Source organism: Maniola jurtina, chromosome 8 (genome assembly GCF_905333055.1).
Source record: "Maniola jurtina chromosome 8, ilManJurt1.1, whole genome shotgun sequence".
NCBI classification, from domain to species: domain Eukaryota; kingdom Metazoa; phylum Arthropoda; class Insecta; order Lepidoptera; family Nymphalidae; genus Maniola; species Maniola jurtina.
In genome coordinates this window covers 7509675-7653853 of record NC_060036.1, presented here as the reverse complement: position 1 = coordinate 7653853, position 144179 = coordinate 7509675, and the positions used below count along the sequence as shown (strand labels likewise).

At 36.4% G+C, this 144179-nt stretch overlaps 12 protein-coding genes across 17 annotated transcripts in view; 6 read left to right on the top strand and 6 right to left on the bottom strand.

Moving 5' to 3' along the window:
• Positions 1 to 250, bottom strand: part of LOC123867337 (signal recognition particle 19 kDa protein) — a 2639-nt gene extending 2389 nt beyond the window's left edge. The window contains exon 1 of the mRNA XM_045909336.1: positions 1 to 250. This exon is cut by the window's left edge and continues 6 nt beyond it. Within this exon, the coding sequence (XP_045765292.1) occupies positions 1 to 50 (50 nt within the window). The 5' untranslated portion in view covers positions 51 to 250.
• Positions 251 to 1172: 922 nt separating this feature from the next.
• Positions 1173 to 2514, top strand: LOC123867871 (tRNA (guanine-N(7)-)-methyltransferase non-catalytic subunit wuho). The gene has a single exon (XM_045910181.1). It carries the CDS (start codon positions 1359 to 1361, stop codon positions 2472 to 2474), a length of 1116 nt encoding a protein of 371 aa, XP_045766137.1. The 5' UTR covers positions 1173 to 1358; the 3' UTR covers positions 2475 to 2514.
• A 1064-nt stretch (positions 2515 to 3578) lies between these two features.
• On the bottom strand, positions 3579 to 18163 carry LOC123867869. 4 transcript variants are annotated; one of them, XM_045910177.1, is made up of 14 exons: positions 17735 to 18163; positions 17152 to 17356; positions 15737 to 15933; positions 14731 to 14980; positions 14002 to 14176; positions 13030 to 13169; positions 12155 to 12680; positions 11153 to 11346; positions 9834 to 10111; positions 7449 to 9474; positions 7119 to 7366; positions 6171 to 6267; positions 5369 to 5538; positions 3579 to 4772 (listed from the first exon to the last, which is right to left on the bottom strand). In XM_045910177.1, exons 1-14 carry the CDS (start codon positions 17860 to 17862, stop codon positions 4598 to 4600), a joined length of 4809 nt encoding a protein of 1602 aa, XP_045766133.1. In that variant the 5' UTR covers positions 17863 to 18163; the 3' UTR covers positions 3579 to 4597. The 4 variants fall into 4 exon arrangements, with proteins under 4 accessions (XP_045766133.1, XP_045766134.1, XP_045766135.1 ...); XM_045910178.1 differs by having other exon boundaries at positions 12161 to 12680; XM_045910179.1 differs by having other exon boundaries at positions 11153 to 11343; positions 12161 to 12680.
• Positions 18164 to 19254: 1091 nt separating this feature from the next.
• LOC123867874 (26S proteasome non-ATPase regulatory subunit 5-like) lies at positions 19255 to 36455 on the top strand. Its single transcript, XM_045910186.1, is given in 10 exon segments — positions 19255 to 19994; positions 20459 to 20574; positions 25234 to 25403; positions 29821 to 29969; positions 31732 to 31874; positions 32395 to 32616; positions 33119 to 33371; positions 33784 to 33972; positions 34625 to 34948; positions 35711 to 36455. Coding segments are annotated over 10 exon segments (2226 nt in total). The 5' UTR covers positions 19255 to 19528; the 3' UTR covers positions 35905 to 36455.
• LOC123867872 (ATP-dependent (S)-NAD(P)H-hydrate dehydratase) lies at positions 22972 to 25079 on the bottom strand. Its single transcript, XM_045910183.1, has 2 exons — positions 24639 to 25079; positions 22972 to 23945 (listed from the first exon to the last, which is right to left on the bottom strand). Exons 1-2 carry the CDS (start codon positions 24852 to 24854, stop codon positions 23202 to 23204), a joined length of 960 nt encoding a protein of 319 aa, XP_045766139.1. The 5' UTR covers positions 24855 to 25079; the 3' UTR covers positions 22972 to 23201.
• On the bottom strand, positions 36182 to 40256 carry LOC123867873 (dnaJ homolog subfamily C member 9). Of its 2 annotated transcripts, XM_045910185.1 has the most exons (6): positions 40138 to 40250; positions 39930 to 40080; positions 38981 to 39253; positions 38116 to 38243; positions 37313 to 37454; positions 36182 to 36631 (listed from the first exon to the last, which is right to left on the bottom strand). In XM_045910185.1, the coding sequence occupies exons 2-6, from the start codon at positions 40018 to 40020 to the stop codon at positions 36459 to 36461; spliced, it is 807 nt and encodes a 268-aa protein (XP_045766141.1). In that variant the 5' UTR covers positions 40021 to 40080; positions 40138 to 40250; the 3' UTR covers positions 36182 to 36458. The 2 variants fall into 2 exon arrangements, with proteins under 2 accessions (XP_045766141.1, XP_045766140.1); XM_045910184.1 differs by having other exon boundaries at positions 39930 to 40256.
• Positions 40257 to 41961: 1705 nt separating this feature from the next.
• Positions 41962 to 43060, top strand: LOC123867297. The gene has a single exon (XM_045909287.1). It carries the CDS (start codon positions 42183 to 42185, stop codon positions 43005 to 43007), a length of 825 nt encoding a protein of 274 aa, XP_045765243.1. The 5' UTR covers positions 41962 to 42182; the 3' UTR covers positions 43008 to 43060.
• A 7503-nt stretch (positions 43061 to 50563) lies between these two features.
• LOC123867475 (indian hedgehog protein) lies at positions 50564 to 111403 on the top strand. The gene is made up of 4 exons (XM_045909520.1): positions 50564 to 50963; positions 95569 to 95830; positions 109416 to 109558; positions 110082 to 111403. Exons 1-4 carry the CDS (start codon positions 50688 to 50690, stop codon positions 110547 to 110549), a joined length of 1149 nt encoding a protein of 382 aa, XP_045765476.1. The 5' UTR covers positions 50564 to 50687; the 3' UTR covers positions 110550 to 111403.
• Positions 111404 to 122305: 10902 nt separating this feature from the next.
• LOC123867909 lies at positions 122306 to 125081 on the top strand. The gene is made up of 2 exons (XM_045910242.1): positions 122306 to 122796; positions 124262 to 125081. The coding sequence occupies exons 1-2, from the start codon at positions 122610 to 122612 to the stop codon at positions 124873 to 124875; spliced, it is 801 nt and encodes a 266-aa protein (XP_045766198.1). The 5' UTR covers positions 122306 to 122609; the 3' UTR covers positions 124876 to 125081.
• On the bottom strand, positions 123032 to 125374 carry LOC123867908 (protein ALP1-like). The gene is made up of 2 exons (XM_045910241.1): positions 125076 to 125374; positions 123032 to 123941 (listed from the first exon to the last, which is right to left on the bottom strand). Exons 1-2 carry the CDS (start codon positions 125372 to 125374, stop codon positions 123062 to 123064), a joined length of 1179 nt encoding a protein of 392 aa, XP_045766197.1. The 3' UTR covers positions 123032 to 123061.
• A 1830-nt stretch (positions 125375 to 127204) lies between these two features.
• LOC123867910 (max-like protein X) lies at positions 127205 to 130539 on the bottom strand. 2 transcript variants are annotated; one of them, XR_006796535.1, is made up of 6 exons: positions 130363 to 130539; positions 129948 to 130027; positions 129185 to 129295; positions 128631 to 128828; positions 127923 to 128153; positions 127205 to 127892 (listed from the first exon to the last, which is right to left on the bottom strand). XR_006796535.1 is itself a non-coding variant. In XM_045910243.1 (5 exons), the coding sequence occupies exons 1-5, from the start codon at positions 130436 to 130438 to the stop codon at positions 127986 to 127988; spliced, it is 633 nt and encodes a 210-aa protein (XP_045766199.1). In that variant the 5' UTR covers positions 130439 to 130539; the 3' UTR covers positions 127206 to 127985. The 2 variants fall into 2 exon arrangements, 1 of the variants encoding a protein (XP_045766199.1); XM_045910243.1 differs by having other exon boundaries at positions 127206 to 128153.
• Positions 130540 to 131778: 1239 nt separating this feature from the next.
• On the top strand, positions 131779 to 139894 carry LOC123867907 (F-box only protein 28). The gene is made up of 8 exons (XM_045910240.1): positions 131779 to 131922; positions 132249 to 132554; positions 132877 to 133125; positions 134679 to 134874; positions 137218 to 137422; positions 137718 to 137916; positions 138328 to 138441; positions 138692 to 139894. The coding sequence occupies exons 2-8, from the start codon at positions 132279 to 132281 to the stop codon at positions 138908 to 138910; spliced, it is 1458 nt and encodes a 485-aa protein (XP_045766196.1). The 5' UTR covers positions 131779 to 131922; positions 132249 to 132278; the 3' UTR covers positions 138911 to 139894.
• Positions 139895 to 144179: the final 4285 nt, after the last annotated feature.

Genomic DNA, 144179 nt, shown 5'->3' with positions numbered 1-144179 from the left:
ACATCACTATGCTTCTTATCTGGACTCCAAGAAGTAATCATCGTTGCCATTGTGGATTAATTACAAATAATAAATAAAAAAGATAAAGCTGTTATAACTTTTTGTGCATACAAGTAGAATATTAAAAAACTAGTTTGAAGTGTTAAGTAAATACCAGAAATAAGTAGGTCATAACGAATCCTACAAAATGACACTAAATAAACTGAAAAATTAGAATTCTTGGGTAGTAGTAATAAGAATTGATTTCTCTGTAGAAATTAAAACGTAGGTGCATAAAATAAATGGATTATTGACATGACATGACACTTGACGTGTCTACCTTTTTTTTTTTTGTCCACTGTGCAGCGTTTTTTGGCCATTCTTTGCAATTCTTTGTCTGTGACTGGTATCGTATCTATGGTCTGTACTCTGTGGCTACTTCGTCTGTGTTGGTGTTATCTGGCGGGCGTGCTCTGCCTTTTTGGAGTGTTTTTTTTTTTGCTAAAACTGACTGGAAAGCGTTCTAAGGGGGTGCCGTGCGTATGTCGGCGAGCGCCGGCACAGACGAGGTCCATACTTGTATAGTTTAACTAACTTGTTACAAATAACTACAAACTTGACATTGGCTCATCTTTGTAAAGCCAGACGAGAGAGACAAAAAAAAAACTCTGTGGCTGTCTGTGGTGTAAAGTAGGCACAGACCTAATATAATCTATATCTATGATTATGAATGTAGGCACCAAATGCTTGTGACAAAAACAGCAAAATAGCAAGCATGTGGTCGGGTGTTCGCATAAAGTTTACAACGCTTTGGAGCGTTCCGATTGGCAGGCAAGCCATCTGTGATGTTTGCCGATGCTTGCTTTTGTTTGCTACAAGCATCTGGCGGCGGCTTAAATAGTTAAATCGTGGCGCTTAGTGCTTGTGGCAAAAAACAACAATTGTAGATATGGTTTGGCTTGCAGCCAATCTGATCGTACGAAAAGCGTTGGCAAGCATACGCAGACACCCGTCCACACGCTTGCCAGTGCTTGTTTTTTGCTGTTTGTCACAACTAATTATGTGGTCCGCCAATAGGATTCAACCCTCAACCAATTAACACTTCGACTAGGTAATCGAAGATTCAAAGGATTCAACATTGATCTTTGTCACTGTCATAATATGGTCTATGGTCACATGGTCTATGGGTCATTATGTGGATTTTTGACATGACATGTAACATGTATTTTTTTATTTGAATACAGTTTTGAGGTTATATTAAAATGATTAAAATTTAATTTATCGCAAGTTGCTGGAGTTGCTGCTCGGAAAGTGTTCGACGAACACGCATATTTAATTGTTAAGATTGCCTTATTCATATAAAATATGTTAATATAATCATGACGCTTATTGCTGTAAGTAAAAACAACATTGTCGTATCCAAGGGAATCTATGTCGATTGTTACGATTATTCAAAACACCATGTTTTAAAAATCACATCAGGCACACCAGGTGAAGAGGAAAACATCACTGATATCGTTTTATCGTTTGATGGGCAACTTCTAGCAGTGTTATTGCCCAAAATAATAATCATATATGACCTACCACATTTAAAGAATATCAAAAAATTTGTACTGCCTAGAAGTGCTAGTAAAATAAGGTTTGGTGTAAATAACTCAAACATATTTGTAGCAGATAAAACTGGAGATGTGTTGAACTTTGAATTAAATGAAGATAGTGGAACTAAACTTCTTGGCCATTTAAGTCTTTTATTGAATGTCTTGCAAACCAATGATGGTAAATACATTATAACCTCAGACAGAGATGAAAAGATTAAAGTATCATGTTATCCAAATACCTACAATATTCAAACTTATTGTTTGGGCCATAAAGAATTTGTTAATCATATAGAACTTGTCCAAAACACAGATGGTCACTTGACAAGCACTTCTGGTGATGGAACTGTTAAATTCTGGAACTATATCAATGGAACACTTTTATACACTATTGACACATACATGGACATAAAAAATAATGATGAAATAAAAGAAGAGTTCTGTAAGATAATGGACGAAGAAGGGATAGAAATAAATAGTTTGCCGATTGTAGATTACACAATTACTAAGCTGAATGATGTTTCTAGTCTTATAGCAGTTGCTATACATTCTTACATGAAAATATTGGTCTATCAAATTTCCTTTATAAATGAACAGTTTTCACACAGTCTAGTGAAAGATATTACAGTAAACAACTTTCCTACTGCTATCAAATTTCATAACTTGACACTATTTGTGTATGATGGTGTAGATTCTGTAATAAATGAATACAAAGTTGAAATTAATAATGATAATATTTTTTTAAATCTAAATGACACAATAAAAGTTTTTGAAAATATGGAAGTCCAATTAAGTGTACATGATCATAGCTCAATTAAATTATTATTTAAGAGAAAATTTGATAATGTGCAAGAATATCAAGAAAGAAAAAAGCAGAGACTAGAAAAGCCTATTGAGTAGGATAATAATTAGAATTAAAAAAAATTATAAGAAAAATCCACTACTGTCTTTTTATTATCTTTCTTTTCAGGATATAAAAAATCGGTCAAGTGCGAGTTGGACGAAGGGTTCTGTACTATCGTACAATAATTTTTCTTAAATTTCACGATAGCCAATTAAAATTTTGCAATGTAAATGGGTACACATCCTGTAAAAATTTCAACTTTATATTTATTACAGTTCACGAAATACAGCTCACTTAGCCGGACAGCAGAATCTTAGTAGGGTCCCGATGGCACCCTAAAAGCTCACTTGTCAACGGTACAGAACCCTAAAAGCTGACGTGTCATCACAGCTTGTCATATTTAGAGCGGCAATTATAGGTATATGCCAAAAAAATACTGAACCCTGATGTGCATTGTACAAGCTCACAAGTTATTATCTAACAGATAGCATGTTTTTACGCTTCTAACAATAATGCCTAGTTGGTTACACCTATATGTCTTGTAACTGCGATCTCACATGGTGGTAAGTAATGATGCAGTCTAAGATGGAGCCGGCTAAATTGAAAGGGGTATGGTACTTTTATTAAAATCCCTTATCGGTTTCTACACGGCATCGTACCGGAACGCTAAATATCTTGGCGGCACGGCTATGCCAGTAGAATGGCTAGTCTAGAACTAGCCACAGCAGAATGTCCCAACAGGCCAGACCAGAACCAATTTAGAAATTATAAATTGCCCCTGCTGGTGATTCGGACCTGCTAATAAGACCACTGCGCCAGACCTGTGTGCAAATGGAGTGCTTTAGTAGCCCACTTCCAATGTGGGGTGTATTACACCATAGGAAAATCGGTCTAAAGTTAATATCACTCGATATTTATTACCTACTTAGTATGTACACTTCAGATTTGAAAGTTCTTGCTCAGTTGCTCACCCTATTGATTACCCAATATCATGTCACCTGCAGTAAAAATATAGTTTTGGAGTGAATTTTGTTCATAAAATAGGCACCTACCTAATGTAGGGGCCTTCTAATATTAGAATTTATCTTGAGGCGTTTTGTTGATGTTTGGTTAGACATTTAAAAAAAATTAAGGCGTGAGTAATAAATAAAATGCAGTAATAACCAAGTAATTATTATTTATTTTAATTACAGTTTAAACATAAAAATATGAAGTGCAAGTCTTATAAGTTGTACAAAAATAAATGAAACCAAGTGTTGTTTCAACATTAAGCTAACACAGTAGGTATCTAAGCCATGTTTTACTAACAAAAAGCTAAATTACATATCACATTTTTAATTAAACACAACGAGAAATCCTTTAAGTATTGAATCGGATACTCTATAGGTTTTTAAAGCCTGGCCAGACAATGCGCGATAGTGACAGAATGTCACACTGAGGTCTGAATAAATAGACGACTTGTAACACGTGTGGCGAAGTTGCACTGTAGCACAAAGCAATCTCCTCCGCCCTTTATTTATGCAGTACAGCTAACTTACGGCCGAAATTAATAACTTATCTATTTGTAATCTGTCAATAAGTTTCTTAGCAACGTGGTTATTTGTCAAGAATTATATACTTAATCTTTTTTGACAAATAACAAAGTTGCTAAGTTACTTATCGACAGATTAAAGATAGATTGCTTATTATTAATTTCGGCCGTTAACATGCTAACCATTGTTTGTCAAAGGTCACATTTTCATCAAACAAATGTTAAACTTGCTCTTATTTGACGTGACGTTATTGTGTGATATAACAATAAGTAAAAATACAGTTGTAGAGCATTTTTGGATGTAAAGATCACAGATCCGTAACGATTGCGATTTTTCGTCAAACGCCCGCAAGCCATCAAAGTTTGTCAAAAACGCCGTCAATCAGGATTTCATCAAACACGTCATATTGTTAGACAAATGGGTCAAAAAAAAATATTTGACAAGCATTTAAAGACAAACGAAGATGTTAAAAAGACACCTAAGAGCCGCGATGCCTAAACGTTTCCGTCGCAAGTCTGTCCAAGCCTTCAGAGCTGTTTAGACTTGTTAAATGACTACTGAAATTCATAAAACTTAAGTATTATTATACAAACGATTTTTTACAGTTACAATACATCTAAATGCAATAAATACAGCTGGGCTTTGATTTACCTAGATTTAAGCACATTCGCAAAGTTACGGAGCTGTGAACTGAGACTGTCTATTTCATTCAAGACACTGTCAACTTCAGATTTAAGTTCCAAGAGGTCAGGTAAGTTGTTACAATCAGGCACGTTTAGAAGAGTGGTAAATATTTTGTCCCACAAGACATTTTTCATGTACCTGTAAAAATAGATTAGTATTGAACTGCAGTCATGCGAATTTTGAATTAAAGTGCCTTTTATTTTGTTGATGGGGGGGAAATCTTAAGATAATGTCACTTCCTAGGGAAAAAATCAGCCGCCCGAATGTGTAAGAATAAATAAAAACCGGACAAGTGCCATCGTACGAGATAATATACTAACACCTTTATCTAGAACTCTGCAAGTTAATAACGGTCTGCGCCATCTATATATGATTTACTGAATTAAATTTTTCGTTTTTTTTTTCGTATGATGTGACGGATTCGGATTTATTCCTTTACTTGTGCTATAAGACCTACCTACCTGTCAAATTTCATGATTCTAGGTCAACGAGAAGTACCCTATAGGTTTTCTTGACAGACACGACAGACGGACGGAAACCGCCGCCGACCTTTCGGAATTCCGAAAGGTCGGCGTTCAAACCCCACCCGTTGCCCTATTGTCGTACCCACTCATGGCACAAGCTTTACGCTTAATTGGAGGGGAAAGGGGAGTATTAGTCCTGATTAGCGTGGCTAATATTCTTTATTAAAAAAAAATCGCATTTTTAGTTTAATTCATGAAATAAAAACTCACCTTGGTAATTTTTTATCTATGTTCCACTGTCCTAGACGGTAAGCTACCTTCATGTAGTTGCCCATCAAGATAACATAAATTGTACCAGCAAGACAGTACAGATCGGTTTGGTATGTCCAAGGCTTGTTTTCTCTCATTTCTGTACAAGTGAATCCTTCTGTAGCAATTAACTACAACAGAACAGTTATAATAATTAGGTATGATTAAAAAGTGTAAAATAACTTCTTTCCTTATATAATTTTTGTGAAGCTAAACTCAAGTAATGTTAAATTATAAAGGTCTTTTCGAGTTAAGTATAGGAAGTTTTACGTTACAGAAAATTTTGTTATAATGTATTCACTGTATTTGCAAATATAACAACTAGATGATACCCGCGACTATGTCCGCGTGGATGTAGGTTTTGGAAACTTTTTGATTTTCCGAGAGAGAAGAAGTCTATATTCGTATAGGGGATGCAAGCTTCACGTGAATTTAGGTTTTTATTTCTTTTCCCATCAAAATCGGTTAAACAGATGGGCCATGAAAAGGTAGTACACAGATACACTTGCATTTATAATATTAATCTAAGTGAAAAAGTTAGTTGTCTCGTCTTTGCGTAGGTGGTAATTATTCGTGATCTACAATTTATCATATAAATAGGATCCTTTTTCGGTAAATTGAGATTATTTTTTGGTGTGAACCAAAAGAGTTTACCAATTAGGTACCAAACTCAATTAATTTCATTGGAGCGAATGAAATTAGTATATGGTAGGTACTAATAACGTGTTGTAATAAAAATTAAAATGCAATACTGAATACATACTTCTCTAAACGTAGTTTCTTGAGGAAACAATGACATATCTATTGCACATCCTAAATCTATCAATTGTAAGGATGGCGTTCTCCATTCCTGAGTCGGGCTGTAATAAATTGAGAAAATAATATTTAGCGGACAAAAGTATAAGTGCACTGGCAAGTTTTCTTGCAGAAGCGATGACATTGCCTTGTCAATTAGTAGATATAGAAAATTTGCAGTAGTTAACTTGCTGAGAGTATATACACAATGCAAGCGGACTTCTGAATGAAATAGTGAAAATTACTCGCCAGTAAACACTGGGTAATAATATAAATGTATTAAATCTATGTCATAGGATAGTCGGAAACATCGAATCAGATAATTTGGATCTGAGATAAATTTTCGCAATCAGACAAGCAATTTAGGATTATGCCAAATTAACCTATCACATAGATATGATAAGAATAGTTTTTTTCAGATATGATCAATTGACGAAGATGTTAAAACGGCAAGTCAAGATCATTTCACTAAACGAATCTAGTAATTTAATCATTTGATCAAATGTGTAGAGATTGTTTTCTACATGGGCTAATGGACTCGCTCGTTGCTCTTTCATTAGCTTCGCCTATTTGACCTTCGTGTTACTAGAGAGGTCGCCGGCTCGCTTTGCCTGCTATCTCTCCCCTTCGCCCCATTCAGCCTCGTAGGCTCGCTTCATTAGGACCGAAATCGCGAGCGTCTGACTTCGCACTTTACATGTACATTCTAGGGATAGAACAATATAAAACTGCTTGGGTTCAGGGTCTAATTTTACCGTGGGCTACTTAGTTAATGAGGTACACCAGCTTTTTACATCATGTCCCTGCGACATTTATCTACTTTCTTTCAAATTATCTGTTACTTTTGCGAAAATCCTAAAAACTTTCCGATTGTCCTGCGACATAATTACTTATTTTTAATGAAAATCATACATACATCTTCATTAATAGGAAGTTGTCCGGCTTAATATCAGCGTGAATGATCTGCGCTTTATGCAAGTAGTGAACTATTGAGAGCATTTCTGAAGTCAATAAAATGACAATAAACTCGTTTATACATTTTGAAGTGGCAACTTTAACTTTGTTCGCGACATCCAATAAAGAACCATATTTAGAATATTCTGATACAAATAAACTCGCATTTTCTCCCAGAAAGGCTGTTGTTATATCCATGTAACCTGGAAGCTGAAAACCATACTTTGTTAATGTACACTATCAACTTTTACAAAATTCTAAAGCAATAAATAATAAATCTAATAATATTCACCATGAACGGGTCCTTAATTCTAGCTTTTATTTCTTGACAAATATAGAACTCCCACGGTCGGCTCGGTTTTTGATATTTTACAGCAACCGACTTATTGCTTTGTAGGTCCAAAGATAAAAATACTGCTCCGTAATTTCCTTTGCCGAGTTGCTTCTCTATAGAAAATTTGTTATGCCCTACGTTCATTACGGTACCAGTCTGTATTTTTGGAATAGATCTTACTTCTACATAGCCATCTGCATGGGTTTTATTAGGAAACTTAACATATTCTAATAATGACGCTAATATCTTCTTATTAAACGGATCAATCAATTTTGGGAATTCAATATCGGCTGGCCTAGGTATGTCACTAGTTTCTACCAGAGAAATTGAGTGAGTGCATTTAAAAGCAGCACACTCCATTGAGTTTTCACTATCGACATCCATCCCGTAGCCGTCGGATTGGAAGTCCGACTGGCGCGAGTAGATCGATGAGATTCTACTGTCCTTGCCGACAGAATCCCGACTGTCTTCGGATTGGATCTCAGCCCTATGTTCAAAGTCCAAATGTCTTTTAGAAATGTCTTTATTTTTGTCGATAGAATGACATATTTTGGCAGACTGAATCGGTGTAGCGGTCTGCGCCGTCATACCGTCTTTACTATCGGTATCAGACAGACCTGATGATGGCGGGACTTGAGCCTGTTCAGGACTTGATACATACAAATTTTTATGCATTTTCTGCGATATGTTTGGACTGTTAGTAAATTTAGGTGTATTCGCGTTGTCTTTGGGTTCGTTTCTGTTGGATATGAAGTTCAAAAATTGATTCGAAAATCCAATGTCTGGCGACTTCTGACTGAGCTTTACATTTGGCTGGTCGTGCCTCACGTTTCTTAATACTGAACTATTAGGACTTTTTTCTAATGCTTGATTCTTGGACTGAACATTAGAACTGTTGTTAACATATTTGTCTTCTTCACTCCTCTCTTGACTTTTCATAGAAGAATCGGAAGTTTCTTGTTTAATTTGAGATTCGGAATACGTATTTTGTACCATATTAGCGTCTTGTACTACAGTATTACGGTAGTTATTTTGAGGAGGTTGAGGACTTTGGTAAATTTGGAACGGTGGATTACTAGGCATTCCATATGGCGACTGACTGTTTTCCACAGGTTTAGCGGGCTGTCGATAAGGACTTTGGACAACGTTATAATTTGCACTGCCAGAGTGCTGGTTTGTATTTGGATACATATTTGGGCTATTGTATTGACTTTGAGTATTATAATTCGGTTGTCCGTATGCTTGATTAGGAGCAGCTACTTGGTTGGACCTCTGCTGATAGTACAATGAGTTGGAGTACTGAGGTTGATGGGGAGGGCTCTGGTAAACTGCAGCCGGTTGATGTTGTTGCTGGCTAGCGTAAGCGTGCCGTTCGGGCGCGCTGGGGTAGTGGAACTCCTGTCGATTGCCGTAGCTCGGCTGAGGACTCATCATTGCGTGCGCGGGACTGGACACTGGGGAATGCTGGTATACCATTTGGTTCGGGTAGGTGGGGCTTTGAAACCCCACCGGGACCGATGGATTCATATCGTGGGTGTTTTGTACACCAGGGTGTTGGGGACTGTGATAGGCGTTCGGGTTTGGGCTCCCGAAACCTTGAGCTTGTGGTTGATTCATTAAATGGCTGTTATGATAAGGTTGTTGGTAATTGTAACCCTGTTGGTAATGAGGGTGGATAGATCTTTGTGGTGAATATCCGCTGTAGTTCTGCGGAAGAGGTTTCTGATACTGATGATCGTGAGAATGGTAAGGCGCCGAGGAAGGCGGGAGCGCCCCTTTATTTTCTACTTGATCTCGTTTCGGCTGATAATTTCTAGCGAATTGTCCATTGGGAAGTCTCGATTGAGTTGAAATTGAATTTCTTTTAGGGGCAGTGTTTTGCAGGTTTGGATCGTTTTGATTATTATACATAGAGTCGTAATTGGTAGTGTATCCTGTGAAATTTGTTCTCGTTGATTGTCCCGATGAGCTAGAGCCTGATTTACTGAAAATAAGAAAATATTAACTATTTATAAGCTTCAGTTCAAGACATTGTGTTGGCAAATTGTAGCGGCCACATGTCGTCGCCACCAGTAGCTCAGTGTGCGGAAGCACTAAACCATTGATATAGAATTAGTACGTAGAAGACAAATCACGAGCAAAAAGTCATCCCTCAAGTGGCCAGGTTTGCAAATATAGAAAAAAGTTTTACACTTGAACGTAAAGTTTAATAATGATTGTGAATACTAATTTGAAATAAGTTGAGATTATTATTTTGCTTTTATTTTTCGGGCCGTTTTTGAAGCACTTATTATAAATCCTGTAGACACTCACATCAGTGACTTAAACATTGAGTTAGCATACCTATTGTACTCGCGCGTGGCTTCCATTATAACGGACAGCCCCGCGCCCTGCGCGTCGGCGGCAAGCGGCTCGAGCGGACGCGCGTCGCGACCGCCGAGCTCAGCCGCGTCCGCCACACTCTCGTCCAACACAAACTTCGGCACAGATGCATATTTACTGGACTGATCGATGCTCGTGGGTTTTTTGAACTGTGACATATTTGGGGTGCTAGCGTCTTTGATGTTGAAATTAAACACTTGTGTGCAGGAAGGTTCATCGTAATAAGCAGTCTTGTTCACCTGAAACACAGTACTGTAATTAGGAACAGGAATCACTTAAGGATTGGCTTCTGAAACAAAGCTGCTCGAATAATGAAAGACTTTTGGATATTCTAGTGTAACCCCATGTTTACTCAAACTTTTACACACTGATACACACATTCACTTACATACACACACTGACACATCACATAAACTTACACGCACAATGCACATATTTACTTCGTTTTGTTTTCTCCTAGTTGGAAGCCCTGTTTTCTGAGACACAGTTTTTACTAGTTCGGGAAACAGGTGCACAGTAAAGTTTGTTATTATAACTAATTAATTAAGTTATTATAACTAAGTAAATATGTTTTACTACACTCGATGTTACATTTGTTGCTGAGCCAAATAAATTTATCTTTTATCTTATCTTTAACTTTAACTAAACATTTACTGTTGAGACTGTGACACATCAATGTATAGCTGGATACTGGTACTGATTCTGAGCACAACAAAAAATTTTCGAGTATTCGCATCCTCTTCTTACTAATATAATAAGAAAAGGACAGACACAGTTTATCAGTTTTAAATTTAATTTAGGGCTGTCAAACCTCTTGACTTTAGCTGCTTGTGGGGAGCCTATTGTTTAAATTTGTACTGAGCACTAAAATTTAGTCTTTAAATGTTAAATTCATGTTCGGTCCTTTTTAGTAATATTAAAAATAAAAAGATGCAGATACTCAAAGTTTAGTTTAGAGAAAGACAACAGAATCGGCACCGTTGTATTATTTTTTATTTATAGACTTGAAAACACAGGCGTGAGAATTAAAGATATAATTATAATCCCACCTCCTTAAAAGTAGGTTTTCGAAAAATTCTTTCTAAACAGATATCTATAAATTCTACAAACCGTATAATAGCGAACTTATAACGCGTCCAAATTAAGAAAGGGAAATTGTGTCGCCACGTTATGGCTTTTTAATTTGATCGCGCTATACATGTTATTTATGTTTTGTTGGTTCTCAGGTTTGTAAATAATTATAACCTAATTAATAAACTTTCAACTATTTTTTTAATTACCTGTTGCGTGGCTACGACGGGAGGAGCATTAAATTTATTTGCATTTTCTTTGTCCTCAGGGAAATTTCTGGCATCCACTTCATAACTTTTCTTGACGTTGATGGCCATTGTCATGGAACGATCTTCGTGTATGTCGAATTTAGGCACCTCGAATTGTTGAACTGCTACTGGCTGTACCATAGACGGCTCTGCTGCTACAATAGTATTACAATACAAGTTTAAATTAAAAATTTATAACACCCCCGACAAGTGAAGGTTACAGTAACTAAAAAAGAACTGATAACTTTCAAACGGCTGAACCTATTTTCTTGGATTATAGCTAAGAACACTCTCAATCAAGCCACCTTTAACTCTACCACTAAATTAAAATCGGTTCATTAGTTTAGGAGCTACGGACAGATACACAGATACACGCGTCAAACTTATAACACCCTTCTTTTTGGGTTGGGGGTTAAAAACAAAAGCTTACAATATTCTATCCATGGAAGAAAGTTGATATAGAGATCTCGGGTAATAGAGTAGTACGGAAAACAGGTTTGTCTGGTTTTTAAAAAAAAAAAAGAATATTAGCCACTTTAATTATGACTAACATTCCCCTTTCCCCTCCAACTAAGCGTTAAGCTTGTTTTAGGAGTGGGTATGACAATAGTGCAATGGCTGGGGTTTGAACCGCTGACCTTTCAGAATTCAGTCCACTCCTATAACCATTGAGCTATTGAGGCTTAATTCAAGGTCGGTAACTCAAAATGTTAACATCCACTGACTTTTTGTCTTTGTTGTTTGTGTGGGATTACGGTGAACAGTGAGAGCCCTATATTAACCTTTCTCCGTAGATAGAGTAGAAGTATTTACATTCTTGTTTATTCTATCACACGAAGACGTGGTGTCAGCCTTTGCTGCACATGCCCACAAAACTTTGTGTGCTACTACTATCAGCTAATCAGTTTTGCAGCTAAAATATAATTATATGAAAATAAAAAACTGAAAAATTTTAAAATTTACCATTACCGTCACCGTTAAATATATTTCTCAGCTCCCATCGAGCTTCCTTAGTATTCACAGTAACGGAATCCCCGAGAAGGTTACTCATTAAGCTTCTATTGAACTCTTCCATCAGATTGTTTTTCCCATAACCGTTATCAGCATACATATTGGCTTGCGGTGCCATTTGATTTTCTTTGTCAACGATAACGCTCCTTTCATTTTCGTCATTTTTCTTAATGCTAACTTCTTTCGAGTCTAGATTAACTAATAATTTAGGTTCGCCCGGAGAGTGCATGTTCGTAACTTTAGTTACGTTCTGTAGAGTGGGCATCGTCATAGGCATTAGTTGTGCCATATGGTCGTGTTCTGCGTCCAGAGCGCAGTTAGCGAGTGTTTCTAAAGCACTGCATTGTGCAAAGTTCTCATTAATACTCTTATACCCTTCCTTTATTTCAACCTCTTCTGTTTTGACCTCCTTTTTCATTACATTGTATTTTCTAGCTCTGATCTCTTCTAAACTGTACTCTTTGTCATTAACATATACCTACAATTTTACATAATTTTTATTAATTATGACAAGAAAAATTTCCTTTTTAAATACTAGCTATCAAAATTATTATACAATGCACTCAGCACATTGAGTTTTTAAGTGGCGTCAAGTGAACATTTAAAAAAACTTAAATAGCGTTTATTTAAATATACATAAGATGAAGGACTTAACAGTCAAGTTGTGTATTTATATCGGATAGGAGGCCTAGAAGCTGCTACTATTCCTGGCGGCAATTAGACGAGTACTGGGGGCGATCACAATAGATCTACAACGGTCAACGTGATACAGGGTCTGGAAGAACTCTGCACAGACGCCATTAAACAAGGGTTACATATTTACTGACCTGTATTTTATTATAACAGGGTATTTTCGTTGGGTCTGCTGGGTCAGGTACAGAGAGCGGCACATTAAACGTCAGATCGTCGAGACAATAAGGCAAATGGTTCCCAGAAAGTTTTAATTCTTCGTTATCATCCTCATATGCTAAAAAACAATATTTAATTTATAATAATCTGTGCTTAGTTATTATTTGATCACAGTGTCAAATCAACGCGAAAACAGCTCGTACCTGAATGAAAATAAAAAACCGGCCAAGTGCGAGTCAGACTCGCGCACTGAGGGTTCCGTACTCGGATACCCTACCCTACCCCATACCCTATAGGTTTCTTGACACGACAGACGGACGGACAGACAGACCGACAGACAGACAACAAATTGATCCTATGAGGGTTCCGTTTTTCCTTTTGAGGTACAGAACCCTAAAAAATTAAAAATCTTAGAAATAAGGACCACCCTACTCTACACGCTCTCGGAGACACAGGAATATCGTTAACTTCTCTACTCTGGGCCACTACCAAGTATTTCTTAGTAGGAAAACCCCATAACTTTTTGACCAATGTGGGGCTTTATGGTCTGCAGCTGAAAAAACTAGCCATCAGCCCAAGTAGGCAGAGATTTGATTTAAAACTGTTAAATTCAAAAAATAACGTCTCTATCTACAGTTGAAATAATTTATACAGCTATTTCAATAAGTAGATGTGCAAAGTATACAATAATTTCTTACCCAGTTTTGCTCCGAATGACTCCACCTTCTTCTGTGTAATTAGTAACTACTAAGGTTGAGATCTATAGAGCGCACTTTGACTTTGCTCTGACTTAAGACACTGTTAAAACGAGACAGCGTCATACCGCCAGCATAAATCTGTCTCATTTTAACTGAAACTTAAGTCTAAGCAAAGTCAAAGTGTGCTCTATAAATTTCAACCGTAATAACTAGTAATGTAAATAGTAAGAACTTAAATCTAATACAACTCACGCGTAAAAGGTAACGGCTGATGCGGCACAATATTAGAATGAATCATCTTGGTCTTTGGATTAGTCCATATACCAACTTCTTTCTGATTCTCAACATTACTGCAGGCTTGCACGAGTGATGCTGGCCCCGGATCTTCTGCAACGTGAATCATTCCTCTTGAAGTTGAAGGGGCATCCTATGGACAAAAAAACAACAAATGATTACTTGGCCAAGTGAATTACTTGAACAAGTGATTAACATTTTTAGCCAACTTCAAAAAAGGAGGAGGTTCTCAATTCGTCAGAATCTTTTTTTTTTTTAATGTATGTTCCCCGATTACTCAAAGACACCTGGACCCATTTGGAATTTTTTTTTTTTTTGTTTGAAAGGGTATACTTTACAGGTGATCCCATATAAATTTCATGAAGATCTGATCAATATCTTTGGAGATGGAGACTACAACTCCTCAATGGATCAGAGTAAATTGCTCACTGAATTCAGTCCACTCCTCAACCGCTGAGCTATCAAAACTCTAAAGTCTAATCTTGAAATCTATAGACTTTTTGACTTTGCTTAGACTTAAGTTTCAGTTAAAACAAGACAGATTTATGCCAGTGGTATATAATGCTGTCTCATTTAACAGTGTCATAAGTCTGAGCAAAGTCAAAGTGCAGACTATAGATGTCAGCCTAAGTTAGCTTAAAAGCATTTCCCAGCGATAAAAAAAAAAAAAAAAAAAGCTGTACTCACCTCATAAATGTTGACCATGATATTAGAATTAGGTACTCTATTTTCAACAGCTTGTTGTCTTACAACACCTGGCACAACATTTTTTATACTTTCTCCAACTCTTTGTACTGGTACATTGGCTATATTCCGTCTTTTAAAAGATTTTAAGGATGTCAAAGCCGATCTGGTCTCAGCCAAAGCTGAGGCTGCCTTCCTTTTAGTAGGTGAATCATCATGTAACATTCTTTGAGCAAAAAACAGTTGGAAGTTCCTGAAAAGTCATTTATATCAACAATTTGTCTATGCTGAAAAATTAATCCTACTTAATATTATGAATGTGAAAGTGTGAATGTTTGGATGTTTGTTACTCAATCACGCAAAAACTACTGGACTGATTTGGCTGAAACTTGGAATGGAGATAGAGTATACCTTGGATTAACACATAGGCTACTTTTTATCCCGGAAAATCAAAGAATTCCCGCGGGATTTTGAAAAACGTAAATCCACGCGGACGAAGTCGCGGGCATCAGCTAGTTTTATAATAAAAGCACTTAATTTTAAATAAAAAAATATTGCTTATTATTTGCATTCAGTTTAATTATATGGCATTGGTTGCTAAGTATATGTACTCATCATCAACTTCAAATTACGCCGACTCAGTACTGAGCACCGGTCTCTTATCAGTATGAGAAGGATTTGGCCATAGTCTAATATGCTGGCCAAGTGCAGGTTGGCACACTTCACACTGCTCTGAGAACATTAAGGAGAACTCTCAGACAAGCAGGTTTCCTCACAATATTTTCCTGTACTGTTTAATCAAGTGATATTTAATTGTTTACAATGCACATAACTCTGAAATGTTAGAGGTGGGTACCTGAGATTGAAGCCTGATTAAGGGGCCAGCATCTGAATGTCACCTTGGTTTTAAAGACAGCAACCACCATTTCTATTAGCTTAATTAAAATTCTGTGCTGCAACTTTATGATAGCTAAAGTTGTGATTATTGAGAGTTTACAAGATCACTTACATATGGGCTTGTTCAAGCTCATCTAATGGTTGTGCCTTTGCCTGAAGTCCCATCATATACACTTGGTTTGCTTTCTTATAGTCTCCAGACTCCTCACAGTAGCAGGCCCAAGCTCGGTAAAACTCTGAGCATTCTACACCAACCCCAGTATTGTATAACCGTTGATATATTTCAAGTGGATTTGAGAGACAGTCAACCTAAAATGTTTAAAAAGTATAATAGCAAACTATCTTCTTTGCCAAGCCAAACAAGTATATGACAATAAATTGTTATCTTAGCTTTTCTACTCAATTGTGATATAGTAACCACCACAATTAATTACATCAATCTATCTATAATCTGTTGATTAACAGTTGAAGAAGGCTATTCAATTTTTGATTAATAATAATATTGCTAAGTAACTAATTGATTGATTATTAATTATTATTAATTTTGGCTGTTCGACTAGCTGATATTTTATAGTAAAATCTAATTTAGATTTCATCTACAATAATACAAACAATTTTATGTAAAACCATACACATATTCCAAGTATTTTGTAAAAAGCAACACCTGCATAAGGCTGTATAACAACTAATCATTCTTAAAATTAATATTATAATTTACAATATTATCAATCATCTCTGTGAAAGCATTCAGTGATAATTAATCTCTAAACTAAAATGACAGGTCCAAATGTATTACAATCTCTTTCATAATATTTTCTGTGGTAAGGATATACATTGTGGCTAATCCAATTTCTATACAATCTCTAAACTATAACTGCAGGTCTAAATGTATTGCTATCCCTTACATTGCTTCTTGTTTCAATCAAAAGAATAAAGTAGCTAGCTAGGGTACCACTTAGGTAGATTGTAAACTAAGTACATTGTACCAGAATTTCTTATTTAATGAACACCATTAAATACTTTTCCTTTATAAAGGTAGAAAACATGATTTTTACAATACTGATACTGATTCTTTATGAATCTATATTAAAAACTAGGGATAGAACAGCTAACTACAAATATAATGGCACTTATGTGTGTCTTATGTATGTCTAATGTACTTTATTTGTATTTATTAGTGTATAGCTATTCGTATTTTGATTTATTGTATACACCACCTCCCACTGTCCATTTGTTCGTTTTCTCCCTAGGGTTAAAGGTGTCTGGAAGAGATTGCTATTTAGCGATAACACCGCCTTTGTATATCTACATTTTAAGTTTTCTTTTTTCTAACCTTTCATTTGTGTTTTGTAGTGCAATAAAGCATATACAAACATACATACCTAATATGAACAAGAAAATAAGCATTTTTCTTCATATTTTTTAAGATAATATTTTACCTTAAGAAATAATTAACCCAGAATACCCAGAATACCAGTCTAAAGAGCTGTAATTGAAAAATCTAAACAAGAGATCTTCATCACTTACATATTTAATCCACAATTTAACAAATCTCCGGTCTTGAAAATATCTTTCATCTTTTTCAAATAACTGCAAACAGTCCCTTATTAATTTATCAATGTTGCCTTCATGACCATGTTTGGGAAAAGACTGCTCCACCCATTGGATGTAATTAAACCAAGGATCTAAGGGATCAGGGCCTTGATATTGTCTAATAGCTGTTTCATGTTCCCTGCAATGATATCATCAGTGTAAATTTCTGTCTTTATGAATCCTTTTGGAATAATTTGTTCTATTTAACACTTTGTTCTATTTATTTATTGAAAGTATTGGCTGTTACAACATCTTTAAAAGGATAAATAAATATTATGTAAGGGCTGGATCAGCTTTTGAACAGAGAATAATAAACAACCAAGCGAACTAATAGTCATTTTAACCCATTATAAAGTGAGGCAGACTGTTTAATTCATCATGTCAATCATCCTCTCCCCTCACATTCAAAATAATGAGCCTATTCTCAAAATCAGAAGGGATTAGACCATAGTCCACCACACGGGCCAAATGCGGATTGGGCGTAGGGGCTTACTTGTTGAAATCAAAATATACTAACTCTTTTTGCAATTGAAGCTGCCTCTGGGCATCAACATCTGATTGAGCTTGCAGTGCAGTTCCCAGCTGCACGAGATTTCTACCGCCTCTAAGAGGCTGAATATTCTCCTTACTGACATCAATATCCATCTTTTCACTTGATCACAAGCAATATATCAGAGCATTACAATTAAAAACACAATATATGATCACAAATATGTGATTCTAAAACCTCAAATAGACACGATGGATTTTACCCTTACACATTGATCAGACACACAAATAAAGAGTACTCTAACTATAAAATAATGTAACATTAATATTGTTCTTTAGAGAATCATCAACTTTAGGGATTCGCCGGTAATATTCTTAAAAAAATCATATCTGATAAAACTGAAGCACAAATCCAAGATTCACTAGTGTCCATCAAAGTGACAAAAATACTTAGAAGAACGATGTCTCTATGGTACAAATTCAAATTTTTGGAAACATGGCCGTTACAATGCTTCGCTTCCACAATCGTTATTCGTCAAGGTTGCAACCTCTAGAAAATGCTAGGTACAGTCGTGACGGGTAACATTGTAAACATAGGAACTTTTGATTTCCTAGGAAAAAAGCCTATCTATCTGTAATAACCCGTCCTCGAGGTGCAACTTGTTTCTGTACCACATAAAAACATTTATACGGGCGATCCTTTGAAAATCCTGTGGGATCACCTGAATTTAGGAATGCAATTCCTTACAGCATCAGGGTTGAGGAATAGGGTCCTTGAGGTCAACAACAAAGTTTTTTTGGTATAGATACTTTCAATATCAATTTATAACCGACAGTTTCTAAATCCCATCATCTTTGGTAGTCAGGTCCCCTGCAGCATCAGTATTGAGGAGTTACAACACAATTTTTTTATGGAACAATGTCGCAAAGTTCCTCTAGTTAATGATTAAAAAAAACGCAAATCGGTTAGGAAATCTCGGAGTAAACGGTGTACTTATGTAGAAAAACACAAATCCTCTATTTTTGAAAATCGGTTAAAAAGTAGCTGTTACTCCTTGCTAATCCTCTACTTGTTAGTGAAAGTCCCATCAAAATAAGCCCAGCCATTCCGAAGATTAGCCCGTTCAAACAGACAGACAGTCAAAAATTTTAAAAACGAGTGATTCAGTTATGGTATTGTTCAAATATTTAAAATATTATGGGGGTAGTTATTTCGAAATTACAGACAGACGCTCCAATTTTATTTACTAGTAACTAACTAGTATAAATTGATGCCCACCACTTCGTCCGCGTCTTTCTAAAGAAACATGAATCCACGCGATGATTAATCCCATGGGAACTTTTTGACTATCCGGGATAAAAAGTAGCTGTCCTTCCCTAGATGTAGTTATCATTATGTCTGCACCCCAAAGACCTTACAAGTAGAATAAGTGTAAGGTCTTTGCTGCACCCATATAAAATCTGTTCAACAGTTGGCCCGTGAAAACGTAACAGACAGAAGTACTCTGTGTCATTCATATATTATCTTATTTCATTTATCTGTGATCTTATTAAGTTTTTTTCTGTAATCGCTATTCGCAACGCAAGGTCTGACTCTGGGTTCAAAATATGTACAAAAATACCTAGTAATTTTAGTATGTATTTTTATTTTTGTGTTAAATTGGTATGATGATAATAAAAATTAAATTATTGTTATTCCTGGTCAGACAACGTTTAATATTAGCGTATTGAAATACATGTTAAATACCTATACATAACGTCAGCTCAGAAAAATCGAATAGTTGAAGTCTGAAGAACACGAAGAACACGAGGAAATATTATTATGACGCTACGTATGCAAGTTGAAAAGAAAAAGGCTCAGGAGGAAATGCGACGCTTGATGTTGGAGCGAAAAAATAAAGACAAAAAACCCAAACAAACTATTAACAACCCATTAGCAAAATATAACAATATTGGTCAACTTATGTGCGTTCTCTGTTCGTCGATAGTACGCTCTGAAAGTGTTTGGCAAGTGCACATAAACAGCAAACAGCACAGAAATAATGTCGAGCAAGCGAAGCAATTGAAAGAATTAACAAAAAATTTCACAGATGATAAAGTAAAGAAAAGATTAGCTACTACAGCATTAGATACTCAACAAGTAAAGAGACCTAAAGGAATATTGAAAAATTCAACTGATAAATCACCTACAGTTACACAGAAACCTAATAATAATAATGTACCGATCATTTTTTCACATCATGACGAAGAAGTCATTAGGAAAAATATTAGTCCTGCAGCTCTAGAAGGTATTTTTTTCTCAAAATAATCTTTTTAGACAAATTTAATGCTATGTGCCACCCCACGTTAGGTATAAGCAGGGTTAAAATACAGTGAAATATAAAATACTTCATACTCAAGTATGGCTAGCGACAAATCTGGCAGAATTCCACTATTGTGCTATTTCAATAATTGTGCCATACTGAAATATTAAGGGAGCAGAATATTATATCTAGCCATAATTTACTAATGAGTACATTTACAAAAGAAGTTTATCAACAATATTATGGGTGTACAGCTCTAACGTCTGGGTCTAAAAACTTGAGAATTTGCATGTAGGTTGTCTCCACAAATAACAGAGTTCCGTTATCAGTGGTTGTCTTTATCATAACCCCTACCATGAAATTATTTTTAGAAATTCAACCTAAGTTAGGGAGATCAGCTAATTTCTCTAAGAGATAGTTGTAGTAGTAACACATGTTTTTAAAATTAGGTGGAATATTAGAAGATAAAGCTGTTGATAGCAAATTACTGGATGCAAAAGAAGATCCATCACTTACTCAACCAATTCCAGAAGGATTCTTTGATGATCCCATCTTGGATGCTAAGGTAAACAATTTTTGCTTAAATAATTTTTTCATCTACTTGCCCCTAATACATTATAAACCTATAAACAATGAACATAAAATATTAAAAAAGATTTTTCTGAATCATTCAATCTCATTGCCTCACATCTGCCTATCTACATAACCCCTACTTTTGGATTTCCTTCTGGCATGTGTTATAATATTGTGTTTGCCACTTTCAACTTAGTCTAATCATCACACTAATATCTTAATATACAACCAGATCAAATCAAAAGTTAACTAACTTGTCATGGAATAAAAAAATGAATAACTAGATCCTGAACTATCTACCTTCTCATGGCTTAAATACTGAAAATATCTTGAGGTAATTTAAAACTAAGGCTATTTTTATCCTGGAAAATATCTTAGCAGGAAATTAGAAAAATGTATAAGTTCCATACAAATGAAATTGCAGGACAACTGCAGTCTATATCCCTATTTTTGTGAAATTTATTAGCAACTAGCTGTGCCCGCGACTTCGTTCGCGTGGAATAGTGACTTTTCGCGCTTTATATAGCCACGGACGCTCAGGCGCGAGGCGCCGTGATTCTTTAAATTGACATAACTTTTTTATTTATGAACCGATTGACATGAAATAAACACTAAATCCTAAGTGAAGCTTACTACAATATATAAGTGAAAACCGTATCTAAATCGAATAGGCCGTTTCTGAGATTAGCGTGCACAAACACACAGACAAACAGACAAACAGACAAAAAAAAAATTTATTACAATTTTGGGTTCAGCATCGATATAATAACAACCCCTGCTACTTTTTTTTATATATTTCCATTGTACAGACACCACTTTTCTACAATTTTATTATATGTATAGACTAGCAGATGTCCACAACTTCGTTCGCGTGGATTGAGGTTTTTAAAAATCCTGTAGCAACTCTTTGATTTTCGTGGATAAAAATTAGCCTATCACTTTCCAGGTTTTTAACTATACCTATGCAAAAATCGCGTCGATCCATTGCTCCGTCACAACATGATTGAAGGGCAAACCATCATAACTAACAGATGCACTCACACTCAACGGCGGATCCAGGGGGGCGGTCATGGGGGTCATGACCCCCCCCTGAGCTGGTTCCAGGACTTAGGTGGACCACTAATTGAACATAATGATTTTATTTATATATTTTGTCACCATACAGATTTTATGTAACTACATACCTTCAATATTTAATTAATTTTTATATAATATAATAACTTTGTATGATGGCAAACGTTTGGGAACGAACGCATCGAAAATTTGAATTTTACCGCGCCACACTTGCGCGCGCTTGTCGACTACTTAGTACGTAACGTCTAGCTAGACCTAACCTCAATCGGAACGACTAAACTTCAACATAATATCATAACATAGTTAGTTCTAAGTTAGAAAACTAAAACTTTCTACCTATACCTAATGTGTTTATGAGTGTACCATGTAACTATACCGTAATAAATAAAATAAGTATTCTTAAAAATTGTTGCTTCAAATTCATTAATTACAAGAAATGGTAAGTAATCAGATTATCATTATTCCAGTGCGTGTGTTTTAACTTAAATGTTATTATTGTTAACATGGCCGTAGCCAAAAGAAATTATTTTTCAAAATGCATAATATACTAGTTAATTCTCGAATTTACAAGTTTTTTGTAAATCTATCAATAAATTCGCGCTCGCTTCGCTCGCGCTTTTATATTATGTTAGTTGATTACCGGAACTTCGTTCAAACCCCGTGGAAACTCAGTTTTTTTGGGCTAAAATACCTAGGTATACAATGCAAGGTATCACTGAATAGTACCAAATTTTACCTAAAAAGATAAGCCCTGAAAAGTACTTTCGCTAATATTATTTCGTAAATACAATTAATAAAAATTTCGCGCTCGCTTCGCTCGCGCTTCTATTAGTTGTTTTTGTAGTAGTTACCCGGAACTTCGTGCGTATGAGATTACATTTTTGAATATCCCTAGAGAATCTTTATTTTTCATGAGAAAAGTAGAGTGAGGTGCTTTAAAACATAACATATTTTATGGCTGAGCTCGTTTATCTCTCGCTTTTTTATCTGTAACAGAAAAATTACGCTCGCTCATGTTTCTTGTTGCATTCTATCTTGTTCAAATCTTCAATCAATCTTGGTCAAATTGAAAGGTAAAAAGGTAAAAGATTTTTTCTCCGGATTAACCCCCCCTAGGTAGGTACCTACTCACTGAAAGAGTGCTGCGTGACTTATGTACCTACTTTTTACTTGTATCTATTGTTATCAAAATTAAATTATAAGTTCTTGACTTGACCACGACTATGTGACCCCCTCCTGGCGCCAAAGCTGGATCCGCCCTTGCTCACACTTATAATATGGGTAGTGATAATAATTTTAAGTGAAAACGAAACTAAAGTTAATGTTGTAACATTTTATTGAGTTCACCAGATATTATTCTTAAATCTTATTGTTTTTAAAAGATGCAATTTTATGGGCATACCCTTATAAATAATAAATAGATTAAAGATAGAAACAAAGCCACCTGAACTATTCAATTTGCCACAGCTATAATACACCTTGTATAGTTAATAAAATATTTAACACATTTGATTTCTTAGATTAAAAAAAAAAGGATGCTCTATCTTATTCTCCATACAAATCCTTAAATGCTCCATGAATGTGTTCTATCATGTCTGTGGCTAACATACTTCTACCTTTTTCCTGAAAAGCTTTTGAATTGCATGATCTTATTAGTGTAGAGGCTGCAAAACATGACAGAGATGATGCTAATAAACTTTTATCAGTATGTATTCCAATGTCAAGCTTATCTGAGTTTGCTTGATTCCAATGTAAGAATGTTGCAATTGATCCAGATAGCAGGTCACCTTGACCACCACACCTCCTTCCAGATCCTCCAGTACAATTTTTCCATTTTAATTCCGAACAGTAACTGAACAATTCATCAGTTGCTCCTTTTCGTAAAATTGTTATATTTTTACCCAGTGCAGAAAACCCAGATTCTCCATTTAGTTTATTACTAAGCCTCTCAAATTCTATTTTGTTTGGTGTCAATATGACTGGTGATGAAAATTTTTTTAAAAGTTCAGGGTTCTCTGTTATTAAATATAACCCATCAGCATCAATAATTAGTGGTATTTTTTTAGTTTCAATTATTTTGATAAGTTCTGAAGCAACATTTAATATCTTAGCATCTCTTCCTAAGCCTGGCCCTATAACTATAACATGGAGTCTTTCAAGCCAAGGTGATATTTCATTTATAGAGTTTTTTGTGTCAAGTAAAGGATGGACAATCAATTCTGGACTATATGATTTAATCACGTTGGCTGCTGGTGTTGAGCAGAATATGTGTACTAAATCGGCTCCAACCTACAGAAAAAATGAGGTTATCTTATAAATCTATACATATAATAAAATTGTAGAAAAGTGGTGTCTGTACAATGGAAATATATAAAAAAAAATAGCAGGGGTTGTTATTATATCGATGCTGAACCCGAAATTGTAATTAATTTTTTTTGGTCTGTTTGTCTGTGTGTTTGTGCACGCTAATATCAGAAACGGTTTATTCGATTTAGATACGGTTTTCACTAATATATTGTAGTAAGCATCACTTAACATTTAGTGTTTATTTCATGTCAATCGGTTCATAAATAAAAAAGTTATGTCAATTTAAAGAATCACGGCGAACATTTTTAACGTACAGAGACGTACTACACGCCTCGCCCGAAAAGTCACTATTCCACGCGAACGAAGTCGCGGGCAAAGCTAGTTATGTATAAAAATTAATGTTTGTGTGCATGTCAGTCTGATGGACACATTGTTCATTTGATTGAGTTGATACTTTATACAATTGTTGACATTCTGTGGAAATGTTTTAGACATAGTACCTACCATCTATACAATAGGTAGCACGCGAGCAACATGCGCAACATGCCCAACATGCCGGGCATTAGCTAGTCGTAAATTAATAAAACATGGATACAACAATTATTCATAATATCAATTTTTGGGACATAAAAAGAATTAAACCTCATTTATGAAAAACCTCATTTATGAACTAACTTTTAAAGCACTTATGCCTGCAAAGTAAGGCGCTCCCGTGTATTCAAGTGAGCCTCCTACAACTCCTATTCTTCCTGCTTGGCCTTTATGGTGTGATCCATCTAAAGGTGGTATGCAGGTTTTTATCAATTTTATCATGTTTGCTGCGTCCATTTCTGGCCGTAACGAAGAGAAACTTCTTATAATTTGTGCTGTAGCAAAATACTTTAATAACATAGCAATCTTAATGTAAAAACTCAAAAACACATTATGTATTTGCAAGTCATGGATCTCAAATTAACTATGCATAAAATAAAGCAGAAAGTGCTGAACATTAGTTCAATACATGTATTAAGTTAATTAAGAGCAAGTGTAGGATATTTTCACTGTTTAGTGTTTTCATTTAATTTTAATAGATTTAAAAGAAAGTTCCCAATCTAATGCTAATCAATGACCCAAACCGTCTATCTATTCCATGACAGGTTGTGTCACTTGTCAATGTCAAAACAAAGACAAACCAACCATTGTCCTTCTTTTAGTCAGACATCTCGTCTAGTCTGACTCTAATCAGACAGTCGGACACTTTTGCATTTAAATATATGGATTGTTGTTTCAGGCGCGTAATATTGAATATAAAGATCCAGTTGAAGAGGAATGGGAAAAATTTCAAAAAGAAATAAAAGAAGAAACAACCACTTCTGCAGAAATTATTGCTGGTGAACAAGAAGAAGCTACCGCAGAAAGACAGATTGATGAAATAGATGAACAGATACGAAACTGGTCAAGGTATTTTCCTGCTAAATTTTTTTAGGGTTCTGTACTCAATACTCATAGTGAAAAAGGAGCTTCACTTTGTTGACGGTTCACCCGTGTGTGAAGGTGATTTGCTTGAGGCATCAAATTGATACTGAATAAGTAGGTCATTGGTAAAATAGGTAAATAAGACTGTTTGATTACTGGACTTTCCAAATAGTTTAAATTCAAATTCAAATTCAAAATGTTTTTATTCAATTAGACTTTTACAAGTTCTTTCGAATCGTCAAAAGCATCTACCACTGGTTCGGAATGCCTTTCCTACCGAGAAGAACCAGCAAGAAACTCGGCGGTTGCTCTTTTCAAAGATTTGATATACAATATTATGCCATGTATAAAAGCAATTGAAGTCCTGCGCATTGCTGGAGCGAATCGAAGTTCAAATCCACGCTTTTTTATCATTTACATAATCTTCGATAGTATAATATGCTTTTCTCAAGAGCATATTTTTAATAGATTTTTTGAACCTGTGTAAAGGCAAGTCCAAAATTGACTGAGGAATTTTGTTATAGAAGATTATACCCATTCCCACAAATGACTTTTGGACCTTCCTGAGACGGAGTGTAGGAGTCGCAAGCCTGTTACGGTGTCTGGTCAGCCTGTTGTGTAGATCGCCAACCTTCTTGTAACTAAGAATATTTTGTCTTACAAAAATTATGTTGTTGTAAATATATTGAGAGGCTACGGTAAGGATACCTATTTCCTTAAATTTTTCTCGAAGTGAATCGCGTGGTTTTAAGTTATAAATTGCGCGTATTGCCCTTTTTTGTAATACAAAAATTCTCCCAATATCTGCCGCTCTACCCCATATTAAGATTCCATAAGACATAATACTATGAAAATAAGCAAAATATACTATCTTTGCGGTCTCCACGTCAGTTAATTGTCGAATCTTTCTAACCGCGTAAGCAGCAGAGCTTAGTTTGCCAGCAAGAGTTGATATATGGGTGCCCCATTGCAGCTTCGCATCTAAGGTTATCCCCAAAAATGTAGTAGTCTCTTCTATTTTCAAAATATCATTATTTATCATTAAATTAATGTTACTTGTGTTCTTGGTATTGGGCAGTGCGAATTCAATACACTTAGTTTTTTTTGCATTTAAAAGTAGATTATTTACAGTAAACCAGTGAGTTACCTGAGATATGGCACCATTTATATCGTCAAAATTGTCCTTATTTCTATCGACTTTAAAAATCAAAGACGTATCGTCAGCAAATAGTACGATATCGCAAATATTTTGGACTACATATGGTAAATCGTTTATGTATACTAAGAACATGAAAGGACCTAGAATAGAGCCTTGAGGAACACCCATTAGTGAGGCTGATCCGGATGACTTCACATCATTCACACATACTGTTTGAATACGATCACTAAGATAGGACGCAATGAGACCAAGCGCAGTGTCTTTGATTCCATAGTGGCTCAATTTAACTAAAAGAGTCTCGTGCTCAACGCAATCAAATGCCTTGGATAAATCACAGAAAATACCAATGGCATTCTGTGACCCCTCCCACGCATTGAATATATGCTTTAACAGCATTGCGGCCGCGTCGGTTGTTGATCGACCTTTAGTGAAGCCATACTGTTCAGAATGGAGTAGCTTATTTAAATTGAAATGCTGAAGCAGTTGGTTGAGCATGATTTTCTCAAATATCTTGCTCAGTGTTGGCAAAATTGAAATTGGCCTGTAATTGTTTGGGTCACTTTTGCTACCCGATTTAAAAAGAGGTATCAATTTACTACATTTCATGAGATCTGGAAAAGCGCCTGTATCCACAGACTCATTAAAAATTAAGGCTAGATATGGCGCAATAATATCAATAATATTGTTAATTATTTTTACTGATATTCCCCACAGATCTCCGGTTTTTTTGCTTTGTAAAGATTTGAACACTTTAACAATGTCATATGGAGTAACGTATTCAAACCTAAACAACACACCGCATTCAGTGACATTGGCCCTGAGAAGATCATAGGCTTCTGTTGGTGAAGAGCTAAGGGAACTAGTAGTGATGACTGGAATGTTCTGGAAAAAATTCTCAAATGTATTTGCAATTTCAATATTGGAGTCAATAATACGGTTATTAATTTTTAGCTCCAATTTATTGTTATGCACTTTTTGTTTCCCAGTTTCATCCGTGATGATATCCCAAGCTGCTTTAATTTTATTATCAGAATTAATAATTTTTTGCTTTATGCAGAGTGACTTTGCTTGTATGCAAACCTTTTTGAATAATTTTGAATAATTTTTTACATATTCAACAAATGTGGGAGTGTAGTTATATTGTTTTTCTGCATACAAGTCGAACAACTTATTTCTACTTTTATAGATGCCAACAGTAGCCCAGTCACTAAATTTAAGATTTTTAAACAGTTTTTTTTCTACAATTTTAAAGGTAGAATTAAATTGAGAGTTTATGAGATCAAAAAAAGCATTATAGTGTTCATCCGGACCACCCTGAGTAAAGTCAAGTTTAGGTAAAGCAGTTAAAACCTTTAGTTTGAACTGCTTTACCTTTTTAGTGGTTACTGGCCTATACTTTATTAACTTTGTTATGTCTTGATTATCACTGGGAACAGATATCATTTGTCCACAGTGATCGGATCTTAGATTCGTCATGATCGATTTTGCGACAATCTTACAGTCACAGAAAATGTTATCTATACAAGTGGCTGAATTTGCAGTTATCCGTGTTGGTTCATTGAAAATTTTCTGTAAATTAAAGCTTTTAAATAAATTGAGTAATCTGTCAGTAAAAGAAGTGTGAAGCAAAATATCAATATTGAAGTCTCCACAAACTAATATCTTTTTTGATGACCTACATATCCGCCGCAAGGCCTCTTCCATAACGTCCTCAAACAGAACAAAGTCACCTGAGGGGGGTCGGTACACGCAGACGACAATATAGCGCTCCAGCTCAACACAGGACAGCTCAATAGTGCGTTCCAATGAAAGATTAACAATGTCTTTCCGTTCTTTATAATTGATATTGTTGCGGGTTAATATTAAAGACCCTCCGCGTATAGCTTTCTTTCTAGAGAACGCACTTGACAATTGATAATGTTTTAAATTTACTATTAATTGATAACTATTGAGCCAATGCTCAGTGAGGCATAAGATGTCAATATCAAATTTTTTAATAAATAGTTCTATCTCATGTTCCTTGCCAGATAAGCCCTGAATATTTTGGTGTACAAGATTGATTTTACATAGCTTATCTGTTGTCGCACTACTTAGTTTAAAATCTTATTACTGTTTACAGTAGTGTCCATGCAACTATTTGTATCCAAACTATTATAATAGTTTGTATCCAACGTAAAAAAACTGGAATTAGTAGTATTACTAATTAGGTCTATATTATTAGTACAACATGTACCGTTTTCAAAAGAACTCAAGCTAAAAATAGCTGTGTCTTGTATATTACAAGCTACCAAGGTAGCTATTTGTTTCTTATAACTAAGGGGCAAGTACATTGTATCCTTTGTCAGTGAAAATTTTTTTATAAAATTATTCGTGTCTATTATGTGAATATAATCCCTATGGCCAAAACTTAAATTATTAATAAGCATGTTGAGTTTATAGACATACCTATTTTGTGCTGGGGTTAAAGTGCAAGAGTAAGGAAAAGTGCACAATATGAATTTACAACCCGTATTTTCTTGTAGGTCCAATAGGTATGCAAAACTTCTTAAAATTTGTTTTTTTGTTATTTGCATGCTGTCACTCATGTGTGACATGTCACTCATGTCATATTTAATTCAATAAGTATAAAGTTAAGCACTTTCAAGTCCATAGCGTTAAGGCTTTAGATTTTCGAAGCGAAGCTTTCTTTCGGATTGTATGTGTTTGAATTCCGAGGAGTAAAATGAGACAAAAGTTCCGGCACCGCTTTGACACCCCACAGGGGAAAGAGAATAGATAATGTATGATACTGTGCCAATTTTTGCCGAAAAATTGTCACCGTGTCATTAACTTCCCCGAGTAACGAAATACGAGAAGCAACTTTTTATTACTATACTTGGATCCTTCGTACAGATTGTCTGACTAAGGGGCTGGACCAGACTGGGCTGTCTAGTCTAGTCCTCTACGATTAAGACTACTTTCACTGAAAAGTGTGTACATATAAGCTTATCTTCTATAAGATCAGATTTTTCATATCTGTGGTCGTGTGACGAGCATATAGGCACACTCAGCTCACGCACACTAGAAAATTATGCTTCTTTGTGTTGTAATTACCATTATGGCTTCTGACCGTTCTGTGTCATCCGTTTTGTCTTTGATATCGCAAACGGTACAAGTGCGGCTCGATTCGATTCGTTGCATTGCGGCTGTAGTCGACGCCAGGCTTTATTTTAACTTTTAAATAAGTATTATTATTATTTCTAGAGTTCTCGACTTGGAATTGAAAAAAGAAGAAACAAAGAAGAAAATACAAGATATAGAAATGAATAATGAAGATGACGACAAAGATTCAGAAAATGAAGCCGACATTGATGAGTTCTTAGACTGGCGAGCTAAGAAATCTTACTCTTAATGCTATGCTGTTTAAAATAATTAGCAATATAAAAATAATAGTTTTAAGCGTTATACATTTACTTTTGTTTTGAAAATTATAAACTGGATGAAAGTACTTGTCTTAAAAACACAATCAAAGGACGAACAGTTCACATTTTCGTTACTATAAATTATATTTTTGGAATCTACACAGCAGGATCTTTCAATTGACATCCTAACATCAAACTCGATTAATTTATCTCATAGTTAGTTACTTTTTCCGGGTCGTAATTTTGTTTGTCATATTCGCCATATTTAATTTGGCATGACGTCATATAGCCTGAACTTGTTCCTTGCCCAAACTAGACATGCGCAAATCATGTCCAAACGGATTGAACATAGCTGATATGAAGATTGGCACCATATTCGCGGAACGATCTAGATCAATCATTCAGTGTCCCCTTAGCCAGAAATTTAAAAAACTTGCTCTGGGGCCGCCACTAGTTTATGGTCACTATATTTACTCTGCTGGTCACTAAGTATAAGGTCTTGTATAAAAAATTGGTTTCACGGGCTTTTTTGCTCTATTGCGAGGTATTTTTTTTTTCTAGTCAGGGTTTACTTACCACCTACGTACAGTTAACGGAAGGAACCATGAAGATCATCAAGAGAAGACCATGAAGTAGAACTAATGGAGAGTTTTCTTCCAATAAGATCTCTCGCTCTCGCTCGGCAGTCGAAGTGAGTCGTAAGATTTTTTACCTGCTCCCAAAGCCACTATGATCCAAACTTCATAGTCGCTTCTTCCCTGTGTTGGGGATAATACGCAGAGAAACTTCAGCTTTAATAAAATATCGAAGGTCTGGCCCTCGCTGGCTCTTACTCCATAGGTTTTACTTCAGGTAGGTATTACGAGAAAAATATAGGTTCATGGCATGGGACCACATTCGGGAGCCAGAAACAATGTGTGAAATACTCTATGGTGCACAACCATATTATAATAGCTTATGACAGTGACAACTGATATGACAGGCCACTCTTGACATTGACATAATGACGCGCCGTGAAATAAAATCAAAATCATCATCATCAACAAAAATTCATTGAATCGATTCGATTTAGAAGACAAATACAGAAAATTCATTATCCAGCATCTACAATGTCTCAACAAGATATTGAACAGTATAGACTTTTTATTGAAAAACTAAAAACAGAAGAATACAGGTCGGAAGCCCTAAATGATATTAAAAATTTGTTTGCATACAAACCGGCACCTGAAGCAGCACCGACTATCAGAAATATTGGAATCGCCAAAATTCTACACTGTCTTAATGGATCTGATAAGTATGACTATAATTATTATTAATGAGGTATATCTCTCTATACGAGAGACACCCTCTTCTTGTCCGTGTAGTCATTCAGCCTTGCAATATCTCTTTTCTCTCTTTCTCTAAAAACTGAAATGCTTCTGTATCCTATTTATTCATGGGTAAAATTAGGTAGGTATAGCTGGTTGCATTTGACTCTCATTTGGTAAATAGTAGATTGGGCCCAGAATGTAATTGATCAACCTGACTCCACAATTTTGTCTGCACCCTTAGTGTTTTTGTAGAGTGAAGCCACATGCTGGTGAAGAGGGCTCTGAATGAAATGAGTCTAGCAGAGTAAAGGCAGCTGCCACCATCTGTAGTGAAACAAAAGTCGAGTAGGTGAAGCTGAATGAAGGGTTAATGAGGAGTCTTCTGGATCAGCCCATTTTAATATTAATCTATTAATCCACAAACCAAATTAAATATTTCAGAGAACAAATCAAGCTAACATGTGAAGTATTGAAGTTATGTTTTGAAAAATTTGAAATTGGAGATGTTGTTAAAATCTATACAAGCCATATCATGTATTTACTTCGCCACGAAGAAGATTGCGTTCGTAGATTGGCTATTGATGAGGTATGTTTTTGTTATTTTATGAATTACTAGACTATAATATGATACCTGCGATTTCATCCATGTGGATATAAGTTTTCTTAATCCTGCGAGAACTCTGTGATTTTCTGGGATAAAAAAATAGCCTATGTGTTAAGTCAGGGTATAAGCTATCTCCATTCAAAATTTCATCCAAATGCATCCAGCAGTTTTTTAGTGATATAAGCACATACTCGCAGTTTTCGGATTTATTCCGTCACTTGTGCTATAAGACCTACCTACATGCCAAATTTCAAGATTCTAGGTCAATGGGAAGTACCCTATAGGTTTTCTTGACAGACACGACAGATAGACAACAAATTGATCCTAGAGGGGTATCATTTCCTTTTGAGGTACAGAATCCTAAAAACCTGGGGAGTGTCAAGTTCCAAGACCTGGCAGTTTAAGCTATATCTATTACTATATCTATGATTAAATATTTAGTCATGTATTGGTGTGATTTTGAGTATTTTGACACAGACCCTTAGTGGAATTATTATTTCAGGTTTGTAAAGTTGTAACATCAGACCCAGCTCTATTGCCCATCCCACAGTACATAGATTTATATGTAGCTGTTGGCCAAATGGTTACTGACAAAGATGTAGGAGTAGCTAATAAAGCTGTACTGATTACCTCCAATTTACCAGCCGAGGCCTATCCCAAAGTGCTGGAAGAAATGAAAATTGCCTTGGAAGGAAATAGTAGTAGCAAGTGCAACGCTTATGAGGTAATGGCGTCGATTCTGATATGTATCTTTTTCTTTTTAGTACCCTTAAAAAAGGACGTAAAATGAATTTTATATTAAAAACTAAATTATAGTGCTACTCTACAAAAACACTATGCTCAAGACTGGCACCTAGTGATATTTACAATAAATTAAGTTTCTCTGTCGTTTTCTTTTCACATTGGTAACATAAAGTTGTGAGTACACTAAAATTTAGTTGCCATCAGAATCAGCACCAATTTTTTTTTTATATTTACATGACAAAACAAAATATACAATGTTGATTGATTAATATTCTAGTGAGAATCAAACTATGTTTATATGGAAAGCTCTGGAGAGAAAGCTCGAGTTACCTACTTCTTAATGTTTAAATGAGGAATAAAGACATTTTGAATGTTTGTATTGGAAATCTCTCAAAATGTCTTTATTCACCAGTTAAAAACTACTTGACGATTTCAAAAACAACCCTAAATAGATTTAATATTGGAATAAAAATTATTTACAGGTGGTTATCAATATTTCCTTGAAGTCATATGAACTATTTGAATTGTGTGTAAAAGAAGGATACTTAGACTTTATGGTGAATGAATTACAGACTGATGATATTCTTTATCAGTTGAATATTCTAGATTTAATATCACAATTAGCAACACAACCTCATGGTATCAACTTTCTTGTCAAACAAGGAACTTTGCAGAAGATTTCAGAATTAGTTAAAGATCTAAAGAATAATCCTTTTGGAGGCCTTTTAACGCCAGGTAATTATTTTTTCTTTACATGCATATGAATTATGTTTGAACTTTCAAGACTATTACCTATTACTTACACTAAAAAGCAGTAATAGCTTAGTGGTTAAGAGTCTGCCTTCCAGTCCTCCCAACAGGGAGTCCTCGGCACGGTTTGATCCTAAGCATGCACTTATAACTTTCGGAGTTATGTGAGTTTCAAGCAATTAAATACGCTTTAACAGTGAATGAAAATATCGCGAGGAAACCGGCTTGCCTGAAAGTTCTACAAAAATTTCTCCACGGAGCAGTGTTTGAAGTCTGCCAATCCACACATGGTCAGTGTGGTAGACATGGGCCTTTTCATTCTTAGGAAACCCGTGCGCAGTATTGAACCGGCAATGGGTTGATCATAATGTGTTACTTTAATTGCTTAGTTTTACAGGTTATCTGAAGTTTTTTGGTTGCATTGCTCACAATTATCCAAATGAGGTGTTCCAAAAATATCCTGCATTGTTGGATTTACTGTTTGATGGCTTGGAATCTGATGATATGACTATTTTACCAGTTGCTCTAGACACACTCGGGTTTATAGGAACAACATGGGAAGGAAAACTATGCTTGGTAGCCATAGGTAAGTAAAAGTTGTATAAAGTGTTACTTCTGACCTATTTTACACCAAGACGGCCTCACATACCTACAAATTATTTTGCTGTACAATAATAATGAATTCGTCAGTCTCAACCTTGTAACTTTTTTTAAAGCCCGCTTATAGGTGTCAAAAGGTGAACCCCGCGACAGTAAGTATATAATTAGGTAGTCTGTGTCACACATACAAGCGTACCTACAAAATTGTCTTCACTTCTTAAAATACAATTGCATGAGCTTATTATGAGATTAGTAAAAACTAAGCCATTACACCGATCGCGAGCAATTTACTCTTATCCGTTGAGGAGTTCTGTCCTCTATCTCCAAAGATAGTCATCAGATCTTCACGAAACTTATATGGGACCACCTGGAAAGTATACATACCCTTCCAAACAAAAAAAAAATCCAAATCGGTCCAGGCAACTTTGAGTAATTGGGGAACATGCATTAAAAAAAAAGATCCAGATGAAGTGAGAACCTCCTCCTTTTTTGAAGTCGGTTAAAAATGATTCGTTACCAGGGTTGGTCTATGTAAACAAGTCATCCTAACACTTGTAGAGAAACCGCAACTGTTTTAGTTTTTAAGGAGAAGTAAATAATGAAATGAGTTATATTTCTATATTAACTGTAATTTTTAGGGAGTAAATATACACAAAATGTCGAAAAGCTCAGTGCTATAATCAGAAACAGTCGGACAGAAATTAAAGTTCGCGCATTACATTGCATGTCCAATCTGATCAGCATAGATAAGGATCCAAAGTCAAAGACAGATCCAGTTGACCAAAGAATAACCTTGATGACTCGCGAATGGTTCAGAAGCTTAAGCAAAGAGCCTGGTCCAATGGAAATGCTGTTTGACATTTGTAAAAATCCATTTCCCGACATACAATTAGCTGGTTACACATTGCTGGATGCAGTTTGCCAACACCATTGGGGTGAAGAAATGTTGGCGAGAGTGGCAGGTAAGTTGATGAACTTATTTTGAAGGTCGGTTGCGGTAACAAGACAGCTACATTGTGGCGATTGCAGTCATCTCCGGTTGGCCGCCACTTAGGGCCGGCGCACATATGGCGGAGCGCAGCGCAGAGCATTTTTCAGTCAAAATATTATGACATTGTCCTCATTGAAATAATATCTAAAATCTATTGTGCATCCGTGGGGATACTCGCGAATCCGCGCGCAGTCCCGCGCGTGCTCGCGCATGCTCTGGTAGAAATTCGCGTAATGTGTCACGCGATTAGAATACTTCGCGGGCATGCTCTGCGCTGCGCTCCGCCATATGTGCGCCGGCCCTTACTGTTTGTTTAAAATTGAAATGCAAGAATTCAAAATATTCAATTAGACTTTTACAAGTACTTTTGAATTGTCAAGAGCATCAACCACTGGTTCGGAATGCCTTGCAGTTGCAGCAATACAATAGCATAAACTCAACCATTCAATTGGCTGAATTGATGGCATTGCTGCAATTGCATTCAAGTGCAGCACGAGAGCCAATCAGAGATGATTGCAATTATTACCTTGTAGCTGTAAAGGAATCGATTCATATACAAAATGAAACTAACATTCGTTTTGCTTTTAGGTTTACTTAGAAAATAACACAAAACTTTTAACCGTAAAATAAAGGACTTAAAATCTAAAATCATTATTACTATAATAATTATTATTAACAAGATCTAACATAATTACTTGCATCAAGAAATGTTAAATTGAATTTTATATTCCAGGATTTTTAGAGTACCTTTTGGATCGTTCTGCAGATTTTAGAAAGCAGTCAAAAGAAGCTAAATATGACATAATAAAACGTTTATCACAATCAACAGCTTTTGATGATAATATTATTATGAGGCTTCAAACCTATGTTAAACAAGGGCCCTTCTACTCTGAGACGAACATGCATGTAGCGATGGAGGAAGAATGAAAAATACTTATTTCTAAAAAATTGTTTGTAATCATAAAAAGTTTATAGGTTCAGAGGATCACGCGACTCGCACCTCCACATATTCATGCCTATAAAGATTCTGATTTGTGTTTGATAAATGAACCATGTCAAATGAGATAGGTAAATCAATAGAAATAAAATAAATAGTGCCATGGATTCTTTCGTTATCTTTGCTACTTGACAAACGTTCAAACGGTCCTTCGAATTCTCCGCGATCAGTTCCACGATCAGCTGTTTGCAGGGTAGTTTTACAATAGTTTCAAACTTTTCACAACTCTCCAAATCTGATTATGGCCGATCGCAGATGGTCATATTGGAAATGAACAAAAAAAATTTTTTTTTGGTAAATCTACTTAGCAGTCCTAACCTCAGCTTGCTTGGGATGTCATGGACCTTATCTCACACCTTGTATACTAATATCTTTATTTCTTCGTGTAAGGACCGGCTCTCGAGTACCGCGTGACGTCGTCGCGTGAATCTCTGAACCAAGCAATTTATGACGTCAATAAAGTTTTGTAACATATTTTCGATGATTACTTCTTTTTTCTCTTATTTTTCCCTGTTGCTTCAGACTTAGCAGCCGCTTTACGTTTTGTACCTTCAGATTTTCCACCATACTTAGTTGCCAAATTATCAAGAAATGAATCCATTTGTTTACCTCTACTTTCTTGCTTTTGCTTAATCATTAGTTCTAAACTATTTGCACCTGGAAATGATATCCCTTTTTTAGTCCATTGTAATATTAATAATAATCTAATTTTATTGAAAATACATTATATATGTAGAAAATAAGCTAAATGCTTTGATGTGATGATAATAGGCATCACTGTAGAGCAGGTTTGATGATGCAAAAAAAAAAAAAAAATTTTTTGTGGTGGCATTTTAATTTTTTTATTATTTATTGTTATGGTGGAAATAATAACACTTTCTGAAAATTTCAACTCTACCTATTACGTTTCATGAGATACAGCTCACTGAGACATGAATGGATAGACAGCGGCGTCTTAGTAATAGGGTCCTGTTCAAACCCTTTGGGTATGCAACCCTAAAAACCTGAAGTGCAGTTTGAACTCGTGAAGAGGGTTAAGTAGATGAATATGTATGTTTGTACACATTAATATTGAGAGAATTACCATATTATTTTAAAATCATAGACTTCTTTTAGGTTTTTCTGCTGGTTATCTATAAGTAAATAAATTTCAGTATGTATTTTTCAGAATTTTAGGCTCAGTAGTTTTGAAGGGTGGGAGGGAAATGGTTAATTTTCATCCATTTTTTAAAATAACAATTATTAAAAAAAAATTTTTTTAAATGAGACCTGATCTAGAATACTGATGGGAAATATGTACAAATAGAGTATAATATTAAATAGAAATAGTATACCAACCAGAATTCAAGCCTAGTGATTCCTTGAGATCTTCTGCTTCCATGGCCTCAAAGTTTTCCTTAGCATGTCGACGTTGCCGTTTCTTAGCAGGCTCATGTGTAAATATTTTAAAAGCTGGAATTTCACCTTGATCTATCATTTCCTGAAACAATGAAGTTTGAAATATTAGCTACAATTTTCGTGATTTCGCCTTTAAATAACACTGGCGGTCACGCCCATAGGCGCTATCAGCAAGTTTAACCATTTTTTTTGTGCAATAATAAGAATGCACAAAGAATAATTTAAATAAATAATTAAGTAAAAGTTTATTCAGCTCAACAAAATCACAAAAAAAAAATACAATTCATACAGATTATCAACTAAACTTAAAACTAGAAAATACTAAGACCAATATTGTGTCTGTGAGCTAAAAGGGCTCTGCCTCAGCAAAATGCTGCAGTATTTGACTACCGCAGCGCTGATTTTCAGGCAGAGCCCTGATTTCTGCCTGTTGTTTGGAAAGTGGCGTCAACATGCTCAGTCTCTTGCAAGAGACCACATGTAAGATCTATTTGGTGGTCAGACCAACAGAATGAAACTAGTGCACCCAACTTTATGATGCTATACAAATGATTTAAAGCAACACCAGATGGAAGGATTTATGAACAGAATACCATAAAATGTTGACTTGCCAGGGAGGTGATTACAATCCTAAGTCATGAGGAACCAACTGGAGAGAGTTCAGATAGTAATTTTACTGTAAACTAATGGTCTTGATATCAAATCAAAAAGAAAAAATCATGAAATTTCTGCCTATTACTCACAGTAAGGATGCCACGAATCCTAGGTTCATGTTCAGATCTGGCAAACTGCACCTGATCCACAATGTAGTCCATATCTCCTTTGCCAGCAATGTAAGCGTTCTTCAGATCTTTTTTTTCTTCATCAGACCCTGTAACAGATAAAGGTTAAGGATTAAAATAAACATTATTACAGTTCAAAATTAAAAGTATTACTATTGTTACTATTATTATCAATATAAATTGTTAGTAATGTCACTCGATTTAACGCCAAACTCCCTAAAGCAACGAAATAACATGGCTTTGGTTGGTTTAGCTTGTCTTCCATACAACAATACACTCTATTTAGCATTACACCCACTCCCAATAACGACAACAATTAAACATCTGTGTATGTTCTTTTATCGCCTTATTATCCTAGTGCATAATAAACTGGACTGGCTGCATCATACATACCGAACTACGAAATCCATTCTTTTGTTTACAAATTGGGATCGCCTTGCACATGTAGTAGGAGTTATGGATTATCTGTATAACAGACTATACGCAATAGCATTCAAATAAGATTTATTTTCAAGTAATTACTAGCACAAATCTGAAATTTTTTTTCTTTTTCTAATACAGATTTTCTTCTCTCCAACATCTCATCTCTCAATAACGTCATACAATGCGCAGTCCCTTCAGTGTCGTTATATATATACTGTACTGTACTGAATAAAAATAAAAAATAAACTACACACTAATATTATACTTAAATGTGAAAGTGTCTTTCTGATGGTCACCTTTCAATGACTCATCTGCTTAAAAACAGACATGTCAATTTATATGGATGTGTCAATAAAATCATTTTTATGTCTTTATTAAAGAAAATTAATCATATCATATTTACCAATATATTCCTTTTCATATGCTTTAATGCTTTCTTCAGTAACCTTTTTAAAAATCAATCTCCAATAGAACATCCAATCTTTCTCTTTTAAAACATCATCATCATCTTCATCCACAGTCTTTTCTGTGTCATACAAGTATCTTTTGTCCTTGTCACTCAAGATAGCATGGACTCCACCAAGAACTTTGAATTTTTCAGTTGCTTCCAACTTTTCATTTTCATTGACCCTGTCAGGGTGTACTTTTAGCGACAATTTGTGATAAGCTTTCTTAACTGTAAAAACATTTCTAGTTTAATAAAATTTTGATTGGAGTCCAATCAAATTGAAAAGGGGATTTTTTCAAAAGGTTCCTAAAGAATATGGCACAATGATATTTGACTGGTCCCAAGGTTCTAGAATGGCAACCTCACATCTGAAAGCGCAGCATTGGAAGGCCCCGTACTAAGTAGACAAGAAATCAAATGAGTAACAGTGAGTTGTTGAATTCAGATGGTGCAAGACAGTGGTGTGTCTTCAGTCCCTAGAAGAGCTTAAGTACAGCAGTGGACGTCTACCAGTTGATGGCTGTTATAGTGATCAGTGCAAAAGATTCTTCACATAATTTATAACAGATGTCTAAGTGCAGATACCAGCCAAGTTATAAAAGACATTTGTTTGAATTTGATTAGTTCTCCAATATAATATGACTGACAAAGATTCATTATGTGTAGCTATGCAGTTCCTCTAAAACAAACTAAATGACACTTCAGCTGTGATGATAACTGCCTGAATCTTTACCAAGAGATCAAGCATTTGATACGAGTTATGGCACGTTAGAGTTACGAATATTTCAACTGAAAAGCTTTTAAAAAGATATTTACCAGATGGTTTTTACAAACCACAATTCTTTAAACCAATTGTTTTTTAACTTATTGTAAGTACTTAATCAATTCGTAGATAGGTATGTACCTTCTTTTTCGGTGGCCTTTTCGGTAATTTGTAGCACTTCATACAAGTTGGTGGTGTTATAATATTTTTCGCACAGTTCCAAAAGACCCATGACTGGTTTTTGTTGCTTCGTCTTTACGCGGACGCCAAACAAGAAATCAACACTACGCTTTACGCATAGAGAATATAATCACTAGCTTTACGCTATATAATCACTAGCTTTACGCTCAAATTCAACAGTTTTTTAGATAAATAAAGTTCACGATAAAGTTAACATCAATGACAAAAAATGCTAAAATTTTAACTGAGTGTGAAGCTGAACTGGAAGAGTCTATGAAAATATACCTACAGTCCGAGTTGGTCCGAGTTCCGACCATAGACTTTTTTTCTCTCTCGTCTGGCTTTTTTTTTTCTCTTTCTTCTGGCTTTACAAAGATTAGCCAACGTCAAGTTTGTAGTTATTTGTAACAAGTTAGTTAAACTATACGAGTATGGACCCCGTCCGTACCAGCGCTCGCCGGCATACGCACGGCACCCCCTTAGAGCGCTTTCCAGTCAGTTTTAACAAAAAAAAAACACTCCAAAAAGGCAGAGCACGCCCGCCAGCTAACACCGGCACAGACGAAGTCCCGCCTGGCTTTACACTGATTAGCCAATGTCAAGTTTGTAGTTATTTACAAGTTAGAGAAAGGACTTCGTCTGTGGTGGCGTTTGCTGGCGAGCGTGTTGTGTCTTTTTGGAGTGTTTTTTTGTTAGAAGTGGCCGGTTTTTGTGTTCTGCTGGTGTTTATTAGTGGTGGAACTGACTGGGAAGCGCTCTAGAGGGGCGCCACGTATATGACGCCGGGCGCCGGCACAGCGAAGTCCATACTTTTATTTTTCTCTCTCTCGTCTGGCTTTACAAAGATTTTTTTTTTCTTTAAATCTGGCTTTACTCTGATTAGCCAATGTCAAGTTTGTGATATTTTCAAATTATTGAATTTATACAAGTATGGACTCCGTCTGCGCCGGCGCCCGCCGACATACGCGCGGCGCCCCTTTAGAGCGCTTCCCAGTCAGTTCCACCACCAAAAAACACCAACTAACACAAAAACCAGTCACTCTTAACAAAAAAAAACACTCCTAACAAGCACAGCACGCGCGCCAGCAAACGCCATCACAGACGAAGTCTAAAGATTAGCCAATGTCAAGTTTGTAGTTATTTGTAACAAGTTAGTTTATGTCTGTGCCGGCGCTCGCCGACATACGCACGGCACCCCCTTAGAGCGCTTTCCAGTCAGTTTTAACAAAAAAAAAAACACTCCAAAAAGGCAGAGCACGCCCGCCAGCCAACATCAACACAGACGAAGTCCAAGTCCATACTTATACATCGTTATACATATAGTTTCCCTTTTTGCGCGCCAGCAAACGCCACCACAGATGAAGTCGACCATAGATAATATATAATACACGAGTCCGACATTTCCGTATGTAAAAAGTACTGGACTAGAGCGCTTTCCAGTCAGTTTAACAAAAAGGACACTCCAAAAAAGCAGAGCACGCCCGCCAGCTAACACCAACACAGCCGAAGACTTTAAAAATCTTAAAATCACCAGCCGAGTCCAGCGTACTTGGATTAGTTAGACGAGGTCAGTGCCCCGAAGGGGTTATGTTGGCAGCACTGGGAAGCTTTGAGAAATGGCGGCAAATTTTAAGGTACATACGAGCTACCTTCGGGGAACTTTCAGTTTAAACAAGGCATGGATTTAGCGAGACGTAATCATTCTTAATAGGTATTACCTAGTATTTATTAATTAGGTATATATGGAACAAGGTTTGATTTGAACTAACTAATCATTATACTTTGACGTAAGATTTTATACGCCTTTGTTACCTTTGTAAAATTGAAAGTGACTACAGTCTCCTGGAGACCAAATGGTGCCGTGGAAATGAGTTATTTGGCCAAAACGAGTGGGATTTGTGGCGCTCGTATGCTAAAATTATTGAGTCTATAAAACCACCAATTTTCAAAACTCCCGGAAAACTTTCCATCTAAAACTTGTCTAAAACTACCAAATGACTGGACTACATTGACAGCATATCTTTGAGTAGAACTCGTAGGTCTATTTACAGATGAAGAAAAAGTTCATTGTTCAAAAAGTGGCAAATTAGACAAATTCATGACATAACAAAATAACAATCGTGATTTTAGAGGTTTTGGAGCGTTTAGCTGGTTTTAATAAATTATAAATTACGTTCATAAATTAAACACAAGGTATTTCAAATATTTTGCCAAATGGATTGTAAAGAATTTGCGTCTGGTGATAGCAAAACAATTACACAATCCACGGATATGAAAGAAGATACTTTCCATGACATTTATCAAGGCACGGCCCAAGCTAATGAAGCCAATGAAACCGACGAAGCCACTGAAGAAATGGAAGAAAATAAGGAAATCGGCAATCAAGATGCTATATCAACCAGAATGATTGATGAAAACGAGATAAAATTAAAAGAAAGAGTAGCACAATGTAAAAGCATAATCGCATCACTAAAGTTGGAGCTTAATGAAGAGAAAATTAAATTAGAAAAAGATGCAAAAGAGGTTCAGTTACAACCTAAAGAACCTCTACACGGACTCACTTCAAATAATGCTTATAGTTTCAAAACAGAAACTGATTTTCCCGATTCATACAATGTTAATCTATATTCTGCTTCAGTAGACAGAAAACTAAATTGTGATGAGAGTTTAATGGAATATGAAAAACAATTGCAACGATATCAAAACACCCTTAATATGGCTCAAGTTGAGAAAAAGAATGCAATCAGAAAGCAAATGTTAGCTAATGCTTTTAAATTGAAACTTATGGAGGTTGAAAATCAATGTAATATAGAGCTTTTACGAATTAAACAAAGTTTACAGTGCCTAGAACCTTTAAAAATGATAATACAAAAATGGAAAGTCAACAGTAACGATAATGTAGATTTGATCAATTTCGAGCTCATCCCTCGGTATCCCGAACTCAGTGCAAATTCCGGAAGTGACATCACAAACACGTCTAGTAAAGATAACTTTAATAACAAAATTACTACTTCCAATCTAATTGAGAAACACGAATAAGTTTATTTTAATAATATGTATTTCGTTCTAACTTTATTTGGAAAAATTATTTAAAATAATATTTATTCTTGAAACTTTTTTATTATGTTTGTAAATAATAGAATGAGATATTGTTGAAAAATATTGAAAAGAACTCTTATTTTATTATTATTACAGTAGTAAGTACCCAAGTAAAAACAATACCTAGCGACTTTTACGAACGGTCTATGTTTACGAACTTACTAGTTCGACTATGAAAATTCCCTGAAAGATTAGGAACAGTACAATCCGAGTTGCTAGAGCTAACTAGACATTCTATAAAGTTAAACTACCCGCTATATGCAAATAATATGTTCTTAATTTCGTTAAACACTAATTAATCGCGTTTCAGCAAATATATTAAACATATGAGGCGTGTTTGCAACTTGTTAAAAAAACAAGTATAAAAATCAGCTCTCAATATATCAAAGAGGCGAGCGGACCTCCTCCAGTGGACCACACACATCGAGGCACGCGCTTCGAATGCTGCCGACTTTTTATTCTTGCCGCCCGAACAGGCGTCGTTTTCACTCGGCATTTATCGGCACCCGACACCCGGTCGGAAGGCTTCTTCGCCGTCATAATATTACACGGCTGCTTGTGCTTGTTCAAGTTAGGAACTTGAATTTTACTTTAATAGGATTCCAATTTGTCAGTTACAGAGCAAAGCGAAGCATGAGCCAAACTGGTTTTGCTTCTCAAATCTTCTGGTTTGAATGGATCTATAGGGTACATTTTGTATTTTACAGCGTGCTAAGTTATACCTACTTAGGATTTTTACGTTTTGATACCATACTTCCCTACTTCATCATCTGGGGTCTTATATGTAAAGTGAAAAAGTAATACAATTGTATATCTAACTTTCACTCGTGACAATTTATGTATAGTCGTTCATTGTGATCTCATCTGGTGGTAAGTGACGATAAACCCTCCGTTTAACCTGGGTTCTATGGACCATCGAAGGCATTGAAAGTCAGAACGCATAAATAAATAATCGATTGGCGATGCAATAAAATTTATTCAGATACTACTATTGTAATATACGACTTATTTAACGAACTATTGTAGGAACCTAGGATACTTAGGTACTTATTGATGATAAGATGTGCGTTTTGCTGTTTTCCTCATTTTTCAAATCAAACGCCAAAATTTAAAACGCAGTTCCCTTCTTCATTTGCAAATTGCATTGTAGATGATTAGACGATTATAAGCCAACATTTGGAAGAAAAGACAATATTTGCAAGAGGTGGCTTGCATTCTGGGAACAGAAACAGGGAGAAAACAGAAAATAACTGTTATAATTTGTCTGTTTTTCCCTTTTGTCGACTCAGCGGTTGAACCGATGTTGACTTTGATATTGCGTAATAGCTTGCATGCATCCTGAGGATTATACGTAGGATTATATTTTTTAATTCTGGAAAATCAAACTGTTCCCACAGGATTTTCAATGCCATCCACTTGGCCGAAGATCGCGGACATCAGCTAGTATGTAGTAATATAAGTATACTTTATGTTTCAATGTAGAAGAAGATAACAAAATTCAGAAAAGACCAAAAAGTATAATAGTCTCGACACTGCAGCGGTTTCGCATCCACATACGGCATTCGGTTATGCGAGGAATTTCGATGATGTGATTCGAGTTTGCGGTTCAAGAAACCTGGCTGTGGAAATAAAACGAATGCTCACTTTATCAGATTTTTGTTTTAATAAAAAGCGAATGTATCAATAATCACGAATTTATCTACTAAGTCTAACCGTCCGTGGTTTTTATTACATATCCCTTGGGAATTTCGAAAATCCGTGATTATTCTTCGTCAACGTATAAAGGGAACCTCTGAGAACAGCTTTCTAGGTCCGAGGGACGGAGCTGAGGCCTGAGCGGCGTTGGTGAGTTAGTCAATGAGTCAGAATATTTTTTGGCCTGCCATTTTTATTTTTTTTAAACCTTGAAAACTGCAGCAATAACGCCTTTTTTAGTGACAATTTTTTTTTTTTGGTTAAATAAACAATTTAAAATACTAAAGCATCATGTTCCTACGACAAGAAAACTACATTTTCCATTTTTTAAAGTTTTTAACTGACAATATGTACAAGTGTGTAATGTGTAGAGCTTTATAGAACAAACAATTAAAAATATTGGTAACAACAAACATGTGATTCATTTAAAGGCACATTACACACATTAAAATGTGTGTAATACATAGGGAACGATTACTATAGCAAGCAAATCACATTTTCCAATTTTTAGAAATGTTTTTCTAAAACTGCAGTGACGCCTCTCGGTGACAAAATTCATGCATTATTTTTTGTATGTACAACGTGGAGAGCTTTATGGTAAAACAAACAGTTTAAAACACTACAAAGCGGGCGTATTGGCTCAGCACTCTCCTCCATTAGCCCCCGCCGACACCTCGGCCGGTCCTTTGTCGAAATATTGTTTGCTTTGGAGCATACTGACGGAGGTGCCGACGCGACACTTGCCCACTACTGGTACAGTTTGCTTTGGCTGCTTTTAAGCTGCTTGACGAAACACAAGTGTTATTTAACATGATCGATGATTTAACAAAGTACCTATGTAGTTTTCAAATGGTGAACCGCTATGGAGTAGAACCATGCATGGTGGTATCACGTAGTCCCATCTGTGGGACCATGAGAACATGGTGTTCTCCCGTGGGAGTAGGTAGATATATTATCGTGGTTTACTATAGACCCACGAGTAGGACAAAGCACGATTGAACCACTGAACCGTCATGAAATGGTGGTGTACAGTAGACTCAGTGGGACAAAGTCATGGAACCACGGACCTGTCACCTATTCTACCTATTTGAAATTGAAAACTGAAAATTAAAGTCAAAATCCTTTTAACGTTACGTTAACAGGTCTACCTTATCATTTAGGTACGAAAGTAATGTTGAAATGTGCAATCTCACACCTAAAGTCGACCCAAAGATATGGTTGAGGCAGAGGTGGTTCAAAGGAAAAGTTGTTAAGATAAAATTATTCATTATCTTATCGTTAGTTTGGCAACGATAGTAAGTACCTATTGTAAGTTGGCGCAAACATTTTTCACACGCTTTTGTTTGAGTTTACCTAATTTCGGTCTGCTTGAGGTAAGGCCACTTCCGAGTATTATCGATAAGGAAGTGTTAAGACTTTATCTCGGCAAAGCTCATTAGTCATACGTCCGGTTTACAAAAACGGAGACACCATGCGTTTAACATCGTAATAAGAATAAAGAATACGACCACTGACGACTTTTGAATGCTAAATTCATCGTCATCAAACCAGTGTGCCTAGTGGGAGATTTTTAACCTATTCGATTGCGTAAAAGTTAACTGCGTTTTGTATGGAATTGAAACAGCGCCATCTTCTTGTCACTAGATGGCGCTGTTTCAATTCCATACAAAACGCAGTTAACTTTTACGCGATCGAATAGGTTAAAAATCTCCCACTGGCACACAGCGCTCACAACTGGCAAAGGTCTACTCTCAGAATAAGAGGAGTTTGGCCAAGCTGGCCAAGTAAAGATTGGCAGAATTCACACAATTTTGAGAACATTACAGAGAACTATCAGGCTTCCGCACGTTGTTTTCCTTCTCCATGAAAGGAAAGATAAAGCGCACGAAAGTGCGTGCCCAGGATAGAAGCTCAGGTCCCCTAATAGGAGGATCCAGTCCAGAATACATCTGCCCCAATGGCTCTCTGCTCTGCGAATTGCCATACATTATGTCCTAGTGGCACCTCAGTCACAGAGATATAATATAATAGTACTTACTAGGTAGGCTACTACTTACTTCACTTACGCGGACGACTGGATTTCATAACGCCGAATCTTTGGTTGAATTTTCATTGTCTAATCTACATATGTTATCTACATAATAAAGCTTTTAGAAAACATGATAATCCCTGAATAAGATGCAAAAGAAAAACGGAATGAAAACGACAATATTTTCTTCAGTATAAGTATGATCTGATTATGCGATCTATGCTTTTATTGTGTAAACCTCTTTGCGATGCGTACAAATTGTCCTAAACGGGCACTCTCTGTTATGTAAATATGCATATAAATTTCCCTGTACAGGACATTTCTTTTTTAGGTCAAAATTGAGAGGGAAGCTGTTGTTTTGTGAATTAAGAAATGAGTATTTTGACCCTTTTCAGAGTTTAGTTGAATTTTTTTGATGACTAGCTGATCAGCCCTAGCTTTGCTTGGGGAGTATTTCTGAAAATTCTTTTTAGTGGGATCAAAAATAACATATGTTTGTATATGTGGTGAGGATCTACGTCATCAAAAACCTACATGCACGTAGGTTTTTGATGACGAATTTGATGACGATGAATCTCAATGTCTAATAATGTTTTTTATTTTCTTCTTAAATCTAGGTAAAGGCTGCCACTTTGGCCTAAAATGCAGTTAATATGAAATCAGATACCTACTTACATGCTACAAAATTTTATTCACCTATTTGTATAGATGAACTAATAGTATACCTATTAGATAATGCCCGCGGCTTCGTCTGCTTAGTTTGGGGTTTTTAAAAAATCTCATTGATTTTCTGGGAAAAAAGTTAACCTATAACTGTCTTCGGGCTGCAAAGTGCAAGTTATCTCTGTACTAAATAGATGATACAGACTTGCGACCTCGTCCACATGGAATAAGGTAACATTAAAAATCCCGGAGAACCAATTGATTTTTCCAGACAAAAGGTAATATCTCTGAAGTCTGTAGGTACCAAGCGTCAAAACGGTTAAAAGGCTGGGGGCGTGAAAAGCTAGCTGGCAAACACACGGACACTTTCGCATTTATTAGTAGGTAATAGATATGTAATATTATAGGTAGGTATATTTAAACGAGTTAACAAATATTTGTATTATCATGATTAACCCATTTCCGCCCCACTACTGAGTACGGGTCTCCTCTCAGAATGAGAAGGGCTTAGCCCATAGTCTACCACGCTGGCCCAATGCGGATTGGCAGACTTCACACACCTTTGAGAACAGAACATGGAGAACTCTCAGGCATGCAAGTTTCCTCACGATGTTTTCCTTCACCGTTAAAGCAAGTGATATTTGATTGCTCAAAACGCACATAGCTGAAAAGTTAGTGGTGCGTGCCCGGGATCGAACCCCCGACCTCCGATTAGGAGGCGGACGTTCTAACCACTAGGCTATCACAGCTTATATAGCATACATAGCTTATAAGCTTTGTATTATATAATAATGAAATTATATACTTACATACTTACTTATTAACAGAAATATATTTTGGAGTGGTTCAAAAGGAAAATTCTCGTATAGGTATTTATTACTAAGTTAATTAGCATGGAGTGGTAATATGAGTAATAGAGGTACCTACATTGATATTAGATAGTGTGTAAGTACTAAGTAGGTATATTATGACCGCAGTTTTACACAATCTCATTCTAACAATGAATCGTTAGTGGTTTTACTATTAAGGGCCAGTTGCATATCAGACGGTTAAAGTTATGCTACGGTTGCTAGTATGCTACGGTTGCCGTTAAACTTTGACCACCAACAAAAAGTAGGTACTTAAATGTATTCCTATATCTCCACGATTAAAGTTAAAGTTAGAATTTTATAGGCCAAAGTTACTAAATTCTAACTTGTTTTTTTTTATATAAAAATAGCAAGCAAACGAGCAGACGGATCACCTGATGTTAAGTGATTACCACCGCCCATGAAAGTTTGCAGCACCAGAAGAACCGCCATTGCGTTGCCAGCCTTTCAGGAATTTGTTGGTCCGTCCCATGAATAACCCCGTATTGTTACCTAGTGGGAACACTGTCGAAGGGGGTTGATTCCACAGTTTGCATGTGGCATGAAGGATCTGGCACAAAGGGCGTTCCAAGTGCACCAGGCACCCAGGTATAGAGGGTGAAATTTGCTTATGGTGGCGTGCGGTGCGGTTGTAGAAAAAGGAGGGTCATTAAATGCAATGAACACGCAAAGAGAACTTACGTCTTTGCGGTGCTCTAGGCTTTCCAATGAGCCGGTTAGTTTGAGATCATCCACAAGTCGCTTTTGAATCCGATCACGTGGAAGGAGTTGGTAGTGTAGTGCTCCGGCCCAGAGGTGAGAGCAATACTCCTTAATATACGTGGACGGATTTGCGCTTTGTAGAGTAATCTAGGTAATTCACGCACGGAGCCCGTGCTCGTTCGTGAATTACCGCTTTACTCTGTTAAGCACCCTAAACTTTTTGCAGGCTAATTTGGCCTTATCTTCCAAGTCTGCAACCCATTTTGTTTATTATCAATCATAATGAAACTTAACCGCTTGATATGCAACCGGCCTAGTGTCCTAATGCTGACGTCCGTAACTATTGTAATTTCAGCGTTCATGCTTTAGGGCCGAAGTAGGTAGATACTATACGATGTACGTATACTTAGCTAGCATCCGATTTCATCACGATTTAGCGACTTCAGCAATCGATGCGGCCGGCATCGCGATCGTGCGTTTTACTTATTTCCTTTTTCCTACTAGGTACTTTATTCTTCTACTCTTTACTGATCAAACACTAATTTAAAAATCATTAACAAGTCATTCGATTTTGATTTGGTTTAGGCAATAGATACCTACATTTTTCTACATCTACCAATTTTTTTACGCTAAATAGACATATCTATTAATTTCGTGAGTCATGTTTCTGAGCCAGCGAACAGCTTTTACTTTTTCCAAAAGCTTATTTCTTAGTTTTAACCTTAGCCACAGAAATTAGGTAGGTACCTATATTTAATTATACATAGTAGGTAATATTATTATGTAGGTCTAGGTAGTAGGTACCTACTAAGTACCCTAGAATAGTTGAACGATTTATGTACAGGCGGATCATTGCAGACAATGATTTTATAATAAAGTTGAAAACTAAAACCCGACTGCGATAGTCTTAATAAACTCTGAAATATTATATTATAATTGTTTTTCTGTCGCTTGGTATATTTTAATGTTGTAGTACGTTTATATTCATTAACTCAAAATTTTCTCCTCTTTCATTTGACATCCCACTCGATACAATAGCAAAAAACATTTTTGGAAACCCCCATTTTTTTTTATGTAACATTTGTTAGGTCAATTTTTTTCGTATAAAATATAGCCTATGTCACCCGGAATTTTACAACGAATCAATTGAGCCCTGATTCATCAAAATCGAAATAAATAACGTCCAAAAATTTTTGAAAGGTAACGAACATTATCTAATTTGTATCAGGATCATCTCAAGCCTTGAGACTTCGCCTATCTCCGCGCTGGGGCACTATTGAGCACGAGTCTTTTCTCAGAATGAGAAAGGTTTAGACTACAGTCGATCACGCTGGCCGAGTGCAGATTGGCAGATCATTTCTATGTGCCCGTCTACTATTTTTTTTAATTTCTGCAATTATAAATGGCATCAGTTATCATAATTACAAATATCAATGTCTCAAGGCATAGGTGCGCGAATAGCGATCGTGGTCTCGAGAGCCTCGGCATCGCGAGCGGTCGACTTCCGCGGCGACGGCGATCGCCGGCTGCAAGGGATGCAGGCTCGGCGGCTGCCCGCTGCGGTGGTGGACGCTGGGCACGGCGGCACCCAGCTCTCAGTGTCGCTCAAATCGCGGCGCGCGGTGGTCGTGCGTCGAGCGCGCGTGAAGTGATGTCTGAGAGATGAGGCTGCCGCTGGTGCTACTGTGGCTGGGAGCGGCGACGGCCTGTGGCCCGGGCCGCGGCTTCACCCGCCGCCACGGACCGCGCCGCATCACCCCTCTCGTCTTCAACCAGCACGACCCCAACATCAGTGAGAACTCCAAGTCTGCCAGTGGCCCTCCGGAGGGCCGCATCACGAGGGAGGACGAAAAGTTCAGAGACTTAGTGCCCAATTATAATCCGGATATAGATTTTAAGGATGATGAGGGAACAGGTGCTGATCGTCTCATGACACAGGTGAGAGAAGCAGGGAACCTTTTGTTTAACGGCCTTAACGACCGGTCACAAATTGATCGAAAATACCTTCATTCTTAAGGAAATTGATATTGACGGAGTCTCATTCCATTATTTTTTATTTGGCTATAAGTCCTTTAATTGAAAGTTCGAATCGAAACAATGAATTTCATGAAGCGTCTTCTGTTTTGAAAACATCTCGTGAGTGTGCGGGTAGGGACAATCGCCGGTGTAAATATTGCCGGCAGTGGAACAATGGACACAAATTGCGGGCGTTACGGTAGCTTCGTAGCGAGTGTTACGATTGTAGCAGTGCAATTACACAGGCTTTGACAAACAATATTTTGTCCCTGTGACTAATGGATGAATGATGAATTCTTTTCAACTTTGATGCCAGTTTTACTAAATATATGACCATCATAAAATTGATGTCGAAGGTATTCAATTTCGAAGTCATGCGTTGTCATTCACGACGTTTTGTGACGTGTAAATAAACTTTACGGGAAACTTTTTTTGCTATCCGTTGTAACTTGTATTGTGCATTTTTGGCTTAGAGTTCTGTAGATCGGTAGGTAGGTACCTAATCTTTTTGTCTGTCACGCAAACGATTCCTTGATTAATTATTTTTTCAATAAAATTGTTGAAACCCACTATAGCCACTGTTGATTTTCCATAAATTAAGGTGTTTATGTACATACCCAACTCAAATAGAAATTAATCAGGAAGTGTTATTATCATCATTCACCTATAAAATGTCGTAGGCACTTACCTACTTAAATATAAAATATGAAGCGGGACTTGCCTTAGTCAAAATTGCCGTTGATATTGAAAATTACAATATAATATTAATTTATCTTGATACTTAAAATCTAGGTAATACTTAGGTAGGTAGGTCGAATTCGTTTAAATATGCTGCATGTTAATAAATATATAGATATTATTACATTATTTTATTCTGTGGTAGGTATTAGGTATATACACTGATTCATGTGTATGCAAATACAAAATTTATACATTGTCCATGGATAAGTACATAATATTACTTATATTCGTAGGTTAGAAAGCAGGTAGGTACCTAGGTACCTGCCTGCTATTCCGTCACTCATTTTCTTTAAGGTGTAGGCATAAGGTGTAGGTAGGTAGGTAGGTACCTATTGGTAAGTCGTATTAGCACTATTAGAACAACGCATGAGCATTCTTATGTACGTCACGTTACACAATATTAATTTCATAAAAAAAAATACAAATCTTAATCCAATTTTTTAAAACCAATTTTAAAAACATATCTGTAGATATTTAGGAAGGATTTAAATCAAATCGTGTACGTACCTACCTATATTGATAATGCTTCGAACCGATCTGTAGCCGTCGGCAAGCAAATTACATATTTTTTAACTAACTTCAAAAAGGAAGAGGTTCGCCACGCTTATTTTTTACCCGACTGCGGCAAAGCTAAAAGGAAGGGTAATGATTTTAGCAGTCTATATATGTATGTTTGTATCCAGATTCTGTGTGTTCCACCATAGTACCTAAACTACTTGGCCGATTTTGATGCAGGAGGTGTCAATTAATTCGTTGTGAAGACCCGTGTGACATAGGCTATATTTTATTCGAAAAATTAACCTAGCGGATGTTACATCAAAAAAGTAGGGGTCTCCAAAAACATTTTTTTGCTATTGTATCGAGTGGGGTGTCAAATGAAAGAGAAGAAAATTCAAAATTCATGGGTATAAATGTTACAACAACATTAAAATACACGAAACGACAGACAAACAATTTTACTCAAATATTTCAGTGTTTTAAGACCAAATAAAGTTGAAAACTAAAACCCGACTGCGATAGTCGGGTTTTAGTTTTCAACTTTATCTTGTTTTTTTTTTCAAGTAGGTAAATACAGAATCAATTTTGATAACTTTTTTGTTTAAGAGGGCTCTCTCCGTCACTAGTTTCATACAATCGTAGTTCCAATTTCATTTGAATATTAAGCAACCAAAGTCCATGAAATTTTGCAGACATATTCTAGAAACTAATATCTATGTCTGTGGTTTTCCAGATTTCTGTTAAAATATTCGGTTTCAAAGTTACGCGGTCTTAAAAATGTTCATACAAATCTTTGAGCCCCTGTAATTTTTAGAAAAATCTAAAACTCCACAGACACAGATATTAGTTTCTAGAATATGTCTGCAAAATTTCATGGACTTTGGTTGCTTAATATCCAAATGAAATTGGAACTACGATTGTATGAAACAAGTGACGGAGAGAGCCCTGTTAAAAGGGTATATCGTCCAGCTATTCTATTCAAATGGTCAAAAACTGAAGATGTAAGATAAAACTCTTCAACGGAAAAAGTAAATCTGGCGGTTCTAAAGTTTATTAAATAATGTGGTCTACCTACTTTATATATACGAAACAATATTAAATATAGTATTATTTATAACAAACATATAAGTCAGCTGCATTTTTAAAATTCGTCTAAGTATTTCTGGGGACACTGAGATAATATGGTAAGATTCTTTTTCAAACTTAGGTACTTCAGCCTCGACACAATTTTATTGTAAAACGATTTATTTTTAACAATTCATCTTATTTTCATTTCTTTTCGGTACTTATTTAATTTTTTAAGATGCTTAAATTGAAGTACCTCAATAGGCACCTATTTAGGTAACTACTTAAAAAACAAGTTCGAGTCGGACTCGCGCACCGAGGGTTCCGTACTCGGGTATTTTTTTGACATTTTGCACAATAAATCAAAAACTATTATGCATAAAAATAAATAAAAATCTGTTTTAGAATGTACAGGTGGTACAGGTAAAGCCCTTTCATATGATACCCCACTTGGTATAGTTATCTTACTTTGAAAATTTAAACACATTTTAATTTTTTTTAAATTATGTAACCACAAATTCACGGTTTTCGGATTTATTCCTTTACCTGTGCTATAAGACCTACCACCTGCCTTTCATGATTCTAGGTCAACGGGAAGTACTCTATAGGTTTTCTTGACACACAAAGGTTCCTATAAGGGTTCCATTTTCTCTTTTGAGGTACGGAACCCTAAAAATATTGTAATTTTTTACAGTATAGGTTATTTTTTACAGTCTATGTACCTATATGTCTAGCGTTAAAGAAAATGCTAGTATTGCGCACTACATGACCTACATCCTGCAGGAAATATTATGGACGCCGATGGCGAATGTTTGTTTGTTTGTCAACATGGCCGATGTTTGTCGAGCCATTAGAGCGAGGCCGCGCTGAAGTCGACAAGAATTATATTACGTGCGTATTAACCGATTTAGCTGCCATACAATCCATACATCTACTTTCTATCTATCTATCGGTTTTTGAAATGAAAACTTCAAGGTTCCGTCGCAAACATGCTAAATTCGTCGCTGCGCATTCAAAATCGGCTATGTATTTTTTTAGAATTTTCGTTGTGGATAGCATTTTGTTCTATTTTAAAAGGCACGCATGAACGAAAAAACCTGTTCTTTAGCGACAGTGCTAGTTTAGGAGATAACCTTTTTAGCTATCTGATTTTGGTCTAATAGTAAAGTAAATTATATTTTAAAAAAATAAGTTTAATAGAGTCCCCTGAAAATCTGTGAATTTCCGCACAGCGGAATTTTCATGCACAGCGACGTAATATTAATAGTGTTCCGATTGCCGATAGATGTTAAAACTAAACTAATGTTAATGGTATTACTTTACAAATTATGAAATTTTAATAGGTACAACCATTAATTTAAAAATTTATAAAAACCATTGAATCTGAATCTTCCTGAAAAAACACCTAAGATTGGAATTTTCTGGCAAATAGAAGTTTTCTTGCGGCCAGTTCCTACCTACTCGAACTATAGATACCTATATACGCTTTTCCAGAGCAATGTTTTATTTTTATTATAGAGAAGATAATATGCTCGTCCGTTATTATCACACTTATTTTAGATGTAATTACCAAAAGCATGACTGCACTTTTTGTTTATGAAATATGTAGAAACCATGCAGCAGTGATATTCTCATAAGTTTAGTTTATTTTATTTATCTGCTACTAATATTTAAATAATATAGGTATTTGTTGCCTGTTATAATCTTTTATTTATTTATTTAGGCAAATAATTGTAGTAAGTCTCTTTCTGCAAGTTTTCTTACAGAAATTGACTTGCTGTGAGGGTGTACACTTTCATGTGGCTTGCTACATGGGTAGGTAGGTACGATTTGCATCCGTAAAAAAATGTATTATTTTTGTACAAGTAGGTTCTTGTAATAGGAACACACAGGCATCGGATTATGTACTTACAAAAGGACACTGCTTCGACTCTAAATAATTAAAGGTGACATGTTTACCGAAGCCAGTATTTCAGATGCTTGTTGGGTGCAATGTCAATCTATCCGAACCATTGATGCTGATACCAGTCAAATTGATTTAGCGTTCATGGTTCATATATTTCAGATATATACCCATATTCAATACACAACCTGACACCAGTTATTCCGATGCGAACTGCCCGAAATTATTTTCCTAATATTGTTTTCGCATTGTTCAAGGATGCCTATGCTCATGATATTCTCGTCTTTTGCAAATAATGACTTAAGCGTATGGACCGTTTGTACAGCAAATATTATATTAGCCTAATGTGCTTATGCATGGAGTCCACGTCCAGATACGTTTTCATAGTAATAATGGTTAAAGACAGACAATCTAATGCACGTGTGTGCGTATGGAAGAAGAAAGGCCCGGGCCGCGGCCGGCGCGAATCCGCCGACGGTTATGTTATGTGCTCGCTGCGGGCAGCACATAGCCTTAGGGCCTGCGCCCACTGGCGGAACGGCGCAGCAAGAGATTTTAATGCGACCATTTTCATGGGATGCAGTATTATAAATTAATATTATGGAAAAAATTGGAATTAAAAAAATAAAGCTGTGTGCCATATTATCGGCAACCTTTAGAAAGTTTCAGCTCAGTTCGATGTGCAAATAAAGGTTCGCTTACACGGGCAAATTAAATACCGCAATTCCAGGCAATTTAATCAATGATGACGTCATAACTAGCAATTAATACTATGTGAAATAATTGTTCTAGACTGCTCCACTTACCTATTGCCCCAGATTGATGCCATACGTGTTGTCGAGCGACAATTAATTAAAAATTGCCCATGTAAGCGCACCATTATAAACGCCGCAGCTAGCATGAAGACATTACAGCATGCCACGACATATTTGCCGTCAGTAGCTAACTATGCGCTTGCATGTAATGATGCCGAAGGGTCCGAACCATGCCGCCAGTGGGCGCAGGCCCTTAGCCCAGCTAAGCAGCCTTGCATTCGTAAAAATCTCCAAACCGGTTCGATGCGCCTCCATTACTTTCTTTCTGCCTCCATCGTGCCTCCCATTTAACTCGGGCCCACTTTTTATCAGGAATCGGTATCTTCCTCTAATAGTATTATTTATTTCTCATGAATAAGAGGGAGTATAAGTAAAGTTAATGCATACGGATGCGGTTCTTTACAAACCATAGGTATGCTTCAGAGATAAAACAAGTTGCATTCTTGAACGTTGACTTTACAGCTTCGTAACAGAAATAAAGTTTTTTACGTATCTGTTATCCGATTTTGACGAAAGGTGCAGAGATAGCATGGATCGTAAGTACCGGAAGGACACAGTCTACTTTTGCTCACGGAAATTTTTCCATCATATAATTAAAAACCAAAATCCACGAGGACGAAATTACGCGCGTCATCTAGCATATTTTATAAAAAAATTACGTAAAATAGAACTCATATGGAAGAGTACCAGCTGGACGGAACTTGGCCTGGGCTATTTATGCTCCTCATACCTTGCAGGGTTATAATTTACGGTGTAGACTGTAGAGTAACATAAATATAAAAACAATGATGTGGGAAGGTTATAAAATGGTTTTCATTTTGAACACATTTTAGCCACTGATTTGTTGGCTAGCTGTGCAAACCACAGAATAGGTGCGCGACCACATCGCTCGAGCTTCTCCGATTCCAATTGGAATTACTTACCATTTTATGTAGGTTTTTATTTAATATTTAATATGCTCGAATGCGAATAAGCCTGAGGCGAGAGGAGGGGAGCGGGGTTGAGGGACATAAATATCTTGGTGATTTATGGGCGAGGCGGTCGCGGGATAGGTCAGCATTATTCAATTTCGTATTTGAGGCTCGAATTACAATGAGCTTTTACTGCGCGCGCAGATAGCTCGCAGCGACGCCTCGACTGCCTCAAACTATTGTTATCTACTTTTTTTGTAATCTTAGGATTAGCTGGTGTTTATTTTTCATATAAAGGCAGGCGTGGTATTTTTTAAATATTGTTTCAAACTTATCCCAATAAAACTTTATGACTATGCAAACATAATTTAATCTTATAAATACTTTGATTTATAAGATAAAATCGTTTTAAAGTCACTCAATTATACATTGTTTATGTTTATTTTGTTTTATGAACCGATACGCTAAAGTGGTTTAATTTGTTAGCAGCAAAGACACCGCCCGTCTAAATTAGATACTTTTCGGCTTATTAGCGCAGGATAAAAAACGGAACGAGGCTCGATCGCTTTGTGAATAATTGACCATAATCAAATTAATCCTAAAATCCTACGGTGGGTTTACAACGTTATAAAATGTAATAAAGACCTCTAAACAGCCTTATAATATCTCTCCGTGTTTACTATTAGTACCTTCCTGCCTACCCTCACTGTGCCCTTGAACATGTACCTCCGTTAAGTTTTATTACATTTTCTAGATGATACCCGTGGCTTCGTGCGCATAGGTTTGCGGTAGGCAATCTTTAATTTTCTGAGATAACAAGTGTAAATTAAAATTTTTTAACACCCCCGACAAGTGAAGGTTACAGTAACTAGAAAAGAGCTGATAACTTTCAAACGGCTGAACCGATTATCTTGGATTATAGCTAACAACACTCTCGATTAAGCCACCTTTCAAACAAAAAAACTAAATTAAAATCGGTTCATTAGTTTAGGAGCTACGATACCACAGACAGATACATAGATATACACGTCAATTTTATAAAATCCTTCTTTTTGGGTCGGGGGTTAAAAAGTAATCTATGTTGGTATTCATTCCGGACATTACTATTAAACTATCTTCATTCCCAGCCAAATCGATTCAATTATTGTGGCGTGAAGGAGTAACAAATATCCCAACTTATACAAATTATTTATTTTATGATAGGTGGTGGTGATAGGTCCTCGTGGATTTTACTCGTAGGTGTTTCAAAAATCCCATGGCAAGATATGGCTAGTGCCCAACATGCGTAGTAACTTTCATTGTCTCTTTGTATAAACGACTCGCGCGCCATCTATTTATTGTACGTTGATGGTATCTACTATGTCAGAAACCTTCCCGCAAGCCTCAACAACAACTGTTGCTGATTGCTCCAATTTATAATTTTAGTGAAAAATAAAATAAGGAGGTAGGTACTAGGTAAACTAGGAACCTATATCAATTTCCGCGCTTCGTGACAGCCGATGCATTAGGTAATCACCAAAGCATGGTTCTACTTAACAAGGTGATGAAATAGCGATATGCAAGTGAAACAATTGGAATGATGTTAGTTTACATAAATCCTATGTTTATAGCTATCAATCGTCAGTATGCAAGCCCTATGTTTGCATGCGAACGCAAGAAACACTTGTTCAAATACAAGCCAAACTGTTCATGTGATAGGTCTTTGAACCTTGTTCGTGTTTGCGGTTTGTTTTATATAGTTGCTTCTTAAGGTGGCGATAAATTAACGATTTGCATCTCTTCGGCCAACGTAAACAGTTGTGATGAATTGTGTGTGTACCTACCTCAGTGTCAATATCCTGGAACGAGTCTTGTGCATATTGCATTGTGTAAAATATTATGCATTTCGTTTAATTATATTGAGAAAGAAATCGCAATGTTTCATTAACATCCTACCAGGTAAAACTGTGCCGCGAAGCCACTGACCTCTTCTACTACAAGTATACGCTGGACCTGCGATTGCCGACCTGTTTATGAAGCAAGTTGCTTCCAGTTGCAAGTTGATTTTTGCCATTTCGGTGCTGATAGCAGCTGCAGTTAGCGCTATCTGAGCGTTCTCAGAACTGAGTGTTAGTGAACAATGTGATCTGTCAACACGAAGGCAGTGTTAATTGTCCAGTCTACTTTATATTTCCACTAGTGGTCCACTAGTGGAAATATAAAGTAGACTGGACCCCGGCTTCACATGGCTATTTTTTACTTAGGTATATGTATTACGTTGTGGCTATTTTTTACTTAGCTATTATACCTACTGATCGGGATCGATTTGCTATTACCCGTTGAGGAGTTCCTCCCCTATTTCGAAACTGTTCATCAAAATCACACTAATATTATAAAGGCGAAAGTTTGTATCTGTGTGTGTGTGTGTGTGTGTGTGTGTGTGTGTGTGTGTGTGTATGTTTGTTACTCCTTCACGCAAAATCTACTGGACGGATTTGGCTGAAATTCGGAATGGAGATAGATAATATCCTGGATTAGCACATAGGCTACATTTTATCCCGGAAAACCAAAGAGTTCCCACGGGATTTCGAAAAACCTAAATCCACGCGGACGAAGTCGCGGGCGTCAGCTAGTCTTACAGTATAATCTTTTTATAAATAAAAAATAATTGTTAAAATCGGTTCAAATTTATGGAGCGAGATCGATAAAAAAATTTAATCCCGTATCCCAAATAATTCCTAATATTTTTTCGGGATAAAAACTACCCTATATGTTAAAACGCAGAGTTTAAACTATACCACTGTACGAAACTTTTAAATCGGCTCAGAAGACGTTTTCGCGTGATGGGCGTACAGACAGACAGACAAAATTTAAAAAAAAACTGTTTTGGGGCCTATATCGATGATAACGTGTCTTCCGATTAAAATTTTCAAAATATATCCAATTATCTAATGTACAGAAATCGTCCAGTTACAGCTTTATTATAAAGATATCAGTGCGCGAAACGGTTTTGAGTTCCAGTGCGGTGGCGCGTAGAAATCGAGTATTGGTTTAAAATAACTGTCATACTCCTTCCGGTAGTATTAGATATTAGTTCCTACAACGTATCTACAAAATTTCATTGAGTTGTATTAGTTAGTATTCAAATGAGAGCCAAACTACGTTTGTTTGGAGCGCACTACGAATAAACCCCTCTCAAAAGGTAGGTCTCTTGTACAATTATGCCGCTTTCCGTCGTTTGTTTTAATGATTCCCGCAAATATTTGTTGTGGTACAGCTGTTGCCGCTTATCTCATTCTTATCTGTCAAACCTCAGTCAATGCTAAAAGAGGCACGGGCCACTAAATAGGCTAGAATGTGTAAGGCCTCATTCAGGGAAACGCGATGCATTGCGTAGCGTGACGCGGCCAGATGAAATTTAATCTACCAAAGGATAACTGGAAGAAAATACCTCTAATTAAGTTCGCTTTTACCGAGCCCTACCTACCTAGACCTACCTATGTAACATTAACTACTTACATTAAGTTTATTTTTAAGAGCAACTAGATGACGCCCGCGACTTTGTCTGCGATTTAGATTTTTTTAATCTTTGATTTCAGGGATTAAATCTCCAGGTCTCTGTACCAAATTAGTAGATGATGCCAGCGATTTCATACACGCGGGATCACTTAGGTACGTTTTTAAGAATCGCGTAGGAACTCTTTGATTTTCTGAGACAAAACTGCATCCCAGGAAGGATATCTAGGGTAGATATCCTGCCCTGGGATGCAATTCATGTCTGTACCAAATTTCGTCAAACAGATAAGCCGTGAAAAGCTATCAGACAGGCAGACAGACACAATTTTTCATTTACGATAGTACTACATAGGTACGGATAGGAAATATGAATATAATATTAGTACAGATAAAGAATTCAAATAAACATACAAATGAAACATTCCTTAAAGCACGTGCGTTTTGCTATTAAACTTACAGATTTGCTTGCGTTTAGACCATTGCGTCAGATACCACTGCGTGGGCGCAACTTCGTCAGTCGCGTTCCCCGCAGCGCACAGGGTAAACTGCGGGGTGGGTTGTGGTGTGGGTTGTTCGTGTCCCACTGCAGACAAGGGATATTACCGCGGGTACCGCTATGGGCGCCGCTGTCGCCACCCGCTTCTTTGTGAACGGTATCCGCAGAACGCGCCGCGCTACTCCCCGCGTCTCCCTGAATGAGACCTAGATAACAAAAAGTCCTTGTTCAAAATAACGAATACGTCCCACAAGAAGAATATACATAGTAGATACCTGTAAGCAATAAGGTGTTCTCAAGTTTTTAAATAGATACGGTCTACATTACCTACCTGCCTATAAAGATCTTAAAAAGTCTCTAAAATCTTAATGTTTCCTCTAAGGGTGTCTTAAAGCTTTCATAGTAGTAGTAATTCAACATTCTTAGATTCTTACGCTTAAAGGGCCCCCGAGACGATCAATCGCGATTGTCAATTTTTACGTGATTGATGCTCATTGTCAATCGCAAATGATCGTTTAACAAGAGAATTGAAGCAATTGTCAATTGCATCAACTACGTTATTGAAGGATATTGATGGAAATTTTGATTGATGGCAATTGACGCGCTGTGCATTGACGTTCAATGACAGCAATTGTCAATCGTTTTTATAATCATCCGGCTCTGTTTTTAAAGATTTCTTGGTAAATATTCATTAGTGAAGCGATATCTTAATTTATAACATTTCTTGGACCAATGTCTAGTTTTTTTCGTTTTTTGTGGGTAGAAACTGCAAGAAAAAACTACCTATATCTGCGTTTGAAATCATATTTCGAGCGACTTGACCTTCTTCATTGCAGTTCAATATCAGACTGAAGCAAGCGCAAATGATACACCTTCATTTGGAGCTTCAATCGCTCATCATTTGAAATCTTCAATCACGTAAACATTGTCAATTGCAAATGATCGTTTCGGGGGCCCTTAAGGTTATCAAATAAGGTGGTTTTATATTATTATATTTTGATAATGATATAAGTAGATGTACAAAAATCGTCCATTGGAATTTTATTATAAGTATAGATATATAGAAAAAATACATATTAATAGAAACAGAACTCAAATAGATATTCGTAATATGTATAAGCTAATAGATAGGTAGGTAGGTACGATTACGGATAACTTTAAAGACGATCATAAATCCGAGAGATCATAGTTTGTATGATGATGCTCGCTAAATAGGGCACAACAACAAATAATTGCGATATTTATGTCGGATTCTATTATTTCTGTTATGAGGAAGTAATTTTATGATTTGTTGCATCAATCATATTAGATGTAGAAAATTTAGTCGGTATGTATGTACCAAATCTTGTTCAATCATCTGCCAATTAGATAGGTATACAAATACAAATCCAAATAATTTATTTCCACAAAAGATTAATAACTAAGTACAATTAAATTTACATCTTATTAAATACCTACAATCCTAAGTACCTACAGCAAAGTGAACTGTAAGCATATACAATTAGTAAGATAACTTAGTTATTAATACAATTTAGAGTGTTGCAAGATCAAGGACTGGCTATCCTAGCTAGATTTTTTATATCTGTGTTAAGGATAAAGATAAGGATGTGCGGGGAGTCTCCCGCGTCATACCCCGATTGCCATCTCAACCTGTCGCGTACTATAGGTAGATACTTCGAATTTGACATAGATAACTCCGTCAATGTCATTTTACGAGATCTTTCACGAGATTCGCAAGATCATAGGACAGAGCTTCTTACTTAAAAACTGTGATGCTTAGAAAAAAATATTAGTTTCAGTGATTAAAAGTATACAAGTGTAAATTCAAAATTTATAACACCCCCGAGAAGTGAAGGTTACAGTAACTAGAAAAGAGCTGATAACTTTCAAACGGCTGAACCGATTTTCTTGGATTATAGCTAAGAACACTCTCGATCAAGCCACCTTTCAAAAAAAACTAAATTAAAATCGCTTCATTAGTTTAGGAGCTACGATACCACAGACAGTTACACAGATACACACGTCAAACTTATAACACCCCTTATTTGGGTTGGGGGTTAAAAAGAAAAGCGATGAATGAATATAAATTGTAATAGGTGGGTACGTACCTAGTTAAGTTGGGAAATCGATGTAAAAGCTTTCTTGAAGACACAAGTGGCAATAAAAATCAGGCTGGACCATACTCTGGCGTGTCGATCGGCACTTAAATCTTACACCCAATAAAAGTGCACCTTTTCACGGCACAAACCTGTAATTGGTCGTAGTGCTTTCGATTATGCTTGCAACGCAAGCGAACTTGATGTACTTATACGATTCTCATTGGTGCTGCTTAATGACGTATGACGTTTAAACCAAGAACAATAAGCTTGTAATTGGATTTTAACAATGTAGAAAATTTAAACTCTTGTGTAGGTATGTCTGATGTGTATTTTTGAAGGATGTAGGTATTTATTGCCTTAAGAGGAAAACCTATGCGAATGACATTGACGATTTCCCCTTCAAACTAGCAATTTCGACATGTCATGACCCTCTATTGACAATTAATCAAGCAGACATTTCAATCTGCGAAATTTACGTGGACTTTTAGTATTTTGACGTAGGAGGGTAAAAGATCCAGTAAATGAATGACTACCCTGACTTTGACCTAAAATTAAGATATATGAGAATCGTTCTATATATAATTTTTATATTTTTTTTTATCTGTGTCTATACACAGTAGGTATACACTCTTAAATTATTTAAATATCAAAAACGCAAAAAAATGCGTGGTATTAATTATTATAAATTATTTTATTTAACAAAAGGATAAATTGCCAGTAAATGAACTGGGAATTTTAGTGAATGAACAAACTCTATCTAGTGCATAAACTCTCGATTCCTATTAATAAATTCTTAAGTATATTTTCGGCTTGGAATTTAAAAAAAATGTCAGATTTTCAGTTTTTGACTTATTGTATATTTTTTTCTACATTTTGCGCGATAAATCAAAAACTCTTTTACATAATAATAATAAATAAAACCTGTTTTAGAATGTATAATAGAGCCCTTTCATATGATATTATCCCCTTTGGTATAGTTATCTTAGTTTGAAAGTCACCTAAATTTTCTGGAAAACAGTCCAAATGACTACAGAGAAAATGAAACTTAACGCTCTTGTTGCATCCAAGTCGCTGGAAGTGCAACATCAGCTACTGAATGTGTTAAGAGTAGTGAGAATAATATACCGTAACACAAGTGTCTGATGTTATCAGATTTGTTCCTTTGAGCCACATGTTCTGATGCTTTTTAGACAATCTAAGATCTCTCATTAAGTGATCCAAATAATTTTGATTGAATGGTCTAAGTTGAGATGTAAAAAAGTCACTACATCGTCACTACCTTCTGAAAGTTCTTGAAATGGTAGATTAGAGGTACTGGGTTGGGGCTGAGGTACAGATTTATCACCAGAAGTCAGAATCGTTCAAATTGCAGACTGCAAGTTACAATAGAGCCGCTTGGAACAATTTTTTTTGCTGTTTCTTCTGGTAATATTCACAACGCAGAAATAATAATCATCATGGTGTTTAGATGGTTCGCGCCAAATTATAAAATTTTTTTTTAGTAAAAGTAGTTAACTATTCTTATTTGCTCATAAACGCAACGAGGAAATACAGCTTCCACATATAAAAATTGGAGTCCAGGCCTTGCTGTTAGCTGCTAATGGGTTCTCAAAGTAGCCCGAGTATGCTTGTTTTACTGGGCACAAAAGGAAAGAATGAAAGGAGCTTACCCAGTACATCTTAAAAGATCCGTTATAGATACATGCATCCTGCCATGCCTTACCTATGCCAGCCAAACATGGGTCCAGACAAAGAATATAAAAAGAAATAGTGACTTGCTAAAGGGCGATGGCAAGGTGCATAAATTAAGCAAAAAATATTCAAAGTGAGAATTGAAGACATAAGAAAAAAGACAAAGCCTACAGACACCTTGAGACATGCCCTAAAACTGAAATGCAAATGGTCATATTGTATCGATTTTTACAGATGAAAGAAGAACAGGTAGGTAGACCGAAGACGCGTTGGTCTAATGCTATTGTGCAAATCGCGAGAGAAAATTAGCTTGATAGTACCAAAGACAGAGAGAAATGGGGATACCCAAGAGGGATCCATATCCAAGAAAGAAGAATACCAGAATAAATATAAAAAAAATTCAAAAGAAAAATAAAACCGACTTCAAAATCACAAACACTAAAAAGTAAAAAATAATTTAAGTTATTGTGGTTTTTGAAGTCGGTTTTATTTTTCTTTTGAAAATTTTTTATTTCAAAATTTTTAGTGGCCCCACTGTACTATAATAATGTGCCATGCCCAGCTAAAACCCTACTGTTTACTAAGCAATTACACTGATCGCGAGCAATTTGCTCTTATCCATTGAGGAGTTCTGTTCTCCATGTCAGAAGATATTCATCAGAACTTCATCAAATTTATATGGGACCACCTGCAAAGTATACCTAGCTTTTCAAAAAAAAAAAAAATCCAAATCGGTCCAGGCGTCTTTGAGCAATCGGTGAACATACATTAAAAAAAAAATTGAATTTGCTCTTATCCATTGAGGAGTTCTGTTCTCCATCTTCAAAGATATTCATCAGATCTTTACCTTTATATGGGACCACTTGCAAAGTATACCCTATCAAACAAAAAAAAATCCAAATCGGTCCAGGCGTCTTTGAGTAATCGGGGAACATACATAAAAAAAAAGATACCGACGAATTCAGAACCTCTTCCTTTTTTTAAAGTCGGTTAAAAATATACTAAGATTTACTAACATGGTGTTATACCACAGAGTAGCAAACAGAGGCAAAATTTATAACTATTTTGGTAGGGTTGGCACTGGAGGATACAATTTAATTAACAATAGTTATTTGTTCAACAAGATGGTAAAGTTTGTTTTTGTTGTGATTGCCTAGTTTAAATATCGATCTTTAAATATCGATCGATAGATCTAAATATCGATTTTGAACGAAATCAGTCAATTTAGAAAGAATTATAAATGGTGCCAACTTTTTTAAATTTTGGTTACAGTTTCCTATTTTGTGATCCCAGGGAGCTCTAAATATCGATTTTGAACGAAATCGGTCAATTAACAAAGAATTTCAAAATGGCGTCGACTTTTTTAAATTTTGGTAACAGTTTCTTATTTCGTGATCCCAGGGAGCTCTAAATATCGATTTTGAACGAAATCGGTCAATTAACAAAGAATTTCAAAATGGCGTCAACTTTTTTAAATTTTGGTAACAGTTTCTTATTTCGTGATCCCAGGGAGCTCTAAATATCGATTTTGAACGAAATCGGTCAATTAACAAAGAATTTCAAAATGGCGTCGACTTTTTAAAATTTTGGTAACAGTTTCTTATTTCGTGATCCCAGGGAGCTCTAAATATCGATTTTGAACGAAATCGGTCAATTTACAAAGAATTTCAAAATGGCGTCGACTTTTTTAAATTTTGGTAACAGTTTCTTATTTTGTGATCCCAGGGAGCTCTAAATATCGATTTTGAACGAAATCGGTCAATTAACAAAGAATTTCAAAATGGCGTCGATTTTTTTAAATTTGGTAACAATATCCTGTTTTGTGATCCTAGGGATCCTCAGATATTGATTTTGAACAAAATCTATGACAGTTCAAGAAAATAGATTTTAAACATTATTTAAATTATTATCATTAACATTAAATTAAATGAAAACACGACGCGCGACGTGTACTGCAGCCCCTGAGCTTGAGCACAGGCCGAGCCGGTATAAACCGATTTCTCTCCGTACGCGACGTAGCGCCTGTGCTCACGCACACACGCGCCTCAAGCTTGTAGTAGTGTACCTATCGTAGCGCGCTTGTATGAAGCTTTGACTCTGTTCGCTACTCATGTGGTTATACAACGCAATACCACACTAACAAACACTCGTACAAACATACAGACAAGTATATACTCACACACACTCACACACACACATGGACGCACGCACACGCACTTTTGAACGGTTTGAACGGAACACGGTTTTGAAATTGAAATTGAAAAAAGTGTAAGAATTTGTAAGAAAATATTTAAAAAAGGTATATCAGCCGGTTTTTTATTCCAGCTCTTAATACATGTAATAACGTCCAATCTGTTCATTTACTTGAGCCTTTACCCTAGTACCTAATTATATCGACCGCCCCATATCAAAACAAAGTAAAAGTCATTTTTCCGAAAATCGTTTTATGTCATAAGCCTAACTTTCATAGTATGTCCCGTTGTATTGTAAGGACACCCACATTAAAGTAAAATTAAAAGCTAGTAAGTCGCTTTGACCATTTTAAAACATAGTAAGTCTATGAACTGGCTAGGTTTTTTATAGATTAATGCGCCTTACTAAGTTTTTCAAAGGAATTAGATTAAATAAAATAAATATCACCCATTATCTAAATACCATGTCAAAACAGTAATACTTAATGATGCATTAAAACTTAAAAGTAAGATAGGAAAAGTCAATGACCTCTACATGTCAACTGTTAAATATGGTTTGCAAGGGAAATACTTTGCATACTTACATAATGTTTTTAGGGTTGCATATCTCAAAAGGAAACACGGGACCCTTATAGGATCACTTTGTTGTCTGTCTTTCTGTCCGTCTGTCCGTCTGTCGTGTCTGTCAAGAAAACCGATAGGGTATTTCCCGTTAACCTAGAATTATGGGCAGGTAGATAGGTCTCAACTCTCATAGCCCAAGTAAAGGAATAAATCCGAGAACAAATTTCGTGATACTAGATCAACGGGAAGTACTGTATAGGTTTTCTTGACGGACGGACGGACAAATGGACAGACAACAAAGTGATCCTTTAAGAGCTCCGTTTTTCATTTTGAGGTACGGAACCCTAAAAAAGAAAGTGATGCACATCTAATGAATAAATGTGTAGGCCAGTCTTCACACTAAAATATTTAAACCCCTTTAATTTAAAAACTGTCATAGCCTAGTGGTTAGAACGTCCGCCTCCTAATCGAAGGTCGGGGGTTCGATCCTGGAATCACGCACTACTAACTTTTCAGTTATGTGCGTTTTAAGCAATTTAATATTGTATATCAAATCTTTGAAAAGAGCAACCGCCGAGTTTCTTGTTGAAGACTACGGCCTAAACTTCTCTTGAATTTAAACCACTTACTAGGTTTTGATCTGAGAAAGAAATTTGACATTAATTGACAAAATTGAGAGACCTAAGCTTGTATAAGAACACAGAAGTGTCATAATTCGTGTTCACTTTGCCTAACGTCTCTCGGAGAGCAGAGAGAGATTTAAACTGTTTCTTATAATCATTGGCCATATTTCAAATGCGAAAGTGTGTTTGTTGGTTTAATATTCAATCACGCTGCAACGGAGCAACCGGTCGACGTGGTTTTTTGCATGGATACATTTAAAGACCTTGAGAGTGACATCTCTCTCCGCATCGTATTCTTTATTGCTGAGGGTTGTGACCTCTTTCCATTATTCCTACATCTAATGGTAGGTTTTCTTGGGATGCGATGAGTTCAAAGAGCCTACGGAACTCGACTAGAAAAACGAGATTTTGACTCTTAGGTTTAACGGTTATGAATTAGTTATTATTATCAGTGATAAAATTGATTAGGGCTGCCAGGTAAAATGACATTTATCTCGGAAAATCAAAGAGTTTCCACGAGATTTTTTCCAAGTTTTCGCTACTAAGTACATATATTATGAAGAGGAAAGGTTTGTTTGTTTGTTATCGATAAACTCTGAAACTACTGAACTACTTGCACTAAAGACATAATCATCAACATCAACCGACAGACGTCCACAGTGAACATAGGTCTTTAATAGGGTCTTCCACATGCTACGGGTTTGCGCCGCCTGAATCTTTGCGCTTGCGCTTGACGACAATCATGCTTTAAAGAAAGCAATGATGAGGTCCAAGTTGGAGCACGCTTACCTGGAAGATGCCTATTCACTCTTGGCTTGCAGGTATCTATGGTATATATGGCAGGAAACACGGCCGCAGAAATGGCGTTCCAACCTTTAGGCTCTCCCCATTGCCCGCAGCATGAATCTGAGCTTCCTTATGATGGTTATATTATGTACATATAATATCTCATAAGAAATCTCTAACACACAATCCAGCTAAGTAGGTCCAATTTCAAAAAAAGCTAGCTAGCCGACAAATCTAACTCAGTTAGGCAGCCTTCGGGAACCTTCGAGATGTCTCTCGTCCAAAATTCCTCAATGCTTGAAGACCAGTCTTTGAATAGTGCATGATGTCAGTGATGAAAAATGGATCCGAAATATAGGTCTTTTTTTGTACACAGGAAATGCCTGACGCATACCCCTCCGTCATGTGGGACTTACACCAAACTTGCACTACTACGAAATCCATTTCGGAACACGGCGCCCGAAACGAGGCGCGCTATCTCCTAAAAAACATAGGTATAATACCTATTTAGAACACTTACTATCTGTCATCATAATCTATGACAACCTCCGAGTATTTACCTGGTAAAACCGTAACTTTCGAATAAATTTTAGTATATAAGCAGGCTTCATTTAGAAATGAAAAAATCCCTATTTTATTTTTCAACGATTATAAACACAACTTTCATTCAAAAATAATAAGCTTAAATTCATTTTAAATAATATTTTGCGACGAAATGACGCGCACAGTCCTTCCGCCATGACAGTCCAGTGGACACTGAATTCCATAGAGCGCCTGCAAGAAAATAAATAGCACAGGAAGTTTTTTGGTTAGTTTTAGATTATTTAAGAAACGAAAAACATTTAGTATAAAACGAACAGTTAAAATTGATTGCTAAACCTAAACATATCATTTTCTGGAGGTTGGCTTCAAAGTATCAAGATGTTAAAGAAAACTTTTACAGAACAAGTTGCGAACAGCAATGTTTTCAACTTGGTTTTTTTTTTTATTGGGATAATGTATACTAAATAAAAAGAGGCCCTTATAATCTTCACAAACTGAAGTTTTTAATTGCATGTATTTAATAGCTGTTAATGCTTTAGAAAAATAAACAATTTACTTCAAAGTACAGCATTTTTGCGATTTGTCAAATAGTAATTACCTTAATAAAAATGTCGTTGATGATTTTTGAAGGAATAACATTTATCTGGGTGCCTGAATATAATATAAAAGGCGAAGATAACTGACTGACAGATCTTTCAACGCACAGATCAAACTACTGGACAGATCATGCTGAAATTAGCATGCAGATAGCAAAGGGTAGGTGTTGGGGTTTGAATCTTGTGTAGTCCACGCGGAGGAAGTCGCGGACATAAGCTAATGATTTTATAGTTTAGTAAACTAATAGAACAATAATACATATAAATATACTTGTTGCGAATATTCCAAAGATTTTCAGTTATCAGTGAGTTATCTTGATATGTGCGTTTATATTGTAAGGTTGCGCAGCGCAGGCGCCGCAGGACGTCGCCTCTGCCCCCTGCTCCGCTCTCACCTTTATTTATATTTATTTACCTTCCCTTCATTCAACGAAGGGCCGCCCTTTCGGCCCTTTTTGTCGTCCCGGTACAAATATTGTGAAATAGGCCTGCGGTTTGAGTGAATTTATTGTGGCTACAATTTGATGGTGCAGTTAAAATGTAAAAAATATTTTTTGTAAATTTTTAAGCAGATGGTTCATAAAACGGCATTAGTATGGAAGGCATACCTAAGCACCTATTGCACAAAATGGAACATCACACGAAAAATAATATTTTTTTTATCTTTAAAACGTGTTTATAAAGATTATTGAGATTTCCTTTTTAGAAAACAAATATGTAGGTACATGAATAACTGGTTGTTATCGGTAAACCCGAGTCTTGACTCTTGAGTGCAGTGGAAGAAAAAGGAAAATCGAGCGAAGATAACAACAGAGAGATAGCCCCAGCATCCCAGCGCACATAAATAAATTGTGTGCTGCTTCTGGTTTCAATATAAATTATGCTCTTCTTATTCGTATTATCCTGGACTAACAAGTAAACAATGCAAGATAAATCGCTACAAATCGTGGAGGCTAAAGATCAAATCTTCACCCCATTTGAACGTTGTGACACGGCGACATCCATGCACATCAGTTATCATGATAAATGACGTATTTATTTATCCGACAGGCCTAAATAGCTATAGTAATATTGGTCGTACAACAGCACAAAAGGTAACAAAACACAAAAGTTGAAAAAGGTAAACCGCGCTATTTACAAAGTGGCTAGCGAGGACCACACAGCCACAATCGAGCCGCGCGTGCGACTGCGCCGCTACACAATAAAAAAAACATTCCCAACATAGATCTTTTTCGGTTATAGATCTCGCATTTTGCGGGTGTGATTTGTGACGTTCGGAAATGTTAATGGCACGTCCGACCAAAGACTACAATATTATATGCGTCCGACCGGCGGGGCTCTCGTTGCTAAACTCTACGCTGTCTATCGTTGCATCAAGACTAGTCTTATCTCTAACGGTTATTTCACTTTGTAGTTCGATTATGTGATCTTACATACGATTATTGTTAGCAGTGGTGGTCATGGACTCCGTAAAAACGCAAAATAAAATTATCGTATACATCGGTACGTAACTCGACGGCCATGTTTACGCGATCGACGCAAGTGTTGACGGACGAAACACATCCCGCCCAGTCTTTGAGACAATACTTAGCATCTGCTCGCCCGCACCGCTTCGGTACTGACTTTAGCTATTTTTAGGTCTTTGAAAATAATAGGTAAGTAATATTAGTATCTTTTAATTATATATATCCATAATAATATTTCGATACTTTTAATATTATAAATGCGAAATTGGGTCTGTCTGTCTGCTATCTATTCATGATCCAGCCGTTTAACCGATTTTGACGTGGTAGAGAGATAGCTTGCATCCCGAGAAAGGACGTAGGCTAATTTTGGTCCCATAAAATTAAAGAGTTCCAACGGGATTTCCGCGACTTCATCCGCGTTGACATAGGTTTTTTTTAAAATCCGGGATAAAAGAACCTTTTTTTCCGGGATAAAAGTAGTGTATATACGTCACCAGAACGCTAGCCGTATCGAATAGATGAAGTCATCAAGTTCATCCACGTGAATTTAGGTTTATTAAAACTGTCGTGGGAAATCATTTATTTTCGGGACAAAAAGGGAAGAATTTTTGTCAAAATCGGTTAAACGGATGGACTGTGAAACCGTAGCAGAGAGACAGACACCTACTTTTGCATTTATAATATCAAACTGGTTCCCACATTACCAGAGTCAAATCGACATACCTAGGTACTACATAATGAATTCCGTAGGCGGAGTCGTCACGGTGAAATTATATCGGTATGCAGTTGCATCAATATTTTCTTCAGATGATTATAACACGAGGAAGTCGATGTGTACACGTTCTTATAGTTCCTATCACACGAACACAGTGATATAAATGTTCCACTAGATGGGGCACTTCATAGTAACATGTTCCAACGAACATCAGTGTCCGCGCTCTGACAATTTTAAGGTCGTAGCTCATTTACACGACACCGTTCTGCCTTCACCTGCACGGTTCCGCCTCAAATCGAAGTGATCGCTAGTTGTCCTCGCAATGACAGCTAGCAGAAAGCTCGCTGTCCACGCGATGACGACTACGAGTACGGCGAGCGGCATCTCCCTAACACGCGCTTCACAACTTGCTTGAGTGGCCCGCACGCTGTAGACGTCAACCATCGAGTGGCTAGATTGCAGCAAGCTTGCCTGCTGCGTGTTGTTTGTAATTGTATGTTTTCACTGTAAAATGTGTGTAAAGAGCACGACTTGAATCCCACATTTGAATGTTTATTCCTTTACCGTGCGGAAGCGGTGTCGTGTAAGTGAGCTAAGAACTTAAATCCGCTTTAGAAGCAGTCCTTTTGTAAAAATTATATTGCGCGAAAACTCCAATTTATTATTAACGTCAAATGCTGCAGAGTAGGTATGGGTAGCTTGAGAACCTATAATCTGTTCTAAATTATAGTTATACGTACTTATAGGTTCGTAGAAACGGACTGCGGACAGGAGGGCGGACACCGATGTTCGTTGGAACGTGTTGTTGCTGTGAAGCGCCCCATCTAGTGGAACATCTATATCGCTGGTCGAGTACATACGAGCTACTTTGGAACACATCTACCTAATTGAATGTAGGCGCGGCGGCGGGCTGCCTAACCTAATTTACATTAATGCAAACGAGGAGCATTGTTCAGGTGTGAAACACCAGTGTCAACACGACGAACTACTCAAATAGTTTATTAGCTCCACCCAGCGCTTTCTGGCGGTCGGAACTTTGAGTCGCTGACGACCAGGTTGAAAAAAATACATGTACCTATCTACTAAACACTTCAGAGTCACTTTTTGAACTAAACCGTCTTTCCATGAGGAATAAAGAGGTTTTGACAATTTTTGTTGAGGAAATTGTCACTACGTCTTTGATCGTCAGAGCGATTGAAAAATCAGACCTCAGTTATCATGGATCCATTGCACAGATCCATTGATTCAAACACCAGCCTTATGAAAAAATGTATACGTATATTGAAATGCATAATATATTCTATATACAGCATAATATATTATAAACTACATGATGCTTACGACTTCATTCGTGTGGGTTTACGTTTTTAGGAACTTTTTGATTTTTCAAGATTACAAGTAGCCAATTTCTAGTTTCATGATGCAAGCTGTTTCTGTATCAAACACGTCAAGATACCTGTAACTTTTTCCACGTGGATTTAAGTTTATTGAAAGTCCCGTGTGCACTCTTTGATTTTCCGACACAAAAAGTGCCCTACCCTACGTCCATCCCCGGGACGCAAGCTATCTCTGTACCCGTCAAACTCGATTTAACTTATGGGCCATGAAAAGCTAGCAGATAGACAGATATACAGACAGACACACTTCCGCATTATAATATTAGTATGGATTATTCAAATTTAAATGATTTCATAACAATTATATATTTTTTTTAATTTTTAGCTATTATTAGGGATAGTTGAAGAAACGCCTTGTACCAGATGATTTTGTAGAGGTGATATCATGTCGGTCAGAGCCTGGGGTCAACGACTGAGTTCAGTGGAGGCTGTGGTCACTGAAACACTAGATGGCAAGCGTAGTCACTGTATGCATATCAAAACCAATGAGTAGATATTTATATCAACTCTCTTTAACTATCTAATCTAAGGGCCGATTTTTCAATCGTTTCATAACTTTTATCTTATTTGAAGAAATAATTTGAGGTTTTGACAGTTTTTGTATAGGAAATCTGTCAAACAATCAAATTTATTCCTCAAATAAAAGTTATTTGATGAATGAATCGGCCCTAAGTCAGTTAGCAAAAATGTGAATTATTCAAATAATTCCTGTAATAATCCGGTGATAGCCTAGTGATTTAAAAAGAGATCATAACCTAGTGGTTTTAAGACGTTCGGCATCTTATTCAGGAGGTCGGTATCCTCAGCACGCTCCTCGAATTTTGGGAACTTATGACGTGTTTTTTAACAATTTTTCACTTGCTTTAACGGTGAAGAAAACCATCATGAATTAATTAAACCAGCTTGCCTGAGAGTTCTCCATAAACTACTGAGCATCTCCTCTCGGAAGGAAAGGCCTTAGACCATTGTCCACTACGCTGGCCATGTGTGGTTTGGTGGACTTCAAACACTTTTGAAAACATTATGGAGAACTCTCAGATATGCAAGTTTTCTTCACCGTTAATGTAAGGGATATATTTTAATTGCTTGCGCACATAACTCCGTACGAATTTCCCGCCACCTTAGCGGGAAGGACAGCATGAGGCGCGTGCCTGAGTTCTAAGTTCAAACCCCGGACTCCTCGAAGGATGCCGAAGTGTTAGCCACTAGACTACGACCTCCTAAAAATCTCTAAAAATAAAAAATAAAAGAAAGCAAAATAAAAATATAGGATCTTAATTGAATCAGATTTTACCGCGAATGCCTGGGATGACGTCAGTTGAAGACAATGGGCGATCATAAATTAAAGTGACAATCTGCCACCTCGGAAATTAATCTCTGCATGTCGGGTCTCGTGTTCATCGCTTGGCCGTTGGCAAACATATAAAACATTACCGATTGAGACCTCGCCATGAGGTAAAGTGCATTCTTGTGTAAGTTGGTTAAAGTCAATTCGCGAGAATGTGCGAATATTGAAGGCGACTGTTAATAACCGGCGACGCAATTCTGCTACAAGCATGAATGCATATTACTTATTATGATTCACGTTCTGTCTTGACGTATGTCTTGTACACACTGATCTCTACTACCTAAGTAGGTACGCTGGACTTACGATTGCCGATATGTTTTTGAACTTGATTTTCGCCATTTTGGCGCTGATAGCAGCAGTGAACTTTATGCGTATTCGAGCTAAATTTTACTAATGAGACCTCTGTCAACACGGAGATCATTTGATATAAAATGTCAATTTTAATTCCCGGTACGCTCTGTGGGCCGCTTCGAATTGACACAAAAAATAACTGTCATTTTGTATGGCACACCTTTTCCAGCATGCTTGTAATGTCCATTTCAGTGCTTGTACATAACATGAAATAAGATCAATCAGTGCTTGTACAGAGCATGATAAAAGATCAAAAAATAAACCCGCTAGTAAAGTATACAAAAATAATATTATAAGTTCATTGATGTTCTATTTCCCACCAAATTACATTAATAGACAGCCGAACGTGTATTATTTGACACGTTGTTTACATAATGTGATTGCCATTTGACTTACCTACACGATCGAGAATAAACCAAGATATATTTTAGTTTACACTAGCTGAGCCGCCCCGACTTCCCTCACGAGGAGTTTTTGAAAATCGGAGAGGGCGTGGTTTTTCCGAAAATCCACGCATTTCTTTATTTTTAAACAATTAGCAATTTCCAAGGGTTATGATTTCAAAAATGACGGACTTTCATCCCCTATTTAGCTCATTTGGGGGTAGAATTTTCAAAAATCGTGAAACATAATACATTTCTTTATTTTCAACCGAGACTTCAACCTACCTACCTAAGTACCAATTTTCATGGATATAACTTGAAAAATAGTGGTATCTCCGCTTTGAAAATTTTATCCGCTGTTGAACTCCCTAGGCGTAGAATTTCCAAAAATATTCTCTTAGTGACTGGCTCCGTCATTAAAGGAACCTACTGTCGAAATTTCAAGTTTCTAACCCTAGCCAGAGTGCCCGAGTCACGAGTGGTTTAGGCTGTGCGTTGCTGGATCAATCAATACAACAAATCTTTTTAAACTTCGACGAAAAAAAGGGGTGTTATAATTTCAACGTGTGTATAAGCATACCAGAAGTGAACCTCAATAAAAATATAAGAAAGAATAAATATAACCCTTATTTGCATGATTAAGGCTTGAAACTCAACAAAACTAAGTTAGTGCAATAATAGCAGATTGATAAAACACGTCCGCACACTAAGATCGACCGAACCAAAGTGAGTCGAACTCTCGCAGGCCACTTTCAAGATAGTTTTCCGAGGTGGCGCCACCGTTGCGTTCCTAAAAACATTACCAACAGATGCCACGTGACTTCCGTTCAAAAGCGCGGCAAACATGTGCGATAACATGTGTATCTGTCTGTCTGTGTAATGTGTATCTGTGCATTTTATATGTAGAAATAAGACGTCGATTACGTATAAATTAATGACGTATGCCTACCTTGGCTTTCCACCAAAATCTGCTGGTGTACAAATAAAAACATCATTAGTAACTGTGTTTTTTCTTACTGTTTATTTATTTTTGTCTACAATTTATTTAGGACCATTTTACTTAAATCACAATTTAACTGTGTTTTCTTAAGAAACTGTAGTTTAGTTTAGGATCAAACAATTACTTTTTGTAACCAATATTTAAATAATAATAATATTTTTCGAAGAACTGTACACCTCTACAACTGTACTGTATGTAATAGGGACAATATACATAATTATATTATACATAACTAGCATTAAAAAAAAGGATATTGATCTACTGATCAAAAGCCTTTGTTTAAAACCAAACTGTTTTTTACGCCAACTTTTTAATTAAATAACTATTTAAGTATTCGTTTATTTCCAAAGCTACGGAATTCAAGTCTAATGGGCAAGTCTGACTCGCACTTGACCGGTTTTTAATAGGTATACCTACGTACTTCACTGAAAATCGAAAACTGCTAACAAAATCTATTACAGATACAGGCTGTACCGCAATTTGTAGGTTACTACGATTAACTTTCCGAGTCTGATGGGAACGGGGTGTGGGCGCCATGATTCAATTGTTTACTTTATTACACTCATCAATTCGTATTCATCCATATGGTACGTTTACACTGGCGTCTGAGTATTACATTATTATTCATATAATAAAAATAATCTGATATTATTTAGTAGCGGGAAACGGCTAAATTTTGCGTAACTAACCTACTTTGGATATTTTCCGTATGCGGCCCCTTGTGGGAATGTGTTGATGAATTTATGCGTGAAAAGATTATAACTTTATAAGTAATTACATTTATTATTCTAGCTCAAACATGGGTTATATCTAGACTAGGTAAATACCTACATAGGTAAGTATGTAAATGTAAATATACCTAATAATTTCTTATTCCTACCTTTATTACACCCAAGCGATTGATGAAAATTCTTTATGATACCCGCACATAATTTTCGTAACTTTTACGTAAATAGATACAAAACTAAATGAAACCAAACTTAGAGCAATCTTAATATTGTACTGTAAATCTCTAGTACCTACCTACCTATAAGACTTAATAGTAACTTTATACTAATATCAATATTAAGTAGTTGTTCACTTTGTTCATTTCATGAGCATGAAATTGGTTTTCTTTAACGATGTTTAATAATGCTTTTGAATGGAAGCGTGTTTTTCAGAAGTATGTAGTAGTAATAGTTCTATACATAAACCAACTCTTGTTGGCAATAATTGTTTATAAGCAACTTGTATAACACGATATTTTAAGGTTTTATAGCCAATGCAACTCGAAATGGTCGAATTTTAGTGAATGTTGACTGCGGTTAAATGGAGGAGCAATAACAAAGTTATTGACGGCCCAAACACGTGTCACGTGGCTACAAAAACGATTATTCCACCTTCCACCGATTGCTCAAACTTATCGATGATCGGGAAGCGATGTCCAAATATTTTTTTGATAAATTCACAATTTGCACAAACCCACTCACGCACACATACACATGTACAATCCAACCCATGCTAACTTTGTATTTAAGTACATACATATTTGTTGTTTGTTGAAAGTATTTAATGTTGGAAACGGGAGGAGGAAAAGCGGGGACTCCGAGTAACAGATTTTTCCCTCATTATTCCGGACATAATTATTTATTATTGTGAAAGGACTTATTTGAACAATAAATAAATTTCATTTTATTTTTAGGGCTCCGTACCTCTAAAGGAAAAACGGAACCCTTATAGGATCACTTTGTGTCTGTCTGTCTGTCCTTCCATCCGTCCGTCCGTCCTTCGTGTCTGTCAAGAAAACATATAGGGTACTTCCCGTTGACCTAGAATCAGGAAATTTGGCTATAATACCTACCTACCAGGCAAATTTCATGATTCTGAAATTCGGCAGGTAGGTAGGTCTTATAGCACAAGTACCTAAAGGAATAAATAAAAATAGGTGAATTATTTGTGGTTACATCATTAAAAAAAATATTAAAATATGTTTCAATTTTCAAAGTAAGATAACTATACCAAGTGGGGTATCATATGAAAGGGCTTTACTTGTATATTCTAAAACAGATTTGTATTTATTTAATGCATAATATAGTTTTTGATTTATCGTGCGAAATGTCGGAAAAATTACCCGAGTACGGAACCCTCGGTGCGCGAGTTTGACTCGCACTTGGCCGGTTTTTATTTTATAATTATTATTCAATAAGGTATACTACGTATTTAAATTCTACTCAATAGAGTTTTCGCCTTTTCCTGTTAGTAGTCTCAATGCTCAATTGACTATACCACCTATATCTTTCGATTAGAGATCCCTACGAATATTATATATAATAAGCTACCCGTGTGAAGCCGGGGCAGGTCGCTAGTTATAAGTAAATACAGATTGTAACATTGACGGGCTGTGCCGCGAACCGCAGTTGCAGCAAAGGCTGACCGCATATAGAGCTATGTTCTCACGGAGCTCGTTATACATCCCACTCGCTGTCCCGGTGTAATGAATGGCACATTTTGTCATTACATAATTTCAACATTTAGTAGGTATACGATTTATAGTTTCATCCCGAGAAATATAGTATATTTCATTACAAGTGCGGAAAGGCTGTCATTGCAAAGAGTTCCGACAAATGTCTACCCGAGCCGAGGCGTAGCTGAAGGCGAGGGTTGACAGTCGGAACGAGTTGCAATGACGGTTCCGCACGTGTACTGAACGACTATTTTTAATACAGTTGCGAAATAATGAAGCAATTTAATAAAATAATAAAAACACAATAAACTCAACTAACTTAATTTAATTTAATTTAATTTAAAACAACTTTATTGTTAATAGATATAAAAAACTAGGGTCGAAATCACTCATTTTGTGCAACCAACAACTAAACTCGCAAAGAAAATTTCTGAAAAATGGCGCCAACCGTAGAATATAAGCAGAGTTTTTTTTTTTCTTCACCCATTCTGGTAGGCAAAGGGAACTATGCCATACAGCCAAGTCTTCAGTAGAAGTTTTTTATTGATATGAAATGAAAATTAAATTTAATGAGATGAAATGAAATGAAACCTAACCAAACTCATTCAATCAATTCATTAAATCTGATATTGAAACAAATTAGTAGCTTCTTTTTAGAAATATACGTATTTGCATGAATCATAAAAACTTCTATGATTTTTTTTAGTAAAAACTTCATGGTTTGTTTTTCTTTTTAATAGACATTATTTTGACAGTTGGGAAAGAAAAAGCACGAGTGCGGGAAAGGTAAAAAAAAAGCACGAGTATGTAATAGCCCACATCCCGAACGCTATATGTCCCTGCAATACGTCACTTTTTGAGCAACTGTATTAAAAAGGTATTTTATTAGTTTTTACGGTTGCTAAGTTGAGTTCTTCGAGACTAAAAATTTTAAAATAATAATAAATAATATGTATTTTAGCCCTTTAAGATAATATATCTGGAAGGAAAAAAGAGAAGAGAAAGACTAAAGAAAAGGTGGATGGATTGCGTGAAAGAGGATATTATGCGTATAACAGGGCTGGATGGTGGATTGATTTCCCTAACTATTTCAGAGAATAGATAGATAGATAAAGAGTGACTAAGGCTACTTTTTACTCCGGGAAATCAAAGAGTCGCCACAGGATTAATTACCTACTCAAGATTTTAAAACTGTTATATTTTTTACTACTCTTTGCAAGCTATTTAGGGTAAAACAAAAACACTTTAATATAATATTAAGAGTATTTTTTAAGAGTTTTTGTAATAATATATCCACACTAATATAATATATGCGAAAGTGTCTGTCTGTCTGCCCGTCTGCTAGCTTTTCACGGCCCCTTCGCTTAACCGATTTTGACGTTTGGTCCAAGAGACAGCTTGCATCCATTGCAAGAATTTTATTGCAATTGAAGGCAAAGTTTTGTCTCGGAAAATCAAAAATTTCCAACGGCATTTTTAAAAACCTAAATCTATACCAAAGAAGGTAACATCTATTTGGTAAAGACTATAGAGATAGCTTGCATCCCGGATACAGATACTAGGCTACTTTTTATCCCAGATAATAATCATAGAGTTCCCAAGGGATCTTTAAAAACCGAAATGTTCCTACGCGGATTAAGTTGCGCGTATCATCTAGTTTATAATAATATAGATTTGGTACTTTAATAATATTATTTTACCTTGAAAATGTCATCGTCGACCGGTTCGGAAATACAATCCCTCATATTCTAGTTCTTTCATGGTTCTTTCTTACAATCATGTTATGTCTGTCTCAGTAGGTACGCAAGCCGTCGGCGTCGTCAACTCGGGTTTTATTTGGTCTAGCTACGATTGTCTTCTGTCGAACAATGCTCGGTGCGATTCGTGATTAATAAACTAATGGCTTTTTATAATAATAATATGATTTTAATAATAATAATACGTACGACTCGGTCGTAGTTATTTTGACTATGACGCTCAACTTCGTGCTTTCGATAAGCCTTCTCGCTTTCATTTGTTATTTTAATATTTCTACTGTACAGTTCCGTTTATGCAAATCGTGCTCAAGATTTACATAGATAAGGTACCTATTGTGCACGCAACTTTGTCTGAAAACAGATTAAAATTCCTTTAACCTTTCTTTTATTTAATCATTTTATAGTTCCAAATTAAAATTAAAATGATTTTAATAAAATATTAAATCTGATATTAATTTAATGTGATTTATCTAAACAAATTCAAAAGTGCAAAAGTCATTTAATCCATAAGTCCAAAATCCATAATAAAAATATTATAAATACGAAAGTGTATGTGTATATTTGTTACATTTTCACGACCCAACCATGATATTTTAATCGATTTTGATTATATTTGGTAGGTAGGTACAGTGGCTTGCATCTCGGAGACGGAGTAGGTTACTTTTATCATGAATCATCAAAGAGTTCCCACGGGATTTTTAAATAACCTAAATTGCGGGTCGCGGACATAGATTAGTCGGTAATCGGTATATAAAGTATATGTGTAGGTGCCTACTAGATCATTGATTTACATAGAAAATATTCAATTGAAATTATAAAATAATATTGATCTATGCTGGATGTTAATAATGCGTGACAATCACACACGAACTTTATCAATATAATTTTGCATTCAGCAAAAATACAGTTAAACCGTTGTATTGAAGTATAAACAACTAATAGAAACAGGCGTGCATACTCGCTTCTTTTTGCTGCATAAATACAAAATTATTGGTCATTGTTTTAATACAACGGCCGACATACCGCTCATAACTATTAAAATACGCGACGGCTTGGCCTCAATGCTCTCGCGCATCTGCAAGTGTCGTCTCCGTTGCATTGTCCAAGTTTAGCTTAAACGCAGAATACTGCATCATTGTTTCCACAACGATCGATGTGCATACATCCACGCTGGAATGATAACTGCTAAACAAACAACCTGACAAATACAAACGCAAATAACAATTTATAGTTAAAAAAAAAGTTTGTCTGTACTGTTTCTGTTTTTTTGGTACCTAGTATTTTAAAAATAACTTACCTATAGAGCCTATTTACGAGTATATCTTCATTTTTGGGGTTCCGTACCTCAAGAGGAAAAACGGAACCCTTATAGGATCCACTTTGTTGTCTGTCTGTCTGTCTGTCCGTCCGTCCGTCCGTCCGTCGTGTCTGTCAAGAAAACCTAAAAGGTACTTCCCGTTGACCTAGAATCATTACCTACCTAGAAATTTGGCAGGTAGGTAGGTCTTATAGCACAAGTAATGGAATAAATCTGAAAACCATGAATTTATGGTTACATCATTAAAAAAAATTAATATGTGTTAAAATTTTCAAAGTAAGATAGCTATACCAAGGGTATCATAATATGAAAGGGCTCTACTTGTACATTCTAAAACAGATTTTTATTTATTTTTATGCACAATAGATTTTGATTTATCGTGCAAAATGTCGAAAAAATACCCGAGTACGGAACCCTCGGTGCGCGAGTCCGACTCGCACTTGGCCGGTTTTTAAATAATAAAAGTGCTTAGCTGAAATCTCCAAATCGGTAATTTGTGTTATATTTATACCTACCTACGTTTTAAGAAAGTGGAAATAGTGTAAATTTTTAAGAGTTGACTGCCGGTTTTTCCTGGTACATAATATCCACCCGTAAGTGAAGCTTTAAGTGTTTGCTATAAACGGGTTACTAATTATTGTTTATCAAAGGCATAGTCGCAGTACGAGTAGATATCTGTTATGTTTCCATTAATAATTATTAGGTATTTTATCTCTTAACATTATCCTGTAATCGCTATCTAGCACTTCTATAAACTGTGGTAATTAAGCTCTTGACATTTCGCACATATTACATAATTTCGAATTACAAAACCTTCAGTGTATATGACGTGTTGTATTAGCGTCCTTGTAAGTAACTATAAGTGTTGCCAATTTTTGAAACTATAAAACAACAATATAAACAAAACATAAGGTGCCAATGTAAAGTCACAAACAATAAATAGGTAAGTATAGTAAACAAAAAAACCGATGAATTGAGAACGACCTCCTTTTTTGAGGTCGGTTAAAAAGACGATTCATGCGGCTACTTGGTACCTACCGGCTCCATAAAATGTTACTAAATATATTCGATGATAAATTAAATTATTTTTTACTTTTTAGTGTTGGTGGTTATTGAAGTCGTTTTTTTTTTAAATATTATTTTTATCGCGATTTATTTCGTAAGTAAACGCTTCTTGAAATGCATACTTAGGTAGGTTTGTCTTATATAGTATCAAATCATATTACACCATTTATTGATGGTGGGTGCTTATATGTATAGCTATACATGTACATGATACCTTGTCAGGGCATTGCAAATACAATATTTAATATTTAAATTACAATTAACAATAAAATAAAATAAAATAATCAAATTAACATAAATTAATGTTATAAATTAACATTAATTACTTATTATTATAAATTTAATACCTAATATTAATATTATAAATGCGAAAACGTGTCTGTCTGTCTGCCTGCTAGCTTTTCACAGCTCATATTATGTTAATCCAAATTTGACGAAAGGTACAGAGATAGCTTGCATTCCGGGGAAGGCTATTTTTTATTCTCAAACATTCCCATGGGATTTTTTAAACTGAAACTTACGCGTACATTGTCGCCTGCATCATCCAGTATTAAATATTATTAAGTATAATTAATATTTACTTTCTATTTATTGCATATGGAGAACAATACGTGATATAGGAGTTTTAAATTATTAGTTGTCTGGTATTTTATATCTACTTACGAATACTCTGACATGTACAACTACGAATCAAGAGACGATATTATAACAGGATTATCCTATTATAATATATATATAAATATTATAATAGGCCTTATAATATATTGGGATAAACCCAGAGGATCTCTAATCTGGAAGAGATTAAGAAAAGCCATACTTTTATTTACTTAAATGAATAAAAATAAATAAAGATTCCGGTAAAGGCGTGGTTGATTTGAATAATTTTAAATTGCACAGTTATATCATTCTTGTAAGCGCAGTGTTTGTTAGCAATAAATAATCGTGTCGGAACACAAAAGATGGCATTGTGGAGTCGACACGGCGACGTCCGATAATGATCGCGCCGCGGGTTCGACTCCTGCGCATCCTTGCTAATCCTTCAAATCTTTCTCTCAAAATACAATTAAATTTAGTACAAGAATTTTATTTTGTACCTAAACAGAGCCCACTGCATTATTATCTCCAGAAAACACACTCCATTAGAAATGTGATTAATGGAAGAAGTCACGGCCGCAGTACGATACAGAGTACATTTTATACTCGCTGCAAATATTTTTTTTTTTAATTTTAACAGTGAGCATCGAAATACTAGTCAGAAAGCCAAAATAGAGCTTTAATTACGTACACACCTACTCCGTATCGTATCGTATCGTAGTTACGCACGTAGATACGTTACTACAGCTGTTTACTTTTGCTTTCCGTTGTTTAATGTCAAATTAAGCGCAGTTCAGATTACGTTATGCTATTCTGCATTATAGGTAGTGATATATATAGCATTCATAACGTCTAAGCTGCAACTAAGTGATGATCAGCGGTGATCACTTACTGGTTAATAAGACGTCGGTCTCCTGGCACGCACTTCTAACTTTTAGTTTTAATCATTTTTAACCCCCGACCCAAAAAGAGGGGTGTTATAAGTTTGACGTGTGTATCTGTGTATCTGTGTGTTGTGTATCTGTGTATCTGTCTGTGGCACCGTAGCGCCTAAACTAATGAACCGATTTTAATATCGTTTTTTTTGTTTGAAAGGTGGCTTGATCGAGAGTGTTCTTAGCTATAATCCAAGAAAATCGGTTCAGCCGTTTGAAAGTTATCAGCTCTTTTCTAGTTACTGTAACCTTCACTTGTCGGGGGTGTTATAAATTTTTAATTTACACTTGTAAATAATTAACTATCTCTTGCTTTTTGAAGAAAACCATATCGTGAGGAAATCTGCTTGCCTGCGATTTCTCCTAATGTTCTCAAAGCAAAGGTGTATCAAGTCTGCTAATTTGTAGTAGGTAGGTACTTGGTCAGCGTGGTAGCTTTTCACTCATTAACAAACGTGATTCTTGCCGTTTTAATTTCTCTGTTGTACGGAACCTTTGGTGCGCGAGTATGACTGGTGTGTATGAGTATGATACTTGGCCAGTTTTTATTTAAATAGTAAATATTTCAACTTAATTTTTTTTATAAAACTTACGAACACACCTACTACGCGAACTTTTGCGCGCGTAACTAAATAAGCTTTTCATTCACTGCGCCAGCAGTATAACGGAAAAAAGCGCTCTAGACTTTCAAATTAGCATGTTTCAGAAGTAAACTGATCGCTCGGAGGTTAGTCATTGTGTCCGCTAAGGGGGACATTTGTCTACTATTATTATTTTGGGCCGGTTTTTTATGTACCTGCCTCCATGGCGCCTGCCTATTCATATTCAAATCGGGTTTCCGTGTTGGGTAATTTTCAACATTTAAACTACAAAGATTTCATTGTGCAATCGATGGTCAGATAATAAACTGAAAAATGCACTGCTTACGATAATCATAAGGATAAAAGTAATGGAGAATGTAATGAATGACTCATTGAAAATATTAGTAAGAGAAGGTCGTCTAGTAGACCGTATAAAAGAGGGAATAGGTACCTATTTACGTTTATGACATACTTCAAAATTTAAACCTTATAAGAAGTTTTATACGACAGGTTACTGTAGTATGTAGCCGATTTAAAAGAAAATAATAAGGTACTTAACTATTTAGGTAAGTTTTGCTCTTTCCATGCCACCTAATATCAAAAGGTTTCCCAAGAGGCCTAAATGTGAAGCTATCAAAACCGAATTGAAAAAAATTGCATCGTCTTTTTAGCCAATAGAAACGCTTCAAAGGAGCCGAGGACGTGCGATCAGCGATGGCATCGTACCCTGCTGAGGCAGAGTTGGGTCATCCAGCTTATTCATTAGCGCGCTGTTCCTCCCACCGACGTCCCTCATTTTATTTTATTTATGGCCGACGAGCCGAGGTGAGACCCCAATTTCGCATATGCCTGTAGCTTGATAATAATTATACCCTAGCAGCGCAGAGGCTTAAAAAAGCCGCCATTTTAAAACGCAATCTCTTGATCATACTCGTACTTTCAGTTCGTGAGTTATTCTTTTGGTATTGCATTTCTTTTTCTTCATTTTGAAATACAGTCAATAAAGGTCAGGTTATCCTGAAAGAAAGAGGTCAGCGAGTTGCAAAATATTACTGTCAATTAGGTAGGTAAATTGTATTTGAACAAATATTGCACAGATGAAATAGGTATTCTCTCAGTTTTACAATACACGTTTAGCATATAAATTAACGCTCTTGTAAACACATATAAAATATGATAGATTGTAAATTAGCACTTCTTTGTAGGTACGTTTTGCATCTAGAGATGAATAAGTGTGATACCTAGATATACCTAGGTATAATAATATAATCTAGTACATAATTTACACTTCTCTGTATCTATCTTTGGTGTTATGATTGTATAACTAAGTAATTGTTTTGCTTTCCTAAGCGTTATTGGACCCTTGGATATATTTACTTTAGGATTGGTACCTACTTCTTTTAATTTTATAACACCACAGTCCACACACAACAATGTGTTGTGTAGGTACATCTTTTATGCCAAATTATTAATGACGAATGCTAAGTTAGTTTGTATACTACCTACTTGGTATATCTTATCGCTTAAGTATATATACCTAGAGATAAGAGGGCTACATCGTTGCGAATATTTTCAGAACCATCCATTTTTTTACATTAAGAAGATAGATAGGTACTTGCTTAAATTAAATATAATTAGTCACGTCAAGCTAAGTATGTAAGTAATCAGTTAATTGCCTTTAATCATAATAAATCTAATCTAAAGATAAATAGCTATACTGAGAATTTTATAAGGCGATACGAGAAGGTCAGCGCGAGGGACGCAGTGGCAAAAAGCTCTCTCGTGTCCGCGATGTTCAGATAACCTTAAACTGAGCATTTGTTATCCTTATCTCGTGTTCGAGCGTGGCTAATGTGGCTGCAGGCAGATACACCCGATCGATTTATGTCGCCTGCCTGGCACCCACGACAAATTGATAATTAATTTTGGACCGACGTCTTTGATCACACCGAAGTATTTGCGAAAATACCTGGCACTTAAATGTCGACTACCGTTAAAGATTTAATGAAAAATACTTTTACATGTGTTAACCAGGTAGGTGCCTACTAACCACATACTTAGGTAGTTTTTTATGTGAATATATTATTATTGTTTGCTATTGACTATTGAGAATTGTGTTTTCAATTTTTTCAAACCTACCTATTAAAAATATATAAATAAATTTTAGCTTTACAAAAATATTCAAACATGTTTTACTAACCTAATTAACTTTACGAGTTACGTATAACAAGTTTATTGAAATTACATACGATCTGTAATGGGGCTACAAGCTAATAGCAAAATTGCGGTTTGGATAGGTTAGGTCCAAAAAGGCAGATAATCTACATACAAAGTATATACCTAGACTAAATTATAGAACCTTACAAACATAATAAGTTATTATAACTCACGCGAGTCCCGCTCCGTGGAACACACTTCTCGGTGGAACTTCCGAAAATTATTTCTTTGTGGAGGTCTACGTTATAAAGAAAACCATCATCAAAAGTTTAAGTTTCATGACCCAGTTGTTTGAATTACTTATACTTGATAGGTATGTCAGTCTGCTTATTTCTACGATAACTTAATGCAGAATACGGAACTTCTTTTAAACTTTGAATAGGTAGGTATTAATGTTAAGTAATACCGCAAAATTCCGTAAGTGAACTGAAGTGAAAATAACCACAGGATGGGTCCCATGTCAGTGACTCGTTGGTAAAATATTAATCGATTGGAAGCACATATTTATACGTGTAAACCAATATTTTGAGCCACCAAGTTACATTTGCAGTTAAAAACCAGACTCTTACTCCGAAATTTTGTGTGCATATGGGTTACAATTTCTTTCATCGTTACGTATTGCAAAGGTTCTTTTACAAAAACGATACCCCTCTCATCGAGTAATTTTGTCAAATTACGTGAGCTATCGCTTTTGATTTGGGTACCGAAAACAATACAAAACCTTTTGTGCAATTTGATACCGACCGCTGACGCAACTAATAAAATTTAGCGGTCAGACCAAACCAATCACACGAAAAATGCATCGGACTCCTACTTCAAACGGCATTTTTAAATGCTTTTGCTTATTTAGTAGACGATGTTTGTGCAAAAAAGTAAGTAGGTACCAATAATCTATATATTAATTTGATAAAAGTTGAATAGGTACATACATAATAATATTATGGCGTTCAAAAGGATGATATCCATTAAGATTTAAACATAAACAACTCGTTCTTATCAAACACTTAAGACCTGGTAGCCATTTTACACTGATTAAACAAAAAAATTGATAAGTATGTGTCATAAAAATATGCGTGTCGGACGACACGTTCGCCTCACAATGCGCCCTAAACACCGCTTAATCCTTTAAAACAATGCTAATGGATCTACGTTAAAGTGCGCCGCCCGAGGTCCTGTCAGCGTATAATACATTCGACTGATCGCCTTAACGCTTCCACCAATAAAGTTGACACTAAATTACGAACCGTTTTATTTTGTTGCTACACAAAATCACAAAATTGTAAATAAAAATTTTATTATACGCGTTCAGTGAACACATTTTAGTGTGAGCGATGAACACGGGTTCACGTCAAAACATCTTTATCGGGTTATTTGTCTTATAAAATATTATCGAGAGGCTCTTCGGGAGCGTCAGCAAAAGAGGACGTATAGTGTGATATGTGTGCCATTGTTGACTTTACGCCCACGATGATGCGATCACTTCTCTTTGGGACGAGACAAACAATAAAAGCGGCGATTACGAACCTGCGCTGTAACAAATATAGTTTATTATTCTAAGATGAGCTTCAAACGGAGTGATTCTTTAGGCGTGAATGGTATCGCGGCGGACCGTACCGGCATCAGAGATTAGTGCGCGAGCCACGCAGCCGCCCGTACCAAATGCGACGCGACGGCTCGCGTTATGAACTTCTGATAATATACTGATAAATCAATCCATTTTGTTTCGATAGCTCAAACGCCTCATGATTTTGCCCTTTGATTCATTTAATATAGACCGTCATCTCATTGTACAAACGTACATGGAAAAATGTGAGATGGGATAGGAAAGATCCTATCTTTGGATCAAAGGTGAGGCGGAACGTATTTAACGTAAACGTCATAACCGGTCGAGCTGGAGGAGGCAGGCAATCATCGCCTCCCGCAATCACGTACTTGTCGCGTTTTCATCACCTCCTGCGCTAAAAGTGACGTAATTACGGATGCAAATCGATCAGCGGTAGTTATCGGCCCGACAAGGGTTGACGCAGAAAATTAGCACGATACGCAAGTTAATGTTTAAAGCCTTCCGTGCGTCATTTAACGCCGAGGATAATTGCGAGGAAACTAATCGCCTCATATACTTTACATATTGCGATGGAGAAACCGCAAATATTATATACGCTCGAGCCAACATGCTAAGGCACATAAAATACTCGTATGTTTTTGAAAACAAATTAATTATAGACATAAAAAAATAAAAGATAGCTAAAATTATTTCACGTCGGAAGCGTGGATTCCATTGCTCATACGAATGACTTGCAACTTACAACTAGTGGGCATGGTCTCATAGACTCCACCATTGACCCCCGCTACAACCGGTGATCGTGATATTATAAATAATACCCACACAATTCCCGCGGGTAATTGGAAATCGAACAAAAATAAAATAACACCCGAAACAGATCGGACTCTTGGGAGGACTGCAATTGAGACGAACGCGTTGTATATAGATTCTAAAATTTTGCTCTAGGACCATTTATCAAAAGGAATTTTAAATCACGATTTGAAAGCGGTGGTGCCTATTCACGCTCACTTTGAAGATACCCTGATTAAAATTGGTAGGAAACATAGATCGCGGAAGAGTATTCCAAACCCTAGGCATGCGTATAAGAAATGATAATGCAAAGTGTGTCGTGCGAGTAGGAGGAATGTCGATGACACAGGGATGGAAACTCGCCCGATGTCTAGCGGTTCGGTGGTAAAAAGTTGAAGGGGTGACCAGACCGAAAACCTTCTGAGTATACACTCTCCGAAAAATATCCTGTAAAACACCAATAAGCCGGCAACCTTGCGGCGGCGATAAAGATTCTAAAGTTTCCCCAAAAGTGGCGTATCTTTCACCTTTTACCAGGTGCTCCATTACGGTAAATAGGACTACACTGTCACGATCGCAATCACCTATGATTGGTTGACGCTCGCTCACTATTGGCTACAATGCATTGTTGCAACAGGAATATCATATATTCAGCCAATTACAACAAACAATTGCGATTGTAAAAATTGATTGATTGATGCGGAATCGGCCTGCTGGTGCATAATTGATGATATAAAAACTAACACATAATATATAATATTATATTTGTCCTTTTGATGAGAAGGCCATAGTTTAATTTTTTTCTTTTCGAATGGGACGCAATGTGGAGGGACAATTCTAGTGAATGAAGTGTAACGTTTCATTAGCAGCGCTCTGTAACTCAAGCAAACACTGCGTATCGGTGTCTTGTTTCAAAAGCTTTTTTTAACAAAGTGAAAGGCGCCCAAGTCTCCTTAAAAACTTTGTGGGCTGTTTCCGTTAGCATTTATCATGTGTAGCTAACTCTATGAGAAATAAAATTTGGTCAAATGCGTGCCAGAACTCAGCACACACATAAGGTAAGGTTCTGTAGTCTAAATATATAAAAAGAAAAGGTGACTGACTGACTGTATGAGTGAGTGATCTATCAACGCACTGCTCGAACTGCTGGACGGATCGGGCTGAAATTTGGCATGCATATATTTATTATGACGTAGACGTATCTTTTTATATTCAGGAGTACCTACCTTGAAATATATATATATATTTTTTTTGGAAACGTCTATGTAACGGTATACAATTTTAAAAAACTGTATGAAATTTCAACTTAATAACTGTTAATGATTTCTGAATAAAATGGCTGTGATACACAGACAGAGAGACTGACTGGACCAAAATATAAGGATTCCCTGTTTTATTACGAAACCTGGTCTAACCGTGCACTAGTACTCTCGCAACAGTCACGAGTCACTACAGAACGCAAAACATTTTAAGTGTATCATCAGTCACGTTACACGTAGGTACCTACCTATGTGTAACATCTCATTCCGAGGAGACCCGTTCTCAGTAGTAGGCCGGCGATGAATTGATGATTTAAAATGATGAAATAAGTCCACGTTTAGTAAACTACTTTTATCATACCATTTCTAGTCGTCGGTAAATAAAAACGATCTTAAAATGACCAATAAAAATTTCACAATTCTAATATTGTATTTTAAAAATATGCAATCCTATAGAACAACATTCGTCAACACGCTAACGAACAAGAAAGATTTGAATGAGAGGTACGCGGTGTTCCCACTGTGATGACAGAGGCCTTAATACAACAAAGCCTCTACAAAGGGTGATATTTTTCGTGGACAAACATGAAGGGGCTTCGAACATAAACGGTAAACAATTAAAGTCTCAGATAGTAAAATCAACCCGTATAATGCAATGTAAATCGGTTGGAACGCAAACAGCAACTGAAGCTTGTCGTTCCACGCCACGTCCTCGCCCTAGCGCCATCTTTTTCGTCTCGATGGAGGGGGCTCTGACGTCACGACCACAGCATAACCACCAACACCAAGCAACACCGAACGTGAGAACGAGTTGTTGCCAACATGATCTACCTTCTCTATGCATATTTATGACTTGTTCGATGGCTAACGTGGCACCAGGATTTACGTGTCGAACAAATATGTTTACTTTGAGCTTATCTGTATACAGACGTGTTAAAATATTAGATATGTGTGTGTAATGAGCAGAGCTGAAATAATTAAAAACTAATCAATCGCTGTTTTGTACTACCAATATTATATATTTTATTTGTAATTTTTAAATTACGAGAAGATTACTAAACAGAACGATTGAACGATAATCTAATGAAATCATTCTCGTCTGTACGCAGTGAAACAAAAGTTAAGTAAATAGCCTACTTATGTACATTTGATATCATAACTAAATGATGCGCGCGACTTCATCGGTGTGTATTAAGGTTTTAAATCCTGCGGGAACTCTTCGCTTTTCCGGGATAAAACGAAGCTTATGTTCGTCTCTGGGATGTAATCTCTGTACCCGTCGAAATTGGTTAAACAGATGGACCTGTAAAATCCCGTGGGAGCTGTCTAATTTTCCGGGATGAAAAGCCATAGATAGCCTATGTCCAGATCTGGGTTGCAAGCTGAATCCGTAAAAAAATCGTCAAAATCGATTAAGCGGGTATACCGTGAAAAGCTAGCAAACAGACAGATAGACAGAAACATTTTCGCTTATGAATGCAATAGTAATTCACGAGTCGAAAATAATTAATAGTTAAATTTATAAAAACCGCCCTTAACTATTTGTTGTGGATTCACCAACACACAAAACACGAAAAAAACCATTAAAACCAGTCAGCATTGGTCGGTGCTTTTTGACTCCTGGCTTTGTACAAAAAACGATGTGTTAAGGAATGTAAAGAGCCATTTAATTATCCTAATATATTGTTATGGTCGCGGAGGGAGGCGGCGATAAATTAGGGAAACTAAGTTCTGTGAAGGTGGCGAATGATGCAGTATAGTATAATTTCCAGTATTTATTTCAACAATTTCATTTTATACCTAGTTAATGTGCGAAAATCTACCTGCTGTGCTTTAGCAAAACATAACCTTCCATTAGTCAAAATCTCAAGTTAAATCCAGAGTTCCAGGGGTCCCTGTTCATGTGTTCTCACGTTACTGCACCCGTTGCCATAGTGCGATGATCCTTAGAGTTTTTATTCCATTTTTGCCTCAATTCCATCGCGCGGCCTTCATTATGCGTCCGCAAGTGCCTCGCTCGACACCGGTTCAGGTAGCCTGGTTTCACTTTAAAACTTGACCCTAGGCATTCGACACGCTCGTTGTTTTTTAATTAATATGGTCCGAAATGAGGTTTTGATGTTGCGTTATTTGATAATTTGCGGATTTTTTTTTTGTACTAGGGACGGAAACTGGTTTGATGGTTGATCTCCATTGGGTAGGTATTCGAGGTGTATGTGCCTATCACAGAGAAGATAATCGTGCTATTAGGGTGGGTTGGTATGGCGTGGCGGGCAAGGCGAGGTGTCAGAGGCAGGCGACCCGCTGCGCCCGGGCATTGTGATCGACAGCTTGTTTACTAAAAATATGCATAATGAATTTATAATAGCCCGCCCGGCCTGTCGCGCGCTATCTTCTCGCTAGGCCTACTTATAAGTGCACTAGCAATTGAATTAATGTATTTAAAGCTTTACCAGTACCAACCTTACGGGTTATTTATTCAAATGAATCTAGTATAAAAAATTACGATATAGTATTAACTTTCGAATTGTTCAGAGGGAGATATGAAGTGTGGTGGAGACATTGAAGTAAAAGCTCAAAGATGAAAATTTCTTTGTAAAAGAACGTAATTGTGCAGCTACCTTAGCGCATTATGTTCCCACGCTAAAGTGCATCAGTGTTTGAGTATACGTTTAGCATTCGATTGTTTTAGTGCGGGCCGAGACGTCTGCAGAGTAAACATTGAGCATCCCATGACCCGTCGCGGAGCCGCAGACCGGCCAAATCTTGATTGTGAACATTCCCATACTCATTCGAAATCGTTGTGTTGAAACAGTAGGAAGCTTATTTTAGCCTCAGTGTTAAACTATTTTCACAAAAGTAGTGTAGTATACGTTAAGTAATATAGCACCTAGTGGTACACACTAATGTTTTGTGTTCAAAATATTTGACCAAATCTTTAAATTTGAAAATCTGAGCCGTGAAAAATTTGGAATCACTTTGGCGAAGCAAAGCATTTGGGATTTCTTACAACTCTTTATGAGGTGGTTGGAACGTTCGTAGAAATAATTATGTACGGTGCTCCAAAATATCTTTTATATTGAATGCAAGCGGACGTCGCGTCCAGGCGGGGCGCCCATCGTTTCGATTCGTTACGTCGATCTTCAAACTTTTTCACTACGAAATCTGCATAGAGTGAGTTTACATTGCGGACACAAAGCTGACATCCCGTGTATGCACATTGTCCACATTTCTTTATAAATATTTTGACATTTCCTCTATTGGGCGGCAAAGTTCCTTCACAAACATCGTGTCAATCCCTTTGTAACCGTACTCTGTTTTAATTTGATTTATTTTTCGTGACAGAATACCTCAAGTTGCACTGTCTGCACTCCGATGGGGCGGCAGGTTTTGTCAATTTATAGTGACATAAACGCATTCTTTAGCTATCGTAAATTTTTGAAGCTGGGTAGGTCTTTCTCATAAGCCTATTTGTGTGTAGCCAACAGGCTACAAATAAAAGAACTACTCAACATAGGTGCTTTTTACATAGGATACTTTATATAGGAACCAATTACCTGGCAAATATCAGGTTTAGTTAATGTAAATTCATAAAATAGGTTCCTACCTAATTAATATGAAAGTTTTGTTTTTAATTTTGCACAATTTTTAACCTCCGACCCAAAAAGAGGGGTGCATAGGTAGTAGTTTGACGTGTGTATCTGTGTATCTGTCTGTGGCATCGTAGCTTCTAAACTAGGTAATTAACCGAACTGTGTCATATCTGTAGTACGTATAGAAGCAGGCGTTATTTTGCGGAAGTCCATGATATACAAGGAACCAAAAGCTTAATTTGCTATAATCCGCTAAACTAAACAAATCTGTATGGTGCAACATGCAGCATGCGACATGCACCGCCCGCCCTCCCACTGATAAACATGCAGGATAAGCCAGCCACCAAGCAAGCAATACGCATCACCACCACGCAACACCACACAAATCCCAAAACCACTCGACGCATGTTTCACCCCGACACCGGAGCATCCTCAAGAGATGTAGACCTTAAAATGCCTAATTGCAATTGGGATTTCTGTGGTGCTGCGTGGTGGTGGTGCGTATTGCTTGCTTGGTGACTGGTTTTTCCTGCATGTTTATCAGTGGGAGAGCGGGCGGTGCATGTCGCATGCTGCATGTTGCACCATGCGACATGCAGCATGCGACATGCAGATTTGTTTGATTTAGTGGATTATAGCAAGTTAAGCTTTCGGTTCCTTGTGTGCCAATATACCTAATATGTAATTAAAATAAGCTTCAAATCACTAATGATAGTTTACGGTAAATTTTCAGCGGTGCAAAGAGAAGCTCAACACACTCGCTATCAGTGTGATGAACCAATGGCCCGGCGTGCGGCTGCGCGTGATCGAGGGCTGGGACGAGGAGAACTCGCACCAGGACAACTCGCTGCACTACGAGGGCCGCGCCGTGGACCTCACCACCAGCGACCGCGACCGCAGCAAGTACGGGATGCTCGCCCGCCTCGCCGTGGAAGCCGGCTTCGACTGGGTTTTCTACGAGAGCCGCTCCTATATACATTGTTCCGTCAAGACAGGTGTGTATTTACCTTGTATACTGATTATGCCTGCGACTTCGGTCTCGCGCACTACACAAATTTCAAGGGATTAAATTTTCTTGGCGCCTACGTCATAATAGCTGTCTGCATACCCAGCAATATCTGTGCAATAGTTTGAGCTGTGCATTGATAGATCAGTCAGTCAGTCAGTTAGTTACCTTTTCCTTTCATAGGTAAGTATAGACTGTATATATAGACTATAGTATAAAGATTCACAATATCTCACGTCACATATATCACACGTGCCATAAAATGGTATGTGATTCAAAGCTCATTAATGCACGGCGCAGCCTTAGAATTCTAGCTACTAGGAGCGCTAACAAGTGCCGTGCAATAATGTACTACATACTTATGTACCTAATTAAGTCACCTGTGTCGTAAGGTGCTATTAAATGCTCTGACAGACAAAATTGTTCAGGGCAGCTCCTAAAAGTTGTAGAAGGAACTTGACGCTTGCCTACGCACTATTTAGTTTAACTACACTGGTGAGCTTACAATTGCGTTTCAACTTGCATATAGAGGTATGTGTCATTAAGCTGCTAAAGCAATGCATGCAACAGCACTTGCGTCTAGTACTTATTGTCAAAAGTTCGTTCATTAATAGGTACCATTTTAGGTATTCTTTTTGACTGTCAAATTAGTACCTATCTATTAATTTTAATTAAAGTTGCGCGTGTTGGGTGTGTGTTACAAACGAGTGAGAGAATGCAAAAGAGTGCGTGCATTATGGCGTGTACTACAGGGTTGGATGTAAGCGCTATTACCAATGAACATGAGTAATATGCGCAGACATAGCTACGTTTGGATAGATAGCGCAAGCATCTAACGCAAGTTGAAACCGTACAGTGTAGACCTATTCGTAGCGAAACTGTAGTAGCATTCACACAAATTACACATACAAGCGTTTTATGACGTTCGCCTCTATGTGCCTCTATGCAGCATGCCGGCGCGCTTTGTGTCTGTCTAGGCCTTAATAGTATAACAATTAAGCCCTTCCATATTAGTGAAACAATTCATTAAGTTAGCAAGTTTATGAAAAGGCTTAATAGACATTAAAACAACAACTTACGTAGGACCAAGCGCTATGAAAGCTTCATTTTTGTTTGTGGTACGACCTGTTCATATTATCATGCAATTGATTCGATTCTACGCTTTAAAGATTCTTTCATAACCATCATTAGAGAACTGTGGAACGAACAAAAGTGAATAAACCGTTTCGTGATTTTTAAAATTGATGGGTACGTAACTGTATAAGGTGGACTACGGGACAAGCCTCGCGGGCCAAATATATAGTTGAGCTTTACAAGAAGAATGCACCTCAGACAGCTTCCCGCGCCCGCTCGCCGGCGGTGTCGATCAAACGGACGAACAAGAGGCTTGTTAACCTACGTCTTCCTCGCACCCTACCTGCTCACATATATCTATCCCCCTCCTGCACGACCACATCGCAGCCAATCCCCCACTTCTATAATTACGTCGGTGATTCAATGGCTACTATAGATATACGTGTGTATATGAAACATAACGATGAGAGAAACGGCCATTTATATGTATGTATCTATGTATGAGTAAAATTTTAGATACTATTATGGCAATTTGACGCTTGCGCAACTTTGTTCGTTGTTTCCCATTGAGCAATGAAAAAAACATTTCTAGTTAAGTACCTAATCAAATAACTGCATTCTTTATTATGCTCAAATAAACAATTCGTAAGAGTTTGTATTTTGCCCAAAGATTATATCAAACATGGTTGCTGAAACGTTTTTATTGGGTAAGTTAGGCATCTCTATGTCTTTTTGGAAAGGAAACAATAATAGCAAACTTTTAACAGAAAACCTAAATACATTTATAATATCTACGAGTACCTACCGATGTACCTACTGATTGCTACTTTTGTAAGTTTTCAAAAAACCCGACTGCAGAAGACTTTACGAAGGTGTTTAGTAAGTTAAAATATTTGAAGATTTTTTTTCCACATTTGACAATGGCGCCATACTGATTTTTTTTCAGAAAATTATAGCAAGTGGGATGATGTAAAGATTCTAACATACCCCAAACCCCAAACGTCCAAGTCTTTTCACGCATTGAGCAGTTATGGTAGAAAAAAGAAACTTACATACATACATGCATGAACCCTGAAAACACTCACTTAGGTACACTTCTTTAAATAGAAACACTTAGATATAAGTTGAAATATTTATTTGTCTAGTCAATAGTTCTCGAAGGAGTTAAAAGATGCGCTACCTTTGTGAGATAACGTCAGGCTAAGCGTCATCTTATTTATAGTCATCGATTAGTTCAAACATGGCACGGTGCCCTTAATTTGATCATTTATCATCCTAGAGAAAAAACTTAGGCTTTGTTTAAAACGGGCGCTGGCAGTGTTGAATCCGTTCGATTAGTTCCGATGGTTATACATTTATTCAAGAGTCTTGTTCGGAGCGTTTTAGGTAATAATTTGGTTTATAAATAATTAATGTGGCACGCGTATATCGCGGTCGCGACTCTCCTTGCTGAGGTCAAGGCCACGGCAAGCACGACTTTCTTTATTCGTTGCGTCCATTGCTTCGCTTATATCTTCTGAAGTCCTGACAAAGAAGAAATCTAAGCGAAGGCGGCACGGAATTTTGGCCAAGCTCCTATTTTGCTTTATATAACATTTGAAGTATTTCTAATTAATGTTACCAAAAACATAAAAATTATGAGTGCTGAATCACTTTACGAGCTCCAGATGGTCGACAAACGGCGTGGAAAAGGATTTACGGAGAGCGGTAACTACCCATTACCACTAGTACACAAACAGTGAGTTTTCAGGGCGGCTTCATAATGATTTGGAGAGTAGCAGATAGTTTGTGGTAGTAAGTTCAGATGTTCGTACGAAGTTAGTACCCGTCGACAGTGAGCTGAATGTAACTCGATGCATTAAAGATATCCTCCGGGACCATGTTGGCTAACCTACCCATAAATTATCCAACAAAATTATGAAAAACACAAGTTATTGTAAATTTCGGTAGGTAGTGGCCAAGATTCCAGGCCACTGAGGCAGGTATATCTTTAACGGGCATTGCAAGACATTTCCAAATACCCAGACGTTGGAAATATTTCGCCTTCGTATGTGTAGGTCCATGTAATCTAGTGTTTGAGGTATACCTTCATAAGCAAAAAATCAAAAAAAAAATTACGCGAATTAAAATTATACAGGCACTTTGTTTATCTTAAATACTTAAATCGAAACCTGCATTTATACTTCACGACTGCCGCTTTGGTGATATATTTAAAAGTAATGAAGAATTTAAAGCTTGTTTTTCTTTTTAAATGTCGCAATCGATATCAGCGGTGACGCGAGCAATTAAAAGCTTTTAAACAGTCGTAATAAAACCTGAATTAGTTTTATCATTTATGCTCGTACAAGATCATATCTATGAACATTAATAGTACATATAATAATATCTACCTACTTACGAGTAGGTATCTATCTAAGAGCATATCATGCCACACAGTTTTTTAAGATGTAGGTATACACCTGTTTCCTTTAATAGCAGGAATGCAGTTACCTATAAACTTTTACTTATTTATAAGCAAAAATTGAATAAAAAAAAATTTATGTGCAATAAGATTGGTCAAACACTTTTTAAAAGTATTCCCAAGTCAATAGCAGTAGGTACCTACCAGTTACTAAAATAAGTAGGGTGGCAGGTGGACAGAATTAGTCTAAGTAAGAAAAGGAAATACTGACTGACTGATAGATTGATCTATCAACGTACAGAACAAACTGGATTGATTAGGCTGAAATTTGGTATGCAGAACTTTACGGGTTGAATTTTCAAAAATCTTTTCTTAATTGATGTCTACGTCGTAATAGCTATCTGCATACTAAATTTCAGCCCGATCCATCCAGTAGTTTTGGCTGTGCGTTGATTGATCAGTCAGTCAGTCACCTTTTCCTTTTATATATTTAGATAATATGGTTAACCAGTCTCCAGGCAATCATACTATCGTGTATACTAACCTAAAGCACGGCACTGGATCATCACAGCGCCAATAACATGACCAGTTTTTATAACTCTTCCAATTAATTCATTTTCATTGGCCCGCTCCGTATTGTTTCTTTTGTAGGTTTATTTTTTATCCGATGTACCCAAGTACTTTTAACAGTTCATAGATGTGGTTCCTACTATACCTAGTGTTTTCTATTACTTTCATATTATAAAAATAATAAACGGTTACTGATCTATCAACCTGCGGTTAGAAACTTGAAATTTTAATACTTAGTAGTGTTAAATCATAGTCAGGTTCCTCGATGAAATGATAGACTTGATCCATTTAGTAGCGTTTATTTCTCCAAACACTAAATTAGTTATTTGTGGTGATTTATTTCGTTTACTTGTTTAGAATTTGATTATTCACTTTATTAGGAAGTTTATAGATTTTGGGCCGTGAACCGGCATTATAACACGCTTCAACACTGACGCTCAAAAAACTGGTGGACAATACCGCCAAAATTCTTATTTATACACGTTACGATTTTAGTATCATGACTTGTAAAAAATGTTTCTACTGAATTTATTCAAATCAAGACTTATATTTTCTACATTTAAATTTGAGTCAAATCAAAACTTTACATTTTCTATATTTTGGTCAAATCAGCTTCAAATATTAATTTATAATCAATGATAAAGCTAACAGTAGATTTTCTATAGTTACTCGACGGGTAGGTAGACGAGGAAAAATGTGGGATTTAAGATAATCCCGCACTATGAAATTTCACCGTGCGATTTTTTCACGCAGAATTCTGGCAATTGTATGAAGTCATATCACACTAATATTATAAAGGCGAAAGTTTGTATGTGTGTGTGTGTGTGTGTGTGTGTGTGTATGTTTGTTACTCCTTCACGCAAAAAGTACTGGACGGATTTGGCTGAAATTTGGAATGGAGATAGATAATATCCTGGATTAGCACATAGGCTACTTTTTATCCCGGAAAACCAAAGAGTTCCCACGGGATTTCGAAAAACCTAAATCCACGCGGACGAAGTCGCGGACATCAGCTAGTTCGTGTATATATTCACGTAAGTGCGTGCGGTTCCACACAATTTCTATTATATGTCACATACATACACATAAAATCGCGCGGCGAAAATTTGTAGTGTGGGCTCATTTCAAAGACAAATACACTAGACAGAAAGTATCGCTTAAAATTATCACAGATCATTTATATTTCCAAGAAGTAATACATATAAAAGGATAAACTAACTGACTGACATATCAAGGAATTGACGTAGAAACTTGAAATTTTACATATACCTAGGAATTGTCCATAACGTAGACCTTCACTAAGAAACGACTTTCAGAAATTTCACCCGAGTGAAGCCAGAGCGGATCAGCTAGTCTATTATTAAGTAAATATTTTATCACAAAACATAAAATCAATTACTACATCACACCAATAATAAGAGATTCAAAATATATCATGTTAGTACCGGCTTGACCCGTGCTCCTTTCATATTGAATTTATGTCATACAAAACTACAGTTTAAAAGACATCAACGCGCTCACATCCCAATGTCATTGTGGCTTATAATTCACTCGTACAGTGGCGTAGATTCGTCATTATGGCCTTTTAATTATAAATATTTTACTGTCTTCCCTGAACTTTTCAATTATATTTTTGTTGAGTTATACTTAAATATTAATTAATAGCCTTATATGACGCTATGTTACCTAATAATTATACCAAGAAACTCAGATTAAAAAGCAAAGGTGAAAGAAAATGCTCAAAAAAAAATTGACATTTTAACCACTAGGCTATAAAAATATATACCTATTGCTTTTTAAAACAAGCTCCATAGATGGGTTCTTAAGGTGGTTAGCACGAAGGAGGCGCGCGTAAATGGGGCGTGACTGAAGGAACGGGTCACGAGTGTTGTGTGAAGGACGAACACGGTCCAGTCTAGACAGTGCCGGCCCGAACCAGCGTGCGATCCGAGACTAAATGATTGTACAGATTATAAAAGCCAGGGTTAATTAGCCGAATAGAATATATACAGTAAAGACTAACCACCGAGCTTCTAGCTAAGCTCTTCTAGACCTTCCATAACCAGTGGTATAGGCGAATTTGACAACTCGAAAGTTACTTGTAAAGTTTATTTGAATAAAAATCTTTTTAACCCCCGACCCAAAAATAGGGGTGTTATAAGTTTGACGTGTGTAGGTATCTGTGTATCTTTGTATCTGTGTATCTGTCTGTGGCATCGTAGCTCCTAAACTAATGAACCGATTTTAATTTTTGTTAAATAAAAACCGATGTTTAAGCTCGACTAGTTTCGAATCCATCCGGGGTCCTTTTTCATAGGGACTCAGCTCACTGCGCGTAGCGGTAGAGTTTTAATTTCTATTTAATTTGTCAATAAGTCTATTTTGTATAACGAAATAAGTAACTTTTGCCTGCGATTTCACCCGCGTGGATATAAGTTACATTTTAAAATATGCTATTTTTGTCTCTGCGATGCTACGAGTATCTCTGTGCCTTTAGTCAAGTTCGGTAACGCGGCTGAGTCGGAAAAAGGTAACAGATGGACACTTTCACACTATTACTATAGATTAAGTACTTATTAGTTGATACCTAGGTATTTTCTTTCATAACTGTTTAGCGCTTAAAATTTGACGTTTAACAACAACAATACAAGCTAAGAAGGCGATGATAAGGCAATGACGATGATGAAATTGTAGCGCACTTGCCCACAAAATGGCTATTAACTCTTGCCTTGAAGGCATTCAATTTATAGATACGTGGCAGGAAACATGGGTGGCGAAAGGGCGTATCACGCCATAGCGGTTTGTATCCAGAAACGTTGAACAAAAGCGTTTCGTGCAAATTGGTTAGAAATCAGACACATAATGATACTTACGCTCAAAGCTTATCACTGTTCTGAGATGAAGAAGGAAAAAAAATACATTCAATTGAAGACTGATAAACTGGATGGTTAGTCCGTCAATCACACCGTAACGGAGCAAAATATCGAAGTGATTTTTACATGCATATAGTTACAGACCTGGAGAGTGATATAGATTACTTTTTAAGCCGAAAAATCAAAGACATCGCAGGTTATTTTCAAAAAACCTAAATCAACGGGGACGAAGTTGTGGACATCATCTAATAAACTAGGAATGGTGCCAAGAATACTGGCTGCATTTCCGCGCTGGACAGCCAGGCTGATCCGTTGCGCGTTGTTGCGTTTAATATACTTAGATAAAAATGCTTGAAATTCGCTCAAAAATTGAACAAAGAGAAGCGGATAGAAGCGCGAGTGAGCGATGTGCGCTCGAGCAAGCGGGGTGCCGCGTGCGAACGTTGCCACGCCACATCCCGGAAAGCTGCGGCCGGATTCCTGCCTTTTCCCACACATGCCGACATACGCTTTGATTTGTTATCATATTCGATTTAAACAAGAATGTTAAGTCGATAAATATATATTTTAGAACAATTTTAATAGGCTACTTATCACAGTTTTTAAGAATAGATAGGTGTATAAAGACAAAAAAGATAAAACTATCGACAGACTCATGATGCAGTTCATTAATTTATTTTATTATTGTGGTATTAAATTTAAACTGTGTGTATTTGCTTGTTGGTTTATCCTTCAATCACACCGTAACGGAGCAACGGATTGATGGTATTTGCATTGGTATAGTTAAATACAGTGAGAGTGTCATAGGCTACTTTTTATCCCACGGGATTTGTAAAAATGTAAATCCACGCAAATGAAGTCACGGGGATCAGCTAGTATTATTATAGTTGATTGACCGCTATTTGAACTGGTGGTCAAATTCAACATCTGTTTAACCTTAACGAGAAAATAAAAAATTGGGAGTTAAGGCATTCGCTCTAAAGAAACCATAGAAACACAGTTCGATGCTCCGACACTCAGTAACATAACTCAATGATCTCGATTAATTAATTTATATTATGGCTACCCATTAAGAAACACTGTCTCCCATACTTCGTCTGTTTGTACGCGCTGATCTCAGAAAACAGTACAAAGAAGACTTATTCCTGAAGAAAGTTTAAGTGATTCATTGAATAAGCTTTAGTGTTAATACGATAATTATAGTTGGCAAAAATCCAAATAAGTACCAGAGCTTTATGTAGGTATCTACTGGAGTAGGTAGTACCTACGTTGCGTGTAAGGTATCCATACTAATAATATTATAAATGCGATAGTTCGTCTGTCTGCCTATCTGCTAGCCTTTCACAGCCATCCGTTTAATCGTTTTTGACGAAACTTTGTAGCTTGATAGCTTCCATTTTAGCAAAGGATATAGGCTAATTTTGAATAACTAAATAAACTTAAAACCACTAAAGTTTACCAACATGGTGTGTGTCATTTTGTCTACTTACTTATCAATAGGGTATGATACAATGTACATTATGTAGGTAATATAACGAGATTAGCTTATACTTAATTCAAAAAATGTAGATCGTTACAATTCGTTGATAAAATAGGATCCTAACTGATATTTTAAATTAAATTCAGTAAGTCCTGTTCTAAATTTATTAGGTACTAGTGGATGCCCGCGGCTTCGCCCGCGTGGACTTCGATTTTTTTAGTTCCCATGTAGCCTATGTCCTTCCCCGGAATGTATTCCAAGTCTGTACCAAATTTTATTAAAATCGGTTCAGCGGTTGGGCCATGAAAACGTAGCAGACAGACAGACAGACAGACAGACAGACAGACACACTTTCGCATTTATAATATTAGTATGGAAGTATGGATTATAAACTATTTATTAGGCAAAATCAAAATCAAATATTTGCGTATCTGTATTTTGAACTTTATTTTACCTAATATTACAGATTGATATATCTATAGGTAGGCATCTGAGGATACTTTGAGCTAATCACATGCGAAGCTGAGGCAGGAGCTTGTTAAATTATGAAATCTTCACTCAATTTACTTATATCATCTTTAGATGACTGGGTAATCTATTCAATGTCATAACTTTTAGACAGCAATAACTCAGCGGGTTACGATAATCTGAGGTATAAAATGTACCTATATCCACTTAATTTATATTAGAAAGTCAACCTACCTACTATCTTATTTGTGGCTCAAATATGAAACACCTATGACTAGGTATATTATGATGCCCACAATTTCGTGCGCATGAATTTAGGTTTTTTAAATATCTCGTGGGAACTCTTTGAATTTCCGGGACAAAATAGTAACCTATACCCGTCTCGGAGATCAATGCTATCTCTTGTACCAAATAGACATTATCATTATGTCTATTTGGTACAAGATATACATATGATGACATATGATGAATGATCATAAAGATAATGTCCAAGATGTCGTCCACGTGGATATAGGTTTTGTAAACCCTATGAAACTCTTTCATTTTCCTGGACTAAAAGTAGCCTATGCCTTTTCCCGAGATGCAAGCTATCTCTGTACCAAATTTCGTCTAAAATTGGTTAAACGGATGGGTTGTGAAAAGCTAGCTGACAGACAGACATACACACTTTTGCATTTATAATGTAAAAATTAGGAGCCGATACATAAATCAAGTAATTGATTTTATAATTAATTTATTGTTGGGCTTCTTAAATGCTTGACCGGGACATCGGTTTTTTGTAAACATAGAGAGCTAAATCTCAGAATGTGTTTTGAATACTTATATATATAACATATGATACGAATAGGTATGCTTTGCCTTACATCAAGCCGTTCTGGCTGTTTGGATTTAGTGTTTGATAAATTCAGGTATTTTTAGCAGACTAAATATTTATTACACTGGGAACACTATAACGATACACCGCGCGGCCTCCGTGTATGAATCATAACCGAACCGGCGCAGTTCGGCATTTGCATGACCACGCGGCTCTTGTCGGGGCTAATTGCTATTCCATACGATATAAATCAGATAGATTCACCGATCGAGCGCAGCTTCGGGCGTATTTTATTTAACAATGTATTAAAATTAAAACGCAATCTTTTACGTAGATAGAGGTACTTAAATTAAACCTACGAGTAAGTAAAATAGGTATACCTACTGGCTAGATACCAGCTATGTAACAAAATAAAAAGGAATCTCGCAGGACGTAACGTGTTCGCGCAGCTGATCGTAAATAAGTACGAGATGGCCCGATGATGGTGATCGAAGTTGCGGCATGCGAGCTTTTATGTAATCTAAGTTATAATACCTATAGGCTCATAAATAAAGTAACTAAGGTAGAGTGCATAAATAGACAAGTAGGTGTCTATGCACATAAACTTACATATTTTATAAATAGGTTATTCTTACACAAATGAAAGAAAAATCTACTATATTTTTGATCAGATAAGTGATTGGCTGAAGTTTTCTGCAAGCATGAGGATAGATAAAATCAAAAGGTCTTGCTATTATTTAAGTAGGTATATTAATTAGGTTAAGCCTGGGACGTTTAGATTTTTAAAAATTCCATGGGAACTTTAATTTTTCGGGCCAAAAATTAACCTTGTACGTCTGAGAGAAGCAAACTATATCTGTAGGTAGGCAAGTACTTACTCGGTATTGCGAAAATCTAATTAATTTTGAATTTCGCGGGCAGACCCGTCTCGGACGGAGTTACAGACACACTATCGCATCTATAATATTCGTACCTATGGATTACCTATTATGAAGGTTGTGAAATTAATGAAGGCATACTTTCGCCGTCGTTGAAGGATAGTGATATCGCCAACAAAAGGTAAAAATAACGAAAACGAGACAAAGTTCAGAGCTAAAATCCGTTACCCGACTAAGTACCTACCTACTCCTCTTAATTAACACTGAAATATAATTCTATCGCTTGTAATATTTTAACATTGAACATGTTATTTGTATTATAATGAACTTATAATTTTGACCTCCTATCCCACTCGATAGGTATACCTACCTATCTTTCGATACGATAGCTAAAAAATTTCAGAGCCCTCCACTTTCGCATTTGGATGTAAAATCCGCCTTAGGTACCGATTGATTTTGTTCGTATAAAATGTAGCCTAGCTACATATGTAATGTAGTTAGCTTGGATCATAATAACGTATAGATTGACTTCCTCAATCATCAAAATCGGCTTAATGCCTAGTTTAGACGCTACGGTGTCGGTGGAACGGAACGTACGTACGTACGTACCTAACGTACGTAAGCACGTAGACACATAGACTGTTAAAAGCTAGCTTTTCCTTGTGGCTTTGCTGTTGTCGGGTAAAAATAGTCAATGACCTGAATTTGAAAAAAGTAACCTGAAGAGCGTTTTGGCGTGATATGAAGTCGTGAATTTGCTATATGTATGATGTATGATCCATTGAGGAGATTAAGTGAATAGTGTCACGTGCGTGTATTTCTCTGGCCGGCAGCATGGCCAGGCGCCGCCTAGCTCTCCCGGTGGTCTCCGCGGGGCGGGGTCGGCGCGGCCACTCAGCGCGCCCGCCTCCCCGCCGCGCCGCGCGCCGCGTTTGCGCCCGCGCCGCTTATCGCCGCATCTTCAGCCTAACTTTACTTACGTCATGCCACTGGAATCGTACTGTGACAGCTTTTAAGAGCTTTATACACATTGGACCTTGGCCAACACACATAATGGACTCGAATCGAACACTATAGTTTCTAACATTATAATATCTTGCCAAAAGCGGTGAAACTTTTTTTTTTGTTGAGGCAGGGGAAATCCTCTAAAGATACCCGACCTCTTCGAGGAAAGATCGGGTTATGTGCGGTTTTTACCTACTAAAACCCCTCGCTGGCCATTCCCAGCACATATTAAGAGGCTCCGGGAACTCTAAAGAACATGTGCCTGTGCCTAACAAGCTGTTAGAAAACCTATATCCCTAAGAGTCATGTATCTACCTACTCCATAATATTCTCAAAGGTATGAGAAGTCTGCCAATTCGCACTTAGCTAGCGTGACTATCCGCACTTTTGGCCAAGACCCTTCACATTCTGAGAGGAGACCAGTGCTCAGTATTGGGCCAGCGATGGGTTCGATAATGATGATTTTTTCGCTATACCTACATATATCTTAAAAAAATTGGTCTCTTGCCCAAAATCTAGGAAAATACCTAATTAAGGACCTCGTTAGCGCCTTGTAAGGCGCTTTGCAGATAAAAAACTTCAGTTGAAGAAACTATCAACTTTTAAAAGTTTTCTTTAAACGCTGCCAGTTGCTGCAACCAAATAGCCCGGTTTACGGTTGCTGCAATTTTATGGCAATATGTGAGCAATTTGGATCTCAATAAACGTACCGAGTGACGATGGATATCGAAGAAGCAGAACTTGTTCTCATTTTATTACATCGCGAGCCGCCGTATCGTTCAACGTGCCGACTAGCAACTTTACACAACTTTGCTCCATTTGCAAAGTGCCGAAGTCATGCCAATAATATAATTAAAACATAACTAAACCGAACGCCGGAAGCAGTCACAAAATAGCCGGACTACAAGTTTTTAAATTTTAACTTGTATTTAAGCGATATAAAGATCCAGGAAAAAATGTGATTGCCTTGAGACACGTGCAAAAAAGTAAAGGTGGCCGACACGTATTCAATGATTCGTGTGATGTGTTCAGCCAACAACAAACAAAATCTCGACAATAAGCTCTTGACTTTGAACGGAATCTAATTTGTGTGGTTATTGTGTAATGTGATCTCGGCGTCCCATCGTTTTGTGCATGAGTATTGGCCGAATTTATCGCTCGGTTACACAACAAATCAAAATTTAACGAGCTCTCGCAAAAGTTGCCATCGGGTTTGCAGTAATCCACCGCCACTCGTGCCCATTTACGCATGTAATTGCACCGCCCTGATCAATCGGCACAAAGTACAGTAACTTGAAGAATGGACTATGGGTACTTTTTCCCCGCTAATTCTTCTTTACACCTTCCATTGTAGCCGAAGCGTAAGCATGCCGTGCTAGCTTACCTCCTATCTATTTTGAATTACTTATCTCCTCGATGTCATTTCTCTGCACGTAAATATTTTTTGTGCACCTCACAAAAGGTACGCACTTACCTACGCTTTAAGCTGGATCAGGATTTAAATAAATACCATTAAATAATAAACAAATAAAGTTAGCAATTTTCGATGTGGACGTTCACTTTTAAGTTTATTTTTTAAACAATAAGCTATTAAGATTTGGCAAAAGGGATAGAATTTTTTATCAGTTAAATTTGTTTAGGTTCAAGTTAACACGTTTCCTTGAATTTTTATCTGTGTCAGAATAAATAATCTTCGTTTGTTATATTGGATTTTCTCATCGTCTTCTGACAAAAGCACTGTGCCTACCTGTATAAGATACAAAGTGTTGTTGTATGTATATAAGATAACCTTCGGGCTGAGAACAAGAAAGCCTCCGCAATTCTCTTTTGTTTTTATATCTTATCGGATTTTAATTACGAGCGTAGAGAAATCTCGTTTTTGCTTAAAGGGATACTACATCGAGCTAATTTAGGTACTATTCTATCTCTTTTCAGTTTGTTTTATCGTTTTGTTATAGGTTTAATCGAATTTGTGATAAAAAAACCTAATTAGGTCTTTTCTATTTTCCAGAATCTTCTGTGGGAACTGGAGCGGGTTGCTTTCCTTCTGGGTCTATTGTGCACACGGAGGAAGGTCCTCGAGATATTGCTGTTCTCAAGAAAGGGGACCGAATATTGGCTGCAGCTGACGATGGCAAAATGGTTTATTCAGAGGTGGGTATCCAACTAAAACTAATAACTACTCGCATACAGATCATAAAGGCTATAATTTTTGCAGAACGTATTATACCATGAGACACACAAAGACGACCTATAGATCCGAGACTAACTTTGACCTCATAAGAAAGCTGAGTCACACAGTGGGCGATGGAGAGAGCTATGCTTGGAGATTCAAGAGATAGGTTCAGAAGAACCTACCTATGAAACCTAGTTATTAAGCTAGTTACGTGTTGCGAAGTTGAAATGACAATAGGCAAGGTACATAGTTCGAAAAGCTGATTGATGTTGGAGTCCCAACGTGCCAGAATGACAACCTCGCTCCGGCAGGCGTAGCGTTGCCAGACCTCTCACTAAGTGGACAGATGACATTAACTGACTACTGAGGAGCTATTAAAGCCACTGTTTTAGATTTATTCTCAAGGTATATCTCATGAAAATGGCTGTCTCAATAGCTGTACCTACTCGTATTTACATTCCCATCATATTATACTAAGACGCATTAATTTTTATATTTCAGGTGTTAACGTTTATCGATCGAGATCCCAATGTAACACGACAGTACATTGAAGTAACAGCCGAGAACGGTGTGACGATAACGACCACACCATCTCATCTCCTGCTTTTAGCCGCTGCAGATAGTTGGCGGGAATCTTTCGCCATGAATATCGAAGTAGGAGACGTCCTCCTCACGAGGGGGCATGGTAGCGTGATGCGACCATCGAGAGTAGTCAAGACTCGAATGGTATCAAGGAAGGGAGTGTATGCGCCGCTCACGAAGACGGGGACGATCATCGTGGACGACGCACTAGCGTCTTGTTACGCTCTCGTGCGAAGCCATGCCTTGGCCCACGCTGCCATGGCTCCCTTGCGGTGGATGGCGGACTGGACTAGTTCCAACGAAGTTTCCCGCGGAGTCCACTGGTACGCTAAAGCACTCTACAATGTCGGCGACTACGTCCTACCCTCATCGTACAAATATCACTGAAGTTGTAGTGTTCTTGTGTGACTATTTTTGTAGAAGTGATCAAACACAAATATTGCGCGCAGGTCGTGCCAATCTTGGACACTTGTAAATAAGGTACCTATGTAAATAAAAATAGTGAGCATGGTGGTTTGAAAAAAAAAATGTAAATATATTCTTGTGTATCAAATAGTTTTCCATATACCTAGGTAGAACAAATTATTTAGTCTATGTTGTCGTCTAACGGCCGAATTTAATAATCAGTGTCACCTGTAACATAAGGACTTAGCAACATATTTTATCATCAAGACGACCCGTACAGTTTTGACAAATAACAACGTTACTAGTAACTTATCGACAGATTACAGATATGACTGATATTAATTTCGGCCGTTAGGTAAAGATCGTGTTTATTTATTAAGTAGTTATAGATATGACTTTGCAAAATTTGCATATTATTAGTTGACTATTATAAGTTTAAATATTTGTAAATTGTGTCGGTATTGTTATTCTGCACAATGCAGAAATACTTATCTGTATGCGCTTATGTTCTTTAAGTAGTTGTGTAGATATTGTAAGCACTTTATTAGCTAATCTAAATTATCTTTCTGCCTATCAAGATAAGTATTATTAGGTCTAGTACGACACAAAACAGTATTTGGTATATTCTCCATGTTTGTAACTTGACATTCCATGGCTCTAATCTTTTACGTACTTAACATAATATTACAAATGTTTTGATGTACTTAATAAATTTGTGATCTTTGGTACTTACCTTAAAATGTGCCTTAAGATTTTATTTATTGTTAACTAGGATAGTTTTCTATTTAAAAATTGACTAATGCAATCAAATAAATCTTAAATATTCTTGTAACTTATTCCGATGAATTTTTCTAACTTTAAGTTTATAAACGGAATGCATTATTATTTATTTGTACCTACTTTGCTGTCATTCTTTGCTTTTTATTTATTTAGTACTACTTAAGTATTTAAAAAATGTACCTACCGACTCTATATTCTACCATTTAATTATGAGTATTTGAATGACTTTTTTAGGATATTCATCTTCTGATTTTAATAGGCGTACAGCCTTTACTGAATGTTACAGGCTTTAGATAAAAATAATGGCCGACCGATTAGCTCGTTATTGAAATTAATAGCTAATATTACAGTTTTGAAGCTTGTAAGCAAGGTGGCAAGGTGTCGCTGATTTTTAGAGAAAAAAAATGAATTTTTAAAAAGTTCAAGCATTGCAATTAGGACAGCTTGAACTTAATTTGCTTGTGACTGGTATTTATATTAGTTTGCTCGTCAGTAGATTTATATAAATAGGCATTAATTGCCAAATGTCAAATCCTTGATACTTACGTACCTAAATTTCAAAAGAAAAAGCAAAAATTATTTACCTATGAGTACGTATTAGACGTAGAGTCATACATAAAATACGGAAGTCGTATTATGAAGTTTCAGTGCAAAATAAACCAGAAGCGAGCAAATGATTTGCTTTTTGTTTATTTCTTATTTGCATTAAATCGTAACTACTCTCACTGCGGTTTACGTATAATTAGTTCCTAAGTAAAAAAAATATGTACCCGTATAGGTAATGACAGAATATGTCTGTTATGTATGCCAGAAATTTGGCTTTAGTCATTTTTATAATCAAGAACTTTTCTGGCACGCGAGCTAGTGTTTTATTTTTTTGCTATCAACTCCCTAGCTATCAGCTTTCACCAAACACCTCAAAATTTTCTACGTGCTCTATGGTTATTTTAAAAAAGGTCAAGAAACTACATACTTATTTACAAAATACTTACTGTAAAATAACCCTCTGTCAAAATTAGGATCTTTCATTAGGTAGATATTTCAGAATATCTGAAAGCTTATTTAATAGCCCACTGCCCGAGTTTTCTAAACTACGATGGTTTAGAAAACTCGGGCAGTGGGCTATTAAATAAGCTATTTTTTGCAATTATCCGGTTTCTTAATAAACGTAATTTTTATTTAAAAACAGTACATGAGCTTTAAAAAACTAATGATGCAAACGAGAAGATTTTTCGACGGCCGTTCAAGAATAATTAAGTTTAGGAACAATTTTGAAATAATTTGGTAGAGTTATTGTTAACCAAAGTGAATCGTTCAATGAGGAAGTAGGTAGCTTAATTTTACCCGAAATAACATTTTTGACATGAATTAGTGGTTACAAGCGGCTTGCCTTACAAGCCTTGTGGATAAGACGGCCTCCTAGACCCCTAGACGGAGGGATGTGCGGGGTTCTATCCCGGACACGTGGAACTTTCGTTAAAGTAGAGAAATATCACGTGCTTTAACGCTGAAGGACATCGTGAGGAAACTATCTTGTGAGTTCTCCATAACGTTCACAAAGGTGTGTTATTTAATCTGTTAATCCGTACTTGGCCAGCGTGCTAGGCGATGTCCAACCCTTCTCCTTCTGTGAAGAGACCCGTGCTCAATAGTGAGCCGGCGCTGATCAAGATCGATAAAACGGTATCAAAAGTGACGTCATAAAATGCATTTTGTGTCTGGGTACATAATATTACCTACCTACAATTTCAGTTTCAGGATCAAGGCCGTTATTTCCCTTTTGGAACTTTAAATTACGTAACTGAGCCTAGGTAGGTACACCATTTTTCATTAATTAAATTCTCCTGTCGATCGTACAAAAGATCTAGAACTGATTATTAGGTTCCTATAGTTTGACTTTTATAAAATGTTTCCTAGCTGGCAATCAGTATTTAATAGAAATATTAACTAGGCTGACTTTTGTTGTTTATTATATTCTTATTTGATTGTATTCGAAATTGAAAATGGCTTTCGTATCTTAAAAACGCAGTCCTAAAATCAAATATATTCTTTTGATATAGGAAAATTTATGACTACCACCGTTTCGAATAGTAGGTAATATATCATAAGGCTTAGTTTTATTATTCCGAAAGCATGCTGTTATTTCATATAATATGCTTTTCATATCGAAGCTAGAATTTTGTGTGTACCTACTTTATTTGTTAGGAATCGAATATGTCGAATTGGCTGCAAATTTTTGCATACGATCTGGTGAGTACCTATTGTCAACCACTCAATATGCCTCGCTTGATAGTCAAAATATATATAAATATATTTATAAAGTCCATATAAAGTCTCATATAAAGTATGAACACACAAATCTTCCCATAAAACTTTAGGCTCGCCTGGCACTTTGCAGGTACAGACTTGCTTGGCAGTTAGTTGCTTTGTAGAAGCATGTTAATTTAAAAAAATATCCACATATCAATTCAAGAAATCAAAATTCATATGAGAAGGGAGTTGTCAGTTAGCTATAATAGAATTAATTTATGACCGCGTTTACAAAAAACAGTTAACAAAGTTATGAAGTACTGAATATATCAACTAATTAAATTATTTTGACATTATGTTTATTATCTTAGGCCCGTTCAAAGTACGTTTGTATGGAAAGCGCGTTAGGGATACCCACTATTTACGAGATTGCGTTGTCTACGAAATACGGACTGCTCGTCATTGAAATAAGTACTTACTACTCATGCTTTGAGCTTTGAGTTAGGCTATAATATATTATTAGTGATTTGAGTTTGCAACTGATTTCTTTTGAGTATCGTCGTGGGCTAACTTATTGCTAAATCGTACTTATTGCGACACAATTTGTAAAATGTACCTAAATGATTAACGATTAAATATCAGGCCAACATACTAAATTGAATACTAATAGTAGCATTTCGGAAACTTAGGCTGTATGCTTTTATCTAACAGCTTATGTCACAAGTGTAAATTCAAAATTTATAACACCCCCAAAAAGTGCAGGTTACAGTAACTAGAAAAGATCTGATAACTTTCAAACGGCCGAACCGATTTTCTTAGATTGCTAAGAACACTCTCGATCAAGCCACCTTTCAAACAAAAAACTAAATAAAAATTGGTTTATTAGTTTAGGAGCTACGATGCCACAGACAGATACACAGATACACACGTCAATCTTATAACACCCCTCTTTTTGGGTCGGGGGTTAAAAATGTATGATATGATGGATTATTTAGAATAGTTTTGTACCTACTTACCGCTTTCAGAATACGTACTTACTTAGTTTGATAATGTTATTTGATAAATATATTTGAAGCTTTAACTAATATTGCTAAAAAGTGTGCATGCCATATAAATGCCATATTGAATAGATACACAAAAATTACAACTTTGAGCTGTCCTATTTTTAAATATGTACACGTACTGACTACTTTATAATCGTGTTTAAGAAGACCATATTACGTAAGATATGGTATTTATTGCTATAGAATTTTTCTAAATGATGTATATACATATTGTACGTAGAACCATTTACTTTTAATGTCTGTCAAATAGACAAAGCGCTTTAAAGTTTATTACATAGAAATGTACAATAGGCAACAAAATTGTAATAGGTACTTGTGTAGAACCTGTGTGTAAACCGAAATTGACAGATCGTCGTGTAAATTAGAACGGTTCCATGTAATTATTGCGCTTTCATGATATTATTTATTTATTGATGTTATTTTTGTATTGATATAAAAGTCTTAAATATCCTAAATTAGCTGTTTCATTTACCTAAGTATATTGCCAATTTTTATACCATTATTTCTATTGAGCCTCGACTCACAATGATGGAGTTCCTTCCTTCCTATTGGAAGTCCTGTCTTCCAATACGAAGTTATGACTTTTTTTTTCTATGTAATTAGTTATTATGTAGTTATCTTATCGTTATTTTAATAAAATAAAATCTGTTGCTATCGAAAAGCTACTGATCTCAATACATAATACAAGTAGTTAGGTACGCTGGACCTGTGACTGCTGACCTACATAATATTATTATATTGATATTAGAGCCTTGATAGAACTCAACGGTTGATGAGCGGACTGAATTCTAAAAGGTCGGCGGTTCAAACCCCAGCCGTTGAACTATTGTCGTACCCACTCCTGGCGCAAGCTTTACGCTTATTTTTTGCATGGTTAATATTCTTGAAAAAGAAAAAAAAATTGAAGCAACTTGATTTTTACCATTTTGGCGCTGATAGCAGCAGTGAGCGTCATGTGAGCGTACTCGGAACTAAATGTTAGTTATGAGACTTCTGTCAACATAGTGTCAACACGAGGATCCATTTGACACAGTGTCAATTATTTTAATTCTCGGGACGCTCGGTGGGGCTTTTAATCGGCAAACAAATAACTGCTATTGTCGTTATTTTGTATGGCACACCTATATCCGCGTATCTACCTAATTATTAGGTATAATAACTAGATGATGCCCGCAGCTTGCCCGCGTGGATTGGTCAGATCCCCTGCAGCATCAGAATTGAGGAATTGGAATCCAAATTTTTTATGTAACAATGTCGCAAAGTTCCCTTAACGATAAAAAAAATACGCAAATCGGTTCAGAAATCTTGGAGATATCAGTGTAACTACATAGTTAGAAAAACACAACTCCATTTTTCAAAGTCGGTTAAAGTAGCCTATGTTACTCCTTGGTTAATCCTCTACTTGTCTGTGAAAGTCCCGTCAAAATAGGTTTAGCCAATCCGAAGCCCGTTCAAACAGATACGACACTTCAATTATATTTATTAGTATAGATAATAATGTCCATTCAGTGGGAAAAGTCTCTTACATTCTTGCACATGCTTTTCATTATTACCTATAAACCTATACATAGTAGTTTTCGCACCTAGCTTCGAACAGGAAATAAACAATTTCGAACCGTAACAGCATTATAGATAGGTACCGACGTATGTCCCTATAAATAGATTTCATATTCAGATTGGATAGTAGGTAGGCAACTTATCAGGCTACGCTTACTTATCATTTCAATCATTTTGAGCCCGTGTAACTTAACATTTTAACAGAAATCTGGAAAACCACTTATATATCTAAAATGAAAATATTACTTACAGGAAAAATAAAACGTTGTTTCTAACTAGCACATTTTGTTTAGAAATCAGCAATAGGTACCTAATATTTCCAAAAAAAAAAAAACGGGCCAAGTGCGAATCATTAAAGCATCAATTAGAGTTTATCTCGTTTACCTAGTGATTGAAAAATATAATTGGCTTATTTTAGTTTACGATATTATATGAAATGGAAAAACAATAAAAACAAAATGGCTGGATGTGATTTCAAGCTTTCTTGTTCTACTACGCCTATTAATGCTTTCATAAAATGGAACCTTTGATCTAGTATAGAAACAGCTGTAATCAATAGTCGCCTCGGGACAATAAACACTGCGAAGCACAATAAAAGCAATCCGGAAAACTGCGCTCCAAATTGTAACGGAAGTTTATATTCTTACCGCCTTTTCCTATGAGTATGACCATTAAATACTTTATGACTCTTTTATTTGGATTTGACCCGATATTAACTTTTTATTACGTAAGTAAGTAAATGTACTGTATTGTTCGCATGCTCAAATCTAGTATAATATTTAATTTACTGCGGTTGGAATGCTGAAATGAAAAGCAATTCCGGACGGGAAGCCGGGAAAGCTTTATACTATAGAGATTCCATTATCGGACAGCGTATTGTATTAGCACACATGTATCCACAGACAGACAGAGACGTAGTTGGATCAGTGTGACTAAAAGTCAAAGTCAGTAATATTTCAGGACCGACGGAGCGTGCACGTAACGCCCTCTGGCAACAAGTATTTTACTTATTTATACTGCTTTTTGTAAAGAATTATCACAATATTATCTGTTATCTGGCTCTATAAGCTCAGTTATGTACAACTCATGACTGTCACTTATAAAAAAATCGTTCAGTTTTCCCTAAAGTTCGTGAAAACAATTCCTGAAAAGTTACATACGTATTAGATTTTGCGAAATTAATTTCGTTAGCAAAATTGTGTTGAGTGAAATCTTATACCTACTGGAGTAGGTAATTAATTAATATCGTAATGAAGAATATGAGGTAAGGCTTAGGTAAATGATTACAATAATTAGGTAATTATAACAACTTAAAGTTTTCATGGTTACGTACCCGAAGGGTGAAAAAAGGGATTCTATTACTGAACCTCCGCTCTCCATCCGTCCGCCCGTCCGTCCGTCTACCTGTCTGTCAGCGGGCTGTATCTCGTGAACCATAATAGGTTGATAGTTAAAATTATCACAGAATGTGTATTTCTATTGCCGCTATAAAAACAAATAATAAATGTTTTAAAATAGCCGCCATGAAAATTAAAGTGTTGTTTCTTGTACGACGGTATGTAACCCTTCGTGTGCGAATCCCCGACTCGCACTTGACCAGTTTGCAATATTTTTTGTATACAAGAGGATTGCCCGCGACTTCGTCCGCGTGGATTTAGGTTTTTAAAGATTCCGTCTGAACTGTTTGATTTTCCGGGATAAAAAGTTGCCAGTGTCAATTACAGGGACGCAAGCTACCTCGGTACCAAATATCATACAAATCAGTTAAGCGGGTGGGTCTTTAGGAATCCCTCGGGAACTGTTTTATTTTCCGGGATTTGATGTTCGTCCCCGGGATATAAGCTAAATCTGTACCAAATTTTGTCAGAATCGGTTAAACTGTTGGGCCGTGAAAAGGTAGCACAAAAGGAAAAGGTAGACAGACAGACACACTTTCGCATTTAAAATATTAGTATGGAATATGGATTTTCAGCTCTCTGTACATGTACAGAATTACCTTACACAAATTTTAACAAGCGAAAAAGTAATATACGAGATTGTATGAAATCATGCATAAGTAGGTACATACTTATTTAGAAACATTTCATTGAACTAGGTATATAAGATTGCGATTAAAAGTTTTAATTTATTTATTTTCCTTTTACTTGCAATCTGCGGCGGCACTAGAGCTCTTTCTACGTGAATGCAATTATCGAGCACTCCACTACGGAAAGACTCTATTACGACGAAGTTTATGCAGGACCGTATAAACCATATTCATATAATTATTATATGCTTACTATACTTTAATAAATCTTTAACTATTGTATACTTAAGCTAGTGCTTATGTACCTATACAATATGCGGTTATAGCCTAGTGGCCATAACCGCTTAACTTTACATACCTACCTACTAATTAGTAAATTGGTACTAAGTAGGTACTTACCTACTTCGGTATATAAATATAAATATAAATTATGCCTATTCACATAGAGAAGCTTTTCACTTTTTTCTTTTAGTAAGTACTTAGTTGAATTTTTCATTTATTTTAGTGAAAAATATTATGATGACTCCAACGAACATTTTTCGGGTTTTTCTTTCGCGGTTTCTATTGCGATGTTCTAGCTCGAAAAAGAAATATTTCATACATCCATACTTCCATACTATAATATTATAAATGCGAAAGTGTGTCTGTCTGTCTGTCTAGTCTAAAATATCATGTCATAATTATGTACGGAACCCTAAAAAATCGTGGCCCGGCTCGCACTTGACCGATTTTTATAGAAATAATACAAATCATCATTTCTTTAGAACTAGGAATGTTGTTTTTTTAGCATGGAAATTTGCTGACGATACGTCTTTGATTTTTAAAGTCGATAGAAATAAGGACAATTTTGACGATATAAATGGTGCCATATCTCAGGTAACTCACTGGTTTACTGTAAATAATCTACTTTTAAATGCAAAAAAAACTAAGTGTATTGAATTCGCACTGCCCAATACCAAGAACACAAGTAACATTAATTTAATGATAAATAATGATATTTTGAAAATAGAAGAGACTACTACATTTTTGGGGATAACCTTAGATGCGAAGCTGCAATGGGGCACCCATATATCAACTCTTGCTGGCAAACTAAGCTCTGCTGCTTACGCGGTTAGAAAGATTCGACAATTAACTGACGTGGAGACCGCAAAGATAGTATATTTTGCTTATTTTCATAGTATTATGTCTTATGGAATCTTAATATGGGGTAGAGCGGCAGATATTGGGAGAATTTTTGTATTACAAAAAAGGGCAATACGCGCAATTTATAACTTAAAACCACGCGATTCACTTCGAGAAAAATTTAAGGAAATAGGTATCCTTACCGTAGCCTCTCAATATATTTACAACAACATAATTTTTGTAAGACAAAATATTCTTAGTTACAAGAAGGTTGGCGATCTACACAACAGGCTGACTAGACACCGTAACAGGCTTGCGACTCCTACACTCCGTCTCAGGAAGGTCCAAAAGTCATTTGTGGGAATGGGTATAATCTTCTATAACAAAATTCCTCAGTCAATTTTGGACTTGCCTTTACACAGGTTCAAAAAATCTATTAAAAATATGCTCTTGAGAAAAGCATATTATACTATCGAAGATTATGTAAATGATAAAAAAGCGTGGATTTGAACTTCGATTCGCTCCAGCAATGCGCAGGACTTCAATTGCTTTTATACATGGCATAATATTGTATATCAAATCTTTGAAAAGAGCAACCGCCGAGTTTCTTGCTGGTTCTTCTCGGTAGGAAAGGCATTCCGAACCAGTGGTAGATGCTTTTGACGATTCGAAAGAACTTGTAAAAGTCTAATTGAATAAAACATTTTGAATTTGAATTTGAATTTGAATATATGATTGCTATATATCCTGAGTCCCGACAGATTCCAAATAAATATTATTTCATCATGGTTGTTTCTTATCATAAAACGACTCAAGAATAGACACTCTGAAAGGGAGAACAACAAGTAAACAATTTAATGTAAACGTTTTGAAGACCTATTTATTAGGCGCTGCGTTAATTTTATGAGTCAGTTGGGATATATCCCAACTGACTCATGAGAAAATGTTTAGTGTTTACCTTTTGGTAAATTACATTTTCTTAAAGGGCTTGAGACCGGCTTGCCCGCGAAATTCAAATTTAATTTGGTTTTTCGCAATTTGTAAACTAATACGACAACGTAGGCTTATGGCATTCTGATTCCGACAGTGGCAGTATCATCCTCACATGTTTATACAAAAAACTTTACTTGAAAAGGTCCAGTTTAAGAAATTAATTAAAGTATCGACTAATTTGTGAGAGTAGTCGATCCATTAATTAATTTATTAACTCAATAATTAAATTTGAATTTCGCGGGCAGGCCGGTCACTTCGCCCTTAATTGTGCCAAGTGTAGCGGAAGGCTTCGGCAGAGGCTGCAGGACCGTACCGCATCGCTAAAAGCGATTTAGAAATGTTTCATGCATCACCGGGGACAATATTGCTGTCAATATTATGTGCGATCTTTTGTAAAGTTAGTAAGTACAGACCTATTGCGCCTGAAGGGGGCACGAAGATATTTGAAGAGTTATATTTCATTGTTACAGATGAAGGTACTCTCTACGATATCAAGATGAACCGTAATTCAAATGGTGTTGAAGCCAATGAGGAGTTACGAATATTGTTAGTAGTGACCGTGGTGATCGGGTTGCTGCTTATGCTATCTCTGCTGATGTGCTATGCGTGTGTGTTGAAGAGGTTGTGCTGCGGCACACCGAGCGAGCGCCGGGCGAAGAACAAGGATTGTGGAAGGACCGAAAGTTACCCCATGGGGGACGTTACTTTAATGTCACAGCCGACGGAAAGCGAACATGTTTCATAAAACAAGTGCAAATTAAAAATTTATAGCACCCCCGACAATTAGTGAAGGTTACAGTAACTAGAAAAGAGCTGATAGCTTTCAAACGGCTGAACCGATTTTCTTAGATTATAGCTAAGAACACTCTCGATCAAGCCGCCACCTTTCAAACAAAAAAATTAAATTTAAATCGGTTCATTCGTTTAGGAGCTGCGATGCCACAGACAGATACACACGTCAAACTTATAACACCCCGCTTCTTGGGTCGGGGGTTAGTGAATAAGTACGAGTATAATATCGTAGGTAGGTACCTAATCTATTTTTACGATGAAATAAAAGGATAAGTTATGAACAAATCTATCACGGCTATTATATTGTGAGACCAGAAAGAAGTCACGTGTGTGATGGGATAAAGTCTAGCTATTCGATCGATCTAGATAGTTGTCGAAGTAGTTTATTTTTCGGACAAACAGATTGTACCTAAGCCCTAATTCGCACGAGCGTTAAAAAAGCATTGAAGCATTTGTTCTATTTGAACGCTTTTTTAACGGACGTTAAAAAAGCTCTCATGCGAATGAGGCCTAAGTTTCCAATGCCGATAAGTACCTAAGTTGTAGGTTTATCTAAGTACTTTAGAAATATGTAACTCTATATGCAACTGTTTTCGTTTGCGCAAAATTTCAGTCTCCTGTGTTTTAATTACACCCTATTAACTAATAAGCCGCAACTGTCAGTGCGTCCGTCTGTCCGTGGGTTATCTCATTAATCTGAATATAGAATATGTATTGCCGCTATAACATCAATTAATTATTTATGTGATTAATGGAAATAGGTCATGACCACAGAATTCCAAATATACTAAGGTCATGACTCATGCCCCATATCACGACGGACGTGTAGAAACAGAGAGAGATAGGTGTTAAGAAAACACATTATGTAGTTTAATTCTTCATTCACAGAATTATCCTTATCACAGAATACTTTAATTTAGAATATTAAAACGATTTCTACAAAAAACCGAAGGCGTAAACTTATTACTCATTTTATTATTAATAATAATATTATGAGCCTTAGCACACTAACGCATGCGCACTTGCTGGCGAATCGATTAGCGGTTTTATACCAATGGAGTAGATGCATACCGTGTGCGAATGCGTCGGTATGCAAAAGGGCCAAGGGGTAAAGGAATTATGCTCTGGCTACATTAACGGGAGCAGTTAATGCGCGTTAGAGCCAGTCCACACGGCGCGTTGCGTCAGCGTTGCGTCGACGCAGCGCTACCACTGCGTTGTTTTACATACAAATAACCAAGGTGTTCACACGGCGCGCTGCGTCGTCGCAACGCACACATGACGGACAGCAGCCCCCGAGACGAAGCGGGAGGGGGTGTACTCGTGCGACGTCGGAGCGTCAGCGCTCAGTTGCTTGTGCGTTGACAGAGAGGATACACGGAAGCTCATTTCGTTTTACGTTTACGTTTTTGTATTTAGTTTTATTTGCAGGGTAATTAGTTTTATTTGCAGGGTAAAATGAATACCATTGAAGAAATTGACATAGATTACTTGATTACATTGATACAGGAAAGGGAAATTATATGGGACAAGTCAAACGTAGATTTTAAAAATAAAAATTTAAAAACAAAAGCCTGGGAAGACATATCAAAAGTTTTATTTCCTGATTACGAGAATTTCACAGCTGAACGAAAAAATAAAGTTGGTGAGTTCACAGTACAGATATTTATGTTTTTTTTATTTAAGAGGGCTTTCAAGATTTTCTTGCACCGCCAATTCCGCGATCAGTACAAAATTAATATCTCGACACTCTAAAATTTTAAAACTTAGGGAATTTAGATTAGCGTGAGTACTATTTTATTACTTAGCTCAAAACTAACCTAGACTACGCTGAGTAGGTATAAAATATTATTTTTTACTGATCGCGGAATTGGCGGTGCAAGAAAATCTTGAAAACCCTCATAATACAATTATACCTTATTTAGCTGCCAAGGCAGAGTTCCTCTAGTCATAAAATAGGTCGCATATTGCTGTCTTATGACATTCGGTGCTGTCTGTTCTTCATGTACGGGTTGTATTGGGAGAAATTCATCAACACTTATAGCAAATTTATCTCTTTGTCTAAAACCATCTCGATCAGCGACAAAATTGTGTAATACACAACATGCTTTTATAATGTCAGTAGCGAAGTCATAGGACACGTCTATCGGTCTGTGAAAAATGCGCCATTTGTTAGCCATAATCCCAAAAGCGCATTCGACATATCTTCTGGCTCTGCTTAGACGGTAATTGAAAACCTTTTGTTGTAAGTCGAGATTTTGACCGCCATATGGACGCATAATATGTTTGCTCAGTCCAAAAGCTTCGTCACCCACAAATACATACGGGGTTGGTATATTGCTACCAGAGAGTGGCTGGGGTTGAGGTAGTGGTAAGTTGTTGTTAATCATTAGCTCGTACAGTTTAGAATTTTGTAATATGGTTGAATCGCATTCTTTTCCGTATGCACCGATGTCGACAAATACGAATTTGTAATTTGAATCCACAATAGCTAGCAACACAATCGAAAAAAAGGCTTTATAATTAAAAAAAAGTGAGCCACTATTTGCAGGATTACACACGCGGATATGTTTGCCGTCGATGGCACCAACACATTGAGGAAAATTTGCCTTTACATCAAAACCCCTCGCTATTGTTTGGAAACTTTCAGTTGTCAGTTCAGGGATGTTGTCTCGAAGAAGATTGGTCCATATAGCACGACAAACTCTTTGTATTATATATGCAATAGTAGATTTTCCCCGTTTGAATTTGAAATGTAAATCAGTTATTGAATTTCCACTTCCTAGGTATCTGAAAAGAAAATAATTATTATAATATGCATTTATGAGATAGATAGATACCCGAAAAAAAATACTGACATATTCAGACATCGATAGCAAATAACTTTCTCTATGTAACCAATTAATTCTGGAATCGCGAAAAAAATAGCAGCTGTTGCATACATTTTGATTCAGTAGGTATTGCTTTTTGTATGTAACAGCTGTTATATTTTCACGATTCCAGAGTCGGTCACATAGTGTTTGTTAACGATATCTGAATATGTCATTAAATTTTATCGAGAAATTCACTATGTATAAATTATTAAATCATGTTTACTATTGGTTTTGCAGGTAATGATTTAATAAAAAAATGGAGAAGTGTAAAAGATAATTACTTCAGATATTCAAAAAAATTAAAAGAAGCATCAAAATCGGGCTCGGGCGCTACGAAACTGAAGAAGTATCATTTATACAATCAACTCCTTTTTTTGAGAAAAGTGGAACAAAATGCCACCGAATCTAGCTTAGACTCGCCTAGAGAAATCAACAATGAATCTACGTCTACAAATGATGACATTACCACAGACAACACTCCGCGCTATGTTCCAGTCGCGCGCAAAAGGGCAATGCAAATGGATGAGTTTGAAAGAGAAGGACTAAAACTTCTCAAGGAGCCGGAAAATCGCCATATGTCCTTTTTCAGAGCTATATTGCCATCTATTCAAGAATTTTCCGACCGAGAAACTCTCCGTTTCCAAAGTAAAGTTATACAAATTATAGATGAAATGCGGTATGGACAAACATCATCATATGTGAGTGGCCCATCAACGTCTCACCAACCACCATATGGGTATCAAACAGCAAATTTTCAAAGTACATACATTTCTGATTTTAATAATTCAATTACATCTCCAGAAACATCTCAAGCAAGTGAAGAAACTGAATACGATTTTTCTAATTTGTAATTACTGGATGATATCTCTCTTAAATAATGTCTAAATTTAAAATTATGACAATTGCTGATTATTTGTGAGTTGATTACTCTCTTAAATAATGTCTAAATTTAAAATTATGACAATTGCTGATTATTTGTGAGTTGATTACTAATTAAACAAACCAAAAAAACTGTTATATTTTTATTACTTAAATATATTTATATAGTTACCTTAAAGTGATTCCCAGCATTTCTACTGGTTCCACTGGATTCCTCATATTAGTATAGTTTTTTCGTATGTGTGGTTCTAAGGACTTCAATAAACATTCGAAGCTGGATACACTCATTCTAAAAAAATTATAAAACTTCTTTTCGTCTAATAGCAACTCCCGATATTCTAAAAAAAAAAACTGTCCATCACGATTTCTTAATGAAATGAAAGGACTGATCCAGTACCGTCTTGTGATCTTGCGTCGATTTCGGCGGTTACGTAGTAATAGGAGCAATGCTAGACGTCTTTTCCGATCCATGATTTGCTATAGACTGACTGCGAATTTTTTTCAAAATACTTGCCGCAACTGTGCGTCGCCGCTGCGCCGACGGAACGTTGACTGCGTCATAGTAACGCTGCAGCGCCCGTGTGGCCGGCTATGCGTCAAAATATTTGCGTTGCGACGACGCAACGCAACGCAACGCGCCGTGTGGACACGCTCTTAATGGCCGTTAACCGTAGGTATAGCCACGACCTAACGCGATAATTTTACATTCATATTGCCGTTTGGTGTCAGACGATTTTAACCCCAATTCAATTGGTATTAGACGTTAACCGTTCAAGTGTGGCCATTCAGTGTAACGCGTTGATTTTATTATCGGCGGAATTATCGCAATAGATGGCGTTGTTGGACATTGACGTTAACCTTAATGTGGCCCGGGCATTAGAGCGTCTTTCAATATTATCAAGGACACCTCAAAAATGTTTTCGTTAATATTTGTTGCGTTTCAGATTAAGGCACATTTGTTTTACAGTATACTTATATAATTATTACTTCAGTAGGCAATTCCAAATAATTTCAATTTCAATAAAATGAATGATTGAGGAACTGGCGACAAAACGGTGTATCTACCTAATAACATGAAATACAATTTTGCAGGTGCAAAAACTGAATCAAAGCTAATGATTTTAAGCTTATTTTATGTTTTAACGACATAATATTTGTATGTAGATAAAATCATCAAATTAAAATTCAAGTTTGTATTCAGTGATGAAAATCATGAACTTTGGACTCAATTTTAGTACATTTTAGACTGACTTGCTTAAGTTCTAATTCAAAGTTAAGTTAATAAGTTCTGATTTGTATTTAATGGGCTGAAAACGTCTGTATCAAAGAAAAAAAGTATTTTGATCATTGAAGTGTAACTACAACGTTTTGTCTGCCTGCCAATTGATAACATTAATAAATGAACAATATAACCTGTACACACAATAAATCTTTCTACTATTTCAACTCCCAAGTCAATAAATAATAATCAATTATTTATTATTAGTTAGGATTTAGGGATAAATACAATCGTGAATAGTACTTATTGTACTATTATAATTAACTTATGACTAAAATGTTCAATGATATAAGTAATGGTCTGGGCACCCACATGCTACAAAAGTATTCATTATAAAATATTAATTAACAATTCATTATAATATACAACAACTTTTTAAAATAATAACGATATAGTTCACATTATGATTACAAAACTATTTTACATTGATATGGTTCTATTCTATATAGGTAAGTATAATGAATTAATAATAGATTCTCTAAATAACTAACTGTTATTTTTGTCGAAAAGCAATCAAATAGTATTTAATATAAAACATTTTAAAAATACATTTTGGAAAAGCTGCAATACATTTTCATCAAGCAGCTTCTAGATTGCAGTAATCATATCACTGTTCTATTAATTGAAAGTATTTAATTTACAATTGATTTCAGGTTTACAGAAAATTCCACCTTCACTTTCTGATTTGATTCCCTTTATTTTACAGACTAAGTATTTAATGGCTCACATAAAAAAATATGTAATATTTATTTTAAAATGTGATGTTTCTAAAAAAAGATTTTAACAGGGCTCTCTCCGTCACCAAAGTCCATGAAATGCAGACGTATTCTAGAAACTAATATCTACGCCTGTGGTGTTTTAAAAGCACTTGTAAAAGTTTAATTGAATAAAAATAATTTGAATTTAGATTTTTCTAAAAACGTAGTTTTAAAATTACAGGGGCTCAAAGATTTGTATGTGAATTTTTAAAACCGCGTAACTTTGAAACCGAATATTTTAACAGAAATCTGGAAAACCACAGGCATAGACATTTTCTAGAATGTGTCTGCAAAATTTCATGGACTTTGGTTGCTTAATATTCAAATGAAATTGGAACTACGTTTGTATGGAGCGAGTGACGGAGAGACCCCTCTTAAAGGCTAAAACAAACACAAAGCGCGACGGAAAATGCATAGCAAGATGACACAATGAACGCATTTCGCATTTTACGCGTTTGCGAATAGGGATGTTGCCTATGTCAAAAATAAATTATTATTTCATGAATAGATGATTTTTCAGGCTATTTAACTCGACGTTAACTGTTAGTTTTAACTTACCTAATAACCATTTTAAATTATCGATTAAACTAAAAAAGCACATCAAAAAGTTAAGACATCACATTTCGCTATTTCATAAAAACTTCTTATACACTGACCTCTACTAATACAAGTACACTGGAACTGCGATTGCCGGCCTATTTTTGCGTCATGTGAGTGTACTTGGAACTAAATGTTAGTGATGACTGAAATGAACATTCTGACAACTGTCAACACTTAAAGGATTTGTCATTAAGTGTCAGTTTTAGTTTTCGGTTTGCTAGGTGGGATGCTTCGAATTGGTACAAAAAATAATTATGTATAGGTCATGTCTTCCAAGTTCCAGCTTACTCATATGAGTATCTATTTTAGTGCCCACATATTAAACGCTGTTTTGACGTTTGATAAAGATTTACTGATTTGATTAGTTTGCAACATTCCTATCCCTTGTATTACAAAGTTGAACACGCAGTCATCGCGCATTGTATATTTTAAGCTTAAATTGAAGCTAAGGAGTATAGCTTTGTTCGCGCAACACGCCGTGCACCAAAGTCCTCAGAGATTGGGGCTTGCAGTATTCCTCGAGCCAGTTGAACACGCCAGCGGAAAACTCGGCGAAGTTGCTCGTGGGCACAGCTTCGAACGAGTCAAAGAGCTTGTCCATTATACCCTGGAACTAAATAGCAAACATAAAAATAAAGTTGTGATATTGGATAAAATCAGGCGTTACTTTGCGGAAGTTCATGTTTAGCAAGAAACAGTTAAAAATTATTTTGCTATAATCCATACAGATTTTTTCTGTTGGTGGATTATAGCAAAATAATTTTTAACTGTTTCTTGCTAAAGTTGTGATAGCTTAGTGATTTAAGACGGCCGCCTCCTATCCGGGAGATCGGGGGTTCGATCCCGCGCATGCACCTCTATCTTTACAGAGTTATGTGTGGCCTTAACAATTAATTAATATAACTTGCTTTAACTGTGAAGAAAAACATCGTGGCGAAACACGCATGTTTGATTATTCTCCATAATGTTCTCCATAGTGTGTCATCAAAATCGGTTAAACCGGCCGTGAAAAGCTAGCAGACAGACAGACGACCAGACAGACATACACTCTTTCGCATCTATAATATTATATAGTATGGATTAAACTTACCACTTGAAATTTATCCTGGTCGGTAAGCCTCTGTTCACTATGGCCTGGCACTGAATGCTGCGCCTTCACAATTTGCTCATAGTTGGCTTGCATGATGCGCAGAGCGACGACGTCCTTGCGCAGAGCGTTGCGCTCCTCCTCTTGCCGTCTGCGCTGTTGCAATAGGTACTGTATGTAGTCTATGGATTTTTGTAGAACCTGTGTCAATAACAAGATAAACTTCAAAATCTGATTATTCCTAACTGCATCAAAGTGGAACAGTATTATATAGCTGTACATAATATACATTGTAATTCATTATAGTTCACGCCAGGTTGACATAGCAATCCGGTGGACGGATGCTCCGCACAGCTATGCCGCTCTGAATTAGCATGGAGGTTGTGCGGGTGGGCAGGGCATCCCCACCCGTATTGCCATGTTAGCCAGTCCCGAACAATATAATTGGTCTCCATAGCGCAAAGGTTGAAGGAGTGGACTGAAATCCAAATCCCGTTGCACTATTGTCTTACCTACTTCTAGCATAAATATTGATGAGTTTGAATTACAATACTTACAGCAGCTTTGCTGGGCTTGTACCCTGAAGCATCAGTTTGTTGGCAAGTAGGTACCAATTCTTGCAAAGAGTCATATCCCTTCTTTATTGCATCTCTTCTTTTCTGTTCAGCCTGTTTTCAAAGAGTTTTATTATATTAATATAATATAAAATTGTTTTTCTGACGCTTGGTTATTTTAATGTAACTTGGTGCATTTATATTTATAAACTCAGTTTCTCCTCTTTCATTTGACACCCCACTCTATACAAAAGCAAAAAAAATATTTTGGAGACTCCCACTTTTTTTCATGTAATATCTGTTCTAAGATCAATTTATTTCGTATAAAATGTAGCCTATGTCACTCGGACCTTTACAACAAATCGATTAACACCTCATTCATCAAAATAGGCCCAGTCGTTTAGGCGCTATGGTGGAATACACAGAACCTGGATACAACCATACACACATACGCACAACAGACGGAAACGTTTAAGTGCGGAAACCAGCCCAGAGAGAAGAAGAACCATACACACATACATACATACATACATAGACTGCTGAAATCATAACCCTTCCTTTTGGCTTTGCAGCAGTCGGGTAAGAACACTAACTTATGGGAAATTATGCTATGCTTTTTGCACAACTTTAATGTTAATAGAGATACATATAAACAGTGCCACTTTCCTTTTATAAGTATGGCTGTACAAGATATCATCTGGCTTAGGGGCTATAATGATTATCATAATATTGTTTTATATAATAATTAAGAATATTAGATAAATACCAGAGTATGAGCTTCTCTCCTTCTTTCTTTGAAGCTGCTTAGCGCTGACGCTTTGTTGTCGCCACTATCATCCTCATCTTCTGCAAAAATATTTTGTTTTAAAATATTTTTCGTGCGTAGGTGACGACAAAGTTCTTGAATTCTTGAAGTTCGTGTTTACGCCGGTACAATAAACACAAAAGTCTATACCCTGCCCCACAAGCACGGGTAACGAGGCGCGCGAGAGAATGCTCTGCGACTGCACTCTACTTTAAGCAGATACTTGCTAGGTAATGCGACATTAGTTACTCGTCAGTCGTCACCAAGTAATATATCAACTCTGAACTCATCACTTCACGTGTTCAGTGCATTCAAGACTTCACCTAATAATTAGCTGTTGATAAATTAAGTACCTATTCGTTTTTAAACAACTAACCTGAGTTGTGGTTTGATGAAGACGGTGTCTGGTGTATATTTTGAATAGATCCACTACTTCCACATTGAGAATACATAATAGAACGTAGAACACAATTAGAATTAATAAAATAAAAACTACGCTGAGTGATAAATAAAGTAACCTCTCGTTTTTACTCCATGACAAGAAAATATGACATTTAATGACATTCTATGACATTTTTAAAAATGACACATGAATGACACCTTGAATGACATTCAATGCAGTGTTTCAACTTGAGATTTTGGTTTTACCCTAGTTTCTGTGGGAATTCGCTCTAAATTACCCCTTTTTTTTTTTAAGTTCTCTATATATCACAACACGGCTTCTGACAGGCGAACGTTACCTTCTTTGTTGTTTCTTCTTCTTTTGCTTGCTTTGGGGCTATGGCTGAGCCACAACACTGCGATGCGACGTCGGGTCGTACAAACTTGCGATGCGAAAATAAAAAAGAAAAAAGACGTAACTACTCTCATTCAGTCGGAATATTTTCAGCTTTTGCGCCAAGTAACTATCTAGTTACTTACTTTTTGTTCTGTTTTTTCTTGATGCGTCTTAACGCAAGTAGAAGTAGATACGTATATTGCGGTCCATGGCTCACTAGAAATTGATAGTCAGAGTTTTCTCGTAACTACGATGCCGTATGCGAGGAAATTTTTACGTTGCGTCAACGCATCGCATTGTGATGCAGCATCGTTTTTGGAATGCGCAGTTTCTTGTATACCCTGTATCACTCGTCTCCAATCCATTGTAATTTCTTTGTTACTTACTTTTGTATCTAACTAACTACCTAGTTATTTATTAAAATAAAATAATTCATAATGACATTTACATTAAAGCTAAGATCACTATTATACGCAACTGATTAAAGCCAAGAAACAAATATTGCAAGCGAAAGGCTTGTGACTACTATTTTTTCATAATGTGCCTCTTTTGCCGAAAGTCGAAACGGCTCAGCTAGTAAATAACAATTTTTTAAATCTGTTCTGGCAGCACTGCTTTTGACCAGTGGTTACACTTTTAGGAGTTCGCCTTATTTTAGGGTTAAACGAGTAATATTAGAGAAGGACTTAAAACTTTTAAATTTAGAAGGGTATTTAAGAGTAAGTAATCAAATAAAATTAAACATCAGATGTTAACCCTATTTTTATACCCAACTAATGTACATTATTTTGTATTTTTTTTAGATTAGGATCAACAAGCTAGAAAAGAGTAGAATGCAATTCTGCAATTTGTCTACATCGTGGAATTATACTGTGTATTTAGAAAAAAATAACTCACTCACCGTCCTCGTTACAAGCTGGTAACAATAATATAATCAGTAAGAAAATATATCAATTCAAATAATGTGACAAAATTTCTACAGAAACTAGGGTAAAATCAAAATAGTAAGTGGAAACACTGCTCTTAACTCAAACAAGGAGAAGAAAAAAATATTTCTCGTGAAAGCAGCAGAGCGTTATTGAAATTATTGCGTCTTACTAAAAATTTTTATACATAATATCTCTATTAATTAAAGAAATCATGTGCATGAACTCTTGAGTGAGTGTATTTTTTAAAAAATTTGAGTTTATATCAACGCATGAAATGTCTGATAACCACTTGAATTTAAATACTCAACTGGAGTGACCTAGCCAGCAGTGGCCACCATTTTAGAATTGTTCGGATCTCCTTCCAATAATTTTTTAATCTATCAGTGTTAAACAAAACTAATAGAGTCACTAATTAATTGATATTTAGGAAATAATGTGTTGGAAAACTTTATATTTTACATTTTGTTCCACGATGAAAAATTGTTTCCGTTCTATCACTCGTTTCTAATTTAATCCAATTTATGTGTAAAGCTGCTATAGAAGAAACTTTTTCAGAAGTATTAATTAATAAAGAATCGGGGCAAGATGGTGTCAACTAGGCAGATGAGTAGTATCGGGGGCGGCAGCGGGAGCAGCGACGGCGCCGGGCCCTCGCACGCGGAGCCCGTGACGGTGGCGCGCGTGACTCGCCACTCCAGCGCCCTGCTGCCGGGGGGCTCGTCGCCGCACGCCAGCAGCTCCAAACACGTCATGATACCTGCGCCCAAGATATTTACCACTAACTTGCTCGATTTGCCTATTGAAGTTTTAGAAAAGATATTTCGCTATTTGGGATTTAAAAGTGTCTCCCACCTCAGAATGGTAATCCATACTTAGTATTATAAACAAGAAAATGTCTGTCTGTTGTAAAAGCCCATCCATGTGTTTACAGCCCATCTGTTAAACTGATTTTGACAAAATTAGTACAGGGGTTGCTTGCATACTGGGGATAGAGGGGCTCTTTGTCCTGGAAAATCAGAGTTCCCATGGTATTTTTAATAAAACCTAAATCATCATGGATGAAGTTGCAGGCATCATCTAGTAGCTTATAATATTTAAATAAGCAATAGTAATGTTTGATTCTATATTTATTATTTACTGACTGTTCTGAAAAACATTGTTGAAATATTTAATATTATTTTAGATAAACCGGCATTGCAATACTGTATGTAGTGGCATTTTGAATTCCACCTTTCAAAGACTACAAAATCAAATGCTGCATCGCTTCCAAGCAATCAAGGCAAAGATGCCTCGCAGGGAGTCTGCACGCAGGAGTCATCCACTTGCATGTGAATCTGATATAATTGAAACACTACATATGCGATTAAGCTTACTACAAATGACATTTGGCAAACATATAGAAAGGAAACATTGCTGTTTTTTTCCAGGCGAGGTAAGTTATAGAAATTATGCATGTAAATTGGTTTATAGCTCACAAGTCTGCTAACTTTTCGATAATATCCAATGTTAGCCTAAGTATCCAGTAGCAATAAAAAGTGCTGAAGTTAGCTTTGTCAAGTCACTTGCACCATACTTGCACTGTGTAAACAGCAAGTCAATTTTTGGAAGTCTAGGATGGAGACTGACCTAATCTTTCTAATAGAATAGTGTTATTTCTGAAATAACACTTGAGAATTATCATAAAAAACTTGGTTCAATGTTTGATCTAATAACCCTCATACCACTCAAGGGATCACCAGCCAGTGCCTGGTTTTCTCCAACCACCAGAATACAAGCTATTCAACCTCATGGTCTAACCTATTCAACATTACATGAGTCATCAATGATTCTTTATTGAATAGTAATTAATGATAATCTTCTAAAGGATCTTAGCTTAATTTTATGATGATAAATATTAAGAAAATGTTAAGGTAACAGTTACATAGATTGATTATAGGGATTTGCCTTCTACTATACATCACCCTAAAGGCTGCCTTTGCCATAGAACAACATGATTTTGCACCTTATGTCTGCTTCAAGTTAAAAGAGAGAACAGGTTATATTATATTGTTATATTGCCTAATTAATATTAAGTTAACTAATAATTATGTACATTTCTTAGTAAAAAAAAATGTGCAGAGTTGAGAATCTCCTTTTTGGATATCAGTTAAAAATTGTTTCTATACTTTAGGTCTATAAGTTAGGTGATCATATTATTCTAAAAAAAAATCAGTGAGCTTAGTTATTTCAGTTAAGTTCAAAATTTAGATTAGAACCAAAAACTGGCTGAGTTTGTTATGGGCTTCTCAGACCAGGAGTATTTGAAACCCTTTAGCTTAAGAGCCTGTTTCACAACACGCAGACAAACTTTATAAACTTTATTTAACAAACAAGTGTAAATTAAAATTTTTTAACACCCCCGACAAGTAAAGGTTACAGTAACTAGAAAATAGCTGATAATTTTCAAACGGCTGAACCGATTTTCTTGGATTATAGCTAAGAACACTCGATCAAGCCACCTTTCAAACAAAAAAAAACTAAATTAAAATAGGTACATTAGTTTAGGAGCTACGATGCCACAGACAGATACACAGACACGTCAAACTTATAACACCCCTCTTTTTGGGTCAGGGGTTAAATTAAGACATGACCGTTTTTGTATTGGAAATCTGCGGGTCAAATTTACCTGTTGAATAAAGTTCACCTGGCAGTGAAAGTGAAACAGGCCCTTAATCTGATTGATATGTTGTTACTAACAGTATGAACTCACTTCACTATACAAATAGTTCAAGGTCGGATCCATTGGAAAAAACTTTAATTTTAAGTTTAAAATAAACTACTTGTGTCCTGTTGTACACTATCTATAAACAAAATTGACTCTGCTAAAACATTTTTCAAAAAATTACCTGTAGAAAACTGTTCACAAACAGACTTGTTAAATAACTACCGAATTTGCACCTGTGTGTAACTTATTGAATTGATTTTAATAATATTGGTGATTTTTAGATCCTTGATGAGGTGTATAGTATTTTGTCATATTTGAAAACAACAACAAAACTTGCAAGACCTTATAAGGTGACAGATGAGCTTTTTGATTTGACCACAATGGCCATGGAATACTTCAAGGAGCACATTGAGCCTAATTTACCTGAAATCACATATTTTGGTACCGATTTCTTTGATATCACTACAGCTTTTTCACGTAAGTACCCACTTCTTTGCTTTAAAATGTTTTGACATTTTAATTATTAGATAACCTTACTAAGATCTAATGCTAAATCATACTTGATTAAATATACTTTAGTTTTAAACTGAAACTTAGAAATTTGGTTCTATGCATTTTAGATAATATTATGTTGATTTATTTATTGATATTTTGAACGGTTTATTTGTTTGCAAAATATTATTAAGATGGTGGATAAAAATACTACTAAAGAGAGATAAAAAAGTATTTTAAAGTGCTTAGATAGAGACATAGCATTTTAATTAAAAAAATAAAATAGGATTATCTTGTATTATTTGAAAAATAAAATTGATATAGGAACTTCAGGCATGTATGTAGCACAAATCCGCCGTTTACAAACAGCATTAGCATTTTACTAACTCTCACTATATTGCAAAATGCTGAAGGCAACTTATAAAATACCTCAAATTTTTGTAACATGCCATGAAACTCAGTGACAATACACATGCCGTTTATAAAATGCCACGTCAAATTAGACTTTTGGAGAACCGATAGCAGGGGACCCACGTATGCCCCTTCCTTCCCTCCATCATGGCTTGCTATCCAAGAACTTCGCGAGTTTCTAGCTTCACTCTTTACATAAAAAAAGGTAAATTGAGAGTCGGACTCCCACACGAAGGGTTCCGTGCCACTACAAAAATAACAATTTTTTTTTGTGATGCAAGCACAAATTTACGGTTTTCGGATTTTTCCCTTTATTTTAACTATAAGATATCCCTACCTGCCAAATTTCATGATTCTAGGTCAACAGGAAGTACTCTATATGTTTCTTGACGGATACGACAGACGGACAGAGAATAAGTGATAATATAATAGTGTTCCTTTTTTCCTTTTGAGGCACGGAAGCCCAAAAGCCCCTAGGCATGAGAAACCAGACCAGACTTCGTTCTGGACTATTAAGTACTAAGTCATAAACATATCGACGAGAGTATTCGTAAAACCGATGTCGTTTGTAAACAGTGAAATTCGACGATTTTGCATGAAATTTTAAGTTTCATACATATTATATGAAAAACAAATCCACAGAATGTGTACACAATATATAATAATAAAAAGACTTATACAATAGGCTAGGCTTACCTTTATTGTCTTGTTGAATCAATAAAGATTGTAATTATGAAGAAAATTAATTGCTATAATGCAATCTATAATTGCTTTTATGACATGATGTAAACTATTTTTTTTGTTACTGAATCATCATTCATCACCCTTTAAATATTTCACTAAGCTATTTAATGATGGAATATATATCACTACCCATATCATAAATGCGAAAGTGCTTGTTTGTTGGTTTTTCTTTCAATCAAGTCGCAACGGATTAATGTGATTTTTTGCATGGGTACAGTTAAAGACCAGGAAAGTGCCTTATGCTACTTTTTATCCCGGAAAATCAATGATCTTATATAAAAATAAAAATAAAACACGCGGATGAAGTCGCGGGCATCAGCAAGTACTTTAATAATTACGCTTTATATTTATCTTTTTGTACAAATTAAAACCATAACTTAACTTATAAATACTAACTACCTTTGTATGATAATAAGTAGTAAGTACCTATACTCAACAAAATCATCGTCATCATCCCATCGTCGGTCCACTCTGAGCACAGTTCTCCTTTCAGAATGAGGGAAGTATTTATTCATAGTACACCAAGCAGGCCAATTGCAAATTGGCAGACTTCACACACCTTTGAGATTATTATGAGAAACTCTCAAGATGCAGGTTTAATGCTGTCTATATCGTACCATCATTAATATCGTGGGTGGTACTAATGAGGAGCAATCTATCTATTTAACCCAGTGACGACAATCCACCACCGCCAATGGCCCCACTAACTTCCCGGATATATGAGCCGAAACGCGGGACGCGTTCGGTACGCGCTCTTGACGTGTTTCCCGGGCCGCCTTCTTGACTCCCTGCAAATTATTATTTTTAATCTACTTCTTTGCCCTTACGCGTCACTCTCCTCTTTCTGGGTTAAATGTCCACTTCCTTCCTGTTTCCTCCTCGCTGCATTCGCCCCCGCTCCCCTCCTCTTCGCGTCTTTGCGACATCTGAGAAGCTCCACCTCTTATGCCACGCGTGCGCAAACTCCCGTAGTCCACGGAAATTCATCTCCGACGAGACCTGCTCCTGTTAGCACACGGGGCCCGCCTCTGCGCATACCATCGCATTCAATATCTTGCTTCGAAGGTCCTCCTCCTCCCACGGGAGGTGTGGTCATCCTCGTCCCTCTCACCGCAGTTACCTAAAGTGACGACAGTGAAAATGTGTATTTGTGTCGCATGTGGATGCGCGCAGCCGGGGAGAGCAGCAAGTCGTACCTGTGCCTGGACTCGCCGCCGCCCGCCGGCTTCGAGGCGTCGCCGGCGGCGGAGCGCGCGGCCGAGCGGCGCGCGTCCGTCAACCTGTACCTGGAGGAGAGCCTGCCGCCCTCGCCGCCGCCGCCGCAGAGCAACATGGTGCTGCGCAAGCGCATTCACCGCATCAAGCAGGGCATGAAGAAGTCAGTACCACTTTTGAACATTCATTGCTACTTATGAGAACCTAGGTAGTCTATTTCTAATTACACCAGCCTCAGTTTTAAGGGATCCGCAGCTAACTACGAAGCTTCCGCTGTCCGCCCATTTGTCTATCTAAGTCTGCCAGCGAGCTGTATCTCATGAACTGTAACAGGTAAAGAGTTGAAATTTTACAGTATTTTATTATTATCCTATCGCATCCTAAAATCGTTAACGTGCCAAAAAAGTTTTCACTTCAAAAATAATACCACCTTAATTCCTAAATTCAAACGATTGCAGGTACAACGACCAATTATCTGCACTACGAAGTGACCTCAGGAGTTGTAAGCGCAAGACGGCTCTGCAGCAGAAGCAAATCGCGGAACAACAGAAGCAGATCGCCGAACAACAGAAGCAGACATTAGAATATGCTAACCGGTTGGATGACTACGATAAGAAGAATGAGGAAACTAGTAGAAAATTTCAGACTTTATTGCAGGTAAAGTTAGTTTGTTTCATTAACATTCTGGGTGACACTGGACGTAAAAAACAAGCATTATGGTGGCTGTATGGTGCCATTTCAAAGTTTAACTTTTTAGCTTATTTTTGGGTAAGGCAGTCGTGTTTTATATTTTTTTATGACTTATTCAAATTGGCTACCATTACACTTTTTCAATTGAACAATTGTCAATCAAACAATCTAAAATTGAATTCTTGTTTGTAGTAACAAATTTATTACATTTTCTAAATACATCGTTTGTAGTTTCAGCTTTCATGTTCTTACACATAATTTTATGTATTTTAATAATTTTGTATGAAGATCAAAATAAAAATTTCCTTTTGAATACAAAAAGTGATTTATTTTGTTATGGCTAAAAACAGATACAATATTATGTGTGTGATGTTTCAGGAGCTAAACAAGTGTAAGACGGAGTTGCAGTACTGGCGCTCTCGGTCGCCCGCCGTGCCGCCGCTGTGCGCCGAGTGCGGCGCCTCTCTGCGCCTCTCGCCCGCTCTAGCCCAGGTCAGTCGCTACACGTATAACATTGTAGAGGAGGTGCAGACTGCGGTACTGCAAAAGTGAGTTTGTTAGTCCTTAAATCACGCCACAACGGATCGACCGTGTTTTTTGCATGGATATAGTTAAAGCTAGAGTGGTATTCATTTTATCCCAGGAAATCAGTGTTCCCACAAGTAAAAACTTAAATCCGGGTGGATAGTCTCGGACGTCATCAAGTAAATAAACTGAATCCGCAATGATTGTGTCATTGCAGTGGGCGGCGGGTTCGAGCGCAGAAGCGAGCGAGGAGACCGCGAGCGGCAGCAAAGACACGGTCGCGGTGGACACGCCGACCGACGTGCCGCCCAAGCCCGAGGTGAAGGAGAGCGAGGAGCCCGCGAGCTCGCCGCCCGCGCGCCGCCGCGCCTCGGCCGACGCCGCGCACACGCCTGAACGCAAGAAGCGGCGCCTCACGCGCCCGCGCAAGCTGTGAGGCGACGCGCGCCGACTGCGGCCGAGCGACGAGGCCGACCGCAACACGCCGCGCCTCCGGGCTCGTACAGACGGCGCCGCGGCCATGGCGGCATCGCATCGCGTAGCCATGTAGACTAAACGCACCCGTACCGTCGCCGCTTCATTTTGCCCTATCACTGTACATTTCATTGCCAACCAAGAGCACTGTCGCGTGGTGAACGTGTCGAAATTAACCAAGAAAAAAAAGTTAGTGTTTGCATGTTAAAGAATACGTACAGAAAATTGCAAATCAAAATAAAAAAGTCGAATAGAAGGTTGGGTTCATCCTATTTTGTTGCAAAGATAGGAACATGTATGTTGAAAGGCGCTGCCGCTATAACGTTTACCATGTTGCGCGGCGATGGTGTGTCCGCAGTGCGAGCGCCCTTTGATTCGCGACTCTACGACTGCGCTCGCTATAATATTTTTGGTAACAGTAACGTGCAACGGTTAAGTTACAGCTTACCATCGAGTACAGAAGATAAGGAGCATGCAAGCTAAATGCTTGCAGGCTTTTTATCAGTCTGTCTTGTTTTGACGGTTAATATCAGTAGGGCATTTTCAACATTTGAGACTGCTGACATAGACAGCTTGAAGCAGTTGGTTGTGTCTGCTTAAAGTGGTCGACTGCCCTAGCATATGAATATGTGCTGAACCGATGACCACTGGGGCAGACGTGTGGGGACGACGTGCGGGGTAGCGGGAAGTGGTGGATGAGGAAGATGGAAGACTGTGGTAACGCGCTCTCGGGAAGGCCTATGTCCAGTTCTGGTTTATGACTAGCTGCTTTAATCTGTCTGTGTAAGGCCGCTCTTAGGTGTTTTTCTCACGCTGATCATCGGTGTTGACAGGTCAATTTGCATTACTTTTCGGTTCATTCATTCATTATTAAGTTCCTGAGATGAGCAGGCGTAAGCGCTCGGCTCAGCCCGGCTGAGCACTCTGCGCTGATGCAGTTTTCATTTCGCGCTGAACGCATGCGTCTCTTAACAATCCACACCTACCAACTTCTCGGTTATATGGGCTGAACCGCGGGAGGATCCCCCGGTACTTGCGTATCTCCCTATAAATTCGTTCTCTCTCTGTCCTTGTCTCTTTTGTCTTTCTCTAGAGATGCGCATTATTGCTGCTTTTGATTCATTTGCATTGGAAAAATATATTGAAAACACTACAATAAAACTTAAAACTTTATCTAATTTACAAATACAAATTGGTGAATTTGTTATTTTTAATTTTTATTCACAGTGATTTCACAGGCAATTTTTCACGAAAAGTGATTTTTCAATTTTCGCACTCATAATCGTTTGCTACATTCTCCCCTTTCTGGAGCAGATATGTTCATGTGAACACAGATGCTCGCGGTCCGGATCCTCTCGTCCGCAATCAAGGTACCCAGCTCGCGTCGCCGCGCTGAATTATGGTCTCGGTAATCAGCACGATACTACGGTTGAAATCTATAGAGTGCACTTTGACTTTGCTTAAACTTAAGTTTCAGTTCAAACGAAACAGATTTATGCTAGTGGTATAACGCTGTCTCGTTTTAACAGTGTTAAGAGAGTTAAGTCTGAGTAAAGTCAAAGTGCGCTCTATAAATCTTAGCCTAAAAGTACTCGAACTGACAGGTCGGTGCTGACTAACTACGCGCTGGTCGCCACTTGCCAGCGCCGACCATCAGCGTGAGGATAAGCGCAATCTTCGCTTATATGACTTCTCGTATATTAAGAAAAATAATATATTTACCTTCTATAATCCTCTTAATGTCTGATGTGAACCTGTCCTTTTAGGGCGCTTGTGCATTCATGCAAATTCGATTCGTTTTTCATTTCATATCCGTGTTTTTTACAAACATCAATGTCTCAAATGAAAATGAAGCAGTGCACAAACAAACCACACATTTGTGAACAATTCATATATTCACGAATCACAAAAAAAAACAGTCAAGTGCGAGTTAGACTCGCACACGAAGGGTTCCGCACAATCGTAAAAGATATCCTAACACTTTTATGTAGAACATTGCAAGGTAATGACGGACTGCGCCATCTATACATAATGTGATTTAGTATTATTTTTTTGTGTTTTAACCACAGTTTTCAGATTTTTTCCTTTACTTGTGCTATAAGACCTACCCAATTTTCATGATTCTAGGTCAACGGGAAGTACCCTATAGGTTTTCTTGACAGACAGACAACGAAGTGATCCTATAAGGATTCTTTTTTCTTATTGAGCTATGGATCCCTGAAAACGAATCAAATATGAATGAGTGTACAAATACAAACGCCCCAATAGGGTTGCTATTAAACCTTTTATTTTAAACGAAATTCCATAGAAGTAGTATGTATCTGATTCACAAAATACGTAAAACCAAGCGTTCATATGGTACTATAATAAAAATATTATCGTACATTTGTTTGATATTAAATTATAAAATCAAACATAATATTTTATAATATCTAACAAAATTTCAAATAATTTTAAGAGGTTTTACCATCCATTTAATTTTAACATATTTGTTAATCCATACTAATATTATAAATGTGAAAGTGTGTCTGCCTGCCAGCTTTTCACGGGTCATCCGTTTAACCGATTTTGACGAAATTTTATACATGAGCTTACATCCCAAGGATGGACCTAGGCTACTTTTTGTTCTAGAAAATCTAAAGAGGTCCCACGGGTATTTTCAAAAACCCGGACGAAGTTGCGAGCATCATCTAGTAAATAATAAATATTTCTATTGAATCTAATTTATTAATAAATATTTTATTCCATTAAAATAGCCTGGGTTTCTAGCTTTCAAGCCTTGGCTGGCTGTACTGAGCTGTATGTAGCTCAGTACGGGCATGGCTGTCAAATTGACATTAAAATTGACATTAACTATGTACGGCGGCAAAATATGCGCGCCGTCATTGAAATTCGCGCATCGGCAATAAACTGCTGGGTTTGACGACATTTTAACCAGATTTTTTGAGTTTTGGACCCAGTTTTTAAGATAATTTTGAGTTTAGATAGTGTATGAAATTGCACATAACTAGGTAATTATGGATTAATTTCATTGCCTAGTATTAAAGAACTGATACTTTGAATATATATTTTTTTTCGCGGCAGTATTTGAATACCAAATGGATAGATAGATTTCTTTGAATTATAAGTTATGAGGAATATTATTGGGCTATGTTCTCGTGCTTGTACAACAAATAGTTATGGCGAGTGCCGATATTTGCTTCTTGCGTAATAAAAATGCAGAAGCAAATAATACTGCTGTTATCTTTTATTGTTTTATGTGTCACAAGCAACACTTAAGGGAAACGCTGGTCCACAATTTGCATGTATGTGGTAGAAATTACCAGAAATAACCGCAGACATACCCAAATGTCAATAAAAATAACTCTTAATTTCTATTGATATTACTGAGGTTACAACACTTTCGGTCAAAAAGATAATAATAAATAATAATTAATCAATCTGAACAACGGAATTTTTGTAATAATTACGACGCGGCATGAATCCATAAAGTAAATATTTCTAGCCTCATTTGTAATGTGAAATGTAATTATTTATTTAGCAATCAACTTTTTGTTTGGCACATAAAGACTGTGTAAAATAATAAGATTATATTATGTAAATGGCTATATATTATATTTCAAAAGTTATCTATCAGTTTTTATATCTATGCCGCTCGAAAATGTCGATGACAATATAAGTAAATTTATTTTTAGTAGGTAACGTGTTAATAAGTTTTAGTTAGTTTACTTTACAGCCCTAGTTAGTTTATAGAACTGTAAATAGACGTAGGAGGCGTAACGTTGTTTTTATTTGTAAATATTTTAAACAAATCTCTTGTGTAATGTACAAATAAAATGTATTTATGGTTATATTAATATACAAGTTGAAAATAAATATTTTTGTGACATGGTGTACAGTTGATACTTGACAGACGACAGTAAAGGCCGCGTAACCTATTTTCTCACATTCGTGTGTTATTAATAAGTTAAAAAAGCGCTCACGGGCTTCACACAATTTTTGCATCATGTCACTGATTACTATAAAACATATCAAACTAAGTTCAATCATCACTCGTGGAATATCTGACCACGGTTTTATCAATCGACAATCACGCACAAATATCACAATTCAATATACGTTACGAAATAGTCAGGATCTGGGTACTATTGGAAGATTATCTTGTGGGTCATTCCTTTAATTTAATTAACAGCTCATGCTGAAATAATTTTTTTACATTTTTGTATTTATTGATACTATTTATTGTTTATCTTCATTGTGAACTTCTCATTTTTATGCTTATTCAGTGACAGTATTTATTAATTAAATACATAATTTATTAAATGACATATGGTATTTCTGAGTAAAATTGTAGTAATAACTACTGATCTGTGTACAAATCGTCATAATCGTAGAACAGTGTCGGTTCTTTGCAAAAAAACACAAATGACTGCTATATTTCAATACTACAACATGAAGATATAATAAATCTACCATCTCAAAACAGATTTTTTATCGGATATTTGTGTATTTTCAATGCTACAGATTTTGTAATAAGTATATAAAACAAAACGGTCAAGTGCGAGTCGGACTCGCACACGAAGGGTTCCGTACCATCCTACAAGGTATACCTAACACTTATATGTATTGTAGAACAATGTAAGTTAATAACGGAATGCGCCATCTATATTTGATTTAGTAAATTAAATTTTTCGTGGACATGTTTTAATTTTTTGTATGATATAACCACAAATTCATGGTTTTCGGATTTTTCCTTTACTTGCTATAAGACCTACATACCAGCCTATGATTCTAATTCAACGGGAAGTACCCTATAGGTTTTCTTGACAGACGGACAGACGACAAAGTAATCCTTTTGAGGTTGAGGTTTTCTTGACAAACACAACAGACGGACAGACATACAACAAAGTGATCCTATAAGGGTTCCTTTTGTCTTTTTGAGGTACGGATTTACGGAACCCTAAAAATGACAAATCATTTAAAAATTATTTAAAGTGAAAGTGCAGATCTGTATATGCCTTGTCACTTTTCTACGATCATGGCAAAATATTGTAGTGAACAGTATTTGCATGGTCCATAATACAGTAGGTTACTGTAGAATTGCGTACATTTAATGTTAAAAGTGCACTATTTTGTGAGATAACATGAAGGCTCCATTGTATTATTTACATGATAAGACGTCTCTCGACAAGAATTCTTTTAAGAATGTTCAATTACCAAATTCGCCAACT

Bases quoted from the DNA above. Each gene is read 5' to 3' on its own strand.
- LOC123867871 (XM_045910181.1), top strand. From the start codon at position 1,359: ATGACGCTTATTGCTGTAAGTAAAAACAACATTGTCGTATCCAAGGGA.
- LOC123867869 (XM_045910177.1), bottom strand. From the start codon at position 17,862: ATGGATATTGATGTCAGTAAGGAGAATATTCAGCCTCTTAGAGGCGGT. The intron at 17,357-17,734 runs GTTAGTATATTT...ATATCATTGCAG, and splicing joins CAGCTTCAATTGCAAAAAGA to GGAACATGAAACAGCTATTA. The intron at 13,170-14,001 runs GTGAGTTGTATT...ATTGTTTTTTAG, and splicing joins TCAGCCGTTACCTTTTACGC to CATATGAGGATGATAACGAA.
- LOC123867872 (XM_045910183.1), bottom strand. From the start codon at position 24,854: ATGTTATTAAAGTATTTTGCTACAGCACAAATTATAAGAAGTTTCTCT. The intron at 23,946-24,638 runs GTTAGTTCATAA...TTTTTTCTGTAG, and splicing joins CAGGCATAAGTGCTTTAAAA to GTTGGAGCCGATTTAGTACA.
- LOC123867873 (XM_045910184.1), bottom strand. From the start codon at position 40,020: ATGGGTCTTTTGGAACTGTGCGAAAAATATTATAACACCACCAACTTG. The intron at 38,244-38,980 runs GTAAATATGATA...TATCTGTTACAG, and splicing joins ATATGAAAAGGAATATATTG to GGTCTGATGAAGAAAAAAAA. The intron at 37,455-38,115 runs GTGAGTAATAGG...TCATTGTTTCAG, and splicing joins GGATTCGTGGCATCCTTACT to GAAATGATAGATCAAGGTGA.
- LOC123867297 (XM_045909287.1), top strand. From the start codon at position 42,183: ATGGATTGTAAAGAATTTGCGTCTGGTGATAGCAAAACAATTACACAA.
- LOC123867475 (XM_045909520.1), top strand. From the start codon at position 50,688: ATGAGGCTGCCGCTGGTGCTACTGTGGCTGGGAGCGGCGACGGCCTGT. The intron at 95,831-109,415 runs GTGTGTATTTAC...TCTATTTTCCAG, and splicing joins ACATTGTTCCGTCAAGACAG to AATCTTCTGTGGGAACTGGA. The intron at 109,559-110,081 runs GTGGGTATCCAA...TTTATATTTCAG, and splicing joins GCAAAATGGTTTATTCAGAG to GTGTTAACGTTTATCGATCG.
- LOC123867909 (XM_045910242.1), top strand. From the start codon at position 122,610: ATGAATACCATTGAAGAAATTGACATAGATTACTTGATTACATTGATA. The intron at 122,797-124,261 runs GTGAGTTCACAG...TTGGTTTTGCAG, and splicing joins TGAACGAAAAAATAAAGTTG to GTAATGATTTAATAAAAAAA.
- LOC123867908 (XM_045910241.1), bottom strand. From the start codon at position 125,374: ATGGATCGGAAAAGACGTCTAGCATTGCTCCTATTACTACGTAACCGC. The intron at 123,942-125,075 runs GTAACTATATAA...TTTTCTTTTCAG, and splicing joins ATGCTGGGAATCACTTTAAG to ATACCTAGGAAGTGGAAATT.
- LOC123867910 (XM_045910243.1), bottom strand. From the start codon at position 130,438: ATGTATTCTCAATGTGGAAGTAGTGGATCTATTCAAAATATACACCAG. The intron at 130,028-130,362 runs GTTAGTTGTTTA...ATATTTTTGCAG, and splicing joins TTCATCAAACCACAACTCAG to AAGATGAGGATGATAGTGGC. The intron at 129,296-129,947 runs GTATTTATCTAA...CTTTGAAAACAG, and splicing joins GGAGAGAAGCTCATACTCTG to GCTGAACAGAAAAGAAGAGA.
- LOC123867907 (XM_045910240.1), top strand. From the start codon at position 132,279: ATGGTGTCAACTAGGCAGATGAGTAGTATCGGGGGCGGCAGCGGGAGC. The intron at 137,423-137,717 runs GTCAGTACCACT...AAACGATTGCAG, and splicing joins ATCAAGCAGGGCATGAAGAA to GTACAACGACCAATTATCTG. The intron at 138,442-138,691 runs GTCAGTCGCTAC...GTGTCATTGCAG, and splicing joins TCTCGCCCGCTCTAGCCCAG to TGGGCGGCGGGTTCGAGCGC.